The following is a 144179-nucleotide window of genomic DNA, read 5'->3' as shown; positions in this document are numbered from 1 at the left end:
ACCACTAATTTGTGTTTAAATTTCCTTGTTTATATTTGCGTCTTTTCATAATATAGGCGCTGACCTTCGCCACCACTCTTGTGATGTTAGGATTGTCATCTTTTAGAAGCCTTTTCGTATAGCTTTCCTCTGAACCAGATGAAGTTGCTATCGGGAGAGAGCTAAACAGCTTTGCCCTCATCACCTTATGCAGGGGACATTGTGGAAAAATATGTGACAGGGTCTCTATTTCTGCCATCTCACATGCACAGAGCCTATCAATGTATGGTGTTTTCTTAGATCTATCATCTAACATTGCAGAGGGAAGGGCTTCACATCTAGCGAGTGTAAAAGCTCTCCTAAGTGGCTGAATATCCAGATCATTAAGAGAAGGTCCACACTGAGGACGCTTTCCTCCACAGGCTCCATCCACAGATCTCCATTAATTTTCCAACCTGGATTTGGCAACCCCCCCAACCCCCCGCCCCATTGATGATGGGGGGCAGGGGCTGGCAACCCTAGATCTCTACCTGCAAGAAGTGGGGGATGGGCAGAAGGGTGGATCCATGCAGCTGGCGGTGGTTGCAGCAGGAGAATCCCGTTTGCTGTGAAAGTAATGGGGGAAACCCACAGTTACATGGAAAGCTATAAATGCACAAAAGCCCAAAGTCATTTAAAACTCCAACAAAGTGCTAACGTGAAGATTTCCATGTTACTTTGAAGATACTATGTTGGAGGGATATGGCAAAACCTCTAGTCTTTCCTTGACAACAAAATATCACCATGCATTTTAATCCTTGCATTACATTCCTGGTGTCGTTGATCATTTGCCCTCAAAGCTATCTCTCCACCAAGGTTCCCAAGTTTGATTACACAGTGGTTGCAGCCTGCTGGAGCGTATCTGTTATCTTTAAAGCACTTAGAAATGTCCCTGTGGAAAGTTAGCGGAGCCAGCATATGTCAGGGTCCCTGTCAAATGGGCAAGGGTTGTGAACAAGCATCGTTTGGGTGTTTACTATCCATCACGCCGGATCAGCCTGGAAATTCATTCCAAGGCAAAGGATATCAAGGACCCGTAGGCCAATGATCAGCAAGAACTCCTAAGTAGAAAACCTACCCTCGTTTGCTGCTTCTTCCCAGAATGCAACAGCAAGTAAACTGGGAACCTGTCAGCATCTAACGCCAAAGGATGCCAAGATCTACATCTCTTGAATGGGATTCAGCTTTACCTGTCCTTCATTTTTTAAAATCTTGTAGCCCGAAGTTCTGATCAGCTCAAAACCCAAGTTCTGAGGAACTCAAAAGCTTGCAAAGCATTTTGTGCCATTTTGGTTGGACCTCATAAAAAGTATCACACGATATCTTTTCTGCTTCCGCATTTTGCATGGCCCAACATGACTGACTGCAACTTTTCCTCATCTCCAAAGCCATGTAAACATCTGAAACAGGCAGGAATATGGTAGCCAGGCAGCAATCAGTCGGGCAGTCAGGAAGTTCAGAGGGATAGCATTTCTTTGCACAGAATGAGGGAGACGGACGGCAGATGCGGAAGCTGCTAAGGCTAAGCCACAAATAACATTTGAGTGGTAGCCTGCAACCAGGATTTGGGAACCACAGAACTGGGATGCATAGGTTAGGGACTAAGGTCTTACCGGGAGCCAGAGCCATGAAACACAAATACCAGCGAACCTCAGGCAGTGTCAGTGCAGATGGGAATGCTTTATAAGCCCTTCTTGTTGAGGGGAGGGAATGGCCATTCTGACTGAGTTCTGAATGTTACAGATGGCACCTCAGTAGAATATTCCAAAGCAATTATGTTCTGTATTGAATCCACTGGCTGTTGTGGGTTTTTCAGGCTGTGTGGCCGTGGTCTGGTAGTTTTTGCTCCTAATGTTTCAGCCCCATCTATGGCTGGCATTTTCAACAGTATGGCTCAGTAAGATATGTCTCTCACTATGACAGTTATTATCTGTTTGTGGGGGAAGGAAAGAGAGAGGGATTGGGAGAATTGGCATGTACAAGGCCTTAAATGTCTTTTGTCCCTTGGAGGGGTTGATTTGGATTGAGGGGAAGTTTGCACTGGGTGTGTACTGGACATTACAGTAGGAGGTAGAGGCATAGTAGAGCGATAAAGCACCTGCTTCGCATGAAGATCTTAGATTAAATCCCAGTCATCTCCAATTAAAAGTGAAGCGTTATGAAAAAACCTCTGTCTGAGACTCTGGGGAGTTGCTGCCCATCAGAGTAGGCAATGCTGACTTGATAGACTAAGAGTTTGACTCCGTACGCAGTAGCTTCATGCATTCAACCATATTTTCTTTGAGGAAAAAACCCCTGAGCCACACACATTTACTTATTTGCTGACGTAGGACATCATATTAATGATTTATCAATTAAATATTCCCCACAATTATATGAGCCTTTGAAAAAAATAATCTGAGCACCACTGTTGTTTTCCCTTTAAAGAAAGCGTTAGATGCTATAAAGTTTTGTTTTATTGTTTTGCCTTTGTAGATCTAGTGACGATTTATCTCTTGCTATTTCCATGTTGAGATGAAATGATTGAAGTGCTTAGAAGATGCATCGCACATTGCGGAACGAGCATATCCTAATTTTTGCTGTTGGTTCTGAAAAATTCTGATGACCCATAATAAGCCTCTCCCCCCCACCCCCTTGTTATGCTTAATTTCACTTCCTGGCTCATCTTGTTTGAAAGCGAACACAATTGAAATTCAATAACGCAACTGATTTCAATAAACTGACTTGTATGAAGTTTTCCATAGATCTAGTAGATTAATCTTTTTGATAGTTTTAATGCTCTTTAATTCAGCTGGAGATAATTGTGTTTGCTTTTGCTTATTAAGTTATTCCAGGAGTTAAATGCTTTGACAACTCTACTTCATATGTAAATAAGAGTGGAGACAACTTTTTGCATGCTTTGGAGCTAACTTTCAACTCTTTTTAACTCAAAATTCCTGGGAGGAAACTTTATTAAAACAAAAACCCTGTTCACACAAAGACACCATGGAGTGATGTTTGTTGCAGTTAGAGGTCACATGAACACATGAAGCAGCCTTCTAGTGTCAAGCAGAGGTGTAGCAAGAGAAAAAAGGCCCCAGTGCACCGGTGTGTGTCCTCCACACCGTCCCACCTTGGAACGCCCCCGCCACGCCCCGGAATGCCCTCATCATACCCCACAGGGGCGCACGCCCGGTGCATCACCCCCTGTCCCCTTGGAGCTACGCCTCTGGTGTCAGGTTGTTGGTCTCTCAAGGTGCATATCGTCTTCTCTACTCTGACTGGCAGTGACTCACCAGGGTCCCTAGCAGAGATCTTTCACACCATTGGGACTGGGAAGGAAAAGGCCGCTTACTATCTTGGCTTGCAGATAGCCAGTGTGCTGTGTTTTTCTCCCTTTTGATTTTTTATGGTAACAAGGATGACAGCATATTTGAGATATTACACATGTAATAAAATTTAGGCTTTGATGCATTAGAACTTTAAGTGATTGGAATTCTATGTCTTTGATGTTTGTAAGCCGCTTTGAGTCTGTGTTCCAGGAGAGAAGGGGCATATAAATACACTAAATAATTTTTTTAAACCACCTGGTTGTTTAAAGTGAAAATGACAGGGATTGAACCTGGGAACCCATGCACACAAAACAGATGCTCTACCATTAAGTCTGGGCAGTCCAATCCAGAAGGCAGGGGAGCGCCATGGCGGCTGGGCACAATGGGGCAAAGATGGTGCTGTGCCACTCCCAAGGGGGTTTCGGGCAGCGTGGAAAGGAGGCAAAACGGAGAAACTTCCTGCAGCCCGACTAGCCCCACTGGAGCAAAGGACTTACCCCAGAGGTGGGATCCAGCAGGTTCTCACCAGTTCCCAAGAGGGGGTTACTAATTATTTGTGTGTGCCGAGAGGGGGTTACTAATTGGGTCCGCTTTTCCGTCTCCACGCCCTCGCCTCCCCGAGAGGCATCCTGCCTTTGAACGTGAAGGTTCCATATAGCAATTGTGACTAATAATGTAACTCCCTGAACTGGGTTAATCCCTTTCAGGTTCTGCAATTCATTGATTCTCAGCCTTTCGTACCTTTTATCTCCCCAGTCTCTATCAAAGAACCTGTGTGTTTCACCATTGCTGTGTTCAGATTTGGGAGCTGGGGCATTTTCTATAATGTGATGATGATTTAGAAATGACCTGGTGCAAAAATATTTGGGGGGGGGGTCATGGTGGGGTGGCTGCCCATGGGGGGTGGGCGTCCAACTCAGGTTTTGCCCAGAGCTCAGGTTTTCCTAGGTGCGCCTCTGCCCCCTTTGCTGAGGTGGGGCTGGCGAGGGAACCTGTTACTAAAATTTCTGGATCCCACCACTGACTTACCCCACATTTTTTGGTGTTCCCAGGCTGAAACACTGGTGAAAGCCACTTCCTTGAGTTCCCATGCTGAAATGCCAGTGGAAGCCTATTAAAGTCAGCTCCAACCCTGGGAACACTCCAAGCCCACCCTCCACTGCACCAGTGTGCTCTCCTCTGCCAGCATAGCTTCAGGGTGGCAGGTCCTTCTGGGTTTCGCCACTGCAGAGCTGTGTGGTGCCCACCCACAGCCATGTTTTCTCTCTAGGTACCCCTTATGCTGACTGGGTGCAGGCCCCTGCTGCTCCCACAACCCATTTCACCCCCCTCCCCATCTGAATTGGGCTGTATGTTGTGTTAAACTGCAGCCTGATTGAAACAAGTTCTTTGATGTTACTCATTTAAGTACATTACAGATGTAGTATGGAGAGTCCAAGGGAAGCCTTGGAATATGAAAACTCTCAAAACCAAAATTCTAAGTCAGAGGTTTCTGAACTGGTGTGAATCACTATAAGTAAATATGCCATCTGTCCAGATAATTTAAATTTTCCTATTCCTGCTTGCTTAATCCCCCAAACACCCATTCCATGCTATTATTTTCTGAATGCTGTGTATGTACATTAATAAACCACCATAGTTCATCTATCTATGCTGGGTTCCACATAAAGATGTTAACAGATTGTATATTCCTCCACCACAAAACAAAGCATGTCAGACCTTCTTTGTTGTAGAATGTTCCACCTGGTTCCCAGAGGCCACCTAGCTCTGCTCCCCCCAGCTATTTGAAAATACAAATACATTTTGGCATAAATGCTCTTGTATCAGAGTTGTGTTCAATAATGCACAAAATAATGGTTTTGACAAAGGCAGGGCATACCAATGAATGATAATGTTCATATTTGTTCAGGACTATATTCTAATGCGGAAGCATACAACTTTCTCTACCGCTGCATCTCAACTGACCGAACTATCATATTTATGTGAAACAGAATCTATCTGTCTGTCTGCCTGCCTGCCTGCCTGCCTACCTACCAGGTGATATGCCTACACACAGGGGTGTAATGAGGCAGCCCTGGGCAAACTGTAGCCCTGGGCAAAACCTGAGTTGGATGCCCCCCCCCCATGGGTGGCCACTCCACCACGACCAAATTTTTTTTTGCACCAGGACATTGGTGCCTACAGGGGGTGAAGTTTTTAGACATATCAACACCAAAATTTCAGCATATCATCAGGAGACTGTCCTTATGCTACTCCCCAAAGTTTGGTGAGGTTTGGTTCTAAGGAGTCCAAAGTTATGGTCTCCCAAAGGGGGTGCCCCATCCCCCATTGTTTCCAATGGGAGCTAATAGGAGATGGGGGCTACCCTTTTGAGGGTCCATAACTTTGGACCCCCTGAACCAAACTGCACCAAACCTTGGGGGTGCCATCATGACAGTCTCCAGATGATACCCTGGAAATTGTGGTGCTGTCATCGTCCAAGAATGCCCTCCCTGCAAGAACATCCCAAAATTTGCCCAAGAATCTTTGTTCTACATTGAGTTTTCTGCATTGCTGTCAATGGGGGTTGCAGGCTGGGGGGCACATTTTTGAAGGCACAGTCTCAGAACTTTCAGGGTCTCATCAGGAGACTGCCCTAACGATTCTCCCCAAGTTTGGTGCAGTTTGGTTCAGGGGGGCCAAAGTTATGGACCCTCAAAACTGTAGCTTCCATCTCCTATTAGCTCCCATTGGAAACAATGGGGGATGGGGCACCCCTTTTGGGAGTCCATAAAACCTCACCAAACTTGGGGGGTAGCATAAGGAGTCTCCCGATGATACGCTGAAATTTTGGTGCCGCTAGCCTAAGACCTGCGCCCCCTGCAGGCCAAAAATGGAAAACCACTAAAAATACCTAAAAACGAACCCAGCATTTTGATGCCCCCCACAAGGTGATGCCCTGGGCAGCTGCCCACCTTGCCCAATGGGCATTACGCCAGTGCCTACACAATAGAAATGAATTTACCAAACCAGGCATGTGGAAGAACCACTGACAAAGACATGAATGAAGATAAACAAAAGAGGGAACGTTCTCGTCCTTGGTAGCGGGAAATATGATATAAGGTGCAAAGCTGTTGTTTAGGTTTTTATTTTTATTTTATTTGGCTGGCGAGCAGAGCCCAGAAGTATCTATCCTGCTGTTTTGATTTTGTGCCCCTCTTGAGCAAAAGAAGCAAACAGCAACTGAGCTGTCAATGAAAGATGTGCTGGTGTTCTCCCTAGGGCGATTGGGCATACACTTTTAATTTGTTTTGCACATAGGATAAGATTGCAAAGAGTTTCTGAAGGAAATGAAGGCTATATTTAATTGAAAGTCTGAGGATTTCGAGCAAAGATGGATCTGCGGAAAGACAGGTAATGAGGCCATGTTATTTAGCCTAATGTTTTGCAGGTGGATCATTATCCAGATGGAGAAGACTCCTCCAGTGCATCTGGTGTGCCCCAATTCCAACATTGGGCTAATGTGAGGGGTAATTTAAGACTGTTTCTCTCCTAAAGACTGAGACAATTTTAGACCGCTTTATGGGAAGGGAAAGTTCCCAAACTGAATTGAGGGAGTATTGGGTCAGTAGGACACTCAGTTAATCCTGCGAACGTATCTGAGCACAGTTCAGCACTCAAAGTCTCCCCAAGGAATCCTGGGAATGAGAAAGATGTGAATTTTGTTACAGTTCCCAAAACCACATCATAGGACTACATTTTTCCCAGGGTTCTTTGTAGTCAAGGAATTATTGTTAAACCTGAAGTGGTCGACCGCATTTCTCCAGGGGTGAGAACAGCAAATGACAATTGTGAGCGGTGGGGGGGGGAGTAAAACAGTGGTCCTCTTCTCATCTTTTGGAACAAGGATCCATGCTGTCCTGCTTAGTGTTTTGGGAAGCTGTTTCTAGACACCCTTTTGCTCCTCTAGGGCAAAAACATCAACACAAAAGCTTTAAGTCTGGAACTGGCAAATTGGTGTCACTTGAAGCAGTATAACAACCGTTCTTTCCCCTCAACAAACAGCTCTGGGAATTTTTTGTGTGTTTGTGTGTGTCTGTGACAGGAATATCTAAGAAAGAATATTCAGCATCTCGTTAAAGACTGCTTCCCAGAATTCTTTGTGGGGAAGTTATTTGTTATAACATTTGAATGTTATAAACTCAGCATCATACCGAGGGCAACTTGCATATTGGGTTCAGCCCTGTGCTCCAAATATGCCTCACACATAACATACCTCAGTAAGTCGCAAGCAGGTTGCAATTCTCTGTAGAGAGGTAATACACATTGATTCCTAAGAGGTTTTATTATGACAGAATAAGCATTTTTATTACCACAAAAAGGGAGGAGGAAATTCCATACACTTATGAAAATATTTTGCTATTGCTTTTCCACCCTCCTTTTCCTAGAACCCATTATTTACAGCCCTGTAGAGAAATACAACTATTATAATTTTTAACTTGCCTGACAAATGTGCAGACATCGCATGCAGAATTTATTACAGCATTCAGAAAAGTATATATTATTCATGAAAAATACAACTTACAAATTCCCGTGCATTACAACAAAGATAGTTTGTTGTAATGGTTTTTTGCAAGGAAGTAAAATAATTAGTTGAGGCAAGAGCAAACGGCGTTTTGTTTTCACTCTTTAGGAGTTTCTCTTTAACTTTTTTTAAAAAAAGTTTTACAATTAAACCACAGGATAAGAAAAGTTTTGGAATTGAAAATCTGGCCACATTGAGCCAAGAGTTCATTTCACAATCGTGCACGTAAAAACCATTATATACCCTTTTGTGGCTCTGCCTAAGCAACCCCAAGCTACTTCAACAACAAGATACCAATAACCCTGTAATTTCAATTGCTTCATCTTTTTTTTTTGGTGTGCTCCGTGCCTTCACAAATTCTCATCTCTCTAGCTCGCTGCCATAGGCTAATAGTTGGTAACAAAGCTCTCGCCTTCAAAAGGGTCAGATATAATGAAAAAAGGAACACAAGGAAAAAAAAGTTGGCCTTCGTCAAATCCTCTGGGTCTACCTCATAGATCTGGTTGGCCACAAAGCTTCCATCCTCCACTTCAACTGAATCAGAAAGCCATAGTAAATTAAATGACTTCTGCCTGCTTGCTCTTCATTAGTCATTCTCCGTTGGAAGGAGGAGAGTGAGGGCTGTCAAAGTCTAAACGAAGGCAACGCACTAGCCAAGTGCACACATTACAGCGAACATCCATATTAGATATGGATATAGATATGGATATTAAATATACATATGTATAAACGTACACTTTTTTTCATTCTATGCACGTTGAAGAAGAAGAAGAAGAAGAAGAAGAAGAAGAAGAAGAAGAAGAAGAAGAAGAAGAGGAGGAGGAGGAGGAGGAGGAGGAGTTTGGATTTATATCCCCCCTTTCTCTCCTGCAGGAGACTCAAAGGGGCTGACAATCTCCTTGCCCTTCCCCCCTCACAACAAACACCCTGTGAGGTGGATGGGGCTGAGAAAGCTCAGAAGAGCTGTGACTAGCCCAAGGTCACCCAGCTGGCATGTGTGGGAGTGTACAGGCCAATCTGAATTCCCCAGAGCTGGGAATCAAACCCGGTTAGATTCCTCCAGGTTAGATACACAAGCTCTTAACCTCCTACGCCACTGCTGCTCCTTGAGTAACTCTTGAGTAACTCTTGAGTAACTCTTAAGCTTCAGCGGCTAAATTTGAGGTTAAAAGACCACATTTATCCTTGCATGACCCCAGCTCCCTTTTTAAAGTGAACATTCATGGATTCTCTCCTACAAATGTACATATTTATTTATATTGATTTATTACGTTTCTTATACTGCCCACCCGCAAAGGGCTCAGGGCAGTTTACAACATATAAAATTCAACCAGATAAAACCCGATACAAACATGAGGCCACTTAAAATTAATAAATTAACAAATACAGTACAACATTAGATGGCACGAAGGTAATGCTGTTTGTGTCATGAGGATAGACACAAGGGTGGAAGCAGCATCAGAATGCACATAATTCGCCCGCCAGATGGAATACGGGGGATGGCAGTTCAACGGCTAAACCCACCCCCCACCCCCACCCCGGCAATTTAATTCCATTTTACAAGCCTTGCGGAACTGTTCAAGGTCCCGCAGGGCACAGACAGTTGGTGGCAAGGAGTTCCACCAGGCAGGGGCCAGGGCACTGAAGGCCCTGCCCCTTGTGGAGGCTAGCCGTATCATAGAGGGGCCCGGGATCACAAGTAAATTGTCCCCTGCAGAGCGCAGAGGCTGGGTGGGGACGTAGGAATATTTATGTATATTTAGGAAGTATGTATATAAATTCTAATGAGAAGGTCGACATGCTGTCAGCATGGTTAGCATCCTTCAGGTGTGCCTGGAGATCTCCTAGAGAAAATGGCTGCTTCAAAGGGTGCATTCTTTGGCATGGTACGCCAATGAGGTCCCTTCCTCCCAGTGGTGGGATCCAAAATTTTTAGTAACAGGTTCCCATGGTGGTGGGATTCAAACTGTGGCGTAGCGCCAGTGGGGCTGGGCGGGGCGCGACGGGGGCGTGGCCGGGCATTCCATGGGTGGGGCATTCCTGGGCAGGGCTGTGGCAAAGACGCAGCCACTGCGCAGGTCCTTGGGAGGGAAATGAATGCATGCAGGCACAGGCTGCCTCGCACACCGGTGCACCTCCTGCTAGACTGCTTCAAGTTCTGCGCGCTACTGCTGAGAGGAGGGGCGGAACTAAGGCAAAAATCACATGGCAAAATCACCAATTAGTAACCCCCTCTCGGCACACACAAATAATTAGTAACCTACTCTCAGGAACCTGTGAGAACCTGCTGGATCCCACCTCTGCTTCCTCCCCAAATTCCTTCCTCCCCAGGCTTCTGCCCTAAACCTCCAGGAACGTCCCAACTCAGAAATGGCAATTCTGCAGGAATGAGTACTCTTTATATGCACAACATATGCCATTGATGAATATAAATAATGCTGATTCATTGACTCCCAAACAATGTTTTAAACATCCATCCATTTGATGAGAAACTGTTGGTGTGAGGACCCCCCCCCCCCAAAAAAAACCCCTCATGGAAATAAAGAAGCATGGATCCATCTTGCAGAGGAGTTGAAAACGATCCCTGTTCTGTAAAGTTTTATATGCCGTGGAGTCTCTGAAAGATTCAAACCTCATCACCACAGAAAACATCCCAGCACTGTGTTGTGTTGCCGTAAGAGTCCTCTGGTTTCCCTGTTATACATAGTCAAAACATCTTCTTTTGAAATGTTATCAAGCATTGTCTCTGTACAGAAGTTGTGTTTTATGCTGACAAATAAACAGAGCTCAGGAAAAAAAATGTTCTCTTGGCGCTACAGTGATTTATGCCAGCATACAATGCAAGATGCCACATTTATTGAATAAAGTAACACACGCGGTGGCTGTGTGTGCTGTCTTAAAAGAATGTTAAATGTCAAGCAAATGGCTTTTTCTTGCCTTTGAAACTCACTATAAGGCTTTTGCAAAGAAGAGATTTTGCCTATCCACAATGAGACTCTGCTTTTAGGTTATTTCTTTTCCTCCCAGGTATCACTGTATCAGCTGCCTGTTCTTACAATGTACTAAATGTACTTCAAGAAAGAGTATATTTCCCATATTCGGTTTACTTGATGTCTGGGATTTCAGTCTACCTCCAGTTCACACCTTTTGAATCCCAGTTTAACTACAGAATTTTTAAAAATTAATTCCAGAATTATATTATGTACTCTTTGCTTCTATTTTCAATTCCTTATGCTGGTTTGCTTGTTGTTTTTACAAAATCAGATACGAATGCTTTTCAAAACACTGCAAAAAAGCAGTCTTATGATTATAGGCCTGGTTGCATGAAGATTACTTTTTTGTAGTGTTTTGTCTGACGTCTATTCCATACCAGAGCCTCAGCACATCAAAGGAAGTGTAAAGGAAACAGTACAGTGATTAAGAGCAGGTGGACTCTGATCTAGAGGACTGGGTTTGATTCTCCACTCCTCCACACGAGCAGTGGACTTTTATCTGATGAACAGGATTTGTTTCCTCACTCCGGACATTCCTGCTGGTGACCTTGGGTTAGTCACAGTTAATTCAGAACTCTCTCAGCCTCATCTACCTCACAAGGTGTCGGTTGTGGGGAGAGAAAGGGAAAGGAGTTTGTAAGCAGCCTTGAGTCTTCTTACAGGAGAGAAAGGGGGGTATACATTAGTGTGACCAGACGTCCTGCTTTTGGCGGGACAGTCCCGCTTTTAAGCAATTTGTCCCGCATCCCGCGGGGTTTTTAAATCTCCTGATTTTTGGAAGGCTGCCGCACTGCCTTCTGGGGCGCTCCTGTGGCAGGGCGGGAAACCGGGGAGCGCCCCAAAAGGCAGTGCGCTCCTGCGGCCGCCTGCACACGCGCGCGCGTCTCGCTTTAAAAAGGTGAAAATCTGGTCACCTTAGTATACATCCAAACTCTTCCTCCTCCTCCTCCTCCTCCTCCTCCTCCTCCTCCTCCTCCTCCTCCTCCTCATCCTCCTCCTCCTCCTCCTCTTCATTTTTTTCTGTGCAGAGTTTTCTCAGTGTGCACTGAGTATCACAGTGCACACAGGAGTAGCACATCAGCATATCACTGATGTGTCAAAGAAGAAAAGACAGACATGAAATGAGAACAGCCGTGAGCCAAATGTCTACAGGCTTTACTGGTAATAAAAACTGAAGCAACAGCATATCCCTAATATGTCAGTTCTGCTTCGGAAACCAGACCAGGTAACTTAGATTACCAAAAATGAGGGAAGACATTCAGATGAGGAAAATTGTCAAACACACCTATTTCTTTAAAAAAAGAAAATGAATTACCATTAAGAAGTGCAAAGCTAAAGCATCAGGAATGAAGGAAGTCCAGGTTGGAAGCAAACAGCACATTGGTTCTGGTGGGTTTTCTGGGCTGTGTGGCCGTGGTCTGGTGGATCTTGTTCCTAACATTTCGCCTGCATCTGTGGCTGGCACCTTCAGAGGTGTATCACCTCTGAAGATGCCAGCCACAGATGCAGGCGAAACGTTAGGAACAAGATCCACCAGACCACGGCCACACAGTCCGGAAAACCCACTGGAACCAGTTGAATCCAGCCTTGAAAGCCTTCGACATAAACAGCATATTCTTAACCATTGCTTTTGAAGCACCACCATTGAATGGCAATTTATGAACCCGAGAGCCATGGATATGTTCTCAGTTTCATTTTCTGGCAAAGCTGGGACCTCCATAGGCTTCAGTAAAACAAAAGACAAGCGCTTGAAATTAAAACCGAAGAGAACCTTTCTAGTTTCCTAAGTGTTAAAGGGGGAGGGGGGAGAATTGGATCATTTCCAGCCCCCCACTCAGGTGTCTGAGGCAGAGACACATGGAGAACCAGTTTTAATTAATGACGAAACAGAAAATCCATAGTGCAGATATTGGTTTGTTAGTTCTTCACCTCCGTTCAGTAAGGACAGAGCTGATGTGCTTGTTCCCCTGTGGGTTCATTGCTAGAATTAACAATCCTTTACCCTGAATGGAAGACAGTATTAGCAGGGCAGTCCTTAACCGAGTTATGCCCTTTTTAGTCAATGGAAGTCAATGGCCTTAGGAGGGTGTAGCTTTGTTTACGATAGCATTGTCAGTCAATTGAAATGACTGTGCCCAACGACACTATCCTGAGTCAAATGACTCAATTCAGGTAAAGGTCCAACACATGCAGAAAATGGCTTTGGATGGTGTATTATAAAACAAACTGGCAAATGATGGCCTCATACATGATTCGCCCTATGGAGTCTTGGTCAGAGATTCACCACTATTATGGATGTGCATTCCATGATATCCAGTATGAAAATATCCCCCAAAATTGCTGTTTCAGGTCTGCTCAGGTCAGCCATTTGACATTATTATAACACATGAGAAAAGATGATTGGTAGGCTTGCGAATAGGCCTAAGATAAAGGATGAGATTGGTGCATCATTGACTGCTGGTGCCATAGAACTCTCCGGCTCATTCCGCACATGCAGAATAATGCACTTTCCAACTGCTTTCAGTGCTCTTTGAAGCTGTGCAAAATAACAAAATCCACTTGCAAACAGTTGTGAAAGTGGTTTGAAAACGCATTTATTTTGCGTGTGAAGAAGGGGCCTCCCTGAAGCAAAGTGATATAGCCATAAGTAAGGTACAAAGAGATTCAGAATACATAGGCAACCAGCTGTATGCAAAACCCATTTCAAAGTTGACACACCCCGTGAAATCATAAGCAAGATTACACTCATCTAAGTGGGGTTTCCTCTCTCCTGGATAGCCCAAGCTGGCCTGATCTTGTCAGATCTCAAAAGCTAACCAGGGTTGACCCTGGTTCGTATTTGGGTGGGAGACCATAAAGGAAGTCCAGGTTTGTTCCACAGAGACAGGCAATGGTAATTTTAAGGTCACCCAGCAGGAATGTAGGAGTGCGGAAGCAGAAATGGCTCTGCCACTCAGGTGGAGGAATCAACCCCCTTTCCCCAGATTAGAACCCACCTGCTCTAAACCACTACACCACGCTGGCTCTCAGGCAACCTATCAGGCAACGAACCTATGGATATCTACAATTTTTCTGGAGTGTTGCTTGGAATGCCACCTGAAAGGCAAGGAATGTATTCCTAATGCAACTATGCCCCCCCCCCCTTGCCTGATTTCACTGTACTACTTTATGGCTAAGAACTTGCAAATTTCCTTCAATGAAAAATCTCACAAGATGCCTACAGCCCCTGCCGCTCGGCGTTCCTCCCTGCTGTGGCCACCGTTCATTTGAGGAAGTGCAGCCAAGAAGCCACGATCCTCTCCTTTGTCTTCATTATACGAGCCTCTGTTCCGACACTGGTTCCAATGTAAGGCCATTTACCTTGGCTCCCGACTACATTTAATCTCATTACATTGACTGTCATTACTGTAACATCTTTATTCCACTTGAAAGACTTTAAAGCTCTAGAGGATTCTATTACAGGGAGGGCAGAATATGCTTTATTGAAAAGGGCCTTGTGTAAATTTCAGATATGATCATGCCATCCATTTTGATGAGGCTGCCGCAACCGGATCCCGCTAATGCATAAACTGGGGCTCGCGTGTTGAAAATGAGGGGACGCGTTACATTGTACGAAACAAAGGTGGTGGTGGGGAAACGTTTCTTAACTATGTGGGTTTCGTGAGGGATCAGAAAGAGCTTTAAGGTCACATTTTCTAACCTGGCAAAGGAAGGGGAGAAAGAGGAGGAGAACGAATTGAAAATAAACGCATCGATATATTGAAAGAGGAATTTTGGGGATTGTGGGACGGGAATGCTAAAATAGTTGGGTGGAAGACATTGCCGATCCTAAGAATGTTTCCTGGAATTAAGCCCCATTGAGAAGACCTGAGTAGCATTTTGAGGAGACCTTAAGAACCTAAGAACATAAGAACTAGCCTGCTGGATCAGACCAGAGTCCATCTAGTCCAGCATTCTGCTACTCGCAGTGGCCCACCAGGTGGCTTTGGGAGCTCACAGGCAGGATGTGAAAGCAATGGCCTTCTGCTGCTGCTGCTGCTCCTGAGCACCTGGTCTGCTAAGGCATTTGCAATCTGAGATCAAGGAGGATCAAGATTGGTAGCCATAGATTGACTTCTCCTCCATAAATCTGCCCAAGCCCCTTTTAAAGTTATCCAGGTTAGTGGCCCTCACCACCTCCTGTGGCAGCATATTCCAAACACCAATCACACGTTGCGTGAAGAAGTGTTTCCTTTTATTAGTCCGAATTCTTCCCCCCAGCATTTTCAATGAATGCCCCCTGGTTCTAGTATTGTGAGAAAGAGAGAAAAATTTCTCTCTGTCCACATTTTCTACCCCATGCATAATTTTATAGATTTCAATCATATCCCCCCTCAGACGTCTCCTCTCCAAACTAAAGAGTCCCAAACGCTGCAGCCTCTCCTCATAAGGAAGGTGCTTCAACATAAGAACATAAGAACCTTCTCAGGTGTGAGGCAATCAAGCCAGTGGTCTTCAACCGGTGGTTCCTCAAGTTGGTTATGGAGCCCCCGCCTGCTATGTCACAGGCTCCATATGCACAATGTCAGGCTGGAGCCTGGCATCAAGCAGAAAGACACTGGGGGGGGGGGGGGGGGGGGGGCTCCAGATGCTGGCAAAATACTTCGGTTTTCCCTGGGTAACTAAGTGGAGGCTCCCAGAGCTTAAGACATTATTTCAGTCCTTCGACCTTGAGTCCATTCTGTATTCCTGTCTTTCGGGCCTTCTGTAGTGTGGGATAGTATCAGTGGTGGGATCCAAAAATTTAAGTAACAGGTTCCCATGGTGGTGGGATTCAAATTGTGGTGTAGCGCCAATGGGGTGTGGCCGGGCATTCCGGGGCGGGGCATTCCTGGGCGGGGCTGTGGCAAGGACGCAGCCGCTGCGCCGGTCCTTGGGCGGGAAACGAATGCACGCAGGCGCAGGCTGCCACGCACGCCAGTGCACCTCCTGCTAGACTGCTTCAAGTTCTGCGCGCTACTGCTGAGAGGAAGGGCGTAACTAAGGCAAAAATCACGTGGCAAAATCACCAATTAGTAACCCCCTCTCGGCATACACAAATAATTAGTAACCTACTCTCGGGAACCTGTGAGAACCTGCTCGATCCCACCTCTGGATAGTATTATGGGTTAGGAAGGGGGGAGGAGGAACGGAGTTTGATATACTGGGGTTGTTTACAGGGGTCTGCAACCTGCAGCTCTCCAGATGTTCATGGACTACAATTCCCATCAGCCCCAGATGTTCATGGACTACAATTCCCATCAGCCCAATTGGCCATGATGGCAGGGGCTGATGGGAATTGTAGTCCATGAACATCTGGCGAGCCACAGGTTGCAGACCCCTGTTCTGGAAGAACCAGCTTTTCCCCACTTACTCATGTGTCTGCCAATAAAGGCGTCTTAACTTTCCAATTACATAGTCTGATTTGGGTCAAAGCTCTGGGGTTTGACACACTTACAGCTTTCGGCGTGGCTATGGGCTTCACCCTGGGGTCTCCCCACATTTCCTGCTTTCCCCTAGCCTAGTGGTCTTTGTGCCTACCCCTTTGGAGAATACTTCCAGGTCTGGGTGATTGGTTGCTGCCTGTAACAAGGAGTTTCCCTGTGTAATTAATCATAATTGGAGTCTATGTGTATCTGCTGTTTTAAATATGGAGTTTGTCAAAATTATACTGCATTTGGTGACTTTCAGTGAGCATTATTGCTTGCTCAGAATTAAAACGTACCATAAAAATGACTGCTTCCAAAGGCACCTCTGCGTATTGTGTTCTGTTGGATACAGCTTTCCAGCATAGAATCTCTGTTTTCATATATACGTAAGGAACACAAATAAGAAATTGTGCACCCCGAAGCAATCAACATTGTGTATTGCTTCACGGATATGGCTCCAATTAAAATCCAATTTAAATCCCATTGACTTGTAAGCTAAAATTCTTTCTCAGACTTCCTTCCCCCTTGTTTCTAACAAAGACCCTTTCTGTACAGACACTTTAAAACATTTTGAGGCAGGAAATAAAGTGTTTCCTCTGCAGAGTTCTGTTGTGTGATTGTAATCACTGAAAAGAACTAAGGTTCATTCCGCACATGCAGAATAATGTGTTTTCAAACCACTTTCACAACTGTTTGCAAGTGGATTTTGCTATTCCACACAGCTTCAAAGAGCACTGAAAGCAGTTTGAAAACGCATTATTTTGCGTGTGTGGAAGGGGCCTAAGAGTAACTGGCTCATGGTCAGCCAACAGATGTCATGATGGACAAGAAGATTGGATACGGTCTCCCAGATGCTTGTCCAACTATTTCACCACACTGGGTCTCCAACTGTAGTATCCCAATAAGACAGTGATTATAATCAGGTATAATATGATAATTTTCACAAGGTGAACTAATTTCCCACAAAGTCAGGAGGAGTGCAGCAGAAAATGAAATAAAAACCCACATAGAAATATTATATCGTAAGAAGTATTTAGTGGAAAGAAGGACCAGATGCTCAATGCATTGCTGAAAAAGGAGCATGTTACGGCTTGGGCAAATCCGGGACTGCTGATAAATTGTCTTTTATGGTAACTGAAGGGCAACTTATTGGTTCTTGCCTTTGGTCACTGTACAATATCGCACGATCCCAGTCATTTATTATGAGAGATTTCATTAGATGTGTTCTTATGTGCTACCTATAAAAAAAAAAAGTTATGCACCGGCAGAAAAATAAAATGATGCTTTATCAGATTACCTTTCTCGGCTTCGAAGTCTCCCACGTGGGTTGACACAGATTTGCAAGGTGCCGGAGCTAATGAGCAAAGGGGCACTACTGCATAATGTTATTACAGATCACGCTGCCCGGTGTTTATTCTTTAACACTGTAACAGCCATAGGTGAGCTAAAGGCGAGGGAGGGCATGGTCGTCAATAACTTGGGATGTTCTTTTGGGAACGAGCAAGGTGAGAACTGCATTTTGCAATCTCTTCAACTAGGGATGCCGACCTCCAGGAAGGGCATGGAGATCCCGTAGGATCACAACGGATCTCCAGACTACAGACTCCCTGGGAGAAAATGGCTGCTTTGGAGGGTGGACTGGGTGACCTACTGTGGTCCCTCCCAGAGGTGGGGGGGTGAAGGAATGGCGTCCGGGGCAACACTGCTCTGGGCATCCCCCCGGCGCCTCCCACTGTGCCCCACTTACCCATTGTCAGGGTTACAGACCTATGAAACTATTACTCCCATGATGCAACAGTCCCCGCCAAGACTCCCCGGCAGGAAAATGGACCAATGAGCAACCATTGCCCTTATTCAAATGGACTATATATGCTGAAACGGAGAGCATGAACCCTCAGTTCCAGCACCCTGTAGTTAGGGCGACACATATCAATAAAGTTCGTTCCTTTTGTATAAAGTCGACTTTGTTTGAGTGTGTTCAGCCTTACGCCTGTGGAGGCAGCCCAGCCAGGCTGCACCTTTGGCCAGCAGAGGCTCTGTCAGCTGAAGGAGCAGCCTGGTGGGGCCAGGCTGAGGGGAGGGGAGGGGTGTGCAGGCTATTCTCTGCCCCCCAAGTGACCTGCTGGCATGTGCCCAGGGACATGTGACCCCACATGTCCCTGAGAGCTCCTCCGCTTCTGGTCCCTCCCTTCCCCAGAGTCCACCTTCTTCAGGCTCCACTCCCAAATCTCCAGCCATTTTCCAAACTGGGGCCGGCAACCCTACCTACCTACAGCCAATCTTCACAAGGGAGATGAATTTTTCAAGCCCTACAACATGTCTGCACTGCAGATGCTACTGAATTGTGCAACCCCCTCCCCCGCAACGATTCACAAATCCCCATTTCGATTTCCTTCTTCCTCACGCAAATCAGACCTGTGAGTCTTCACTTTTTGCACCATTTTCTCTCTTCCCATCCCCCCATGATGTCAATTCCCTCCCGGGAGACTTATCCTTTTGAGCGTTGCCTTATGCATGATTTTGGCCTAGAAATGGCACCAAAATGCGGCAAACACAGTGTACAAATGCCATGAAAATGGTGGAAAAGAACCCAGCGGATCTGGAATACAGGCAACGAAAATGGTCAAAACAAAACCCCGCCTCCTAACAGATTAAAAGAGGCTACAGGGCCTTACAGGGCCTGTAAGATGGAGCTGTTCCGCCGGGCCTTTGGAGGAACCAGCCGCTAATGGTGCCCCTTCCTTGGCCCTTAACATCTGGGCCGCTAATCACCTAATGAGACTCGCCATGCCTCCCTTTACCGTGGGGAGGGAGGGATTTTATATTATTGGAACGCTGGACGCCACCTTACATCTTGAATCTAAATTTAAATTTAAACCTTGAGTTTTATATTTGGTAAACGCACTGGGAATTTTATCGCTGCTTTTAAATGTTTATTCAATTATATTGTGTTTTAAATGTTGTACACCGCCCAGAGCCCTTCGGGGATGGGGCGGTATAAAAATCTAATAAAATAATAATAAAAATAATAATATTTCTATTTCCCTCGTATCCAGAGACTGCTAGTTCGGCCTCCAGAGATCTTGGGGATATGCCATTTGAGAAAAGATCAGAAGAAATGGATTTGTTTCCCCCAGAGAAAAAGATTTGGGAGTAGAATGCAAAAATATAAAGGGAGAACCTCCGGCAAGTCTAGAATTGAGCAAACTAGTTGATAACCACTATCACCACTCCAGAAAATATCCTTGTATTTTATCTCCTCCTTGGCTAAAGCACCCTTTTTGAAGCTTGTACAGAGTGAGAGATTCTAAAAATATTTCACTTTATTACAAAGGGGGGTTCATAGATCACGTTCCTCCCCCCCAGCAAAGAATTATTTGAATCAATATCGCCAGATGAGTTAATATGTATTTTTAATATCTCCTAAATGTTTAATTTAGTTTTGCCGCGGATGTTTCATTACATTTGCTCGCCCCTTAATTAAACTAATGACTTTATTGCTTTTTGATCAGCCAAGCGGATTATCAGATTATTAGCCCGTCTTCCCCTTGCCCTCTCTGCTATTATGGTATTGTGCAAGATATCTCAATTTAGGTAAGTAAATACAATAACCTTTGGACAAGGTTTTTTTAAAAAGCTCAGGCCTTTTTGATAAGTAAAACAAGAATCTTTGAAGATAAAAGATGTAAACAAAAAGAACTTCTGGGGTCTTCTGTTCTGCTCTGTCAGACATCTGCTGTAGAGACCACAGCTCAGGGGTCCTCAGACTTTTTGTGCCAGTGGGCACCTTTGGAGTTCTGGCACACGGAGGTGAGCCATTCACAAAATGTCTGCCGCTGCCACAGGAGGCAGAGCAACACATACGCAAGGAACCCAAGTGCAAGGGAGAAGAGGGGCAATTTAAAAAAATACAATGGGAAAAGAAGTGGGGGGGAGAGAATAAAACCAATACTTAATGGGAACTTCTGCATACCAAATTGGATCCAGCATGGTCTATTGGTTAAGAGCAAGTGCATTCTAATCTGGAGAACCGGGTTTGATTCTCCACTCTGCCACTTGAGCTGTGGAGGCTTATCTGGTGAACCAGATTAGCTTGTGCACTCCAACACTTGCCAACTGGGTGACCTTGGGCTAGTCACAGTTCTTTGGAACTCTCTCAGCCCCACCCACCTCACAGGGAGTTTGTTGTGGGAGAGGAAGGGACAGGAATTTGTAACCCCTTTGAGTCTCCTTACAGGAGAGAAAGGGGGGATATAAATCCAACTCTTCTCCTCCTTCTCCTCCTCCTCCTCCTCCTGTTCCCATACCTTTTTTTGTATTCCCAAGTTTTTTCTGCTAATAGATTCTTTGAGACATATATTTACAGTTTTAATTTATTTTATCCTTTGAATTGTATCTTATTTAGGTCATGCTGGTCTATGACGATGATAAAGATTGACTGTTTGGTTGGCTGGCTGATCCAGCTACAGGGATCTGTGGCTAGGAAAGACCTTTCCCTAAGACATTGGAGAGCAATGGCCAATTAAAGAAGAATGGTTAGGTTTTTGGGGATCAGATTCAGTACAAGGCAGGCTTCATGTGGACATGTGACACTTCTCTGCCTGCCCTGGCCCTGCCTTATGACATCAGCACACCTCAGCCAATTGCTGATGAAGTCACTTAGACAATGGCTCTGGGGAAGGAGACTGAGGGACCAGCAAGCTGGTTCCAGTAAAAGTTGACAGCTGAGGGCTACAGGAACCAGTGGCTTGATCCAAAATAAAACAGTCAATAATTGCTTTTGGAGCCAAGCAAGTGTTCTCTGTTGCCTTGCCTAGAGAAAAAGAAGGTTACCGACACTTCTTCACCGCCCCAGTGCCACACACTTGCAAAGCAACGTCTCCAAAATGGAGCCTAATTTGGGATTCGGCAAGATTGTATACAGAATGTCACTTACTTTAGACCCAAAAAAACATGTTTTCCTCCTTGAACAAATGGGAAATCCATAAGATTGATTAAGGAGACGGGAAGAAAGAAGCTGTTTCCTGTGCATGGAGAACCTTACTCCCCTTTGCAATTATCTCAAAGCGTAAAGGGGAGACGAAAGGGCTGCATCTTTGGGAATCATGCAGAAGGACTTGCTTGTTTGGGTTGAGGATAAAGATGGCAAGAGGCAGTCCCTTTCAACTTGGTAGCCACTAGTAGTTACCGCAGAGATGCAAAACTACACAGCAGAGTACTACATTCAAGATACATTTTGCGAGGCTACATCAAGGTATTCCGAACAGGACCGTGCCATGAATAATTGAGGGACTCTGAGCAAGGAAAATTTGTTCTTAGCCTCCCTACCATTAATTAGTTCTTTATTAATCTGCAAAAGATTTTGAGAGGATTTTCAATTATTTGTAAGCTGCCCCAAGCTTGTAGAGAAATAAAGTAGAGCTGTTTTCAATAAAGAAATGTCAAAATTTGCTTTGGTTTTCCATAATCTTTCATGTACATTTGTCAGATAATTTGAGGATGACAGAGATAAAAGTGCCCCTTTCAAATCTTTATTTCATGATTCCCACCTTAAATGCTGCCGTTTAAATGATATGCAAAATAATTCCTAATACTTGAAGCAAAAAAATTGTGATATCACTTACCTGAATGTCTGAGTGAGAAGCAAAAAAAAAGATAAAGGAACGCTTGTAGCATTTGTTTTCTTTATCCTTTGCTGTAACATTATTTGGTGGAGAAGGGAACAACATTACTAACCTAAATGAACTTTTAACACTTTTCCAGTCCTTCTTTGGTTAACTCAAATAGTTTTAGACTGAATTAGAGATTTACCATAATTACTGTTCGCAGCCCCGCAGCTCAGTTGAAGATTTACATGAAAGCTTTATGGAACGCACCTTTTTAGCATTCAGAGGCTTTTATGGATTATTTTTCATAACATCTGCCACTTACTGAAAAGATCCTTAAAGCACCTCTTTTAATGTGCCTTTAATGCCTTTTGTTACAATTTAATATCAAAGAAGATGCGCTTTATGATGGCAAGGCAATTTGTGTACCTTTCGCAATGATCAGGTGGCGTCTGGAACCTTTGGGTTTATCATGATTACGAAAAAATGAAATGTGACATTTAAGTTCCTCCTCCCTATGCGAAGAAAACATTGTTTTGGTGAACTCAGAAGCTCTGAGGTAGAAATTTCTGTTCTTGATGTTGTGAGACCTGTCCTAGAACAGGAATGGCTGGTACTGCTTGTACTTCACACTGGACTCAAAGGAGGAGGAGGAGTTTGGATTTATACTCTGCTTTTCTCAACCATAGCAGCTTACACTTGCCTTGCCTTCCCCACCCCTATAACAGACTCGATGAAACGTAGGTGGGGCTGAGAAAGCTCTGAAAGAACTGTGACACACCCAAGGTCACCCAGCAGACTTCTTGCAGAGGAACGGGGAATCAAATCCAGTTCACCAGATAAGAATCCACCTCTCTTAACCACAACACCATGCTGGCTCTCTCTTTAGGATTTTGTTCTGATAAAGAGTGGTTGAGCTAGATCAGGGGTAGGGAACCTTTAACACTCAAAGAGCCATTTGGACCCGTTTTCCATGGGAAAAGAAAACACTTGGAGCCGCAAATAATTTTTGACATTTAAAATAAAGATAACACTGTATATATTGGGGTTTTTTTACCTTTTACTCCGCTCATTCTGAGAAGCGCATGGATGTGTCCGCCTTGCTGCCTGCAGGGCGGGCAAGGATGGGGCCAGCGGCTCGGCCTCGCCGGCTGCCGGGAAAGCACCCGCCCCGCTCCAATGGGGCAGGCGAGAGGGGAAGCCCGCGGCGTGGCCCAGCCGGCTGCAAGCAGTTGGTGCACCCACCCTGCTGCCTGCAGGGCGGGCAAGGATGGGGACAGAGTCTCGGCTCGTGGAGCTGCAGTGCAAGGGCAGAAGAGCCGCATGCGGCTCTTGAGCCACAGGTTCCCTACCCCTGAGCTAGATAGACCAGTGTTGAGCTGGACAGACCAATGACCTAATTCAACATAAGACACCTCCATATATCCAGTGGCTGGTTAGGTGGGCTTTTTTGTCCCAATCCACCAAGGCTATTCTTACCAGCATGGGGTAGTGGTTAAAAGCAGATGGACTATAATGTGGGGAACCAAGTTTGTTTCCCCACTCCTCCACATGAAGCCTGCTGGGTGACCTTCGGTTAGTCACAGTTCTCTCTGAACTCTCTCAGCCCCACCTACCTCACAAGGTCTCCATTGTGGGGATAGGAAGGGAAAGAGCCGCTTTGAAACTCCCGACCATTGAGAAATGTGGGGTATGAATCCACACTTCTCCTTCTCCTCCTTGTGGTACTGAATACTCCTTGGCTGAGAAAAACTTTTCCAGTGGTGTGTTTTATTGTTGAATTGCACTCAGGAACACATTTTTCCCCCTTGCTTACTTTCACATCAACCCTTCCCTTCTCCTTTCTGGCTGGAATTCAGAGCTAACTTGCAGAGGTGAGCAACGCCTCCCAAAATACCAGCACCACCTCCGACAGCACATTTGGGACCGTAGGTGGTTGGAGGGCTGCCATCCACACCCCAGCACAGGCCTCTGTTTTAAAGTTCTGCAGCCTGTGAAAATCTCTGCAGAAGCAGGGGGGAAATTGGCCTGCAACATCACATTAGCATTTTTCCATTTCAGCTTGTCTATTTCACTTTGTGTGTCTTCTTGGGCTGTCAGATTTACACCCCATGAAGATGAAATCTTGGGTGTGAAAATTAGTAAATGTATGAAAAGGAGAGGAGGTTGATTATGAATAGCTGCGTTTACGCTCCCTTTGGCTTGATCGTGTACTCCTAGTCTCCATTTAGTGGCAGATACTGGATTAGATTGAACACCTTTGTCCTTTACCAGTGTGGTGGAGTGATTAAAAGCAGGGGGACTCTAATCTGGAGAAAAGGGTTTGATTCCCCACTTGGCCACACAAGTGGCGGACTCTTATCTGGGGAACTGGATTTGTTTCCCCATTCCTCCACATGAAGCCTGCTGGGTGACCTTGGGCTAGCCCAGGGGTCTGCAACCTGTGGCTCTCCAGATGTTCCTGGACTAAAATTCCCATTGGGCCATGCTGGCTGGGGCTGATGAGAATTGTAGTCCATGAACATCTGGAGAGCCACAGGTTGCAGACCCCTGGGCTAGTCACAGGTCTCTGAACTCTCTCAGTCCCACCTACCTTACAAGGGCCCTTTCCGCAAGACGTGGCCATAAGTAAACGGGGCAGCCCTGGGGACAGCAAAACACCGTCCCCTAGGGGAGCGTTAAGCCAGACAGGCGGCGCTGCGAAGGAACGCAGCGAAGCGCCGACCTGGCTCCCCTCCCCCTCCCCCAGGGCTAAGGCGTCAGTGCCGCCTCCAAAAACTTCTCCCTCCTGGAGGAGGTTTTTGGAACAACAGCTGCGCATTCAGCCGGCGGTGCTTGGTAGCCGAACAGGCACGCCCGGGGAATGCGTGTTTCCCATCCCTCTCCCTGAATCACTGCTGGTCTGACACCTCCATTGCCCTGCTGGCCTCCGTAGACCCTCCCTCGCTGTCCTCTGACCCCTGGAGGTCGGAGAGCAGCGTGGGCGGGTCTACGCAGGCCAGCAGGGCGACGGAGGCGACGAGGTGAGTGGGAGAGGGATGGGGAAGAGGCGGCTCCGTGCGGAGTGGGAGAGGGACGGGGAAGAGGCGGCTCCGTGCAGGTGGGGAAGCGCCCTTTCCGCAGTGTGGAAAGGGCCAAGGTCTCCCCTCCAGCTATAGCAACAGGTGTCTGTTGCTAAATGGCACCGGAGAGGTGCCAGCCTCCCTTGGGAACTGGTAGTCAGGGGGAGGGGTGATGTGGCATGGGGGATGACGTGGGGTATAATGGTGACTGCAACACTGGCTATGCTTATTTCCGGCAGTAGAAGTCTAAATGTTTATTCCGGACACTGTCTCATAATAAAGAAATCAAACTGAATACAGAGCCTTGCTACTGAACAGTCCAAAGGCACGACAGTATTTCCCAAACCTCCGGGAATTTCCCAGCTTGGTACTGTCAACGCTGTGCATAACGTGCTCTCTTTTCGTGCCAAACTGCCTATGATTGCTTAGGCTGCTCCCTTGCTCAGGACTGTATTATTGACCTATCCAAGCTATAGCATCTTATTCGGCTACCTGTCTTCTTTTTTTTTCTTCCAACTGCAGGCTCTGTCACAAAGAAGCAATTTCCCTACCTTCAGAGTCTGATCTCCACGATCGATCACCTGGAAGTGAGTATGAGAGACAGGGAGATGGGGAAGGGCGTGGGTTCTGTTGAGTTATTGGAGGCACTGAAGCAAACTCGCCTGCTTGGAGAGGCGACGTCTGCCAATCTGTATTCATTTCAGCTGCTGAAGGGAATTACTCTGAGCGCAGATGTATATGTATGTGTATAAATACACATTTACATATACACATACATGGATAAATACACATTTACATATACACATACATGGATAAATACACATTTACATATACACATACATGGATAAATACACATTTACATATACACATACATGGATAAATACACATTTACATATACACATACATGGATATACATATACACACACACGCAACTGCATACACACGCCTTTGTATATCTTAGGGTTGCTATCACACATTGCACAGTGCTAGGGATGAGCAAACATTCCTAGTTTGCTGCTGCTTGAGACCTTAGTTTTCCCCCTGCTGTTTCTGAAGAGCCACTTGTATGTGTTTTCTCTGGGGTTGTCAGCCTCAGCAGGTTGGGGACTGGGGACATGGGGTGTGTGTGTTATGTTGATGAAACCATCGAGTTTCCTGTGTATTCTAGTGCTACCCATTGTCACTTCCAGGAACAAAGGTTACAGATGCAGAAGCCAGAAGTGGAGATTTTTTCCCCTCCTGGCACCAATCTGAGCTGCAGCAAGCGATGGTGTAGTGGTTAAGAGCAGGTGGATTCTAATCTGGAGAACCAGGTTTGATTCCCCACTCCTCCCCCTGAGTGGCAGAGGCTTCTCTGGTGAACCAGATGTGTTTCCTCACTCCTACACTCCTGCTGGGTGACCTTGGGCTAGTCACAATTCTCTCAGAACTCTCTCAGCCCCACCTACCTCATAAGGTGTCTGTTGTGGGGGAAGGAAGGGAAAGGAGTTTGTAAGCCACCTTGAGTCTCTTTACAGGAGAGAAAGGTGGGGTATAAATCCAAACTCTTCTTGTTGTTGTTGTTCTTCAATGGCAACAATACAGGAAGGTCAGTCCACAAGCTTTGGAAGTTGCAGTCACCCATTCTGGGGCATTGCACTACTATTGCTCAATTAGTCATCCTTTGCACTTGTGTTGTTTTGCCCAACAATGGACAATATCAAAAAGAGGTTGGATGCCCATATTATCTACTCATTCCAGGGATCATCCTTGTTGTATGCTCATGTGCTTTTCTCTGCGAAGAAGGCTGCACATGAACATACAAAACTGCCTTCTACTGAGCCAAACTCTTGATCTATCAAGATCAGCTGCTCTCCAGGGTCTCAGGTCTTTCTTATCACCTTTTTGATCCTTATAATGGGAGATGTCTGGGCTTGAACTTGGGACTTTCTGCATGCAAAACAGATATTCCACCACTGAGTCCCAGCTCCTCCCAGCTGCCCTGTTCCATGAGTCCTGGGTACCAGGTAGTTCACTAAGCACTTCTCAGGAGTGCTTTGATTGTGTGTTCCTGCATTGCAGGGGGTTGGACTTGATGGCCCTCGGGGTCCCTTCCAACTCTATGATTGATCCAAAACTCAAGCCAAGACGTTCCTTGATCAAGGACTGGAGTCCTTGACATATGTGTTCTTTCATAATGTAAGAGAACATTTTAATTCCTTGTTGGAGTATTTTACTGGTAGACTCAGTAGGCATTTTAGTTTAGGAATTGAAGGCAGGAGATAACTGCATTGACCCCCACAGGCATATATAGTTCAGTCTGATCCATAATCGTGCTTTGGGTTAATGGACAGATAATTAAAAAATCACAGTAGGTGTTCATATGATGGACTGTTCAACTCTACCAGGTTAATAGGTAGCAGTCTCTTTTCTTTTTCCATCAAGGAGAACATGTTTTTAAAGGCCCAATTAAAATTATTTGCTGAAAACGTTGTAAAATTGACTATAGGGTTAAAGATCTACAATATGGATGTCTTAAATCACAGTTGCATGATATACCAAAGAGGTGACGCGTGAGACAATCAGACCAATTATTGATGAATCTTGGTCGACTTTGGCCTGGACTAGATAAAACGGTGTCCTAGGGACATCCTGCCATTTTGAATCACCACCGGGGAACTCCTTTCAACAGCCCTGGGAGAGGGATTGGCAGTGAGGGACAGGAGAGGCTCCTGCCTTCCTCACTGCACCATTTTTCTGATCCAAAATAACACTGGAGCCATTTTGGGTGAAAAAATGGCATGAGAGGAAGGGACTGTCTACAGTATCCATAAAACTCTTCACCAGCGCCAACCACATTCTTCAAATGAAACGAACGAACGGACGGATGGATTGGATGATTTTGACGGATTTGACGGAGGATTTGACGGACGGACGGACGGACGGACGGATTTGACGGATGGACGGATTTGGACGGGATGGACGGATGGACGGATTTGACGGACGGATTTGATTTGACGGACGGATTGGATTTGATGGATGGATGGATGGATGGATGGATGGATGGATGGACGGACGGATAGGTGGATGGATGGATGGATGGATGGATGGATGGATGGATGGATGGATGGATGGATGGATGGATGGATTGACGGATGGATGGATGGATGGATGGATGGATGGATGGATGGATGGATGGATGGATGGAGGGATGGATGGATGGATGGATGGATGGATGGATGGATGGATGGATGGATGGATGGATGGATGGATGGATGGATGATCTCCAGAACATCCTACCATTAACAGCCTTGCTCAGGTCTTGCAAACTGAGGGCCATGGCTTCCTTTATATAGCCAATCCATCTCGTCTTAGGTGGTCTTTTCCTGCTGCCTTCAACATTTCCTAACATTATTGTCTTTCACAGGGACTCTTGTCTTCTCATAAGGTGACCAAAGTATGACAGTCTCAATTTAGCCATTTTAGCTTCTCTGGATTGTTCAGACTTGATTTGATCAAGAACCCACTTTTTTTAGTGGCCCACAGTATCCATAACTCTTTCCCTAGACCAGTGGTGGCGAACCTTTGGCACTCCAGATGTTATGGACTACAATTCCCATCAGCCCCTGCCAGCATGGCCAATTGCTGATGGGAATTGTAGTCCATAACAACTGGAGTGCCAAAGGTTTGCCACTATGGCCCTAGACAGTGAGGGCTAGGACAGCAGTCTTCCAATACCACTTTTCCAAGGAATTTGTCTGCTTTCTTCATTATCCAATGATAATGTCCGCTTTCTTCATTATCCAGCTTCCTGTCCACTTTCTTCATTATCCAACTTTCACACCCAAACACATGCAATGGGCTAAACCTGGTGAGAGCAAGATTCAGGGGCAGAACATCTGTTTTTCATTCAGAAGGTCTCGGGTTTAATTTCCATGATTTCCACTTGAAAGGCACTCATAATAGATAAGGTCAACGAGAGTCTGAAGAGCCTCTACCAATCAGAACAGACTACGCTGACCTCGATAGACCAATGGTCTGGCTCAGTGTAACACAACTTCATGTTTTCAGATGAGCCCTTTACTGAAAAAAAAAGCTATACCGTAGACTACAAAAAAGCTTCAGTCACCTTAAGGTACAACGCAAAAGGTGCCACACATTTTTGTTGTATATATATGTAAGTCGTAAGTCACACACAATGAAAATCTGAAATTCATATTTAAAAAATCCATACCTATTGACTATATAGTCCAGTAGCACTTCAATAAATAGACAATACGAAAAGTCCAAGGATGTGCCCCTGGTCATATGGCTGTTTCATGAAAACATTAAATCCAGTTCCTCCGCATTGGTTGTCAAGTCTTGCCCCGTTATTTTCTGGGATTATTGGATATAAAACCTATTCATAGCAGATTCATTCTTTCACAATATGTCCTGTCAGTGTGAGGCTAAGAGTCAAACTGTGTGCTGTTCATGTGACTCACCAGTGATATGTGTACATTAAATGTACTGCAAGTTGTGCAATAATTTATTTATTTATTTATTTATTTATTTATTTATTTATTTATTTATTTATTTATTTATTTATTTATTTATTTATTTATTTATTTATTTATTTATTTATTTATTTATTTATTTATTTGGTTTATAGACCGCCCTCCCCCTAAGGGCTCAGGGCGGTGAACAACATAGATAGAGCACAATATATCAAATCAAATTAAAATTCATTAAGTTAGGTAATACAGGCTCTAAAAGATAAAATATAAACCTTCCCCATTAAAATGCAGCATTAAAATTAGTATTAATACAAGATGGCATCTACTGTCGACTCCCTCAACCCCAAAGGGTGGCAGGATTCAATGATGTTATCAGAAGAGGGGGGAACGAAGAGGAGGAGGGGGGGCCCTCATCAACGGCTGGTCTCCCCCCAAAGGCCCGGGCGGAACAGTTCAGCCTTGGCTAGGCCCTTAAGGGGAATTTCAGCAAGGTCTCCGCAGGGGTCTGGACAGTTGGTGGTAGAGCGTTCCACCAGGCTGGGGCCAGAGCTGTGAAGGCTCTGGCCCTGGTAGAGGCCAGCCATATCATAGAGGGGCCAGGGGTCACCAGTAAATGATCTTCTTATTGTATTTGGAATTCTTGACACACACCGGTTTTATGCCTAATAAAGGTTTTGGATTTGGATTTGGATTTGGTGTACATTAAATACATTTATTTATTTTTATTTATTTATTATACTTGTATACCGCCCTCCCCCGGAGCACTCAGGGCGGTGAACAACAAGATAAACAGAATTCACAGATAGAGCACAGATAAAATCAAGAAATATCAAAATTGATTAATAATAATCATAGCTCTATATTCATTAAAACCAAACCCCATTAAAATGCAGCTTCCAAATACCAAGCAACCTACTATCAAACATGTGGCATTTTTTGCATTGTGCTTAATGTGGCAGTAGCTTTTTGTGGTATACCTATGGTATAGCTTAAATTATTTCTTTAGGTCTGATTTGACAGGACCACATGCATTTCATTTGTTTTTATTTACCCTTCCCTGGAAAAAAAAGTCTACTTAGTGTCCTAAGGAGGGAGAGTGGGAGAGACGGAGACATTTTCCAGCTGAGAATCTTGTTCTGGCAATCTGTTACTAATTATTTGGAGGATCAAAACACCCAACGAATAAGGAAGAAGAAATTAGGTATAGCAAAGACATGCATCATTTTCTCGTACAAAACCTCATATTTGCTCCATTATCATTACCACTTTGTAATTACAGGCAATCTGCAGTGTTATCATTTGAGACGTCGATTACCAAGGGAGCTAAGCATGCAGCCCCAGCTCCTATCTTTTAATTCTTGGGGAGAGCGCTCCGCCCAGAATGACAATACCCCCTGATGTGCGCAATTATTCAATTAGCTCTACGAATGTCTCTATTATGAGCAGATACTCAGATGAGGACAGCGCCAGATATCAGTGAGAGCTATCTTTGCATGAAATTTCATCGTGTACGATATGCCTCGTGATAGTAATCTGATTGGCAGTTTTGCAAAGGGACGCCATTGCTTGTGGTAGTCATTCCGCAAACTATAAATGCTCCTGTGTCAAAGTACCATGCTCAATAATGCACAAAACAATGGTTTTGACAAAGACAGTGCATACAAATGAATGATAATTTTCATATTCGTTCAGGACTACATTCCAGTGTGGAAGCATACGATTTTCTCTACCTCTGTACCTCAACTGACCATATTAACATCTTTATCTGAAACCAAGTATAAATTAGCCAACAGTGTCCTCTTTATGACTCAAGAAACTAAAGAACTGCATTGTCAAAGGCCTTCTCAGCCAGAATCAACTAGCTGTTGTGGATTTTCCAGGCTGCATGGTCTAGTCTAGTGATTTAGTTCCTAATGTTTTGCCCACTTCTACGGCTGGCATCTTCATGGTAAAATCAGCACCATGGATAGAAACGCATCTGTGTCATGGAGAGAAACACATCTTAAAACTACCAGACCACAGCCATACAACCTAAAAGCCCACAACAGAAGAGGAGGAGGAGGAATTTAGATTTATACCCCACCTTTCTCTCCTATAAGGAAACTCAAGGTGGCTTACAAGCTCCTGTCCCTTCCTCTCCCCACAACAGACACCTTGTGAGGTCCGTGGGGCTGAGAGAGTTCTGAGAGAACAGTGACTGGCCCAAGGTCACCCAGCAAGAATGTAGGAGTGCGGAAACACATCTGGTTCATCAGAGAAGCCTCTGCCATTCAGGTGGAGGAGTGGGGAATCAAACCTGGTTCTCCAGATTAGAATCTACCTGCTCTTAACCACTATACCACGCTAGTTCACAATAGCCAAATGAAGGAAATCTTTGACTGGGCCTCCTGACATTTTTCTACTTTAAGTCTTCAGGGCGGGTGTGTGTGTGATTTTGATTAAATAAAAACAGTTGTAGGAGGGAAATTTGTCCCTTTCCCCAGACCACTCACCTGTCCCTTTTCCCAGACCCCCACCTTCCTGAAGCTGCTGCTACTTCAATAGATAATAATAACTGTCTTGCCTGCACCTGCTTCTTTATCCTGCTAAGTTCATAGCAGCTTAGAAAAAACCATTTAGATCAGAAAAAAGCACAAGGAAATTCCTGTCTTCCGAAGCACTGCTACCACAGCTAAGGTCCAAATGGAAGTTCCACCCAATCAGTTTAAAGCAAACGGACTGGGAGATGTGATCATCAAGCTCTGGATCACATCTTTCTTTGAATGAGATGATTTCTTCCTCCCTCCTGTTTAACCCCAAAGATCCCTGAATTGATTTCGCTTGTGCAAATCCAGTCTATGGTTCTTTATTTTTGTACCAATTCTTTATCCTCGCTTGGAATTTTCCCCCTGCAAAATGTACAGTCTCCAATGTTTTTTGTTCATCCAGACAGGAGTCTGCAACCTGCGGCTCTCCAGATGTTCATGGACTACAATTCCCATCAGCCCCTGCCAGCATGGCCAACCCCTGGTCCAGAAATTGGCATAGAACCTTATCTCTGTGTTGTTTATTTATTTTATTTATTCTTTCAATTTTTTATACCGCCCCATCCCCGAAGGGCTCTGGGCGGTGTACAGTACAATAACCATCATGTGTAAAATAAGACAGCTAAAACCATTAAAAGCAGCGATAAAAATAAAAGCTAAGCGTAATAATAACTAGATTAGTTTTCAAAATGGCGTCCGACAGTTCCATTTTTAAATCCTCTTTCAGGAGGGAAGAACGGCAAGTCCCAAGATGGCAAAAGGCACAGGTGTAAAAGGCCAGGGGGAGGGGGCACCATCAACGGCTGGTTCCTCCAAAGGCCTGGTGGAACAACTCCGTCTTGCAGGCCCTGCGGAATTCAGTAAGGTCCCGCAGGGCCCGGACAGCTGGTGGAAGAGCGTTCCACCAGGCTGGGGCCAGAGCTGTAAAGGCCCTAGCCCACGTGGAGGCCAGCCGTATCATCGAGGGGCCAGGGACCACCAGTAAGTTTGCCTCCGCTGAATGAAGAGGCCATACAGGGACATGTGGGGTGATACGGTCTCGAAGATACGAAGGACCCAGGCCATGTTACTCACATGGAAAGGCAAGATGTAAATACGGTAATAAGTAAAATAAATACAAATGACATACACGAACAGGGAAAGACCTATGAATTCTGCGTTAAAAAGGTACATCATCATACATAATAAAAATGCATAAAATGAACAATGAAAAACAGAAAATTGAAATTGTTGACACAAATGATTAAATATAAAAATGAACACATAAATAAATAAAGCGGGAAGCATCTCTAGCCTTATGGGCCCCTGTTCTGTGGGTTTGGTTTACATGCAAGTGTATTCAAATTAATTAGTTTAATTAAACAACTAAAAGGGAAATGATTAATTTATCAGACATATATTTAACCATTTGGCAGCCCTATATTTAATCCTTTCCAAAGACATATAAAATTGGTTGGTGTATTCTTAGCCTTTTTTTTAAAAAAAAAAAGCAGATTAATGGTACCCTTATAGTGTTTATTTGCCCCATAAATATAAACTGTCTGACCAAGTGAGAAGAGACCTACTTTTTATTATTTTTATCGGCTGGTTTTCTTTAAGATCCTTCTCCAGCCTGGGCATACTGGCCTAGCATTTGAAACAGGGAACACCCAGCAGGAGGCAACCAAACCTAATGAGAGGGAAATCTGTTTTTCCCTGAGTTGTGAGAAGAGAGAATCAAAAGATTGACCCTTCAAAAATCCAGGTATTCTATCTCGGCTAAGCCTGGTAGCTTTGATATCAGACACAGCCTTCGCACACAGCGGAATGCGGTGGGAACGTGGTGTTGAAGAGAGGGCGTAAAAAAAGTAGCAAAAGTTCAGGCAGGAGGTGGGGGGGGCACTGGATTTTTGATGGCTGTGTTCTGTTTTTAAGAAAATCCCTCCTTGAAAATTAAAGAAAAAAATCACAGCAGGATACAGGCATGGCTAGAACAGTCTCTCTCTGACATGCTAGGTTTCCTTTTAACTTTCAGCAAGACTTTTTTTATTTCAGAATTCAATCAATCAAAATAATACAATAAACCTGACTATTGACCATCTTTCATAGGTTGATACTGATAATGCTGATACGCTGGGCTCGATCAATGACTATAACCATCTCCTAGATTTAACCTCAAAATTAGCCTAAGCAATAACCTTCAATCACGCTCTGTGCTGTACCCCACAATATGAATAGTTATTATTTCAGTATTCCACAATAAAGACCAGAAAGGTGTTTTTTTTAATACTGTGAAACATTCATACATATATACTCATCACTCTCACACCTGCACCCAAAGAATGGGCCGACTGGTCATTTATTGTGCTGTCTTATGTAGAGTTAGAGTTGCCAGTTCTGCCTCAGCAAATACCAATGCCTGGGAAGAGCAGAGTTTGAGGATGTGATATCACTTCTGGGCATCCAAGAATTCCCCCTAAGCTTTCTCGTAAAGACCATCGAGTCTATGAGAAATTCCTAGAGAGTTTCCATGGAAGTCATTTTCTGACCATTTTTTCTCCCACTCCTCAGTTTCTCAAGGGCAAGGGATTGTGGCCAAGAGTAGGCAAAGGGGGAGCCTAAATTACAACCTTCCTAAATCCACTGACTTCCAAAGATACGATTCTGCTTAGTTTAGCACTGTAAATCCCTGAGACAGTTCTGAGCGGGGAACCATCCATGAAGGCCACTCATAAGCCAAGCACCATGAGAGTCACTCAGTATCAACTCAACTGGATGCAGTGGTGCGATCCAAAAATCTTAATAACAGGTTCCGATGGTGGTGGGATTCAAACAGTGGCGCCGCCGCACAAACGCAGCTCCAGTCCCTATTGGGCAGGGAGGTTGCTTTAGTAACCCCTTCTCGGCACTCAGAAAAAAAATTAGTGACCACTTCTAGAGAAGAGGTGAGAACTGGTTGGGTCCCACCTCTGACTGGATGCTGTGTAAGTGGGAATGCCTCCCATTTCTACTACTGGAGCTGTTTGGCTTGCGCTCAACTAGTGGCAATGCCAGGAAAGAGTACGGTTTGAGCCTGAAGAAGAAGAGAAGAGTTTGGATTTATATCCCCCCTTTCTCTTCTCAAAGAAGACTCAAAGGGGCTTACAATCTCCTTTCCCTTCCCCCACCCACAACAAACACCCTGTGAGGTAGTTGGGGCTGAGAGACCTCCAAAGAACTTTGACTAGCCCAAGGTCACCCAGCTGGCATGTGTTGGGAGTGCCCAGAGCTAATCTGGTTCACCAGATAAGCCTCCCCAGATCAAGTGGCAGAGTGTGGATTCAAACCCAGTTCTCCAGATTAGAGTGCTCCTGTTCTTAACCACCACACCACACTGGTTCTCAAAAGCCTATCACTTTTGCAGCTGGCTGGGTAAGAAGATCCACCCAGCTGAGCGAGTTCCTCGGCTATTTTAAGAATCTTGTTGGTTCTTTTGTCTCCCTCTCTATCCAGCACTCTATTTTCTGCTGCTTGCATAGACCAAGCCTTATGAGTCTATTTTTTGATCCTGACTCCTGATTACAGACACCCCCATGCCCCTACTACAGCTTCCAGGGTCGAAGGCGCTGACTTCACCGCTGAATTCAGTGGCGAGAGAAAGGCAAGGGGCGTCAGGATGAATGAGTTGGGGTAGCAGCTGCAGAGCCGCTCTGTCGACACGGTCTATTTTATCACGCAGCTTGAGTCTTGAAGATGTCCAACAATACCTTCAGAGCGTTCAGACTGAAGAGCTTATCCGTCTTTTTTAACACAACGGTGATTGCTCTCTCGGCGAGGGGCTGCTGCTGCTTCGGCAAAATAATAACAAGACCGTTCATCTTATGATAGATGGGGAGGGGCAAAAACAATGAGCACCATTTAGATCTCTATGATGCCACCTTCGGGTAATTCACTGCCAGGAAATGCACCTGGTAACTGAAAACAACCACCACCACCACCTAACCTGGTGTTAATTGGCACCGAGTAAATCCTGATAGGAAAGAGATGTTTCTTCAGCACTTTCTGTCCAAACAAGGGGACGTGAGGGGACGCCAAGGGGCAAGACCATTTTCAGGCCTGATTTGTCCATGTCTCTTCCAACTCTATGATTCAGTGAATTACAACAATCATTACAAACCACACTGTTGTAGGTCTGAATTACCACAAATCTGTCACTACAGACCAGACCATTTGAATATTCCTTTTTGGTTCAGTAAAATCCTATGCATGAAGCTGGATCCAAGTCCAGAAGCACCTCAGAGACCAACAAGAACATAAGAACATAAGAACTAGCCTGCTGGATCAGACCAGAGTCCATCTAGTCCAGCATTCTGCTACTCGCAGTGGCCCACCAGGTGCCTTTGGGAGCTCACATGCAGGATGTGAAAGCAATGGCCTTCTGCTGCTGCTGCTCCTGAGCACCTGGTCTGCTAAGGCATTTGCAATCTGAGATTGAGGATCAAGATTGGTAGCCATAGATTGACTGACTTCTCCTCCATAAATCTGTCCAAGCCCTGTCCAAGAGTTTGGAGAGTCTCATTCCCTAAAACTGTCACTGGTGTCTGAGTTGCTGAGGGACTTGAATCTAGCTATTTGCATAGAATTTTATGGAACACAAAAGGAACATTCAAATGGTCTGGTCTGTAGTGTAGTGTTCATTATAATTCAGACCTGCAAACCAACCTGACTACAATTCGACAATACATTCAACTAGTCTATCCTCTGATATTATACAAATAGAAAACCGGAACAACGCGGGTGGGGTGGGGGGGATATCTAGGCACTCTTGGCTTGCTATGGAGGTTTCGTTTGTGGTTGGCATGTATTTAAACTTCTATACTTTCCACCCATGCTGGGGTCTCCAAGTGAGTTATGTATACTGATGTAAAAATGCACCATTTAAGTGCAAATATATCCAAAAATACACACCTCCCAAATGCATGATTTCAACAGAGATATGCAAAGTTTCCCAGCATTTTCCCAGCAGGGGATGGGATACACAGTCATCCTGGCTTGTCTTGCTAGTTCAGGCAGCACAGCATCAAGAAGCTTTCAGAGAGCCAACGTGGTGTAGTGGTTAAGAGCAGGTGGATTCTGATCTGGAGAACCGGGTTTGATTCCCCACTCCTCCACCTGCGTGGCAGAGGTTTATCTGGCGAACCAGATGTGTTTCTGCACTCCTGCATTCCTGCTGGGTGACCTTGGGCTAGTCACAGTTCTTTAGAGCTCTCTCAGCCCCACCTACCTCACAGGGTGTCTGTGGAAAGAGGAAGGGAAAGGAGCTTGTAGGCCACCTTGCGTCTCCTCCTTACAGGAGAGAAAGGTGGGGTATAAATCCAAACTTCTTCATTCCTCCTCCTCCTCCTCCTCCTCCTCCTCCTCCTCCTCCTCCTCCTCCTCCTCCTCCTCCTCCTCCTCCTCCTCCTTCTTCTTCTTCTGCACTGTTCACTGGTCTCCCCTCAAAATTAATTGGAATCTCAGATTGTGAAGAATGTCACAGCTTGGGTATTATTGGGAGATAGATGGAGCATGCATATTATACCCGTTCTACAGTTACTTCTTCTTCAGCTATAGTGATGGTGAAAAGTGCTGTCCAGTCACAGCCAAATTATGGCGACCTGATAGAGTTTTAAAGAGAAGAGGCAAGTAAAGGTGGTTTACCATTTTCTTTCTCTGTCCAGTGACCCTGCCCTTCCTAGGTGGGCTCCCATCCAAGCACTAAGCAGAGCTAGCCCTGCTTAGCCGTCGAGATCTGACAAGATCGGGGTAATCTGTGTCAGGTAGGTCAGGGCTGCAGCCTATGAGCCAAAACCCCAGGCTCCAAAACCCTACAACAAGGAATGGGGCACATGCTCAGACATGGGTCTTGTTCAGCGGGCACAAACGTTCCCAGCCTGTTTTTCTGTTTGCATCCACCAGCAGGCTGTAGTAGTCCCTTCCATTCGGCCACCTCCAGATTTGACCACTTTGTTTTCCTGCACGTGAGAATCAGCAGAAGGTATTTATACATGTGATAAGTGTCCTTTCTGTGCATATTATAAATGTACAGCTGATGGACTTGACCCACAAATAGCACTGAGAAACGCTTATGTTTTGCTTAACAATTTTGGAGGGCAGAGACAGAAAACAAGATGAAAATAAAGCATTGTGGCTTCTTTCTGGGGTTTTTGGTTGGGGCGGTTCTCCGCTGTCCATCTGGTTGCAAATATTACTCTGGCTGCAGTCACCCTTCCCACTTTCTGACTGGGATGGAAGGACTTTTAGACTCCCCAGTCTGACTTGTATCTGACAAAGGCAGCTTTCATTCTCAAAAGCTCATCCCCCAAAAATCTTGTTGGTTGTTATGGGACCCGAATCTGGCTGTCCTACTGCAGACCAACATGAAATAATTTCCAAAAACAATCAGTCTTTCTTTCTTTCTTTCTTTCTTTCTTTCTTTCTTTCTTTCTTTCTTTCTTTCTTTCTTTCTTTCTTTCTTTCTTTCTTTCTTTCTTCCTTCCTCATCATTCAGTATAGGCATGCACGACTGTGAGCGATAAAACACGGTTTTGCAAAAGAAATATGAAGATGTCCAATGAAACAATCCGACGCTGCTCCCTTTTTGCTCTTTCCTGTGAAGGCTGTTACATTTCCCTGCCGATAATACAGAAAGCAAATCCGTGGGAGGACCCCAGGAGGTATTCACACATGACAAATGATGATTGCCACCGAGATGTGCTGAGCTGTTAATACCTCGATCCTCGAGAGCTCATGAATCATTCTGTGATGCTAGAGTGTGATGTTACAGGAGCACAATATTTTCTTTGGACACGTCGGAACTCCCCAAACTTCGGTGTCATATAAAAATGTCGTCTTTGTAACTGCATAGAATCTGTGAACCGAAGGAAAGCCATTTGGCCCTTCGGCCCAGTTTCTTGTCCTGAATGGCATTTGGGATGAGCAGGGTTTTTCCAGCGTGGTGTAGTGCTTAAGAGCAGGTGGATTCTAATCTGGAGAACTGGGTTTGATTTCCCACTCCTTCATCTGAGTGGAAGGGGCTTATCTGGTGAACCAGATGTGTTTCCACACTCCTACACTCCTACTGGGTGACCTTGGGCTAGTCACAGTTCTTCGGAGCTCTCTCAATCCCACCTACCCCATAAGGTGCCTGTTGTGGAGAGAGGAAGGGAAGGGAGCTTGTAGGCCACCTTGAGTCTCTTTACAGGAGAGAAAGGGGGGGGATAAATCCAAACTACTCCTCCTCCTCCTTCTCTTCTTCTTCTTCTTCTTCTTCTTCTTCTTCTTCTTCTTCTTCTTCTTCTTCTTCTTCTTCTTCTTCTTCTTCTGTGCTGAATTTAACTGTTTGCTGGGGTTCAAATCTGGTTTAACTGGGAGAAGTGAAACAGTGCAATTTGCTTTGGAGGTAGCTTTGAAGGGAAAACTCTGGGACAGGTCCACATTAGAGATCCCTTCCATCTCCAAACCCTGCCTTGGCCAGTCTTCATCTTCAAATCTTCAGGAACTCCCCAATTCAGAGGTGGCAGCCTGTGCCCACCATAACATTTCTGAGAGCCCTTGACCCCTAGAAACAGAATTTGGGAGAGAGGACTTGGGGGCTTTTAACAGGAGGGGGAGACAAATCTGTCTGCTTGTGAACCTTCGCTCTGAGGGCAGTGCTTTTGATTTTGGTCTCTACATATTTTTATTGTTTTTGACTAGCTTAATGCACATAAAGGGTTAAATGGAGCCCCAAGGTGATAATACCTAGGTAAGCTGAGCCAGCTCTTTTAAATAAGTAGGTAGTTTAGGCCTGCCCTGATTTGCACTCCAGATCCAGCCCCAAATCTTGTGCTCACAGTTTCTGACAACAGATTTCTCTCCCTTATAAGTGGGAATGAGTGTGCTAAGGGGGAGGGGGCGGGGGCGGGGGCGGGGGGGGGGAGATTAACCCACACCTTGGCTCAAATGTGGAAAGGCCACCAGACCCCTGTTCAATTGCTGTGGGGGCCAGAAACTGTCCATGGGCTGCCAAGTTCCTTGCCCCTCCCTTGTATCTCAAGCGCCCCCCTAAAATCCCCACGGCAAATACATTATTATAAAGCAAGTAAACTCATAGATTATGCTAACATCTCTATTCCTTAATTGCAGGGTCTGTTTGGAGTTTCTTTCTGTCTCCCTCCCCCCTCCCCGAAGCTTTGGAAAGGTTTGTGGAGAGAAGATGCATTACAGTAATTATAATATAATGACAGCAGATCACGAGTTAAGGATGCTGCAGATACGGATACTGTAGAAGTCAGAAATTGTTTGGCAGGGAAGTGGGAGGCCTATCCATATGGAATTCGCCGGCACTGATATTGTAATTAAAACTGAGGAGAACCGCGTTTGTGGTTCTCATTTCCTATGGCTGCCTGTGAATATTAATTATCCTCAGGTAACCAATCTGACCCCAGCAGTAATAAACAATATTGCACGTAGCCAGGTGGAAACGTGGAGTGCTTATAGCAGGGGAGTTCCTCACCTGGAGTTGCCAACATTGCCTAGAAAAATACTGAGATATTTGAGGGGCAGTTCCTGAGGGACATGGAGTTTGGGGAGAATATGATGTCACTTCCAGGTGACCCTCTAGGAATTCCCCTGGCGTCTATGGTAAAGATCATAGAAACAGTGAAAAATTCCTAGAGTGTCACTATTGGAGGTAATTTTTTTCTCAGACTCCTCAGTTACTCAAGGGCAGAAAATTGGGCCTGGCGCAGAGAATTCCCCACAAGCTCTGGGCAATTCAGATGCTCACCCACACCAGTAGTTTCCAACTACATCGTGGAAAAACACTGCCATTCTTCAGAAGTTTATCAAGGATTCCACAGTGGGAAACAAATGCCTTTGCCATTTTGTCCTTCATTCCCAATGTTTCCCTGAAATGAGCTGCCTCAGATTGAGCACTCGGTATATTCCAGTGTGTTGGATTCATTAACAGGGCAGTGATGAAGTCCAACAGATATAATTAGTAAGGGAAGCTAACTAGCGATGAGCAAGATGGGTCCATCTATTAAAACAGTGTTCTTCAACCTGTGGTTCAGAACCCTTCAATGGGTCATGGGGCCCCACTGAAGGGTCATGTTTTACTTTATTTGATGCCTCTGGAAGAGAAGAATTTGTGCTGGTTCACATGGTCAGTGGCAAGGACATGTCCTCTGCCTCTCTCTGAAAAGAGCTGCAGGCCAGTGAGCAGGTTGCTTGTCATGGCCCACTTCCTGGTGCACAGCTCAGACTGTGTTTCCTGCCCCTTTTAAGACTGCTGTCCATGGTCCTGGCATTCCTTGAAACCAGTGAGGTCATAATCCCTCCTCTATCCGTCATACAGTTTGAAGTCCCATGACTTCCTTGTGCTTACAGCTCAACGAGTCCCAAGTCCATGATCCAGCTGCCCTTTGTGATCCCACAAAAGTCATGCAATGAGGACATTTATCAGGGGAAGGACAGTGGGAGTTTCTTTTGGAGGGCAAACACTGACATCTGGCATGAAGGGATCTGGTTCCCACACGGTACATACAATATACTAACCCTAACCCAGAGCCCCTTGGGGATGGGGCAGTCTACAAATCCAAACAATAAATAAAAATAAATAAAAATAAATAAATACTGCGCACGCACACACACATCCCAATAAGATCTTGGACACATAACTCCCTCCTCCTGTATCCACCCACCCATTCGTCCTAGTTGCAGATATTTTTTTCTAGCATCTGAACAAGCGGCATAGAGGATTTAAGTTCCTCTGCACTGCACAGCCCCGCGACCCGGTTTGAGCAAAAGAATTGTGAATTTATGAGCCGCCCCCTTCATTTATACTTCATTGCCATGGTCTCAAAAGTGTTTTTTTTAAGAAAGATAATCATGTTTGGGGTTGATTGCAAAGGTCATCATCCTCTGAAGACAACATATTGAACAATTCCATCATCCTGCCCTTCAGAGTGAATTTAGACAGATGTAGTAAAATAGAACAAGAAGGCTTTATGAACTATGTCCTGTTCAGGATAAAGGAGACAGGAGATTTGTGAGTTCATCCACCATTTCCTGGACCACCTTTTAGAATGCTCCGTTTGGGTTCTAGTGCCTTGGGGGCAGAACTAGGTAGGCACTAGGACCCAAGTGGAGCACTCTAGAATAAAGATGTTCCAGGAAATGGCAGATGAATCCATAAATACCCTGTCTTCTTTATCCTGAAAAGGGTATAGATAGGCTTTCTTGCTCAGACAGCCAGTCCAACAGGTGTTCCATTCAGCACAGTAGGGATAGGAATGAACACATGTCACAGACACACCAAAAGGTATACTAGCTCCTTATTTAATTTACTGTTGGACTTATTTTGGTTTTAAAATATACAGATCTGGGATGTCCTTGGATCTGGGCTGATATTCTATCTAGTTGTCTTCCCTGGCTGTACATCTTCCTCTTCCAGATTTAATCATAAGCCACAGATCAGACCATGATAGCAAACACACAGAGGCAACTCAGTTTGGCTGTCTAACAATATCATGGAGGCAAATGAAGGTAACTGAGAACAAGGCAAATGAAATTAGTCTGAAATACTGTTGCAAAGAGAGTATATTTTGGCATTTGCAAAAAAAAAGGTTCAACTATTTTTGTTCATTATGCTGGCACATCTGATTCAGGTTGGGTTAGATCACGTAGATCCATTCTACTAAAGGTGACCCTTTCCCCCCAGTCAGTGGTGAGATTCAAATAATTTAAACACTAGTTGTTCACAGGCACCATTCGGTTCTGCCGAAGTGGTGCGAACCGGCTGAATCCCACCACTGCCCCCAGTGTAACGAGACTTCCTGTGATTCAAGAGTCTCTGGCATCAGCAAAGGTTCCTGGTGGTGGGAGAAAGTGTCACTGTCAGCAGAAGACAGCCACAAGATCCAATCTGTCTCTTGAAAACATTTGCGAACCAGGATGAAGATGGGGAGGGGCTGTGGCTCAGTGGTAGAACATCTGCCACACTGCTTGGGCCCAGCCTGGTCTGAATGGGAACGCCTGGGAGGAAGACTCAGATAGAGAAGAGGACACAGTGTTGGTTCCAGATTCTCAGGCACTACCTGTAGATGCAGAGACTGAGCAGCCAGAAGTTCCTGCAGGACCAGGTCCCCAGGCTCAGGCAGAGCATTCAGGCTGGGCTCCACATCCAGGTCCAAGCTCTGAGACTCCCCAGCAAGAGCTTAGCTCTGAGGCTCTTCAGCTTCTTGATACAGAGCCAGAGGGGACCCTGATAGCTTCCTCAATCCCCCTGTCTCCAGAGTCCCAGGAGCAACGCAGGGGGAGGCTGCGTGCTAGCTTGCAGCAGAGGAGATGCAGCAGCAGGTTAGCAGCTATGGGGCGAGCTAGAGTAGATGCAGAGTCTTTTCAGGAGCCAGACTGGAATAACCAGCTGCAAGAAGTTATTGCACAAGAGAATGGGAGGGTGGCTATAAAAGAGAGGCTGCAGCTGAGCTAGCTTGTAGCAACAACGTTGTGTTTTAGTTTGCAGGTTACTATTTCTGTCTGGATTCCTTGCTCTGTACACACTAAACATCTGAACCTGCTAAGACCTGCATGTGGACTGTCTTTGGTTCCTGAGGGCCTGCCCATGACACAGACATCCAGGAAGTCCCAGGTTCAATCCCTAGCATCCCCAGAAAAAAATCAGGTGATATGAAAAACCTCAGCCTGAGACCTTGGAGAACTGCTGCCAACCTGAGTAGGCAATGAACTCTGATGGCCCAATGGTTTTATTCAGTGTAAGGCAGCAGGAGCATACCACCTAGGGGGACATATGGAGTCAAATGTCCCCAGGCTGTGGCCATTTAGTCACATGGGGGTGGAAAATCAACCCCCCCACACACACATGCATCCTTCCTCCTCCCCTGATGACCCCCAAAAGTTGTTTGGTGGTCATGGTGGGGCAGGGGTGGAAAACTCAGATTTTGCACCAGGCTACATTTTCCCTAGATACGCCTCTGTAAGGCACCCTTATGTTCATGAATCTCCCAGTGCTATCAAGCTTCATTCAGAACCATATTTGAACCAGGAAAAAAAAGAAGAAAATAACTGTCTGAAATTAATTAATCCTTATCCCAGGCCGAAGTGACTCAGCCATTTAGTTGCTGCTGAAAGCAGGCGGTGCTTTGACTACAAAGAACTGCAATGGAAAAAAGCTGGTGCCTCTCTTGAATAGTACTTCTGATAGCTCTGTAGCAGAAGCCTAGCTGGAAACACTGTGAGCCAGTGATTCCTCTGAATGCACCGTTCTCCAGGTAGCGCAAGGACCGGTTGGCACGGTGTGAAATATGGCTCCTATTTTCCTCCTTGCCTCTGGTGATATCTGCTCGGATGACAAAGCGGCAGCTCAGTAATTCCGCACTTCAAAAGCTATTTTGATGTCTGACTTATATTCAAAGTGTGCTGTCGCACCCCTCTGCTCGCTCACCTGGCTGTGTTTTTAATCTCTCAAGGTACAAGCAACTCAATAACAGAGTAATCAAACAGAGACTGATATAGGAGAGAGCGCAAGGAGGCATCCCACGGACTCCTCGGCTGCCGAGTGATAGATTCTCCGAGAAGAAAAGAATCCTCCCCCAGCGGCCCTATTGTTTTCCCCGAATGAAAATGAACTTTTCCAATGGTAAAATCATTACAGAGGAGAAATATTATCATCTCTCCCGGGGCACTCCAGAAAACATGATCTAATCTAGGAAGTTTTGCTTAGTAACCAGCTTTTCCTTCATCAGTGTTCTTGAACACAGATTTTGTGTCAATACAGTTTCACTGTCCCATCCCTAATAAGTAGAAAATTCAGGATTAAGAAGAATAAAAATTTATACCCCGCCTTTGTCTCCTGTAAGGAGACTCAAGGTGGCTTACAAGCTCCTTTCTCTTCCACCTCCCCACAACAGACACCTTGGGAGGTAGGTGGGGCTGAGAGAGTTCATAGAAAACTGTGACTGGCCCAAGGTCACCCAGAAGGAATGTAGGAGTGCAGAAACACATCTGGTTCACCAGAGAAGCATCTGTCACTCAGGTGGAGGAGTGGGGAATCAAACCCGGTTCTCCAGATTAGAGAACTGCCATCATATCTCCAATACTCTCGATGTCAGGGTGAGGGTTTTCCCAAGCACCCTGGAGATTTGGAGGGTGGTGTCTGGAGAGGGTGAGGTTTTGGGAGGGAGATCTCCCAGAATTACAACTGAAGCCCAGACTACACACATCACTTATTTATTTAATATTTATCTATTTGAAATATTTGTGCCACTTTTCTTGGAGAAAATGGCCGCTTTATAATGTGGACTGGATGGCACGATACCCTACTGAAGTATAAGCATAAGTATAAGACTGGGCAGGAATTGCAGAACTGGATGGCACGATACCCTACTGAAGTATAAGCATAAGTATAAGACTGGGCAGGAATTGCAGAACTTCAGAACCAGGCATGAAGAGAAAGAAGGACTCACCCCCAAACAATAACAGATCACAAATATAAAGTCCTTGGATAGAGACAGGCCTGGCTCACCAGTGGCTACCTCATCCTAAAAACACACATGGTAGAAAAAAATTGTCTAACTAAAAGAAAGCAAGAAAAGGGTAGAAGATGAAGAGTTTGGATTTATACCCTGCTTTTCTCTCCTGCAAGGAGTCTCAAAGTGGCTTACAAACTCCTTTCCCTTCCTCTCCCCACAGTGCACACCTGGTGAGACAGGTGGGGCTGAGAGAGTTCTGAAAGCCCCTGCTGGGCTTCCTGGAATCTTCACGTGCTCCCTAGAACATGGTCTTGAAAATCGGCCTTGTACAAGGAGAGTTGTGATTCTTTTGTCTTGTGTTTTCTAACGCCAGCTTGTAGCTCTTTAAAAGGTGACTTGGAGGTTATTTATGTCAATTGCATCTTTGCAATGGTTGGTCTGGAGGATCATTTGTCTAGGGACGGAAAATAAAAACGTAATCCATTTGTCAAGCTGCTATTATTCACTGTGCATTCTATTCATCAGGGTAACAAACTGCAAAAATATTGCGAGTTAACGATTTAGCAATGGATTATTTATCCTTGATCTCCATCAGCGGAACCAGGAGCTTCTAATTCTTCCTTCATTTAGTCCTTAAAGGTACGTAAGCATCTCCTGTCTTTAAATCGCCATACTGCCGCTGCAATTTACCTCTTTTCTCATGTTGTCCTTTTGACCTGTTTCTCCGTAAACCACCAGCAAGGGGAATTAGGGACCTAGCTTTCTCTCCTCGTGAATCGTATCCATGGAATTGGTGGAATTTGTACACAGTATATTGCAGTGATGGCTTGGGCAGTCTGTCTGAGGTTGTGGGGCCCAATATTCAAAGTCCCTGTGATTCATTTATTTATTTAAATAAGGCGATCCGGCTGGCCTCTACAAGGGCCAGGGCTTTTACGGCTCTGGCCCCTACCTGGTGGAACAGGCTTCCAGGTGAGATCAGGGCCCTGCGGGACTTACAAAGTTTCCGCAGGGCCTGTAAAACGGACCTGTTCCGCCAGGCATTTGGCCAGCCGGGATGATGTCAACTTCGCCATAAGAACATCTGGCCTCCCGTGGGTACATAAAGGGGGAAGGAGAGGCTGAAGCCATCTGTAGTTTTAGTATTTTATATATTATTTTATTGTAAATTATGTATTGATGTTTTAAATTGTTTTAGTGTTGATGGACACCGCCCTGAGCCTTCGGGGAGGGCGGCATATAAATAAATAAATAAATAAATAAATAAATAAATAAATTTGTCATATAATATTTCGTAGCTGCTTTTTTGACTCACCAGCTCCACCAAATAGCTTACAGGAAACTTTTCACTTCGAGACCTAAATTCTAAATCTCGGTTTTCTTCTCAGTACTTTGCTTAGCTTTCTTCCTCATTACTATTAACACCATCCAGATGAGTGTTCTGTCATTTTGTTTCATCTTGGTCCATGTTTTTCTCTTTTTTTAAAAAAAATGCATATCAAGAAGCTCACGCCGTCCTCTTAGAACCTGCAAAGCGGTGAACTGCGCTTAATGAAAGAATGTTTTGATGTTGCGGCTTTCCATCTGTTCTTGGTCTCCATAGCGGTACCCACTCCACTAGCCAGTGCCTCTTCAGCAATCTGTAATTGAGAGGCACTTTCTTCATTAATCATGCGAGCAGAGTGAGGCCATGCAAGCAAAGATGAGCAGCAGCCAAATTTATACAGAGGGATATAAAAGTAAAGCCCAAAAGGTGCTGATTGTATTGATTATGTAACCGAGCCGTCCCAGGGCGATTCAGTCCATACTGGTTTCTTCTTCAGGAGAAATATTTAAAAACTCGAGTAAGCTGCAAACAGCTTTATTCTCTCAAAGCAGTGATTTATCTTTCATTCTTCAAAGGCCTTTTTTTCTCTAGCGTCTGTTTCTACTAAATCTTGTTTGGTGTAACAGTTACAGTGCCATTCTAGGATGTGGGAGAACCAGGTTTGAATCCCCACTGTGTTTTGGAAACTCACTAGATAACTTTGGGTCGGTCACCCATTCTCACTCTAAAGTGCCTCATGGGATAGGATAAAATGGTTAAGTGTTGTAACGTGCCCTGACCATTTGAGGTAGGGTAGGATGACTCTGTAAATCAGGAATTGTCTGATTTCCTTCCACAAAGAGTGGGATATAGAATAAACCCAAAGAAGGACAAAGCTATTGAACATGGGAAATTGGGTCCTCAATACTCAGTTCTTTTGATATAATTCAGTTAGTTTTTGCCCTGATAACCTATTTTTTTCCAATTCTTGAAAACTTCATCTCAGTTTTGCTGAATGAATATATATTTTAGAACAATTTTTTCCACTTTGACATCATCCTGGATGCTTTGGAAATGTTAAATGTCCACACAAATAATCTGTCTTGTCATCGATGCAGGCTGGTATGTGATCCTGACTGTCTTTGGGTGATGGGTACTGTCCAGTTGAATGGGACCGCTTGTTCACATTCCATTTTGGTACACCGCCACCTTGTGGTCCTGCTGGGATTGGCAAATGTTTGCGTCCCATTTGCACAATTCGGCCAGTTGTGGTGGGTACATGAGTTGACTGCATGGAAGCATGTGGACACAGTTGTTTCATCCCATCCAGGAGCTTCGTGATCAGTGTGGGCAGTATGCTGTGTCTTCACAACCCTGCCTTTTCACAGTTCCAGTCTGGATCCATTTAATCCACTGGCCATCATGCCACTGACAATTGGCAGGCCCATGTAATAGACACACCAGCTTTATGAATATGGGTGGGGAATACCCACAGTTACTGTGATGTTCAAGGTGTGCTATTCAAACTATTATTGATAACATACACAGCTTAGATCCAGGACCACCTCTGTTGACATGACCCATCCAAACTTTGTGATTGGCATCTGATTCCTTTGTTCTGATGTTAGTAAACACAAGGCCTTTTCGGTTGTGGCACCCCAGATATGGAATTTCTTACCCCAAGAGTCTTGTCCAGCCCTCTTTTTGCTGTCGTTGTAGAGATTTGTCAAGACTTTTTTCTAATTCCACATATTTGTTCAGGGAGAGCTGGAGCCGGTGGCTTCTTGGAGCAGCCTTATTTTGACGATTTTGTGTTTTGTTGATAGCAGGTTTGGGAGTGGAAGCTGTTAGCCTCTTGCCTTAAAAACCCTACTGGGTTGCCATATATTGGCTATGACTTGACCACACTTTACACATACGCCTGAGCCACGTGGAAGTATAACAGATGCTTCACTTTAGTCCAAGCTTCCAGATTTCTTTTGAATTTTGTTCTCAGACTTTTGTTCTCAAAAAGGTGTGAAATCCCCTGAGAAACAGCTTTGAACCCCATTTCAAAAACAACAATGGGTTATTACCTTGCTCCTCTTTGTGGTTATTCCTTCCAGATAATGAAACATGCAACCAAAAAGGAAGCCAGAGGAAGCCATCCAGAGCTTTTTCAAAAGAGTGGCTAATGGGAGGAAGGAAACTTCATTACTGGAAATAAGAGAAATAAAATGTGAAACTTGATCAAGGGACAAGTGAAGGTGATGCCATACTTAGATGAAATATGGACACTTGACCAGATGTTGGCATTGCATATTTCTGCTAATATTATGGATTTTGTAGTGAGCAGATGGCTTGAAGGGCAGAGTCTGTATTGTTTGAACGAAGCTAAAGGTCCAATTCACATCTCAAGCTCTGAAGGCTAAAAGGGCACCATCAGACCCCTGGTGATTGTCTTTCAAATAACAAAGCTGAGATGGTGGAGATACAGAAGGGGTTCCTCACAGTATTATTCAATTCCCTTTGTAAACAGAAGCGAAGGTGAACAAATGCTTGGGATCCCTCTTGGGTGCGTTTCCCCTGCTTCACTGAAAGTCTGGGGTCCTGTCTCACATCCCTAGTCTCTTGCCCGCAATCTGAATTTACATACTCCACCAGGCAAGGAAGAGAGCGCTTCAGATCCAATCTGCGATGACTTTGTTGATTCCAGATTTGACCTTGCAAAGATGTTGTTATGAAGATGTGACGGGTAAAGAGACAAATAAAGGTGTGCCTCCTTTAACAGGGCCTTGAAATGCACTTCAAAGGTCGAGTCATTATGAAGTTTAATGTTGTATTGTCGCTTAATTATTTTGCCAGCTCCTTGGTCTTTCGGAGAAGGCACAGCGAACAGCAGTTCATGTGTGTGTGTGTGTTTTAACTGGGGGAAATGCAGGAAGCAGGTCTGGTAGCACAAGAAGTGGTCCTTATGGTAGGCTTGCTAACCTCAAGGTGGCCTGTGGCAGTCTCCTGGAATTAGGGTTTATCTCCTGACTACAAGATCAGTTTCCCTGGAGAAAATGGCTGCTTTGGAGTGTGGATTCTATGGCATTATACTATGGTGACCAGACATCCCGCTTTTGGCGGGACAGTCCCACCTTAAAACAATTTGTCCCGCGTCCCACAGGTTTTTTGAACCGTCCCAATTTTTGGAAGGCTGCTGCACTGCCTTCTGGGGCGCACCCCAAAAGGCAGTGCGGCAGCCTCCCGTGCATGCAGCCGCAGGAGCGCACTGCCTTCTGGGACGCTCCCGTTTCCCGCCCTGTTACAGAAGGCAGTGCGCTCCTGCGGCTGCGTGTGCATGCGCGTGCGCGTGCATGTTTGCCTGCCCACCCGGGTTCCGGTTTACAAAGGTGACAATCTGGTCACCTTACATTATACCCCACTAAGGTCCCATTATGTAAGCCACCCTGGGACTTTGGTGTAGGGCAGAGTATAAATGGAACAAATAAAACAAATAATAAATAAATAGAATAGAGCCAGCAAGGAAGAATGAAACAATGTGGGGGAAAGGTGATACTGGGGGGGGGGGGGATATTTAGAGTTTCTCCAAACTCCTCTCTTCATGATGAAAATGTCTAACCACAAAGTTTCAGCCTAGCCTTACTTCTTTCCTTGACTTACTGACCAATTTTCCTCTCTCCAGCTATCAAAAATACCAAAGTTTGGCTTGTCGAAAAGCTGCATCGCTCGCTAGCTTATAAGGTTAAAAACAGCCTATAGCTCTATTTTTCTCAACTTTCCACTGAAAAGTTTGCGCTCTCCAGGAGGTGGCCCTTCACTTCGGAAGGCTGATCTATGAAGGCCAAAAACCGCAGCCGAACACAGTGTGTGGCCTGAAGTGAGGATGTTAACTTAGCTTCGGCTTCTGTTCCAACCAGAGCAAGGATAAAAGGGCTGTTCGGCAAGCCGAGCTTTTCCCTAGCAATAAATGCGCTGGCTTTGACATCCATCATCCTCCACATGTGCTTGAGAGCATTTGCCATTTTGAAGCAGTTGTAGGCACTGATTACAAAATCCGTCCCAGATTTGCCCAATTATCTAGGCCTCTTCTGTAATGCACTTGGGGGGTTTCATCTCCCTACCATTTCTGAACTGTGGGTTTACTTTAATAACTATTGGTTACAGAGGTAAACTAGGATCTGGGAGAGCCTAGTTCGAATCCCTGTCCTGCCATGGAAGCTTGGTGGGTAACCTTGGGCCAGTCACACCCTCTCAGACTAACCTACCTTATAATGTTGTTGGGAGGATAAAATGGAATGGAGGCGAACATAGTCTGAGCCACTTTGGGTACCATTGAGAAGAAAGGCCAGGTGTCAATGAAGTAAATGAATCATTAGCATCAGATCCTGTGGAGAACTTGCCCTCTGTCTCCTTCAGCTGCCAATAACAGAGGCGTAGGGAAGAAAAATGGCACCAGGCGCAGCCCCGCACTGCCCTCAAGTCCCCCTTACCCTTCCCCCTCCCCCCATGCCTTCCACTTAACTTAGTTTAAAGGATACTGGTGGGAACTACACTTCCTGGTGTAGAAAAAGCAGAATGGTGGGAACTACACTTCCCAGAAGACCTTGCAAGGCCCAAGGAGGAGGAGGAGGGGTGATTTTCCACACACCCCTCGTGACTCACTGGCACGCGCCTGGTACACAGTGCACACACACACCTGTCCCCTTATAGCTCCGCCACTGGCCAACGATCATATGTCAAAAGAGGACAGGATATGATGTGACATCCCTCCATATACTCAGAAGAATCCCCTCTTCAGAGAAACATTTTTGCTTGATTTTAATTCGAGTTTACAATTTTGTAAGGGTTTGTGTGTGTGTGTGTGTGTGTGTGTGTGTGTGTGTGTGTGTGTGTGTGTGTGCCGCCATAAACAAAATATGCTTTTTAGTCCCAATCAAGTTGCCTTGAATAGACGGCCCAGCCTGCTTGACTGCTAAACAGGGTATATTTTACCTCAACACTGTGTATGTAAAATACAGTCAAATAGCAGGTGACTTATGGTGACCCTGTAGGGTTTTCAAGGCATGAGACGTTCAGAGGTGGTTTGCCATTGCCTGCCTGGTTTCCTTGCAGGTCTCCCATCCAAATGAACCTCGGTTAGCTTTTGAGATCCGAGGAGATCCGGCTAACCTGGGCCATTTAGATCAGATCTGCTTTCCACTTGCAGACTGACTTTCCAGTCTGGCCCTATATTACAGGGCGAGATCTGCATTGGGCTATAAAGAGATAATTTGGCTACACCACTCCAGCCTGTTCAATGCCAGGATTTGAGATCTTTAATAAAACGAATGCTGGTGCTTCCTCTTGTTTATTTTAGCAAATTTTCGAGGCTCTCCAGCCAATGAACCACAAAGGCCAGGCTATACGGTTCCCTCCTGGCCGTTCCAATGCTCTTGTGAAGGGCCTTGAAGACATTTTTGTGCACTATTGCCTGCATACGTAGGTAGCTTTACTCCTTCATCCCCCCCAGGACCACTTAACAACATCAGCAAAGCAATTAAGTATAGTTTTCAGGAAAATGCCAGAGGCATTACGCTGTCTGGAAGGGAGTCTCAGCCCAATTATTTTCAGCTAGTTGCAAACTACGGAGAGTGGGCTTTACTTCATTATAACTTCAGTTCCCACTGATTAAAAGTCTAGAGTGTTTCAGCCAGTGCGGGTGGGGGGAATAGAACAATTAAACTTTCCATCACTAAAACTGCTGCATATTCTTCAACAGAAGGGGTTGACGTCTCTCCAGAGAAGTGATTAAAACGAGCTGATTTTGAACTGTAATTTGATTGACTGGAGAATGTCACTTTCTCTCTCGGAAGCTCAGATTTCATCTTATTGCTCTGTTTTATTGGACAATGCTGAAAACTATGACCGCCAGCCATTTCTTTACTCCAGCAGCCAATTGGAATATCGTACAACAAGAACGAGGTCTTCACTTCCTGGCTGATTGTACATGGAGCTAAAGGAGAATATAGAACCGTTTCGGTGGGCAAATAGGGCTTCCCAGAGTTTTCATACCACCATGAGACATCATGGTTACAGTTCGAATTTCTTATTATGTACTATGGACTCCTAGTTCTTCCAGATTAGAATGAATGTCCCTGCAGTATTTACTCAAATGCAACACTAGGGTTTTTTTTTCCCATAGTTATGCTGTCAAAAAGACAGTCACCTTAAATTTGTAGATGAATCAGAGTTATGTCCAATATTAAAAAAAAATACTTTTTGTGTATACATTTTTAGTGAGAATCATCTTACATTCAGGGTCATCTTTTTTGGAGTAATTACGGTAATTCTTGTGCTCACAGGAGAAAGCCTGAATACACAATTGCCAATCCAGTAGGAGTATCCCTGAGCGGCAGGAGAGCCAGTGTGGTACAGTTAAGAGCAGGTGAACTCTAAACTGGAGAACCAGGTTCAATTCCTCACTCTACCACCTGAGTGGCAGACTCTGATCTGATGAACTAGATTTGTATTGTTGAAGGCTTTCATGGCCGGAATCACTGGAGTGCTGTGTGGTTTCCGGGCTGCATGGCCGTGTTCTAGCAGCATTCTCTCCTGACGTTTCGCCTGCATCTGTGGCTGGCATCTTCAGAGGAGTGATCCTCTGAAGATGCCAGCCACAGATGCAGGCGAAACGTCAGGAGAGAATGCTGCTAGAACACGGCCATGCAGCCCGGAAACCACACAGCACTTCAAAACTAGATTTGTTTCCCCACTCCTACATTCCTGCTGGGCACAAATCCAAACTCTTCCTCCTCCTTTCCTCCTCCTCCTCTTCTTAATGGGTAAGGCAACATCAGGTGAAGGCCTTAGACTTTGTGCACTGTTGTTGCCCCTTCAGAAGAATGGGCTTGCATCTGTGAAAGACCAGATGCTGAACTAGATAGACCACTGGGTTGATCCAGGAAGCCTCTTCTTATGTTCTGGAACAGGTACCTCACATAGAAATGTCTTCCTGACATCTGTCTTTCAGAACTCAACGTGAGTTTTTAGAGCTTTATGTAAAGCATGAAAGAGTTGGCTGCACTGAACTCATAAGTCTTGTTCTATCAAGGTCAGAATTGTATTCTCTGACAGGCAGAAGCTCTCTGGGATCACAGGTTGTGCTCTTTCACATCTCCTGTTCCATGATCCTTTGAGATGGAAATGCCAAAGACTGAACCTAGGATATAGGAACTCTGCCATTGATCCACAGCCCTTGCCATTGTCAATGAGAAACTATAGCCACTCATACACATATACCAAATTAGGAGTCCTGGTTGAAGCACTTTTCATTTTGTAAATCGATATGGGGCCACGTGGAATAACTGCAATTTGGCTACCAGCCATGGTCTGGTGTCTACTAGTTTATATTCAAGATGGGCAATGTTGCATTAAACTACCGATGTACAAATGGTCCATATGTTGTTTCTTTCCACATTAATTCATAGTTTTGAGAATGGTTTCAGACCTCTATTTTTCACCATAGATATTAGAGATTTGTTTGTATTGTGTATACATGCTGCACCATATCCACAATCTTTGTGTGTAGAGTTTTAGACAATAGACGTAGAAGGCTGATTTATTGATTCATAAATAAAGCTGGAAAAAAGAGATACCTTTTTGGAAGGAAATTAAGAGTGAGGGAAAAAAGACTCATGGGTTTGATTCACACAAGACTATCAAAATGGGATTTTAGGGCTTGAAACAGCAAGGAGGAGAAATTTGAAATCACGAGAGGGGAGTTGGTAGCATGTATTTTTCATTAAGAATGGGGATGACCAGTAGTTTTCTGTGCTTTCTTGTCTCTTCAATGACAGGATCTCAAAACTGCAAGAGAAAAAGATTTAAGCTAGACATTAGAAAAAACTTCCTGTCCTTTTTTTTAAACAAGTTTATTAATTAACAAGTTTATTACAGTTTAATTAATAAGTTTATTTAAAAAAATTAAAAGATAGCAAATAATACAACAGAAAAAAAAACAAACTAGGCAATACAAAAAGCATTAAAACCCAAGTAGAGAGTGTGGACCAACATTTTACTTACTTAAAACATGAGAGGGGAAATGGACATTATCATGGAAAAATGGACATTACTATGGAAAAATAGACATTATCGTGGAATTTCTTAATCCAGTACATCTCAAACAATATTCTCAGATATTATAACATATTCCTTCCACATGTTTAAAAACAGGAAGCAATTCCGGAAAAGCAGGGCACAAACAGAAGTGATGGGAAGATTCTCATTTGAAAGGGTGATAAAGCACTAAAGAAAATTATTGTCTGAAAAGGTCTGGTGTCGACAGCGTTGGGTGTCATTAAGGGCCAGATTGAACTGCTGTCCCATAAGGATAATTTAGGAATATCAAATCCCTGAGAAAAGAACTGGACGGATGATTTTTAGTAGTCCTATATCTTTGTGTGTATGTGTGTGTGTTGGCCAACCCACACATCAGAAGGGATGAGAGCATTCGGTTTAGGGCTTGGTTTGTTTCTTTGGCAAGGAGGAAGCTGCTAGGGAGCTGGGCTTAACAGCCCATGAAGTCCAGATAGATGCAAAGAGTTGGTGCAATAACAGCCCCTAAAAGATGAGACAATATTGCCTTAGAAAAACAATACAGCATGCATAAAAAACAAAACACGAGGCAATAAAATCCAGAATAGGAAAGATCATAAAAGTTACCTGTGGGTTGTAATAAGCTCTATCGTGAAAAGTTGGGCATGGGAATTGGCGGGGCACAGCAGAATCAGCAGACAATGTTGATGTTGGAAAATAAATAAATCACTGGAGCCGCTCCAGAGTTTTGAGAACAACCAGGTCTCTTAAATGAACCAATTTCCATCTGTCAACCCACTGTGTGTCAATATCAACTCATTTACTACTTGGATATCAATCAATGTGTTGCGTGCTATGGGTAGAGGCAGGTTGATAGATAATGAGCATCTATCCAGATAGGTCAAGAATTACACAATGGGAGGGTAGCGAAGATGTTTTGTTTAAAGCTGTAATTAATGTGTACTTTAGCCGGCTTGTAATCTCAAAGGTGATCCTTGACTTTTGTCTATGAGCCGTAAACATCTGTCCAAGTGACAGGCCTGGTGTCTTTCAGTCTTAGTCATTTGGGTCAGATTGTTTTCAGGAAATGGCCTTTGGAAAGCTGAGATTGGCACTAGCATATTTAGAGTAGGGTCAGCCAAGGCATATGTCCCAGTTGCCACTTGCTTGGGGATGCCCTGGCCACCCTTTTGCAAGGCTGGAAGCCACCAAACTTCTTTCTCCAGGCTGGGCCTCTGCCTCTCACCACCACTTGGACAGCGGGTTCACCGACTATTGAAAGCAATGGGTAGACCTTGGTATACCAGAGAGCTGGTACACCAAGATGGGGAAAACCTGTCAGAAAGTTGGGGAAAACCTGCCAGATTTGGGGGTGTTTTTTTGGGGGGGAGGCACAATTTCAGTGCTTGCCCTGGGCACCATTTTCTCTAGATATGCTCCTGGAGATTGGCCCTGTAGAACCTCCAGGTTCTGAGGAAGTAAACCTCTAAAGACCAGTGCAAAGAGGCAATATCAAGTTAAGGACTCTATGCCCTGTTGTTGGCCCTCTAGAATAACTGTCTAGCAATGGTGTTTCTCTGACCAGGAGCTTCTGTGCCTATTTGGGATTAGTGTCTAGCTGAATTTGTCAAAGAAAGGGCAGTCCACCAGTTAAAATTCAGACACAGAGCAGATTATTCTCCTCAAACAGAGTGTCAAGAACCACCAGACACAAACTGACCTTCCTTCCTGAGAAAAGCCCTTAAAATCCTTCTGAGGATCTCCTGTATTTACCTCATCCCAATACTTGAAATAGCATCTCTACAAACAGGGACTGAAAACCTAGTGGGCCAACCTCAATAACCCACATACAGCTCTGTTCATTATTTGCACATGAATTAGATTGCTTTAGCACTTCTGTATGCTTATGAGCTTTAATTAATACAAATATCTACAAATGTATTGCTAGACACATGCAGTTGTGTCTTTTAAATGTATTTGTGTTTGTGTGTGATGGACCCATACACGACTGGGTGACTCACTCTCTGTAAATTGCATGGGAAACATTGTTTATCTAGGCAAACAGCACTGCCAAGGTGTCTTTCTCCCTCACTGACAATGAAATTCATCTAAACAAGCACTTGAGTGCCCTACCTCCTAGCAACGAGGGCATTTTGTCAACATTTGTTTTCTGTGCCCAAAACGTAACAAGGTTTGTTCCATGCGACCCTTGAGAAGTTCAAGGTAAGGAAAAAAGAACATGGAAGATCAAGGGAGTTAGCAACCTACCTTACCATTCGTCGCCTGTGATAATGTCATCAGATTTTGTTTCAAATACAGTCCATGAAGACAGATAGAGATATCAAGCAGCATTAGTATTCCCCATGCGAAATATGTTTGCCAAAAGGTAACTGTCTATCCTACTTCACGGGGTTGTTGTGAGAATAAAATGGAACAGGAGGAATCCATTTTCTTTTGCCTGAACTCTAAGGCAGAAGGGTTGGTAAGAAAAACATAATTATGTTTTAATGTCTTTTTGTCTACTTCCAAAAAGTGGGGAATGGTCCTAATTGAACAGAAAATAACTGGTTGGGTGAAAGATGAATTGGTGTGGAAATTAAAAATGCACATTTCTTACAATAGAAAAAAAATACAATGAAGATACTCAAATGGAACCGGACACTTTTTGAAATTTGGTTGCATCGCTCTGTTGCATTCGGGCATCAATGGGCCAAAGTATTTATTTAAAAAGATTATGGGAAATGTTCAATATGGCAGAGAATTGTGGTTCAGTTTTAATAGCGCCATATTTTATTTTGTATTTTAAACATTATATGTTACCTGTATTTTGTAGGCTACGTATCATTGCTGTATTTATTCTCTGAGCTTGGATCATAATAAAGATTGAGTTGAATTGAAATTTGGTCTTATCCTGACTTATGGAGGAAATTTTTTTTAGCCCTGCCCTGATAATTATGGCAAATTAAAAAAATTAATAGCTATAAAGTGAGAAACCAGGATGGGTGTTAAGATCCAAACAAAAGAGCCAGTGTGGTATAGTGGTTAAGAGCAGGTGCACTCTAATCTGGAGAACCAGGTTTGAGTCCCCACTCTGCTACTTGAGCTGTGGAGGATTGTCTGGTGAACCAGATTAGCTTGTGCACTCCAACACATGCCAGTTGAGTGACCTTGGGCTACTCACAGTTCTTCAGAGCTCTCACAGCCCCACCCACCTTACAGGGTGGAAAGGAGATTGTAAGCCCCTTTGAGTCTCCTTTGAGAAGAGAAAGAGGGATATAAATCCAAACTCCTACTCCTGCTCCTGCTCCTGCTCCTGCTCCTGCTCCTGCTCCTGCTCCTGCTCCTGCTCCTACTCCTACTCTTCTTCTTCTTCTTGTTCTTGTTCTTCTTCTTAACAAACTGCATTAGCTGCTATGCTAAGAATATTATAGAGCAGTCGTCTATTTACTAACCCATCTTGCACTTCATGACCTTTTAGATCTCTGTTTATGCCTTTGTTGAGGATACATTTTCTGCATCTGATAAAGAACACTGTGATCCATGATCATTTATACCCCAGCACACCTGTTTGCTCTGATCTGAATAGCCCAGGTTTGCTTGTTCTCAGCAGGTCTTGAAAGCTAAGCAGGGTTTGCCTTGGTTAGGACTTTGATGGGAGACCACTAAGGAAGTTCAGTGATGCTTTGCAGAGCCAAGCCATGGCAAACCACCTCTGCTCATCCCTTGCTCCAAAAGCCTAGTGAGAGTTCATCAAAAGTCAGCTCTGACTTGACATCACATTCCATCAAATATATATGGCTCATTGATCTTTATCTGGTCATTTGTCCACCATAGACAAATTAAAAAAAAGGCTTAACAACAGTCAAAGTTCCATTGGAGACCCTAGAATACTGTGTTTTGCTCACAATGTAAGGGAGCTTTGCCACTGAGTGTGAAATATTGAGGACTTTATCCTCAAGCAGAAAATTAACAAATGAGTCATTAAGGTCGATTCCCCACTGGCAGAGTCAACCTAGGATAGACCTAGGTTCAACCTAGGTATTCCCCACAGCCACTGAGTTCAACGCGGTTCTGTCCTAGCTTCGCCCCCTCTAACTGTCAAATTTCCGACTCCACCAGGAAGGTACAACTTTTTCAGCGAACCTAGGTCGAACTCAGGTTGAACCCGATAAAGTGGGGAATCGTCATAAGGCAACTTAAAGAACAAGAGGATCAAAGCTCTGAAACAACAGAGGCAATATTAGACCTTTCCTGACATCTCCATAAAATTCCATCCTCACATCTGTTCATTTTTAAGGTCCCTCTTGGTTAGGGCTACCAGCTCTGCATTGAGAAGTTCCTGAAAATTTGAAGACGGAGCCTACAGAAGTTGGGGTTTAGGGATGGGAGGGACCTTATTGAGGTATAATCAGTGGTGGGATTCAGATAATTTAACAACTGGTCCTGGTGGTGGGATTCAAATAATTTAACAACTGGTTCTGCCGAAGCACCATTTTAACAACCGGTTCTGCCGAAGTGGTGCAAACCGGCTGAATCCCACCACTGGGTATAATATCTCAGAATCCTCCCATCTGAAGCAACTATTTCCTCCAGGGCAACTGATCTCTGTCGTCTGGAGCTCAGTAGTAATTCCAGATCTCCTGGCCCCATGTGGAGGCTGCTTTTTGGTGCAACCAATTAATGCAATTGAAATGTCATGTTATGACATACACCCTAACTTAGTGGAACACCAATCTCAAGTTTCTACTTATGTTGCGCAACATTTGTCACCCAAAATAGTCTGAACTTCCCCAAATACCTCACACCCTATTAACAGCAAACTGGTGGAACATTTTGTCCTTCCTTTCTAGGTTTATCATCTCTCTCACCGGCCCTGATCTTTCTATTAAAGTCTGAGTTCTAGGATGTATGAGGCAGGCATCAATCATTGGACTGAAGTGTTTGGGGAACCTGCGCGAGGCCACAGCATTTCACAGGAGACGGTTCTTCATTTTGCTGGCGGAGCAGCTCCTCGGGTTCCCTGTGATCTTTGCAGGGCACTACAACCAAGGCAGATTGTGGCAGGGCAGGATCAAGAAAGGTAAAAAAAGGAACTGCAGTCCCAAGACAATTGAATTGCAGAAGCAGGTTAGAATTAATCCACCGACGGAAAAGAGCCATCTCCTCTCTGCAAGGTTATTCTGTCAGTTTAATACACAGTCCAGCATCATGTACATGGAAATAGGGATATTCTCAAGTACTTGTAATGCTCTTCCACTTGTGCTGAGGATGGCCACATGATGATGAAGAACAAGTTTGGATTTATAACCCCCTTTCTCTCCTGTAAGGACACTCAAAGGGGCTTACAAACTTATTTTTGTTCCTCTACCCACAACAGACACCTTGTGAGTAGATGGGGTGGGAGAGTTCAGAGAGAACTGTGACTAGTCCAAGGTCACCTAGAAGGAATGTAGGAGTGCGGAAACACATCTGGTTCACCAGATAAAAGTCTGCTGCTCAGGTGGAGGAATGGAGAATCAAACTCAGTTCTCCAGGGTCCAAGGCCATGACAGGCTTTGTATGTGAAAGGCAGCACTTTATTAAACTGAGCCCAGCACCTGATGAACAGCCAGTGGAGTAACTGCAGAATGGGTATAATATGCATGTTCCATCTATCTCCCAATAATACCCAAGCCGTGACATTCTTCACAATCTGAGATTCCAATTAATTTTGAGGCCAGTGAACAGCGCAGAAGAAGAAGAAGAAGAAGAAGAAGAAGAAGAAGAAGAAGAAGAAGAAGGAGTAGGAGTAGGAGTAGGAGTAGGAGTAGGAGTAGGAGTAGGAGTATTTGGATTTATATCCCACCGTTCTCTCCTGTAATGAGGCTCAAGGTGGCTTACAAGCTCCTTTCCCTTGCTCTCCCCACAACAGACACCTTGTGAGGTAGGTGGGACTGAGAGAGTTCTGAAAGGACTGTGACTAGTCCAAGGTCATCCAGCAGGAATGTAGGTGTGTGGAAAGCCTCTGCCACTCAGGTGGAGGAGTGGGGAATCAAACCCCAGATTAGAATCCACCTGCTCTTAACCACTACACCACGCTGGAGTAGTCTAGTCTCCTGAATCCAGGTGGCCAGATCAGTGGTATCAAGGTAAGAGACCATTTTTTTAAACATAGCTGAGAGGAAGGCATTTGACCAGATCACCCGAAAAATAGGGATGATTTCAGGTAGAAAGGGTACCGCAGGCATATATTGTTTCAGACCATTAAAAGTGCTCAGAAATCGATGCAGCTTTTTGACAAATCTGTTTTCCTGTGAGTTCAGCTCTCTCCGAAAGTACAGACCACTTAATGGCAAAAGGAGGAATACAAGTGGAGATAGATTCTGGAACAGATTAAATGTCAAATGGTTGGAGAGCCGCAGTCATCAGTAGACCATTTATGACTCATACAGTAGCGAGCATTAACATACCAAAATCCCAGGAGGCGAAATGCCATTATTTACAGCTCTTTATAATCACCCACACTTTTGTAGTTTTGCAGTTATATATTTTTTTCCCAGCCACAATGTTTTATTTATAAACGAAGGAATTAACAACTGTTGGGAACTTCATTAAGCACTGTCCTAATGGACTTGCTAAATGGGGCCTATTAAGTTATTATCCCCAAATATCTATCCAATTTAGATTTAATAAGACATCAAGTGTTGGGAAGAACAAACGGAGCAAAGAAAATAGCCGACAGTCCCAGGAATCAGATCATGTAGCCAAACAATGCCTGGAATCTAAGATTCAGTCATCAAATTTATAATAACCAATTGGCTCAGTTTATACAACGGCTATATTCAGACATCATGATATACCATGGCTTGTTTGAACCGTGGCTTGTACAACAAGCTCAGACATAAGCAACAAATCCCAGATTGTGGCTAAATCCCAGTTTGTGTTTTTCTGACCCAGCGAAGGGAACATTCTGCTCTGTCTGAAATCAGATGGCTGGAAAAGGCAGTGCTACTGTCGCCGGTGAATTCAGAAGTCATATCACACTACATTTAGCAGCAGTAAGTCCTGACTAACAGCCCCATCCAACAAGCCGGGTGCCCAATCGCGGTGCCACAGCCACCTTGACCCGTTACCCTCAAGGAGGCTTCCTGAAGGTGCGGGGAGGCTTAAACTGCAAAAAAAGCCTCCCAACCTCCAGAAATCCCCCTCTGGGCTTAATGGAGGGCACAAGTCCAAAGTCCCAGCCACAAGAGCGAAGGGGGCAAAGGTCAGGAGAAAGCCAACTAATGTTGGCTCCTCCCGCAGATCACTCCACTACAGTAGCAGCAGCGGTGCAGGGATCCTGGCTCCGCCTCTGGCATTGTGTTTCACCGCTGGGGAGGGCCGTGGTGGCCACGCACCAGCAGATTCGCCCCTCCACCAAGGCAAGTGCCCCAGGAAGGGCAAATCTACCGGCATGAACTTGTGCCACTTCCTAGGCCAGTGATGGCGAACCTTTTTGAGATCGAGTGCCCAAATTGCAACCCAAAACCCACTTATTTATCACAAAGTGCCAACACGGCAATTTAACCTGAATACTGAGGTTTTAGTTTGGAAAAAAACGGTTGGCCCCAAGGCGTGCGTTACTCGGGAGTAAGCTTGGTGAAGCAGCCGTGCAGTGCTTCAAACGGGTGAATCACGACCCTAGGAGGGTTTACTCAGAAGCAAACCCCATTGCCAGCAACCAAGCTTGCTCCCAGGTAAAGGATTGCACTTGAGTTCTTCCCATGAAAATCAGTGGGGTTTAACAGCGCTTAACAGGGTTACCTGCACTGCTTCCCCAAAACTAGGTCTTAGGTTTAATGTTAATAATCTCCCTGAAATAATTACACTATTATCACACTGGGGGGCCTGGTGGGGAAAGGGGGAGGGATGTGGGGGGAGAGGGAAGTAAAACTTTCACTTTCTGAAACCCAATAACTCCCCCCACACAAAAAATAGAAGTAAAAAGGCACACGACGAACTCTGCGCGTGTACCCACAGAGAGGGCTCTGAGTGCCACCTCTGGCACGCGTGCCATAGGTTCGCCACCACTGTCCTAGGTCCTGGTTAGTATTAGATGGGAGACCACCAAGGATGTCCAGGGTTGCTACACAGAAGCAAGCAGTAGCAAATCACCTCTGTTTCTCTCTTGCCTGGAAAAACCTGCAGGGTTGCCGTAAATCTGCTGTGACCTGATAATTCTGCACACCATCGAGGGAAGGGCTGAGATACTGGAGCTAGTCACTGGAGTGAAATCTAAGTATTGATGTATCATTCTAGTGCAGTTTAGAGACACAAGTATTTTGGGTGACCCAGCAGTCTAAGAGACTGTGCTTCTTTTAAAAGTTTTGCAATGGTTTTTGTTTAGGTGGCACTTCCAACCATCTGACACTCACCCATAGCTAATAAATTCCAGGCCAAGAAAGCCTGCGACACAACTGCTAACACATCAAAACCGTGTCACAAATAATGTTAGTACATGAGGGGAGGGAGGGGGGAAATGGCCATCTTCTTCGGTGCCATCTGTTACCATATTACAGTAACAAGCAGTGCTGTAATATTTTATGTTCTATGTGTATCATTTACGGCCTTCCTTGGGGGAAAGGGTAACAACGTGGACTGCTCCAGTCACCTCAAAAGGATAAGGAGGAGATATGGGCTGCCTGATGAGAAACCAGTTGAAAGAGCCGAGGTTCTCGTTGAGCCGAACAATCGCGGTTTCGTTAGCTCGCAAAGTCCAAATCACGGAGATCGGCGACTAATAGATGGATGGTTCCAGGTGAATCCTTCCCTGGACCGATTTGCCGTGCCTCAGGTGAGGCATACTGAATGTTTTTTTCCAAGCTGTTAGGTTGACATTAGAAGGATGTTGTTCAGCTGACGCAACTGCATAACAACAGAACAAGAGATCCTGTAATCCATAGGAAAAGGATTGCCATCAATTAACTGAAAGACACGGTTTCATATACCATCCGTAGTGGATGTATACAATTATTTGGTACAACAATGAAGGAAGGAGGCAAGGAGCCATTAATAGTTTGGGTCAATTATTAATAAGGCTTGCTTGTGTTTAAAATGAGACTTCACTGTGCTTTGGGAATTTGGGATTTGTCTTTTTTTTTAAACTGCTTTCAGCATTACGTCTCTTCTGTTTTGCGAGAAACTTCACAAGGTACACTTAGCAGTGCAACTAAGAGATTGTTACCACAATATCATACTTGCTTTTTTGTTTTTATGTGCCCCCAAGTTACTTTGGATTGCACCAATTGCAAAAGGTAGTCCGGAAGATAGGAAATGTAACTGCATGGATCGTGAGCCCACGTGCAGTAGCACGCTATCGAGCGATGTGTGGACGAAGCCCTAGAGTGAAGTGCTCAGAGAGGACCCATGGTTTGAATGTGTGCTTTGCATGCAGAGGATCTTAGATGTAATCCCTGGTATCTCTAGTTAGCAGCAGGAGAAGAACATGGCCTCCACTGGGGACTCAGGAAGGTCCGTCAGAGGAGACACCTCTGAGCTAGATGGACATCATATGGCAGCTTCCTACATTCAAAGAGGTACTAAAGCTAGTGGAGAATCATAACTCAGAAATCATGGAGAGCTACTGCTCTACTAAACCATACTGAGCCGGACAAGTCAGATGGTCTTACTCTGATATGGGGCAGCTTCATCCGATGACAGACCATCACTCTGAATCAGCCCTGCATACATTTTGACTCCCCAAACAGAACTGAATCCAACAGCTGCTGTCCAAGTCATCAAAATCCTACTTGAGATTGCACAAGGATAGGGGGAGACCACCACAGGTGCAGTCTCAAGGAGGATACCATCATGTGCTTGCTCAAACCATGGATGGTGGCGTTCCAAAGGACCTTAGGTTTTTAGATACTAGTCTTGCACAAGAGCCTAAAAAGTATTTATTCAGTTCCCAGTGTCAGCAAAGGAGCCTGATGGCACAGTGGGGTAAGTAGCAGACTGCAGTCAAAGCTCTACTCATGACTGGTGTTCGATCCCAAGGGAAGGTGGTTTCAGGTAGCCAACTTTTGTATTCTTATATTTGTATATTTAATTTATATACCACTGTCCCCCAGAAGGCTCAGGGCAGTGCCCAACAATATAATAACAACACCAGTAATTGTAACATAATACATCAATAAACATAAAATCAGTAGCATAACATCATAAAACATCATAAGCATAACATCATAATGTTGTAATCCAGAGCCCTTCGGGGACGGGGCGGGATAGAAATTTAAAGTATAAATAAATAAATATAAAATAAATAAATAAATAAATAAATAAATAAATAAATAAACATAACATTGTAAACAACAATAACAGCATTATAAACATAGCATTATGAACAACAATAAACATAACATAAACAATGAACATCTGTAGCAACATATAAGAAATAAAACAGAACAGCAATGAATATACAATAAAACATAGTGAGCTTGAGGTTGAGTCAGCCTTCCATCTTTCTGAGGTCAGTAATATGAGTTCCCAGCTTGCTGGGGTAAAGTGTAGATGACCGGGGAAGGCAATGGCTAACCACACCATACACACAGTCTGCCTAGTAAATGTTGTAAGCTGACACTCCCCCCTGAGTCAGTAATGACCCAGTGCTTGGACAGGGAAGGCACCTTTTTAAAAAATGACAACAGAATTGAAGAATTTCTCAGAGAATCTGGAATTCTTTTTTCTTGCCCTGAAAATTTCCCTCTTCTGAAAAATCGACACTGAAGCCCTTTTCCTAGGTCACCATGAATGCACAGAAATTCAGCTGATAGGTGCATACATCTGTTTATTAGAAAGGGCTGATGTGCACGCACTTTCATGAAGGAAACCGGGCAGCAGTACCTGGATAAAGGTAGGGTTAAGTTCTGCTTTGCATACATTGGCGGTATTGAAAGGTAAATTGGTGACTAGCCTGTAATCGGCCACCCCATCCCCAGCTAGTGAAGGTTTTGTGAGCAGAGTTCTTAACAACTGCCTTCTTCAAATGCCTAGGAAGAGCACCCCAATCAGCCTTTGATACAATCCATTCTTATCCACCAGCTTCTAATGATCCGCATTAATATAAACCATTACGGAGTGTTGTTTTTCGGTTGTAGAGCAGGAAAAAGCAACAGTAGGTCTAAAAGCCACGTGGGCCTGCTCCTCACGCAGCACTCGACTCCCGCGTTAGAGGTCTAGTTTGGGATGCGGCCCGTAGATCTCAGATCACTCTTAATTGGCCCAATCAAACTTGAGAGATTTTGTGGTGGCCAAAACCAGAAGAGATGTGGTGTTGTGTAATTACGCCTTTATTTCTGAACCGGTCTCGCGCTGACACTCCCCCCCACCCTCTGAAATTTTCTCTCAGCGGGGAGCCTCTCTCGGCTAAGTTATCACTTGGTGACACAGAGGGAGGGTTTAACGTCAATCACAGCCAGTGCATTAGAGAGTCGCGCTGAATCCTGAGCAGCCGGAAAGGAAGACAAACGCTTCAAAAAGATTGCCGAATTTAGATGCACGTAAACCAGCTCTGCCAGAAATTCCTTTGACGAGGCAATGTATTTGATTAATCCATTTTAAAGACTCTTGCTGCATATCCACAGGAACAAAAATATGCTTTGTAAGGGAAAGATAAGGTTTCTGTGTAATGTCTTTCCCTGGTGGGCACCTCGCAGGCTAATCTATAAACCAATTTATCAAAAGTAGGGTTCCAATGTTTATTTCGTTTTTTTCCCCTGGCGTGTTTCCTATGCCCTTAATAGCTACATAACAGAGTTCAGCAGGAACAGTTTTCTAGTATACATATTCAGCAAAGAAGAAAGAAGTTTCGCTTTTTGAATATTTGACTCCTGCGTACCTTTTAAAGCTGTGAGGGTACAAACACCCTGTCAGGTGGGTGGGGCTGAGAGAGCTCCGAAGAACTGTGGCAAGCCCAAGGTCCCCCAGCTGGCATGTCTTGGAGTGCACAAGCTAATCTGGTTCCCCAGATAAGCCTCCACAGCTTGATTGGCAGAGCAGGGAATCAAACCTTGTTTTCCAGATTAGAGTGCACCTGCTCTTAACCACTACACCACGCTGGCTGCAGGACTCTAGGCCATTATAACCCATTAAAGACCCTCCCCTTCCCAACCCCAACCACCCTCCTTAGCTTACTCCCCAAAATCTCCAGGTATTTTCCAGTCTGGAGATGGCAACTCGATATCAGAGTCCTGCTAGAAAGAGGGAAGGAGTGACAAACCTAGAGTTTTCTCAGGGGGGATATGATTGAAGTCTATAAAATTATGCATGGGGTAGAAAATGTGGACAGAGAGAAATTTTTCTCTCTTTCTCACAATGCTAGAACCGGGGGGCATTCATTGAAAATGCTGGGGGGAAGAATTAGGACTAATAAAAGGAAACACTTCTTCACGCAACGTATGATTGGTGTTTGGAATATGCTGCCACAGGAGGTGGTGATGGCCACTAACCTGGATAGCTTTAAAAGGGGCTTGGACAGATTTATGGAGGAGAAGTCGATTTATGGCTACCAATCTTGATCCTCCTTGATCTCAGATTGCAAATGCCTTAACAGACCAGGTGCTCGGGAGCAACAGCCACAGAAGGCCATTGCTTTCACATCCTGCACGTGAGCTCCCAAAGGCACCTGGTGGGCCACTGCGAGTAGCAGAGAGCTGGACTAGATGGACTCTGGTCTGATCCAGCTGGCTTGTTCTTATGTTCTTATGTTCTTAGATGGTCAAAGTTAGGGTTAGAGAGCTAGTTATGGGTGTGAAGCAGTTGTGGGATTCAGCCGGTTCGCACCACTTCGGCAGAACCCGTTGTTAAAATGGTGCTTGTAAGCAACCAGTAGTTAAATTATTTGAATCCCCACTTCTAGAACCAGTTGATAAATTACTTGAATCCCACCACTGGTGTGAAGAGAGATGATGGTGGGTTGCATTTGCATCTATATCATGGGACTGGATATAAATGTGTCCTTTGCAATCACAGGAAGAGGCATTATGTGACCAGAAGAATACTTTCTGTAGAAGAGCTCCACCTGACTGAAGAATATTATCTTCTTTTATTTGGAGACATCTTTTGATCCAATTCAGTATCCTTTCTCTGGAAAGGGGACAGAAGTCAGATGGGAACCTGAAAACGAATGCTACATGCTACTTGTGACCATTTTGCTAATATATATTTTATTCTACTGGTCTGTGACCGTAATGAATTAGCGATTGATGATGCACATTAGTTTTTTCTCTTCACCTTATTTATTTATTTAAATACTGGCATCTCATTTTCTTACTGAAAGGACCCATTGTAGCTTACAACAGCAAAATGCATTAAAAATGCAATGATACACCTTGGACTGGCCGGAATGCAATAGCTGTCTCCTCCAAAGGCACTACCTGTGAGCCACAGGTGTGGAGCGAAAAGGCTGAAAGCCTTTGACTTTGGCCCTTCTGCTCATTCCCACGGGTCCATACCTGCGAACCTGCTCGAGTTTTTATTGGACTTGCAAGAAGAGGAAGACCAGCTGGGTCCCGAGGGAAATCAACTGCTGCTAACCTAAAAAAGTATCACTCTCCTCCTTGACAAAACAGAGTGTCCTCGAGGCATATCCTTTAAACACAAAGTCTTCAGGAAAAGAATGTATTTCCAGAGCTTTCCAAATATCAACACAGAAAGTGCTCACTCGCCTGCCAGAGATATAGGACCACACCGGACAAAGCCCACCTCTGTGCCAAAGATAACCTTACAGCCCAATCCAAGGAGGGGTGGGTGGTAGAGCTGTGGTGCTGGATGGTGCCGTGGCAACACATCCAAGTCACCACCAACAGGGTTTCAGGTGACATGAGAAGTGAGATTTTTTAAACTCCAACCTCCTAAAAAAGATAAGTTGAATATTTTTTTACTCGCCATAAAACACAAATATAGATGTTTGCTCTGCTGATATGAGAAGGCGGCTGTCCTTCCAAGCACTGTGTCTCTATTTACAGTCTTAACATTTTACAACTTCTGTATTGTTCAATCTTCAAATTTATATCACCACCTCTGACTTAGCTGCAAACAGGGACAGTTTTATGAGCATTAAAAAAAATCTGGCAACCCACAACCACTAAGTGCTAATGACATAAAGAGTATTCGCTAATGGCCTCTATTTTTATTACAATACCTCTTTCAATACATCACAATTACCCCACTTCTCAGGCTGGAACAATATATACTGTATGTTGCCAATTTTCAGGGCTTTTGCAGCAAATGGCAGCATTCGTAATAGGATGGTATGCCACCTACTCTCAGTGGTGGGGTTTGATTTGGAAGTAATTCAGCAATTGTGGCTGCAACCCTGTTCTATTTATAAATCCCCTTTTGCGTGATTAATAACCGGGCTCATCACACTTGCCAGGTGTCAAAGTTCTCTCGTCGTAGCAACGATAACAACTAAGCATCCCCAACTTGTAAGGCCCCTTCCGCACCTGCAGAATAATGCACTTTCAATCCACTTACAGTGCACTTTGCAGCTGGATTCTACAGTGCAGAATAGCAAAATCCACGTGCAAACAATTGTGAAAGTGGATTGAAAGTGCATTATTCCGCACGTGCGGATGGAGCCTAAATGTTGCAAAAGACCACGCATTCAAAGGCCTTCAACCTTTTTAGCATTTACTAACCATTTAATGGTATAAAACCTTTGTATCCTGCCTTTCCACCAACATTGGTTCACAGGGTGGCTTACAAAAAGCGATCAATAATAGACAGTGTTTTTTTTCCTAGATAAAGCAATCACAGGTTGAAAATGAAACACTACCGATTATATTGTGAAATAATCTTTTATAGAGGTACAGTCCTAAGCAGAGTTATACCAGTCAAAGAGTTATACCCGTCAAAGTTATACCCGTCAGAGTTATATCCGTCAAAGCAGTGGCATAGGAGAGCAACAGTGGCGTAGGAGGTTAAGAGCTCATGCATCTAATCTGGAGGAACTGGGTTTGATTCCCAGCTCTGCTGCTTGAGCTGTGGAGGCTTATCTGCGGAATTCAGATTAGCCTGTACACTCCCACACACACACCAGCTGGGTGACCTTGGCTAGTCACAGTTCTTCTGAGCTCTCTCAGCCCCACCTACCTCACAGGGTGTTTGTTGTGAGGGGGGAAGGGGAAGGAGATTGTAAGCCCCTTTGAGTCTCCTGCAGGAGAGAAAGAGGGGATATAAATCCAAACTCTTCTTCTTCTTCTTCTTCTTCTTCAAAGTCTATTGACTTCAATGGATTTAGAAGGGTTTAATTTTGCTTAGGAATGCAATGCAGAATGTCAGCAATGTGGACATCATAAAAAAAGGTGTCAGAGGAGAACCTCAGTTCATGGACAGGTGCACAGAGTTGCAGGTGTCCTTTTCTTAAGCTATTACGGATTTTCACCACTGGTGCCCCATTTCCCAGTTACATTGCTTCATTTCATTTATTTTTATTTCTTTATGGCCTCCCTTTCTCCCTGAGGCTCAAAATGGATTGCCCAGTGTGGGACAGTGCCGGCAAATAGTGTGAAACGTCAAATAAACAATGCCACAAAACTAGGAACACAAAAATTAGAAACAATGCAAAAAGAGAGAGAGCATTAGACATGATATGTGCAAAAATGGGGGGGAGGGGTAAAAGAAGCAAAAACAGTGCCTTAAGAGCAAGCTAATACATACAATAACCAGCTGAACAGTCTACCATCCAGTGGCGTAGGAGGTTAAGAGCTTGTGTATCTAATCTGGAGGAACCGGGTTTGATTCCCAGCTCTGCCGCCTGAGCTGTGGAGGCTTATCTGGGGAATTCAGATTAGCCTGTACACTCCCACACATGCCAGCTGGGTGACCTTGGGCTAGTCACAGTTCTTCAGAGCTCTCTCAGCCCCACCTACCTCACAGGGTGTTTGTTGTGAGGGGGAAGGGCAAGGAGGTTGTAAGCCCCTTTGAGTCTCCTGCAGGAGAGAAAGGGGGAATATAAATCCAAATTCTTCTTCTTCTTCCTGTTCTTGAAGCCCCCTCCCTTATGTGGTTTTCTGGGATGCAACCTAAAAATCCTAGGATAAAAATTCTGAAAAAGAAATCATGCAGCTTACTAGGAATTGGAAAAAATAAAGTAATGAATAATTACTCGGAGGCCCGCTTGTGTTCACCACCATTGGCCAAGGACCTACAACCCAAATAAAATCTGAACAAACAGCACAGGGCCTTTGGGTATCAGCGCTGCAGCAGAAGTGACTGCATTGGAGTTAAATATAACATTTTATTGCCCTCGCAATGTTTGAGGTACAGCCTGGGTCTCAGAGCTCCAGCTCGGGGAATGCAGCATATTAAAACTGCCTTCCATTCATTTTGCAACCGACAAGCCAAGTAATGAAAGAGAGCTTCGTTTTTGCCTATAGCGGGATGCTTGCATCGTACTCCTGGGATTTTGGGTGTGCAATTCCTATTAATAGATGGCATCATATGTAAATGTTCCCCACCAAAGTCTTCCAGGGGTGAAAACGCGGTGACCTCTTTGAGGCAGCGGCCGCCTTTGCATCCAAAGTTTACAAAATGCTTTGCTCTCGTCCCCGGCAAATCGATGACTCTTCTGCAGTTGCCTCGGATTCTCAACGCCCAGTCGAGAGAGCTTGTGGTTATTTGCCTTTTTTGCTGCACAAAGGAATCTTGGCCCACGTGCTCCCATTGGTGCTGGCTTCCGATTGCTGCTAATGGGCTCCGTGGTGTATTTTTATTTTTGACTCTGGCTTTTCTCTTGTGGCCTTTCCAAGTTGCCTCTTCAGAATAACCTCTGCCATCTGCATTGGTCCAGCTGTTCCCTCCCTTTTGGGCTCTTTCTCGTGTCGACGACTTTGAAGTCTAATTCGATGTCTTTTATACAGACGCCCGGCTTTTTTATTTTATTTTATTGTGTCTTCGAGACACTATCAGTTGCCTTTTTATTATCAGGCCTTTATGAAGGTTTTGATATCTTCATGAATCGTCTCAGGCTTTTCATATAGGAAACTCATTATCTTTGGAAGGCATAATTCTCCTCCTAGTCTTCCCATTGCCCACTTTCCTTCTCCCCAGACTCTGAATTTTGAATTAGGTATAGTATTTGGAGATTTATTCCAACATGTCTAATACTCGCTGTACTTGTAAACAGTAAGACATGAGCCAGAAGGGCGGGAGGGAGGGAGGGAGGGAGGGAGGGAGGGAGGAAGGAAGGAAGGAAGGAAGGAAGGAAGGAAGGAAGGAAGGAAGGAAGGAAGGAAGGAAGGAAGGAAGGAAGGAAGGAAGGAAGGAAGGAAGGAAGGAAGGAAGGAAGGAAGGAAGGAAGGAAGGAAGGGCCAATTCATTTTTTCCCATATGCCTTGTTCTTTGCAAAATGTGGAGCAACTCAATAATAAGAACATAAGAACAAGCCAGCTGGATCAGACCAGAGTCCATCTAGTCCAGTTCTCTGCTACTCGCAGTGGCCCACCAGGTGCCTTTGGGAGCTCACAATATTCCCAGTGAACTGTTTACATCTGATCCTTGTTAATGAAGCTATGGTGGTTGAAAGTGCCACCGAGTAACCATTGACTTATGGCAATCCCCATTGGATTTTCAAGGCAAGAGATATTAAGAAATGTTCTGCCATTGCCTGCCTCTGCAAAGCAACCCTAGACATCTCTGGTGGTCCCCCTTCCAAGTACTCACCAGGGCCACCCTGCTTAGTTTCTGAGATCTGACAATGATGCTATTGCCTCATGTTTTCCCGGGCCGTTTCCTAGGCCCACCTAAAAGGGCAGTCTTGGAGGAAGTCCTTGCAAACGCACCACTGCTATTTTTTTTTTATCAGCCCATTAAGCCCATTAAGGAGCCAGCATAAGGTATCAGGCTGGGGAGAGCTAACCTTGAGCCAATCACACCAGGCTGTTGTGAGGATCAAATAGAGGAAGGGAGAATTACAGCCACATCTCTGACCTCCTTGGAAAAAAGCTGGAATAAAGAGAGAGTGTGTGTGTGTGAGTGTGTGAGTGTGTGTGTGTGTATCAGCACAACTGAAAATGATGTGTGTGTGTGTATATGTATATTATATACATACATACACGCACACACACACCATTTTCAGTTGTGCTCTATATATATACACCATATATACACCATTTTCAATTGTGCTCTAATGTATCCTTCTTCCAGTTCACCTGATGCACTGTACACTCTTCCATTTGTCTGGGTATCCAAGAAGAAGAAGAAGAAGAAGAAGAAGAAGAAGAAGAAGAGGAGGAGGAGGAGGAGGAGGAGGAGGAGGAGGAGGAGGAGTTTGGATTTATACCCCGCTTTTCTCTGCTGTAAGGAGACTCAAGGAGGCTTACAAGCTCCTTTCCCTTCCTCTCCCCACAACATAAGGCAGGTGGGGCTGAGAGATTCTTGAGAGAACTGTGACTAGCCCAAGGTCACCCAGCAGGAATGGAGGAATGTGGAAACACATCTAGTTCAGCAGATAAGCCTCTGCCACTCAGCTGGAGGAGTGATGCGTCAAACCCGGTTCTCCTGATTAGAATCCAGCTGCTCTTAACCATTACACCACACTGGCCAGTATTGTCTACTCCAGGGGTCTGCAACCTGCAGGTCTCCAGATGTTCATGAACTACAAATCCCATCAGCCAATTGGCCATGCTGGCAGGGGCTGATGGGAATTGTAGTCCATCAACATTTGGAGAGCCGCAGGTTGCAGACCCCTGGTCTACTCAGACTGGAAGCCGTTCTCCAGGGTGTCAGGCAGAGGTCTTTCACATTACCTATGTCCTTTTTACTAGAGATGCCAGGGATTGAACCAGGGACCTTCCGCATGCTAAACAGATGCTCTGCCCTTGAGCCACAGTTCTTCCCTCAGCCCCTGTGCAAAAGATGCCATGAGGCACCATGCTCACCTTGGGTAGTGAAAGGTCAGATAAGCCACTCTGACTCTGGGCTCATGAACAATCACAGCGGCGCTTGGGAGAGGCGGTGGCTGCATGGCCGACTCAGAGCACTTGCTTGGCGTACCGAAGGCTGCTGGTTCCATCCCTGGCATCGCCAGTTCAAAAGGACGAGGCAGCAGGTTGACGGGAAAGACCTCCAACCGAGCCTTTGGAGAGCCACCGTCAGTTTGAGTAGGCCAAGAGTCTGCTTCAGGGTCAGGCATCTTCATCTGTTCCGTTGAAAAGGGCATCCTTGCTGCAAAGTTCTCAGCATGCATAGCAATTACACTTTCAAAGGACAGATGAAAAGCAAACCACTGGGTAATCTGAAAAAGACAGGAGATGGGATTGCTGAAGGTTTTCATGGCCAGAATCAAGCGGCTGTTGGGGTTTTTCCAGCCTGTGTTGCCATGGTCTGATAGGTTTTTTTGCTCCTAATGTTTCAGCTGCATCTACGGCTGGCATCTTCAAAGGTACATCATGGGAAAATGTATTTCTGTGCCATGGAGAGAAACATATCTGATTGTGACATGCCTCTGAAGTTTCCAGCTATAGATTCTGGTGAAACGTTAGGAGCAAAAGACTGCCAGATTATGATCACACAACCAGGAAAACCCACAACAGCGTGGAATTTCATCATATCATGAACTGTGTTCTATAGCATTAAAATATGATCATGCCAGCAGGGTCCAGATCCAGTTTGTTAACTAGCAGTTGGCTATGCCTTCAACAAACCAACAGTGTGGTGTAGTGGTTAAGAGCAGGTGGATTCTAATCTGGAGAACCAGGTTTGATTCCTCACTCCTCCAGCTGAGTGGCAGAGGCTTATCTGCTGAACCAGATGTGTTTCCACACTCCTCCATTCCTGCTGGGTGACCTTGGGCTAGTCACAGTTCTCTCAAGAATCTCTCAGCCCCACCTACCTCACAGGGTGTTTGTTGTGGGGAGAGGAAGGGAAAGGAGCTTGTAAGCCACCTTGAGTCTCCTTACAGGAGAGAAAGGCAAGGTATAAATCCAAACTTTTCTTCTTCTTCTTGCTACTCTGTTTTGGAACATATATTCAGAAGGACCTCGTAATCCAAATCCAAATCCAAACTCTTGATATATAATGAACTGACTCTTCTTGAGCATATTCCCTGCGAATCTCTTCCTGTGCCAGCCATCACATCCTGCGGCCAGGTATATATCTGATCCCTACTGAATGAACTGAAAGATGATCAGCTTAGAAAATGACAAGTGCTGTTTGTGAAAATGTATTTGCAAAAGTAAAAGCCCACAGATCAGATCAATAGTTATCTGATATGATAAAAGGCCAAAGAGTCATTTCTTTGGCTAAAATAGTGAGGGATACTGTTACTCTGGTTGTCAGTAATGGATTGGCTGTGGGAGAGGCCGCCTTTGTCGAGGTGATCTAAAATCAGTCACTAATGCCTTCTTCCGATTGGACATATTAATAGGTTTGATGGGTAGGTATGTGACCCAGAGCCTGTTCAACTTCTCTCCTCAGACATAGACACACACCTGTACCACCATCATCTCTTGGTCTTCCAGAAACTTGTCAGAAGAAGGAGGAGGAGTTTGGATTTATACCCCACCTTTCTCTCCTGTAAGGAGACTCAAGGTGGCTTACAAGCTCCTTTCTCCTCCTCTCCCCACAAAAGTCACCTTGTGAGGTAGGTGGGGCTGAGAGAGCTCAGAGAGAACTGTGACTAGCCTAAGGTCATCCCAGCAGGAATGTAGGAGTGCGGAAACACACCTGTTTCACCAGATAAGCCTCTACCACTCAGGCGGAGGAGTGGGGAATCGAACCTAGATCTCCAGATTAGAATCCACTTGCTGTTGACCACTACACCATGCTGGCTCTCTAGAGGATGGAGGCTTACTTTTTTAAAAACTGAAAGCTGGTAATTCAGAGAAACTGCTTAGACTAACACTGTAATTCAACTGTGTTATATTGCTATTTGATGACCATTTTTAAAAAAAATGGGTGGGTGTGCTCTGATGTCACCAATGACAACAGCCCCCTGCCTTGAAAATCCTTATTAAGCCACATTCAAGAGCTACATGTGAAAGAAAATAAACTGACTCCCCAACTGTAAAAATCCACTAGGGGCAACCTGGCAGAAGAACCCATCCAAACCCCATTCCAATGCTTGTGGATTGCCTTCCGAGGTCCATTCCGCACTTGCGTTGTCGACCTAAGTTCGAGCTGCGTTCGACCTAAGTGCTCTGCACAACCACTGGAATCTACGTGGTTTTGTACCAGCTTTGCCCCATGTAATGGTCAAATTTCTGACTCCAGTTGGGAACTACTACTTTTTCAGGGAACCACGCTCGAACTCAGCTCGATTCCAGTAAAGTGCGGAATCTCTGGTGCCAGGAGTCCCCCATTCAGCCAATCGCAGCTGAGTGTTTCAGGCATGCATACAGCTGGCCAATCAAAAAACACCACCTTCATCCCTCCATTCCTCTGGCAGTTTTTTTTATAACGTGTGTGGGGATAGACAGAACGTGGTCATAGAACAGTAGCCAATCGGAACGGAGCGGCGAAGAGGCACAGGATGATTCCGTCCTCCGAGCTGGGATCAAGCTGGTTGCAGTGGGGAACAACAATGGCTTCGACCTAGGTCAGTACCCTTCTCAGGGAACTGGGTCGAACCTATTTTTGAGAAAATTAAGAGTAGCTCCAACAGGTGAAAGGGTCACTGCGTCAAAGCAGAAGAAAGAAAACAGATAATATCAGATCTGTCAATTGACAGCCAATAAAATAAACGAGTTTTAAATCAAGGGGTTTTTTTTATCCCCCACCCTCGATCTAAAACCCCAACAGCGGCCCAGGAAGCGATTGTGGAAACTTCTTCCAAGAGCAAGCAAGCTGACATTCCAAAAGTATAACAAATCTGTGACATGCTTGATACATGAGTTAATGTCGTTCTGACACAAGCGGACCGTAAAAAGCAGATGCTCGGAAACGATTCAGCTTTCCTCCTCCTCCCATGAACCGTTTCCACATGACATGCCTGCAGAGCAATTTAATCTCTCCAGGAACAAAGAAAATCCTCTCATCCTTCTCCAACAAAATAAAAACTTTGACTGGTCAAGGATAGCTAATTTTTCATCTTGGAGAGTATCGATGGCAGACTCGCTTTCTTATCTCGGGGATCAGAAATGAAATTGTTCTGAAGCCGACAGCACCAACTCGAGCTGTCAGAGAAGGAGCGGGCTCGTGGGGTTTTTTTTAATGCGGCAAAATGCTACGAATGTTTAAAATTCAGAATGTGGCTAATACCCCCTTTGAGTTTTCCGGAAGCGATGGATTTCTACATGAAAACCCATGTGACATTATAGAATCCAGCCGGTCATGTTTCCCCTGTCAGATGTCTTCATTTACAGTCTCTAGATGCATCTGTGCATGTAAGATTTTTTTCCCCCACAGGTCCCTTCTGCACAGGCAACACAAATGGGTTAAATGAACCTGTGTTGCCTCTCTCGCCGTTCGCTTGCCGGGCGCAGGGGTCATTCAGGCATGCTGGGAGCCCAGAGACAGGATGCGGGATGTTTCACACACTTTGTTTCCCTCTGAAACGCGCATCTGAGAATCCGCCCACCTGAGAATCTGCCCACCCAAGAATCCCCCCAACATACCAGCTCAAAAGACTGGTTGCTTAGAGAATCCATTCTTGTAGTGGCTGCTTACAGAATGGTGGATGGAAGGGGAGAAACAGAATGCTCCTTACATGCCATATGGTGGTTTGGCAGTCCAGATTTGATACCATGGCGGATCAATATTCCATCAGCCTCTGCCAAGCATGGCAGAGGCTGATGGGAGTTGTAGTCCATGAACATCTGGAGTGCCACAGGTTCGCCACCACTGCCATAGTTAGTACTGACAAGTAGGAAGCATGTGATGCCTGGGTCAAAGGGGAAAAGTCACTAATTTAGCGACTTTCATTTAACCCTGGCTCAGAAACGTCAAAAGGTGAAGAGGTGACATGATAGCCATGTCTAGATATTTGAAGGGATGTCAAGTTGGTGAGGGAGCAAGCTTGTTTCCTCAGAGACTAGGACCAGCAGTGATGGGTTCAAGGTGAAGGAAAAGAGATTCCACCTAAACATCAGGAAAAACTTCCTGACAGTCAGGGCTGTCCAACAGTAGAATGCACTACCTCGGAATGGGGTGGAGTCTCCTTCTTTGGAGGTTTTTAAAGAGAGGCTGAATGGTCATCTGTCAGGAGGAGTGCTTTGATTGCGTGTTCCTGCATTGCAGGGGGTTGGACTTGATGGCCCTTGGGGTCTCTCCAACTCTATGATTCTATGGGTTAAAAGCATTGGGGGGGGTGAGTTCTGTGGGAACTCTCCCCCCCATTACACTTTTTTCATACCCCTTAACCCATTATGTTTTGCCTGTTTGGAATCACGCTCACTCTAACTACATGATTGGTTTTGTAGTTTCGTTCTGGATGAGGAGCTGTTCTCACAAGTGGCATTCTTCTTCTTAGATTGGACTGCAATAGACGCAGCAAAAGCAACGTTGGCTTCGATTAGTTGTCTTTTCCAAACACCACGAAATATTTTATAAGCCTTGTCCAACAGCTACTCGGATGTGATGACACAGAAATGCTTTAAAATAATAAAGACTTCAACAGGATGAGAACTGAAGTCAGCCAAAGAATGTATAAAAAGCTTCCCACAGTTGTGATGATACTCATCTGCCTTATAGAAGTATTTTAAGAAGCACAAGAAAAGGTCCAACATTTGGAACACTCTGAAAATGCTGCGCAAAAATAATGAAAAAAATAAATAGTGCATTATTGGATGCTGTGCAAATTACTTCTGAGTAAACAGGGATGAGATCCTCCTGGAAGGCCTCAAATCTATGCATAGATACTTAGAGAAGAAGAAGAGTTTGGATTTATATTCCCCCTCTCTCTCCTGCAGGAGATTCAAAGGGGCTTACATTCTCCTTGCCCTTCCCCCCTCACAACAAACACCCTGTGAGGTAGGTGGGGCTGAGAGAGCTCCGAGAAGCTGTGACTAGCCCAAGGTTACCCAGCTGGCGTGTGTGGGAGTGTACAGGCTAATCTGAATTCCCCAGATAAGCCTCCATAGCTCAGGCGGCAGAGCTGGGAATCAAACCCGGTTCCTCAAATCAAACTTAGGGGGTTAACTAAGTGGGACTCAGTCTTAAATAAGCATGTGTAAAACTGGGATTCCAATGTTTCTGCAGAGAGGGAAATTCTCCACAGGTGTCATTTTTCTTCAGCCCAGTGTATGGCAAGTGTCATCTGCCAAATTCCCTCCTCTACCCATCAGTCAAAACCCCAAACAAATGCTGATGAACTGTTTTTTTTTTCCTGCTTTCAGACTGAGAGTCCATTTTTCCCCACTCCCTGTCTGAAACATCTGGGATGCGTCTTCAGGTCTGACTCGAGCTCAACACCACGCGGCCTAATTAAGTCGGCAACACCTCTGGGTCTCTGTTTTAAGAAACTGATGAGCTGACAGAAAGTAGATTCCTTTGAAACGTGGTGTTAGGAAAGAGTGTTACAGATACCGTAGACTTCCAAAAAGACAAAGAGGTTAATTACAGATCAAATCGAGCCCGAAATGTCGCCAGAAACTAAAACTTAGGGATCTGAGTATGTTTAGTTTGGTGAAGAGAAGGTTAAGAGGTGACATGACAGCCATGTTTAGATATTGGAAGGGATATCAAGTTGGCGAGGGAGCAAGCTTGTTTTCTGCTACTCAAGAAGAAGAAGAAGAAGAAGAAGAAGAAGAAGAAGAAGAAGAAGAAGAAGAAGAAGAAGAAGAAGAAGAAGAAGAAGAAGAAGAAGAAGAAGAAGAAGAAGAGTTTGGATTTATATCCCCCCTTTCTCTCCTGCAGGAGACTCAAAGGGGCTTACAATCTCCTTGCCCTTCCCCCCTCACAACAAACACCCTGTGAGGTGGGTGGGGCTGAGAGAGCTCCGAGAAGCTGTGACTAGCCCAAGGTCACCCAGCTGGCATGTGTGGGAGTGTACAGGCTAATCTGAATTCCCCAGATAAGCCTCCACAGCTCAGGCGGCAGAGCAGGGAATCAAACCCGGTTCCTCCAGATAAGATATATGAGCTCTTAACCTCCTATGCCACTGCTGCTTCTAGGACTAGGACCAGCAGTAATGGGTTCAAGGTGAAGGAAAAGAGATTCCACCTAAACATTAGGAAGAACTTTCTGACTGTCAGGGCTGTTTGACAGTGGAATTCACTGTCTCTGAGGTTTTTAAAGAGAGGCTGGATAGCCAACTGCCAGGAGAGCTTTGATTGTGTGTTCCTTCATTGCAGGGGGTTGGACTTGATGGCCTTTGGGGTCTCTTCCAACTCCATGATTCTATGCCAACCTGGGGCTCCAGTACTTTGGTCACATGATGAGAAGGCAAGAGTCGCTGGAAAAGACAATAATGCTATGAAAGTTTTAAGGCAGCAGGAAAAGGGGAAGACCCAACATGAGATGGATTGATAAAGAAAAGCCACAGTTTGCAAGTCCTGAGCACAGGTGTTAATGATAGGATGTTTAAGAGGACACTGATTCATAGGGTCACTTAAGGTCGCTATAAATTCACATTGCAAAACAACCTTTCAGCATTCCGGGGGCCAGCCGATGGACTCCTGCCTTTCCAGACCCACAAACCAACTTGTCTGCAGATCCATTCTTACCACTTTCAGAGTACAGTCTGAATACAGAGAAACCACTATGAGCGTCCATCAGAAAATGGGTATATCTGATGGTTATTGATTTCCATTGTGCTTTGAAACTGAAATGGTAACCCAAAAAAATCACTCTCCCTGTGCTTTCCCGTGAGTCACTGCCTGAGCATCCATGCAAGATGTGATCTCACCTGTCACAAGGCAGGTTGTGATCTCCGAGGCTGTGGGCGATCAATCTTCTTCCTCCGCTACTGGATCTCCAGCAGTTCTTCTTCAAAGAGGTTCATCGGTCTGGAAAGTGAGGAGAATCATTTACGGCTGTTAGGGCTCCCTGACTTTTCAAAATCATTCACCTTAGGCACAAAGTCTTTTCCTTGAGTGACATTTCTTTTCCACCCCACAGGAAAAGAGAACGGCCCCTCCCACAAACACACGCATACATGTACCCCATCATAGTCTAACCCAGTGATGGCGAACCTTTTTGAGACCGAGTGCCCAAATTGCCACCCAAAACCCACTTATTTATCGCAAAGTGCCAACACGGCAATGTAACCTGAATACTGAGGTTTTAGTTTAGAAAAAAACGGTTGGCTCCGAGGCGTGCGTTACTTGGGAGTAAGCTTGGTGGTAGTCAGTGGCTTTGCTTTGAAGCAACCATGCAACTCTTCCAATGGGTGAATCACAACCTTAGGAGGGTTTACTCAGAACCAAGGCCCATTGCCAGCAACCGAGCTTACTCCCAGGTAAAGGATTGCACTTTAGTTCTTCGCATGAAAATCAGTGGGGTTTAACAGCGCTTAACGGGGTTACCTACGCTGCTTCCCCAAAACTAGGTCTTAGGTTTAATGCTAATGATCGAGCCCAGCGGCCCAGGCCAGCCTAGATGGGGGGGGGGGGCTCTGTTTGTGCGTGCCCACAGAGAGGGCTCTGAGTGCCACCTCTGGCACCCGTGCCATAGGTTCGCCACCACTGGTCTAACCTTTCTGTTTTAATTGTCCACAGAGGCAATCCAGAGTGACTCTAGTTTGGAAGCAGCTATTCCTGAGACGCGCCACTAGATCACCTCAGATGGGGCAGAGATTGGGCTCAGGACTCGTGGGGGGTGGGCAGGTTGTTTTCTGTGAATCCAATTCGGAAAACTTTTCCGTCAAAATTGTGTACAGAATGCAATTAGCACGCCGATAGCGTAGATCAATGGGAGCTCCATGTTCATCCATAACAGCACAACAAAGGGACACCTTAAAGTTGGGGTGTCTGATAAGCTCTCTCAAGCCTCCCGTCAGTGTGGTCTCACCAGTCTGGCCAACGTCCCCCCCCCAAGTGCTGTTTTGGGGCCAGCAAAGGCAGCCCCCCACCCACCCACAGGCCCAGCCCAACCAAGCCACATTTATTTCATATCCAGCCCTCTTAACAAATTAACTCAGCACCCCTGCCTTAAAAAGCCTTGATGGGGAGCAAGCTTTTCTGAACTCGCTTCATCAGATGCACCAGCAAGACTCCTGTTAGGAGGTGGCTTGGACATATTTTTGCACATATTTATATGGCATTGGGAGGAAAGTGGGCCAACGGAAATCTCCAAAGATTTTAAAATGCAAGAATTAAATATACTCCCTGCCATTTCTGTGCAAAGTGCAAATGCAAATAAGAAGGAGAAGGGGGAAGAGGAGAAGGAGTAGTAGTTTGGATTTATATCCCACCTTTCTCTCCTGTAAGGAGACTCAAGGGGGCTTACAAGCTCCTTTCGCTTCCTCACCCCACAACAGACACCTTGCGAGGTTGGTGGAGCTGAGAGAGTTCTGAAGAACTGTGACTAGCCCAAGGTCACCCAGAAGGAATGTAGGAGTGCAGGAACACATCTGGTTCACCAGATAAGCCTCTGCCACTCAGGTGGAGAAGCGGGGAATCAAACCCAGTTCCCCAGATTAGAATCCACCTGCTCTTAACCCCCTGGGACCCTTCACCATACAAGCAATGGGAAATCACTTTATTTCATGTTACTCTCTTCCTTTGCTACATCAATTGAACACCTGCAGCATGAGAGAATAGATCTGTTGATCTACTCCAGTTCTGCATGAGTCTGATCAGCAGATGAATCCATTTAGGATTTGGAGGGGGTGGAAGGGGGCATGCAAAATGACTTTCTTTTCCTTTTCCAAAGTTGTTGATCTCATCAAAACCCAATCAAAACAATCCCGTTAAAGGTTGCAAAATATACGTATTTTTTGGAAATATAGATATGTGCGTGTGTGTGTTCCCTTCCATCTTGGTAATTATCTTCACATTAGAAATCAATCAAGGACGCTCATTACCATTAGCAAGATGGCTCGTAAAATTCCCCCACGCCAGTCATGCTAATGAACTTGCAGGCCCCAGCGTTTCCTCCCCATGTAAACGGGGGAACTCAACTCTCAACTGCCATGCTTAATGGCACCAGACATTATTCACATCCAAGGAAAACAGATTAGATGCTCATAAAAGATAATAACTCGTTGTGGGTTTTTTTAAAAAAAGAAGCATTAGGAAGAAATTTACAAAATCCTTGCAAAAGATATCCTGCTGCAATAAACCTGGGCAAGCCTGGAATCAGCTATGGGTCCAGAGGAGGGCAACCAAAATGGTCAAAGGTCTGGAATCCATGCCCTACAAGGAGAGACTTAGGGAGCTCAGCTGGTATGTTTAGTTTGGCGAAGGAGAAGGAGAAGGAGAAGGAGAAAGAGAAGAAGAAGAACAACAACAACAACAACAACAACAACATTAGCAGCAGGCACCCCCCCAAATTTCCCCAGATTCTCCTTTTAAATCCACCCCCTTCGGCATGGATTTAAAGGGAGAATCTGAGGTCCTCAGTTTAGAAGAAGAAGAAGAGTTTGGATTTATATCCCCCTTTCTCTCCTGCAGGAGACTCAAAGGGGCTTACAATCTCCTTGCCCTTCCCCCCTCACAACAAACACCCTGTGAGGTAGGTGGGGCTGAGAGAGCTCCGAGAAGCTGTGACTCGCCCAAGGTCACCCAGCTGGCTTGTGTGGGAGTGTACAGGCTAATCTGAATTTCCCAGATAAGCCTCCACAGCTCAGGCGGCAGAGCTGGGAATCAAACCCGGTTCCTCTAGATTAGATACATGAGCTCTTAACCTCCTACACCACTGCTGATAGCCATCTTTAGATATTTGAAGGGATGTCAAGTTGGTGAGGGAGCAAGCTTGTTTTCTGCTGCTCCAGTGACTAAGACCAGGAGTAATGGGTTCAAGGTGAAGGAAAAGAGATTCCACCTAAACATCAAGAACAGTCCTGACAGTCAGGGCTGTTTGACAGTGGAATGCACTACCTGGGAGTGTGGTGGAGTCTCCTTCTTGGAGGTTCTTTTAAGAGAGGCTGGATGGCCATCTGTCAGGAGTGCTTTGATTGTGTGTTCCTGCATTGCAGGGGGTTGGACTTGATGGCACTTGGGTCTCTTCCAACTCCATGATTCTATGATTCTATGAAGCTGCCTGATGCCCATTGGCCTACCCAGATCAAAACTGCGGGCTCTGATTGGTGCACTCCAACACACACCAGCTGGGTGACCTTGGGCTAGTCACAGTACGTCGAAGTTCTCTCAGCTCCACCCACCTCACAGGGTGTTGGTTGTGGGGAGGGAGGGAAAGGACATTGTAAGCCCCTTTGAGTCTCCTTCATGAGAGAAAGGGGGGATATAAATCCAAACTACTCCTTCTCCTCCTCTTCTTCTTTTTGAAAAATCACCAGAAGAGACAGAATGGGGCAGGCAGCTGAGCATCAGTTTATTTTATTTATTTATTTATTAGATTTAATATACCGTCCTATCCCAGCTGGGCTCAGTTTAGGGGCAAAGGGAGAGAACCTGGCCTGCTGAAATAGCTGAATGCGTCAGAATCTGAGCCGAGGGAAAGATGGGGGTCAGAAGAATCCTCCCCCCTTGCCTCCTCCCTTTCGCGCGCCTCTTCCCTGGTCTACGTGAGATCTGCTGAGTTTGTGGATTCTTTAACCTGGTCTAATAAAACCATAATGATTCTGGGTTTGCTTAATGAACTTCTGGGCCGGTGCCAAAAGATGTATGCTGTGAGGAGGGCTCAGAGCAGCCTCATAAAATCCACCAGCAAGACAGGTGTGCATCGTGTTTAACAACAAAACCACAGGGATTGGACTCAAAATGCACAACGACACCTCTGTCTCTTTATAGTGGCAGGAGCAGGATTTTTAAAGGCCCATTCATAGTATTTCCAGGGTGCTGAGATCTTCAGGCCTTTCTATTACCAAGGAAGTAATAGAACAGGAATGATCGTCTGAAGATGTCAGCCACAGATGCAGGCCAAACGTCGGGAGAAAACGCTACTAGAACATGGCCATGCAGCCTGGAAACCACAGAACACCCCAAAAATCTTCTCCTCAAATAGGTAGAGAACCTATACATGGAACTGCCTAACCCAAGATGTAGCACAGGCCTTTCACTGTTTTAATTGCCTTCCACAGTTTTTCCCTTGCCGTGTTTTCCAGTTTATCGGTCCTAACGTTGTTGGGTTGTCGTGGTGATCAGACAGTTTTGCTTTTTGTGTGTATCCTATTTTTTTTTTCAATTCTCCCCGAGTCTTGGTGAGAAAAGAGGGACTACAGATAATTAAAATAAAATAAAACTGACAGGTTGGGGTATTTCATTGGTACCAGACCAGTGCAGAAAATCCCTAGGGGGTATGTAGCTCTTCTAGCCCTACCATCTAAGGCTCTTGGGATAACAGTATCTGAGAAACAGTGGCACATTCCTTTCCCCGCCCTTCTATAGTCTTCATGGTAGGGTAGAGCCTTTTCTCATTCAATGGGACAAAATGATCCATTTGGCTGTAGGGTACAGGTAAGAGGCGAGATTGGGAGGAAGTCTCTGCTCTGAAACAGCACCAACTTGAGCATATTTATTTATTTATTTATTTATTTATTTATTTATTTATTTATTTGTTTGTTTGTTTGTTTGTTTGTTTGTTTATTTATTTATTTATTCGATTTCTATACCGCCCCATCCCCAAGGGGCTCCGGGCGGTGTAGTGGTACCACTGGTTTCGATTGTAGTGATACCACTGGTTTCCATCACCAGGGGGTCCAGAATTGCGGGGGTGGGGGGATGTTTGTGCGTGAAAAAGAAGCCAGAGACAGTCAATCCACCCACCACCCACCACCCAGCTGCCAATTCGGTGTAGTCTGGAGTATGATGTCCATGGCCTCGTTTGATGTTTCCAAGTGACCCTTGGTCACCCAAAGAAGAAGCCTGGTCAGTGTCACCCTGGATCTTCCAGGTCAGTTTTCACTGGCCCCTGTTTTTGGAAAGGCTTTTTTAAAAAATTTTATTTCCATTCATTTTTGCTCCGTTTTTTTCCTGCTTTGTGCGGAGTGAGTTCCTTTCACGGCCCTCCCAATTCTGTGAAGTGAGCCGCAAGAAGGCACCTCTTCTCTCCCCCCCACCCCCCGAATCTCTGCCTGCCTTTCTGCAACCTTTGGCAGCCCCCCCACCCTCCCAGACACCACCCTCATCAAAGCGGGGGACAGACTTTGCTTCAGGGCAAAGCGAAATCAAATACAAGGTAACCACTGGCAGAGAAGGCCACAATGTGGAGAATTGGGGCGGCGGGGGTGGGGGTGGGGGCTAGCTTGACTTCCCAGAAAAAAAATGCTTCTCATAGAGCCCAATGGAGAAGTAGAGATAAAGAAATCAGACGCCCAGAGAACGGCCAGGAAGCCAAAACTAACTAGAAGGGAGGCAGGGGTGCTAGAAGGTAGGGATAATCCACTGATCTGAATTGATTTGGTCCATTCAAAACGCCCCCCGGTCCCCTGAACCTGCGCCCACAGATTTACCATGTCACCAATAACTATAAATATTTATGCACAGTATTTACTTGAATGTAGAACTAGGTTCCCTCCCTCCCCCAGGTATGCCACCAAACACACACACACAAGAGGTTGTGGTCTTATATTCACTTATAAGCTACAGTTATGTCCAGGAATAATTTGTGCACATGTGTCATTCTTTATGAATCTTCTCACATTTGGAGTCCTCTTCCTCTATATTTCTCTGGCATCTGGAGAAGTGTGCATGCCCATGAAAGCTTATCCCGAATAAAACTCGGCTGGTCTTAAAGGTGGACTCAAACGTTTTTTTTCCTGGTACATATTAACCAATTTTTACACGATTCATTTATGTCCTGCCTTTCTCCCCAGTGAGGACCAAAGGTTGTTCTCCTCTCATCCATGTTAGCCGCCCAACAACCCTGTGAGGTAGGTTAGGCAGACTGGCCTAAGGTCATCCAGGAAGCTTCCCTGGCACAACCACAGACTTGAACTCAGATCTCCCAGGTTTTGGTAGGACCTTCTGGCCCCTCCCCCCCCCCCCCCTTCACTGGCTCTCTTATCCATGCAGGCGATGGAATGACTCCACACTGGGAGAAATAGGCAAGGCTTGGGTGCGTCTGTATTTGTTTCTCCCCTCTGGCACCTCTCTGCGACGGTTTGCAGAGAAGGAAGGGACAGCTTCAAGAAGGGCTCCGAGTCTACACTGAAGGGCCGGCTGAAGCCCCCCCCCCGCCCCTGTTTCTCGCCGCCCCCAATTCCAACAAGCTCTCCAGTTCGCAATCGCCCACGGCTACCTCGATTAACCCTTCGCCGTCGGGGGTCCTTCCCTCTGAGCGCTCCCCACCTCTCTCCTCCTGGAAAAGGGGAATCTCCGCCGAAGCTCAAGCCCTCTTTCTCTCCGAGGCTGAAAAGACTCCCTCTTCCCGCAAGCGGCGGGAGGGGGGCACTCGGAAGTCCTGGGTTCGGGTCTCCCCTCTGCTACCATCTTACGAGGGGGAGCGTGCTTTGGCCAGGCGAGGCTCTGCCAACAGTTTAGGATCCCTGCAGTGGCTGGGTTGGTGGATTTATCGGGGAAATGAAGGGGAGCGATGAGAAAAGTCTTTAGGCAGGACTGGGGTGTGTGTGTGTGTGAGTCAACTCAGCTTGAAAGGGGGTTCGATGTCTGCACCCCCCAGCCTCATTTTAGAGATTGCCCTCCCCACCCCCAGCATATTCAACACTGAAAGGACAAGAGCAGGTCATCCCTTGTGTAAATTTTAGAGTCTTCCGGTCCAAGATCTCCTAACATTAGCTTCGTATTCCTCCAGAAGGCAGGGAGATAAGGCCCAGTGACCGTAGCTGGGCTTCGAACCTGCGTTTCCTGGGTCCCACCATTGCTCTCAGGTTGAGCTTTCCGGACTGAACTTCTCCCCCACTCAGCCGCTGTGGAAATTGACCGGCTCTTCTATCGAATTGGAATTCCATTTGTCAATTGCAATAAAGGCCAAGCTGACAGATTTAAGGCCTCTCAGGAAGGCAAGAGCCCCCCCCCTTCTCTCCATCCCCCCCCCTCACTTCCCCCCCTTCTCTCTCCATTTAGTGTATGAAAATATTAACAGGACACACTCCCCCCCCCCAAAAAAAGACACAGTGAGTATAACACACTGATTATTAAACTAGAATTAACTGCCCCCCAGGAGTTAATTAGTCCTTCTTGAAACCCAGATCTGAGTTGGGGGGGAAGGGCACCATTAGGCTTAACTATCCACATTACAGCTCCGCTTTGAGAAATCGGTCAGTTGTATTTGATTATTACTCCAATTTGTATTCTGCATAATTAAAGTTCTGGTTGATTTTATTGCTGGGGTGGGGTGGGGGGAGCTCCCAACAAAACCAAAGGGAGAGGAGGAAAAGTCGAGTCGGTTTAGATGGTTTCCCCCCCACCCCACCCCAAAGTCCGTTCGTTTGTTCCACTGGCTTTATTTCACATTATGTTTTGATTACAATCGAAAGTTAATTTTGTTTAAACTGTACCTTGATAATAAAAGTAGTTATTCTCTTCCGAGCGCTGAAAAAAAAAATTATAGCATTGACATCTTTGAAGGACTGTAAACAAAATAATACTAACAAATAATGCTTGCATTTCAGTATACCTTAAAAGGGGTCCCCCCTCCCTTTATCTATGAGACAGCTGTATAAAATATGATTCAATTGAAAGAATATTACATGAGCAATGGGAGGAAAAAGACGCAACAGACAATTTTGCTGAATTTTTTCTCCGCAATTGCCGGGGAGGAGGTAACTTATTCAACAGAGCAGGCTTCATAAATCAGGAGCAAACATCCGAACAGACAAGTTAGCCCCTCCCCATTTAAAAAAAGGTAAAACTCTGACATTGCTAGAAGTTTTGCACTCAAGTCTAACTTTTTTTGGGGTTCTCTGCCCTCTTTCATTTTTCATTCAGAACAGATAGTTGCGATTGCATATTTTTCTCCATTTTTTTTTGCTATATTTTTTTCTCTAAGTCTGATCAAACTGCCCAGAGAAAACTTCTTTTCTGTCCCAGGAAAAGAAACCAATTAGAATCCTATTCAAATGCTGTTCAACAAAAGCCCCCCAAACTGGCAAAAATTAATTGGTCAATAATCACACCTTATCTTACAGGTTAATTAGTAAAAGTTCAATATACTTTCTGGCATGTAGTTGGGCCACAATTTACAAGAGCGAGAAAAAAACGAGCATCAAAACATGAAGCAGCCTGTAAATTCCACAATCACTCAGAATTACACAGAAATATTGAAAATCAGACTTGGCTAGAACAGTTCGTGTTGATCCTTCTTCCTGCTGATCTTAGCGCTGCGTCTCTTGCCATGGCACCCAGGAATTGAAAAAAAAACCCTGCTTTTTACAGTAAAACTTAGGGACAGAGTAAAAATATAGCTATAAGGTTTCGAAAAAGCAAACTGGTTGTGAAGTAAAAAAAATACAGGAGTTTGTAAAGCAAAAAACTGCTCGGTGTGGGGTGAAAATGGAAGTCAATAAATACAGACTTGAACTATTTTCAGTTTGCAAAGGAGACAGAAAGAGAGAGAATATTAGAGGGAGATGAAATCCAACTGTCTTCTGGTTGTTGGCTGCACCATTACGGAAATATCTTCAGAGTACGATGTACACAGACCTAAACAGGGTTTAACTTCTGCAGTGTGTAGATAGGTATTTATCCAGAAGTCCACGTCCAAGTTTCCTTTCACCCAGCCGCAAGGCGAGGACTGCCTGCTTTCTTCCCCACTTCCTCCAGCGGAGGGAGGGGAGCGAGAAGTTATTTAAAGAGGGAATACTAGAAATCCAGAGAAAGTGGAGTACTTCCAACCCCCCATCAAGTTTCCTCGCTCCAGTTTTAAATAGGCCCTGTCTCCTTTCTCCATTTGGATCAGGACCCCGTTGCTGGCAGCTTCTCGGGTGACGTCCTGGTCCCCGGCAAAAGCCGAAATCACCGGCCACCCGTTGAGCATCAGGCTTACCTAGAGAAGAAAAGGAGAAACAGAACTAGTAATAACGGGGAGGGCAAGGAAGGCAGGCAGGCGGCCAGGCCATTAAAAAAGGCTGTTAGGGTCATAAAAAAGAATCCCCCCCCCCAACGCCGCCCTTATTCATTGTTTATTAGATGATATAAAACACAAGGACAGCAAATGAATGCTCAGCACAGGGTCCGTGAAAACACAGCAAATCCTGGATCATCCGTCCCACCCTTTCCCCAAACCACCGTCTTATTATAAAAAAAAATTCCGGACGGGTAACCTGATCTCATAAACATCCAAGGTCATCCTATAGGGCAAGAGTGACAAACGTGTGGCCCTCGAAGTCAAGCCAGGTGAGACAAGGCAGGTGAGACAACCCTCCCCCAGTTTGGCATGGTGAGCCCGCTGCAGGCTCCCCAGCTAAAGTGACCACCCTCCCCCCGCACACCCAGTGCTGTTCTAGGCTGATGTAGTCCCCCCCCCCCCCCCGCCATGCTGATCTGGGCTGGTGGGGTTGCTGGGGATTCACCAGTGGAGGCAGACGACCCCCTCTTCCCGGGACCCAGCACAACCAAGTCACATTGATGACATATCCAGCCCTCAAAGCAAATGTGTTTGATACCGCTGTTATAGGGTATCTCAGGAGGAGAAAGGAACCGGGGAATAAAGAAGACAAGGGAGGCAAAATAGGCCCCAGGCCTGGAAGGAGAGGGTGGAACCTTCTGCACCTCAGGAACTGTGTGTCCCCACCCCCCAACCCAGAGACGAAAAGGAGACGACAGGTCAGCACAGCTGCGTAACAGCAAAATTCGGCAGCTCAAAAATGAGTCCAGGAAGCACATGGTGTGGATGCTGGTTGGAACCATCTCGGTCAGGTGCCTTCCCTATTGTAAGAGGACCTTTCGTGGAAATATGAGGTTTGTTCTTTTGCCTTACCTCAAAGCCAGGCAAGAAGAGCAATGTATCAGAGCTCCAGGCAGCCTGTCAGAAGTGGGGGGGGGGGCTTATCCCTTTGCCAAGTGGCAGAAGCACCGAATCCCTGACAGAACCAATATGTCTCTTGTGGAGCGATGCCTCTTATCTAAATCATGGGGGGGAGGGATTCACCTCTTTAGGGGGGAGCACATTTGCAGCAAACAGATGCAGCCACCAGTAATTAGAAGTGCCCATAAAAGTCTAGATCAATCAAGCTTTCCCTCTTGCCATTGTTACGACGACCAACAGCTATTGATAACCGTGGGTCTAAAATATAGACACCGGTGCAAGTCTTGCTCTATAGATCTGATCCATATACACAAATGGGTTTGGAGATATAAATACACACATAAAGATAGATGTCCGCTCTGTAGACCTAGTTCCAAATGCAGGAATCATCAACTGATGGAACTATCTGAAACAATAATTACATCTGGGCATAAAAGGAAATTGCCTCTGAACAGTTTCCCTATACAAACATGGGCAGATGATTATGTTCCTGCCCTCATATTTTAAAGGCAGTCTTCCACAGATGAGGTTCTACAGTGGGACTTAAATCGGAGGAAGATATGCCTGGGTTCAGACTATTTCTCTCCTAATTATCTGGTAAGTTGCAACAGCCACAGGCCCAGACAGAGCTATTGCTCAAAGCATCCAAGAATCAACAAACGGAATGCCCCGCAGATAGGTCAAAGGCATCTTTACTGGGTTCACCATAGCACACATATCTTCCTAGCTCTGTGGGGGGAAATCCACGATGCCCAAAGGGCCCGTAGACGAGGGAGCTAGAGGACTCAATCAAACCAAGCCGTATTCAACTAAGACAAGAGGGCAGAGAGATGACTGGAAAGGAAAGGGTTACATTGTCAAGACCTTTTTCCACAAAGGGGAAAGAGTCCCATGTCCTCTTTCCCAGCCAGACCTGCGGCCTATAGACAGGAAAGCCAAAAATTCACTGGGCCTTCAAAAAAGAAATAATGTTCTTAATTGATCAGCAGGAATTCAGTTGGCCACTCCCCCCCCTCCCCACAAAAATCAGACATCCCAACAGAGTTGATACCCTGACACACACAATTCACAAGCCAAGTAAGATTGGGAACTGCAATTCCACTAGCTATAATTTTAACTCCTAGTTACAGCAGAGAGGTAAACAGGCACAAAAACAGAAGTGTTAAAGCTTTCATAGGATTGTTGGGGGGGGGGGGTGAGGGGAGCGGATTTGCATGGTTGAATATTTCAGTTTTTGGTGAAGCCAATACATTTTCAGCTGCAGCTTTAAAGACACCCCCCCCAATCCCCTAAATTGAGGGTCTTCTAAGGGTCAGGGCTGGATCAAAGCAGTACAGTTATAAAAAGGGGGCTATCAATATTTATCACCATCTTCCAGTCAAGTAAACGTAGCAGTCATGCCAGCCTATTGCAGCCAAAAGAAACACTAGTATTGGGGCATCTTTCAGCAGCTGTTCTAGGTGTTACAAGATGCCAACTGATTTTCACCCCCCACCCCCACCCCACGCCAGTCTTATAAAAGGCAAAATGTAGGTTTGGGCAGAAGAATGAAAAAAACCACAAAGCATCATTTGCATGGGGTGAAAAATGTGACACGCGCAAGGATTAATTTCAGGTGGGTGTACATTTATTCTGTGCTCCTGCCTGCTTGTGTCAATGTGTGTGGATCTTCCAGACAGATTTCATTTGCTGTGATATTCAGCTTCCGACTTTGCTAATAGTTCCCTTTGGTCATTTGTACTGTTGACCGTTTCAGTTTTGGTGAAATTCGGGTGGGGTTTTCAACTCGGTCTTTAGAGGCATTTTCTGCCCCCTTAAATCCAGTGGCTTCTAGGACAGGGCTGGATCAAAGCAAAACAGTTATAAAAAGGGGGGAGGGGTTTTGGCCAACCCCTGTGTGTTTCCAAGCAAATAGGCCTTGAGGCTCTGCGTTATGACTTTTTTTTTGGGGGGGGGGATGCAGAGCTCAGAGGCACCCTGCTCCTTGGCAGGTTTTCTCTGGAAGTAAAGTCATATTTCCCCCCCTTTAGGCATATCACTACAGCTTCAGTGTTAGCAATACAGTAAGGATGGAGAGGAAATGCTAGGGATGGGGTGGGGGGGGCATGCCGGGGAATTAGGAGGCTATGAATTTCCTGGCTGTCTTCAACGCTTGGTTTGTATTAGGGAAGAGGGCATGGGATTGGAGACACAGACAGAAGCCCGGAGATGCATTGCCAGATGAGGTCCTCCCAGGGTGGAAAGTGCAATCAAGTTGGAGATGATTTATGGCAAACTCATACAATTTCCATTGCCTGTGTCTGCCTAGCCACCCTGGACTTCCTGTCTCCCATCCAAATAGTAACCGGGGTCAACCCTGCTTAGCTTCTCAGATCTGATGAGACCATCCTGGTCAGGGCAATGGGACTATACCGTCTCTATTTTTTATGGGATTTGCAGAAGGGAGCATCCCTAAACCTTAACCTCCCTGAACCTTAACATCAGAGAGAAAATGGCCTATTCCACAATCCGTTCTGTTTTGAATTTTGTAGGCCCCTGGGGGTTGGTTTGAGAAGGGAGGAATGTGCAGTTTTGGGCTTAGAGGAAAGCAAGATCTGTTTCCAATCATCATCGAAAGATTCGGGTGCCCGATCCTCTCCCGGATGACACACCCTGGATGCATTGAAGCCCGCATAGAAGACTTTCCCCACCGCCCGTCTCTCCCTCCGACCCCTCCATCCTTCTCCTTCTCACTCACACCCACACAAAACCCCGCCAGCAACCCAGCGAGCTCTGACCTGAATCGTCTGCCTGTTATACACCTTCACCACGTGGAAATTAAAGCTGTAAATCCCTTTCCGGGGTGCTATGAAAGTGCTCCGTTCCGAATCAAAGTTGAGTCCGATATTCACTAGTACCTGCAAGGCAAAGGGAAGGGGGGTGAGAAATATAGGGGGCACGGAAGCTCTCCTAAACTGGATATAAGGCAAATTCGCCTGGGGAAAAGGCTGCTCTTTCCCCAAGGGCAGGAGGGACAGCGCCAGAAGTCGAAAGCGCAGCTCTGGAATCCGGCTTCCTCTGGACGGATCCGATTCAGTAAGGGGGGGGGGGGGGGTGCAACACTTCCTATCTGAATCCCCACTTTGAAGAACCGGCGCTTTCTCCGGGTGGATTCATTCACACTTTCAGGGTGGATCAAGCCCAGTCCTGTGATGGGTAGGTTCCCCCCCCCCCCACGAAGATGGTTTCCGGCGCTCTCTCTCCCCCTGACCCATGAAAGTTAGAAGGGTGAATTCAGATTCCGCTTCCAAAGGACGTCTGACAACTCCGGCGTACCCCCATCCGGCGTACCCGGGGAAACGGAGAAGGGCAGAGGTTCCAAAACATCGGGGGGCCCCCGGTCCATCCAACCCCCCCCCCACCGCTTCCATCTCCCCATTTTCTTCCCACCACCCCAATTCAGAACGCCCCCCCCCCCCGCAGCTCCGTTCATCTCACCTGGTCGAAATAGATGATCATGGTGCGGTTGCTCATCTCCGACGGCTCGTGGTTGGTGCTGCGGATGGCCGAGAAGGCCACCTTGGCGCTGCCGGAGCGCACCGAGATGCCCAGCGCCGTGCCGGTGGGGTCGGAGGCCGGGTTGGAGTCGCAGACCACCAGGCACTTGCCCTCCAGGATGATGGGCTCCGTCTCATTCTGGGCCCGCGCCACCGCGACCAGCCACGCCAAGCCCAGCAGCTCCAGCACCAGCATCGCGCCCCGTCCCCGGCCGGTGGCCGTCGCCTCTCTGGGGGGCCCCCAACCGGGGCTGCGCGCCTGCAGGGCCACCGTCCCCGACGGGGCGGCCGTCGTCCTTCCCCGGCTCCCTCCTGGCCCCGACTCGCCCGTCGCTAGTCCCGCGGCCCCCGGCGAGCGGTGAGCGGCAGCGGCTGCATAGCGCACGGCCGCCCTTGCCCAGCCCAGCCCGGACGCGCCGCGACGGCTCTGGCCGCAGCTCCCTGCCCGCCGCCGGCCCGCCGCACAAAGGCGTCCCCCCGCCCTTCCCCGCCAAGCCGGCCCTCCGTCAGCGCCGGCCCCCTGCCGCCCGCCGCCAATCGCAGGCCGGCGCGCTCGCCGCCAGCCAATCGGCGCCCGGTCCGTCTCTTGCCACCCGAAGGCGGGCGCTGCCGAGGGGGGGCCGCGCGGGTAAGAAGAGGCAGGTGGGGAGAGGCCGGCCCAGCAGCGGCGCGGTGGCGCGGCGACGGTGGTCGCTGCCCCGCGCTTGGGCAACCCCCCCCCCCAATAAAACAGCACCCTCCCCAAAAAGGGGGCCCCGGAGCCAAGGCTGCTGCCTCCGCCCCGGTTGGTGCAGGTAAGGAGGAGAAGGGACTGGAGGGGAGGGGAGGGGGGGAGGCACATGGAAGAGGTAGGGGGCGAGGGCCAGCCCGCTCTCGAAGTGGGGGCGGCAGGTGTTTTGGCACGGAGGGGGTCCTCCGGAGCCGTTGCCGTTCCTTTTGGCTTTGGGAGAGCCCAAAGGGCAAAGTTGGGACTGCCTGGAGACAAGAGGAAGTGGAAATATGAGTAAGGTCCACCGCACTTGGGGGGAGGGGAGCTTTAGCCGACTTGTGCGGGGGGGGGGGAGAGACGTGGGGTCCAGTGTCAGTTTGCCACCGCACCCTAGGCGTCAGCGGGGCCTGGAAGGTTACGAAGCTAGGGGCGCCTCTGAGCGCAGCGCCTGGCATCAGGAAGAGATCCGGCACCGTTTATTTATTTAATTCATTTATACGCCGCCTTTCCCCCCAACGAGGACCCAAAACAGCTTGCATCATTCTCTGCTTCTCCCTTCTCTCTATGGTCCCGAAATGGCCAAAAAGAAGCCAATGGCAGAAGGTTCAGCTGGAGGCAGAGGCAGGGTTGTACAGTGGTTAGAGCCTCAGACTAGAGTCTGGGGACCTACACTCGAATCGATCCCTCCAGCTCCACCTTTTTTAAAAACAACTCACTGGGTGAACTTAGAATCAATTGCTTCTTGTCTATGGCTACCTCATAGGGTTGTTGTGAGAGTCAAATGACAACTGAAGAGAACTGCCTTGGAGGAAGGACGGACTGAAAATGTTCCAGGTAGATAGATTGGTCACCTCCCTCCAAATGGGTGGGAGCCAGCAAGGAAAAGACTGTTCCGGTTCAACTACTCCTACACGCTGCCCTGGTGGATCAACAAGTCTTAATGCCAGTCTAGGACTTCACAGCGTAGTTCTTGGAATCAGGAAGGAAGGAAGAACGGGCAGAAAAGAGAGGGAGTTTAGAGGCTGGATGCTCAAGGACTGTGGAGAAACAGAGAAGGCTCTTCAGCCATGTGACCTCCTGCCCTATTTCCCTGTGATCCCGAAGGTTGTGTTTGTAAACTCAGGCAGCCGTCCCATCTGGGCCGTAAACAAGGTGGGTAGGTTCCGTAACCCACTGGCAGAGTATCCGCTTCATTTGCGGAAGGTCCCAGGTCCAAACCCCGTATCTCCAGTTAAACGATCTGGCAGTGGGTGATATGAAAGATCTCTGCCCGAAACCCAGAGGAACAGCTGCCAGCCTGAGTGGGCAATACTCTCCATGATCTGATTCACTCTAGCACGAGGTCATGTATTTAATGCTTCGCTTCAGCAGAGTTTGTGTGTCTTCACACTAGGCACCATATTTCAGGGGGAGAGCTGGCTGTGGAGCAGTGAAGTGTGGCAGGAATCTTCCTTACGTCAAAGGGGTCTGAGAACATAAGTCGCTGTCACAAACTATCAGGAGGTTCCTAGAAGGTCAGATCGGTGTCCTACGCCATTGGTGGGCATTGCCCAAGTGTGTTTTGTGTATGCAAAAGAAGAGAGGGAATTGGAGGGCGTGCAAGACTGAAGAACAGAGTTTAGGATCTTTGTTTCTTTAAAAGGGTTGTGAGCTCCTTTGATTCCTTATGGAGCTCAGGGCGCTTACAATACAAATAGAATACTTACAATAGAGTACCATTGCAAAGAAGGGTTCTCGTGAGCGTCCACTGGTTCACACTTGCAAACAAGGCATTTCCTCTAGCTGATCTGCAGACCTGCCGGTGATTGTTGAAACAGAGTCCTGAGCCCAGATTTCCTCCTTCTACAATAGCAGAAACTTGTAAACTCAGCAACAAGTTGACTTTGCAATTGACGTAACCAAGCTGTATCGTCCCGTCCCTTATCATTTCTGTCCACCCTCTTTCTGCAGCTTGAACTCTAAATTCTGCTGCTTTGGATGGACGCTGTGTGTGTCTGATAAAAGTGAGCTCTGACTCAGTTTGGTGGTGAAAAATGTCGTCAAGACACAGCTGACTTCTGGTGATTCCTGTAGGATTTGGCGTGGTATAGTGGTTAAGAATTGTGGACTCTAATCTGGAGATCTGGGTTTGATTCCCCGCTCCCCCACATGAGCGATAGACTCTGACCTGGTGAACTGGATTTGTTTCTCCACTCCTCCACCTGCAGGGTGACCTTGGGCCAGTCACAGTTCTCTCAGAACTCTCTCAGCCCCACCTACTTCATAAGGTGCCTGTTGTGAGAAGAGGAAGGGAAGGCGATTGTAAGCAGCTTTGAGGCTCCTTGAAGGTACATAAAATGTGGGATATAAAAACCAATTCTTCTACTCCACGTGAAGTCTGCTGGGACCCATCACAGTTCTCTCAGAACTCTCTCAGCTCCACCTGCCTCATAAGATGTCTCTTGTGGGAAGAGGAAGGAAAAAGAATTTGCAAGCTGTCTGGAGTCCCCTTACAGGACAGAAAGGTGGGGTATAAATCCAAACTCTTCTTCTCAACTGCAGAGCATCTGGGCATGCAGAATATCCCACTCTCAATCCTTCCTCCGGTTGAAAGAATCTGAGAGTAGGAGACATGAAAGACCTCTGCCCAAGACCCTGGGAAGCTGCTGCCAGTCAGAGCAGACAATACTGACTGGGATCGACCCTGGGACTGATCAAGCATAAGAAGAAGAAGAAAAGTTTGGATTTATATTATTATTATTATTATTATTATTTATTTGATTTAATATACCGCCCAATCCCCGAAGGGCTCTGGGCGGTGTACATCATAAAATCACATAAAACATCATAAGCGTCCATAAGTTATAATAAAACAGCAATTATAGTATATCAATATATCAGGATGGCGTCCTATCTAGACCTAGTCCCTTTAGCAAGAGGGGGTAATGGTCCTGAGTAAGGTATAAGGGAACCATAGGATCTGTAATAGATGGATCCCGTACAGCAGCTTGGGATTCCTGCAACCTTCCAGGGAAGGGAGGAGCACTCAGCCCCGGCTCGGTTTCTCTAAAAGCCCGGTTGGGACAACAACTCAGTCACCTACAGAGCCCCTATGGAAATCCCCAAGGTCCCGTGAGAACTCCCGGACAGCTGGTGGGAGAGTGTTCCACCCAGTGGCAGGGAGCCAGAGCCGTAAAGGCCCCTGGCCCGAAAGTGGGAAGCCAGCCGCATCATTGAGGGGCCAGGGATCTCCAGTGAAATTGGCTCCTCTGCCGTAACGCACGGAGTTTGCCGAGCTGAACATATGGGAGTAATGCGGTCCCGAAGCGTACGAGGGTCCCAGGCCGCTGTGAAGGTCTTTAAAGGCTGTCAAAACCCACACCTTGAGAGACGATTCGGAGATTCAACTGGGAGCCAGTGCAGACGGGCGCAACATTGAAGGTTGTATGTGGTCTCGGAAGGAGCCCTGTGAAGGCAACCGGTAGCCAAGCTGCGTGCTGGACCAGTTTCAGTTTCCGGATCAAACGCAAGAGGGAGAGGCCAGCGATAGAAGCGAAGAGTTACAATAGTCCAACCTGGAGGTGACCGTTGCGTGGATCACAGTGGCCAGGTCTGTGTTGGAGAGGAAGGGGGCCAGCCGTCGGGCCTGACGCAGATGGAAAAACGCAACCCGGGTTACATGGGCCACCTGGGTCTCCATCGAAAGAGACGAATCCAGGTGGACCCCCAGGCTGCGGACAGAGGGTCGGCGCCAATGAGGCCCCCTCCCACACCGGCGGCTCCTGTAAGGAGACTCAAAGGGGCTTACAATCTCCTTTCCCTTCCCTCCCCACACAACAAACACCCTGCGAGGTGGGTGGGGCTGAGAGAGCTCCAAAGAACTGTGACTAGCCCAAGGTCACCCAGGTGGCATGTGTTGGAGTGCACAAGCTAACCTGGTTCACCAGATAAGCCTCCACAGCTCAAGTGGCAGAGCGGGGAATCAAACCCAGTTCTCCAGATTAGAGTGCACCTGCTCTTAACCACTACACCATGCTGGCTAAAGATGTTAAGCCAAGCTTGGCTTCCTCTGCAGAGGATATCCAAAGGAAATGAGCAGTGCATATGTTCTTTCCAGCCACAGCCCCATCAATGAAGAGGCTGTGCAGGGGTGAAGTGTCTAGGCATCGGGCCCTCATGGGACACTGGGGCTCTTGCCTGTCATCTCCTGGCAATCTAGACCTCTCTGGCAGCTAGCACGGGCCATTCACTTAAGTAAGGAGACTCAAAGCAGCTTGCAATCTCCTTTCCCTTCCCTCCCCGCACAACAAACACCCTGTGAGGTGGGTGGGGCTGAGAGAGCTCCAAAGAACTGTGACTAGCCCAAGGTCACCCAGGTGGCGTGTGTTGGAGTGCACAAGCTAACCTGGTTCCCCAGATAAGCCTCCACAGCTCAAGTGGCAGAGCGGGGAATCAAACCCGGTTCTCCAGACTGGAGTGCACCTGCTCTTAACCACTACACCACGCTGGCCGCTTCATGTCTTCTGTTCAGCTTCAGGTTACTCATTTTCCTTTATTAAGGCTTAAGGGGACTAAAACTGGAACTTCGTCTCCATTGACTGTCTTGAGAAGAATTTTAATTACTCTCTCGTTTCTCAGCTCATCAAAGTCAAAAAGGAATCCTGTGGCACATTAAAGACTAACGTGACGCCTTCCCTCATCGTGATAGCTGTTTTTTAAAAAATGTTTTAACTATTCATTATTGTGTTCGGATTAATACATTTTATGGAAGCTTTTGGTAATCGTCGTCTGTCTTGGGAGTCAATAGTCTGAGAGTGTGAAATATTAATATACTTTCTTAAAATACATGGAACGCAGCAGTGGCATAGGAGGTTAAGAGCTCGTGTATCTAATCTGGAGGAACCGGGTTTGATTCTCAGCTCTGCCGCCTGAGCTGTGGAGGCTTATCTGGGGAATTCAGATTAGCCTGTGCACTCCCACACACTCCAGCTGGGTGACCTTGGGCTAGCTTCTCGGAGCTCTCTCAGCCCCACCTCCCTCACAGGGTGTTTGCTGTGAGGGGGGAAGGGCAAGGAGATTGTAAGCCCCTTTGAGTCTCCTGCAGGAGAGAAAAGGGGGATATAAATCCAAACTCTTCTTCTTCTTCTTCTTCTTCTTCTTCTTCTTCTTCTTCTTCTTCTTCTTCTTCTTCTTCTTCTTCTTCTTCTTCTTTCTTAAAATACATGGAATTAATAACCAGAGTTTTGATTGTGGCAAAATTTTTCATGAACTTAAAGCAAGCGTAGGACTGACTTCAGGCTTGGAAGAGCCTTCTTTTTTGTCAGACCTGTGGGGTCCTCCAGCTATGGGGCGGGGTACATTCATTACAAAATGGCTCCCCTAGGACATGGGCCCAGCACTGGCGTAATGCCCATTGGGCAAGGTGGGCAGCTGCCCAGGGCATCACCTTCTGGGGGGCATCAAAATGCTGGGTTCGTTTTTGGGTATTTTAGTGGTTTTCCATTTTTGGCCTGCAGGGGGCGCATTTTTAGGCTAGTGGCACCAAAATTTCAGCGTATCATCAGGAGACTGTCCTTATGCTGCCCCCAAAGTTTGGTGAGGTTTGGTTCAGGGGGTCCACAGTTATGGACTCCCAAAGGGGGTGCCCCTATCCCCCATTGTTTCCAATGGGAGCTAATAGGAGATGGGGGCTACAGTTTTGAGGGTCCATAACTTTGGCCTCCCTGAACCAAACTGCACCAAACATGGGGGGGTATCATTAGGGCCCAGTGTCCTGATGAGGCCTCTGAAAGTTTGAGACTGTGCCTCTCAGAAATGTGCCCCCCACAGCCTCGCAACCCCAATGCACAGAAGGAAACTCAATGGCAGGAACAAAGATTCTTGGGCAAGTTTCTAGGATATTCCTGCAGGGGGGGGTGCATTTTTTGGATGTTATCAGCACTCAAAATTTTAAAAGTATCATCTTAAGAGATGATGGCACCCCCCAAGTTTGGTGCAGTTTGGTTCAGGGGGGCCAAAGTTATGGACCCTCAAAACTGTAGCCCCCATCTCCTATTAGCTCCCATTGGAAACAATGGGGGATGGGTCACCCCCTTTGGGAGTCCATAACTTTGGACTCCTTGAACCAAACCTCTCCAAACATGGAGAGTAGCATAAGGACAGTCTCCTGATGATATGCTGAAAGTTTGGTGCTGATATGTCTAAAAGTGCACCCCCTGCAGGCACCAATGTCCTGGTGCAAAATATTTTTGGTCATGTTGGAGTGGCCGCCCATGGGGGGGGCATCCAACTCAGGTTTTGCCCAGGGCTACAGTTTGCCCAGGGCTGCCTCGTTACGCCCCTGGGGCCCAGTCACAGTCATAGCCTTTATTGGTTGATTGATGGAAACATTTATATCATATATTTCCCAGTGGCTCAGGGTGGCTTACAGAATTAAAACAATAAAACCCTAAATCAACCCCATCTTAATAAAATGCCTGCCACTACCCTCCATTAAGAAAGTTTTATGGATACCATGGTGCACCAGAATGACAGATAAGTGGATTCTAGATCAAATTAGAAACAGAAGCGAAAGTCAAAATGTAGCATTCCAGTGACTGGAACACAGAGACAAAGAGAACTATTATAATAACAAGTGTAATAGGCATGGTTGAAAGATCAACATGGAAACTGCGCAAGCAAAATAAAGAAAAGATGGGAACAACACATTGAAGAACTATACAAAAGAGATGAATGACAGATTCCTTCTAAGAAGACTCTTTTGAAGTGGAACCTACAGGTTTAGAAAGTGAAGGCTGCATTCAGAGCAATGGGGAAAAACAAATCACGAGACATAGATGGGATATCAATAGAGCTATTCCAAGCCGCAGTAAAGAGTCCATCAAAATCTTAACAATAATTTGCCTACAAATATGGAAGAAAAATAATGGCCCACAGACCAGAAATGCTCAATATACATTTCAACAAAAGGAGACATCAGAGATTGCAGCAACTATCAGACCATTACATTAGTTTATAATGCAAATAAAAAAGTGATGCTGAAAATCATACAACAAAAACTGTTATATCTGGAACTCAAAATGCAAGATAATCAAGCTGCATACAGAAAAGGAAGAGGCACTGGAGATCATATTGCAATTTTAGATTGGTTACTGGAGATTACTATACATTGGTTACCACATCAGGGAATTTCAGGATAAAATCAGCTTGTGTTTCATAGATTAGAGCAAATATTTTGACTGTGTGGATCATGAAAAGGTATGCTTATTTTTTAAAAAATGGTTGGTCCATTGTCTGAACAAGAGGTACTGTTAGGACAGAATATGGAGAAATAGAATGGTTTCCAACTGGCAAAGATGTCAGACAAGAATGTATTTTATCACCCCGTAAACGTATTTATTTCTCTTCAATCTGTGTGCGGAGCATGCGTTGAAGTACACAAGAGAACGCAAAAAAATGTTGAAGACCAAACTTCCATTTGGGGCTAAGGGAATGTTGTTGGGTATTCTTCCTGAGATTTTTTCAAAGAATCTTATAGAACTGTGGGGGATTCCATACAGGCAAAATATAATGGGTTAAGGGGTGTGAAAAAAGCAATATGGGGGAGAAGTTCCCACAGAACCCGCCCCCCAAACGCTTCTAACCTGTTTTATTTTGCTGAACCTGGGTTAAATCAACGTTGGGGGGAGGGAACAGCTCTCACAGGGATGGAAACAGTGTGGAAATCAAGATGGAAGTATAAGAATTAGTTTATCTTGAGAGTTACATGTAAACTAGGAAACAGTGGGTCCTGAGGACTCCCTAGAGCTTCCAAGCCAGAATTTTTAGGAAAATGTGCTGTGCTCCAGCCCAGCTGCTTGTGATATGCTTTTTGCCTGCCTTTGGATTAGGGTTGCCATTCTCCAGGTTGGGACTGGAGATCTCCCATCATTACGCCTGATTGTTGGATGACAGAGATCAGTTACTTGGAGAAAATGGCCTTTTTGGAAGATAAACTCTATGGCATTATACCCCATTGAAGTCCCTCCCCGATCCCCACCCTCCTCAGGCTCCACCCCCAAAAATCTCCAGGTATTTCAATCCCAGAGTTGGCCAATCTGCTTTGGACTTCTATATCTAGCTTCCAGGTTGGGCCTGGAGATCTTTGAGCATTGCAACTCATCTCCAGACAACAGAGGTCGGTTCCCCTGGAGCAAGTAGCTGCTTTCGAGGGTGGACTTTGTGGCATTAAACTCCATCAAGGTCCAACCTCTCCATAACCCTGCCCTTCCCAGGCTCCACCCCCCAAAATCTCCAGGTGTTTCCCAACCCAAAGCTGGCAGCCCCATCTACATCAGGTGTGTTGATGTTTGTCCTCCATTTTTAGCTAAGTGAATGTATTGTCAAAGGCTTTCACGGCCGGATACAACTGGTTCTTTCTAGGGCAAAAGGGAGAGGTAGTTTGCCATCTCCTGTCTCTGCATAGCAGCCCATTCAAGTACTAGCAGGGTCGACCCTGCTCAGTGTCTGAGATCTGACAAAATCAGGCTAGCCTGGGTCTTTCAGATCAGGTTAGAGATACTCTCGATATGGCATATTCACAAACCAGCTTTTCCTGAGTATTCATCATCTCTTGTTGTGCGCAAGCAGTCCGCAGTCACAAACACCAAGACAGTTTCAACAGGAAAGAAGAGACTCTGAGAATTAACAAAGCTTGGCTACCAGTACTTAAAAACACCAAAAGGGCATGCTAAGTTCATGAACAATGGACTCCACCCAAACACAGGATTTGCATTCACCAATACTGCTGCTGCTGCTGCAGGGCATGAAAATGGGAATCACTCCCTGGACTGATAAGCCCCACCCGCAATACAATACTACCAACCATATCTTTGCATAACAAATTCCACCCAAACACTTACTGATTGGTTCCCCACCCTGGGACATGGACAATATATACCCCAAACGTTTCCTTCTCTCTGGACACAGTGGCCATTTCTCCACTTTTAAAATTGACATCGGTTTTATCCGGCGTGGACCTTTTCAGCGCAGGGATTATGTTCCCCGGCTTCCCCACTGCCCCACGCAGAGCGCGGGGTCATCAAAAGGCGCCATTTTCAGCAGCGCTAGAAATGACGCACGCTGAGGGGGTGCGAGAGCAGCAGAGTCGGGGTGGCTGCATTGTCGCCGCCCCAGTAGTGGGGAGTGCCACTGGACCCCGCACTACTTGGCAAGAGTAGCGCGCAGCAAACGGTGAGTGGGGAAAGGCCCAACGTGTAACAGACTTCCATCTGTGATACACCTCTGAAGATGCCAGCCACAGATGCAGGTGAAACATTAGGAGCAAGATCTACCAGAGCATGGCCACACAGCCCGGAAAAGCCACCAGAACCAGCTAAGTGAATGTTCGACACAGAGAAAACCAGTTGTATCCAGTGGATCAAAAGATTGTGGAATTCAAGAGGCTTGTGGGTTTCTTTTCTATCCAAGACTCAGCTGTATAAAAGATTAATACTCTGATCCTTTCCACATACAAAAAGTAATTTGTAAAGGGACAGTTTTTGGAAGGTGGTGTTATCACTGCTTGCGGTTCTTGTGAATTGTATCGACAGCTTATCTTCTATACAATGGAGCTTTGCATGGAAATGTGGGTGGATGTGCATTTCATTCCTTTTTCATCCGCATTTAAAATTCAGTCGGTAGTAAATCCAGGACTGTGAATGCCATGAAAAGTATCTCATCTTTTAAGATTTCACGTTTTGAGGGGCGATGAAGCTACCGACCGACGCGTCCACCTTTCAGGAATCTGCTACATCTTCAAATCCATTTTATTCTGATGAATATATGTGCAAGAAAGCAATTGCAAAGCAAAATGCATTGACTTATTTACGTGCTGCATTTATAACCCACTTTAGTCTCCAGCAAAGGACCCAAAATGCCTTAACACCATTCTCCCCAGCTCCATTTTGCCCTTGCAACAACCATGTGAGTTAAGCTAGGCTGAGTGTGTATAACTGTCCCAAAGTCTGCCGGCTGCCATGGCAGAGTGGGGATTCGAACCTGGATCTTTAGAGTGAAGTGAATGGAGTTCAGTGATGATCCGATACCATGTGATGCTCTGCAGAGCTGCCTTTTTCTCCAGGTGAACCAATCTCTGTAGGCTGGAGATCAGGTGTCATTCTGGGGGAACTTCAGGCTGCATTAGAAGGTTGGACAAGCCTAGCTTGTTGTGAGAACAAAATGGAGGAGAGGATATAAGCTGCCTCGGGTCCTCACTGGACAGTGAAGGTTGGGTAGGAATGATGTCAATATAAAATATACTTCTCTCCCTTGCCACCTCCCTTTCCATCCCCTGGGAGTTTGTAACATTAATATTGTAATATTAACCAGGACTTCGATTCCATTTATTTCCATCGAACTTAGTCATGACTAGTCTCCTCCTGGATTCTGTGCACAGTACATTGCTGGAGATCTTTTCCAAATGCAACAGGGAATTCTTGGACTTCTCAAGGAGTTTTGCTAGTGGAAAACCTGGCTCTCAGCTTGCTGATTTCACACCATGGCCGGACATTCTCTTTCCTTGTGGCCACTGTGAGCCTGGACCACATTTTTAGCTGTGAAGGAGCAGCAGTGGCGTAGGAGGTTAAGAGCTCATGTATCTAATCTGGAGGAACCAGGTTTGATTCCAGCTCTGCCGCCTGAGCTGTGGAGGCTTATCTGGGGAATTCAGATTAGCCTGTATACTCCCACACATGCCAGCTGGGTGACCTTGGGCTAGTCACAGCTTTTTAGAGCTCCCTCAGCCCCACCTACCTCACAGGGTGTTTGTTGTGAGGGGGGAAGGGCAAGGAGATTATAAGCCCCTTTGACTCTCCTACAGGAGAAAAAGGGGGGATATAAATCCAAACTCCTCCTCCTCCTCCTCCTCCTCTTCTTCTTCTTCTTCTTCTTCTTCTTCTTCTTCTTCTTCTTCTTCTTCTTCTTCTTCTTCTTCTTCTTCTTCTTCTTCTTCTTCTTCTAAAAAAAGAACTTTGCATAGATGAGGTTATTGCCAGCATCGATTTTGAACTGGATGGCCCAAAATTGCAACCAGGTGTCGGCCACAGAAAATGGATTTCGCTGCTCTGGTAGAATTAAACTGTCAGGCCGGTGTAACCTTTTCCCTGACGGAGTGTGGTAATGGCTCTGTTTTTGAAATGCAACGGTAAAAAAAAAAAATCCAGGATGGAATTATTTTGAAACCTCATTCAATAAAGTCCTTGTGAGGTTTAATGACCTCGAGTACGCAGTATTCTCTCGGATTCCGAACAAAAACACAGCTCTTACGGATAGTTACATTATCTATGCACAGCATCGCTTGAGTGATCAAGGGCTCTTGTTCTTAAAAAAAATGTGACCACCGATGTAAATAAAGCTATTTTGTTGCTGATAAGAACAGGCTAAATGGACTGAGAGAGACATATTTAACTTTTGTAGACCCAGAATTTAGTTTTGAAGCCTGAGGGCTTCCGAAAGACACCTTGGATCCCCAAACTCCCTGGGCTTCCCTCATATTTTTTTTTAAACCCCACACAAGTTTCCTGATCATTTTTTTGCCATATTTTGGCAAAATATATTGGTAAAGGTCTTGGCATGGCTCCCTGGACCCGGGAATTTGACACTGCAGTAACTTTCCTCTTGACAGCCCTGTTGAGCCTAAATTGAAACACTGACTTGAGCAGTTTCTAGTTTAATTTGTTTGGTTTTTTTCCTCTTTTTTACCATGGATATCTACGCCTTCTCTTACTTTTTGTGTTGATCAACCAAATGATTGGTTTTGGTGGCCACTGGTCATGATCTGCTAACAGGACATGGTGGCTAGCAGTGCATTAAGCCAAACTGTTGGGGTCAGCACAACCTTCCTTCTCCACAGTCATCTCAGCAGGGTCCTCCTCTTTATAAGCAGATTCAATCCACTTTCAATGATCTTTACTTTAGGAGCAGCAGTGGCGTGGGAGGTTAAGAGCTCATGTATTCTAATCTGGAGGAACCGGGTTTGATTCTCCACTCAGCTGCCTGAGCTGTGGAGGCTTATCTGGGGAATTCAGATTAGCCTGTGCACTCCCACACACGCCAGCTGGGTGACCTTGGGCTAGTCACAGTTTTCCGGAGCTCTCTCAGCCCCACCCACCTCACAGGGTGTTTGTTGTGAGGGGGGAAGGGCAAGGAGATTGTAAGCCCCGTTGAGTCTCCTACAGGAGAGAAAGGGGGGGATATAAATCCAAACTCTTCTTCCTCTTCTTCTTCAACTGGATTTTACTGTGCGGAATTGCAAAATCCACTCGCAAACAAAGTGGATTGAAAGTGCATTATTCTGCATGTGCGGAAGGGGGGCTGTAGTTTGCAAAACCCAAGCAAGCTTGTTACTGAATGGACTTTTTGGAGGACATTGATCCATAGGGTCGCCATGAGTCAGAAGCAACTCAACAGCACTTAACACGGAGAGAGAAAGAAATAGATTCTGCTTAATTGCATCCCCTGTCCAGTTTGTTTTTCTCTTAATTGATCTAAGAGGCGTGATTTTAGCATAATGATTAAGCACTGCGTCAGTCAGTGCCTGGTTTGAATGAATCTCGCCAGAGCCGCAAGTTTACGAGGAGGAATTTGAATGAACACAACTTCAAAGCCTCATCCAGTGTGAGGCAGGAAAACACGTTATTCATGAACCCGTTTTCCCCTGTTTGCCTTCGCACGGGAGATTTCACCCGTCCAGGAAGTGATTGCAAACAATCTGTGTTCCCGTGGCTCCTTTAGTTTCTCCAAAAAGATCGCTAGTTCAGCGATTTTTGCACATGTCATGTGGTATGTTAGTTACAATTTTCAGTAAGCCTTTATTGGCATACAGAACATACAATATAAATACAGTTAAAATTACTAGATAAAACTTCACATTGGATCATAAGTTCAGCTCGCAAACCTCAGCCAGAAACTTTGCCACTGCGAGACAACACGAGGTCAAAGGTCATTTTACAGTTTTAAGAGCATATTTACTTTATCAAGCTCTGTCAGGGTTTTCATAGAGTCAATGATTTGTACTAATAAGCTGGATCTTGGTTTCTGGCAAAGTGCGCAGTGGAGGAGAATGTGCGCAATGGAATCCAACTGCCCTGGGCTGCAGGGGCAAAGCCTCTTATCGTTTGGTAGACCCTTGAGTCTTCCTCTATGGAGCAGGGATGGCATAATATTAAACCTAGCCAGCATGTAGGCTCTTCTATATGTAGGGTTGGTAAGCGCTGCGATATAGTAGACTGGGTTTCCCTGCACAAATGGAATTACTGCGTTCATTGGCGAGGCAGGATTTGTTAGCCAAGCTCTGCAGTTATTTGATAATCCATTGCTAGTAGCCGCTCTTAGATGAGGGCAAATGTCAATTACTGGTTAGCATGTTCAGAGAGTCCACTATCATAGCCTTGTGAATTCCGCAATCTTTGTTATAACTGTTGTGCACCATTTAGAGTGATGGAGTTCTCTCAAGGTGAGTTGCGTCAGTGAGTTGTCGGAGCTTTGATAGTGAATATGCAGCCAAAATTTTATGATGTTTAACCAGATAGTGGCCTCTATAGAGTATTGGCCAGATTCTAGACATAGGACTGCATATGGGAGTATGTTAGTTACAGTAGCAGACTAAGGCTGATTCCGCATGGGCCAAAAACAGCAGTGTGAAAACGGTGTAAAAGGTTTTAAAATGGTGTAAAAGGGTTTATACTGTTTTCACACCGTTTTCACACCGCTGTTTTTGGCCCATGCGGAATCAGCCTAACAGTCTGGGAGATCCAGATCACCAATCAGTTATGGGAGCCTGCTTGGGTGACCTTGGGTCCGTGGCGCACTCTCAGCCAAACCTACCTTAAAGGGTTGTGGTAACAGTAAAATGGAAGTAATGAGGATAAGAAGCTGCTTTGGGTCCCCGCTGGAGAGAAAGGCCAGGGGATAAATGAAATAAATAAATAAATTCCTTTGGTATATTTGGTGAAAATTGAACATGTGGTGTTTTTTTCTTGAGGGACTGAGGCAGATGACGGCTGACCTTGCGAACTTTTAATCTTAAAAGCAGTGGCGTAGGAGGTTAAGAGCAGCAGCAGTGGCATAGGAGGTCAAGAGCTCGTGTATCTAATCTGGAGGAACCGGGTTTGATTCCCAGCTCTGCCGCCTGAGCTGTGGAGGCTTATCTGGGGAATTCAGATTAGCCTGTGCACTCCCACACACGCCAGCTGGGTGACCTTGGGCTAGTCACAGCTTCTCGGAGCTCTCTCAGCCCCACCCGCCTCACAGGGTATTTGTTGTGAGGGGGGAAGGGCAAGGAGATTGTAAGACCCTTTGAGTCTCCTGCAGGAGAGAAAGGGGGGATATAAATCCAAACTCCTCCTCCTCCTCTTCTTCTTCTTCTTCTTCTTCTTCTTCTTCTTCTTCTTCTTCTTCTTCTTCTTCTTCTTCTTCTTCTTCTTCTTCTTCTTCTTCTTCTTTTCTTCTTCTTCTTAACAGGGGCAGAAAGTCAGGCAATAAAAACAGAGCGGCCCATGAAACACTGCAATGTTGGAATGCTGAAAGGAGATGGGAAAAAAATAGAAATAGGAAGGAATTCTTCTTTTGTGCCTGCTCCCCTTGATGCTTTTCAGTGTGAGGTAGGGAAACTGCCCTGACCTGCAGAAGAACCCGGTCTATCAGTATGATTCATGCCGCTACTATTTTCTTCTGTCAGAAGGCTAAATTAAAGCAGAACAGGCTCCAAATTACTGCGGGTTCTCTGCTGAAGTGGCTTTTGGAAGACAGCTTAGTACAGCCAGGAAGGGAGCAAATATTGAGGTGGGGCCTTGAGTTCCCTGCAGAGATAAGTTCTCCTGCAGCTTCAGATACAGACTCTGTGGTGTACCATAGTGAAACAGAAGTTCTAGAGTGACACCTAGGGATGTCAGCACTGCCATAGCATGCTGGGACAATTCAAGCCAGGTGCTTGGGGAGGGTGGAGTTTGGGTAAGATGCAGCATCGCTTCTGGGTGGTGCACTAGGAATTTCCCCCAGTCTCCATGGTAAAAACAATAGAGACCCGGGGACATATTTTAGAATATCACTATGGAGATAATTTTAAAGGCATTTGTTTTCCCCACTTCTCCATTACTCAAGAGCAGTGAATTCAGGCGAAGGTGAGGATTTGCCCACAGTGGGCAAGCAAATGGAAAGCCTAGCAACCCCACTTTTCTGTCGCACACTGAGCTCTCTCCCCTCCCCAGACTCCACACTCTGTAGGCACCACCCCCAGTTTTCCAATAATTTCCCATGCTAGAGTTAGCAACCTTACTGCCGCACCCATATGCATACAAACACATGTCCAACTATTTCCTCCCTCTTGAAGGACAGAGTGGAGAGCAACCTCTTCAAGCTTCTTCAAGCTTTGTCAATAAAGAAGAAGAGTTTGGATTTATACACCCCCCCCCTTCTCTCCTGTAAGGAGACTCAAAGGGGTTTACAATCTTCTTTCCCTCCCCCCACCAAACACCCTGTGAGGTGGGTGGGGCTGAGAAAGCTCAGAAGAACTGTGACTAGCAGCGCAAAGTCACCCAGCTGGTGTGTGCTGGAGAGCACAAGCTAACCTGGTTCCCCAGATAAGCCTCCACAGCTCAAGTGGCAGAGCGGGGAATCAAACCCAGTCCTCCAGATTAGAGTGCACCTGCTCTTAACCGCTACACCACGCTGGCTAAAGACGTGCTTGGCTTCCTCTGCAGAGGATATCCGAAGGAAATGAGCAGTGCATATGTTCTTTCCAGCCATAGCCCCATCAATGAAGGGGCTGTGCAGGGGTGAAGGGTCTAAGCATCGGACCCTCATGAGACACTGGGGCTCTCGCCTGTCATCTCCTGGCATTCCAGACCTCTCTGGCAGCCAGCACGGGTCATTCACTTAAGGACGCACGAGAGCTCGAGCCAAAGTTCCGGCGCGTCATTGCCAATAAAAATTTGTTTTGCTGACAAATTGACTCCTTCGTAACCAGCTAATCAATGGATCGACTGCATTTTGCATGCATTTCTGTATTGCCCCATCTTGGATCCAGTCTAGGCAGGATGTATCATGGCAACGTCTCTTTCACCCAGTGTGTTTTTCTCCCTCTTTTTTCTCAGGAAGAAAAGCCACGCAGGGCAATTTTGAGCAGAAAAACAGCCACAGGGGAAAGGATTATGCGCTCCTCCCCCCTACCTTGCCTGTGCTCCAACTGACAGTCTCCCAAGGCAGTTTTCTGTTGGAAAATAAATGTAAGGAGATGGACACATGCAACTACATATGCTGTGTGACTCTGGTGCATTTCTGTGAAAACGTTTACTATATAATCCAAAATGTTTAAAAATTAGGTTTGGATATCACCCCTCCCTATACAGGCTCAATGTGGCCCAGCATTGTTGTCGCAAGAAGCACCATTTAGATTTTTCCCATCGTTTTTGTGCAAGCCTTGAATTTTAAAAGCCATGTTTGGAGAGAATGGAATGGCCTGTTCCTCTGTTTCCCCACTTGGTCACAATTCGCCGTAACTTTATGCATGCTCTTTGTTTTTCATTGATTAATTTAAATCGCACTTTTCTCCCCACCTTTCGGACTCAAAGCAGCTTTGAACATTTTTCTCCCCTCTTCTGTTTTCTCAAAGTAATAACCTAATGAAACAGGCTCAGGTGAGAACTTACGATGGGCCCAAGGTTACTCGGCAAGCTTCCGTGGTAGAATTAGAGAGTCGAACTCTGGTCACTCAGGGTCCTAGTCCAGTGGTGGCGAACCTATGGCACGGGTGCCAGAGGTAGCACTCAGAGCCCTCTCTGTGGGCACGTGTGCACAGAGTTCATCTCGTGGGGGGTGGAAAATCACCCCCCCACACACACACATCTAGGCTGGCCTGGGCCGCTGGGCACGATGTGTAGGTAACCCTGTTAAGTGCTGTTAAACCCCACTGATTTTCATGGGAAGAACTAAAGAGCAATCCTTTACCTGAGAGTAAACTCAGTTGCTGGCAATGGGACTTGCTTCTAAACCCTCCTAGGGTCGTGATTCACCCATTCAAAGCATTGCATGGTTGCTTCAAAGCAAAGCCACCAACTACTACCAAGCTTACTCCCAAGCCAACCATTTTTTCTAAACAAAAACCTCAGTATTCAGGTTAAATTGCTGTGTTGGCACTTTGCGATAAATAAGTGGGTTTTGGGTTGCAGTTTGGGCACCCAGTCTCGAAAAGGTTCACCATCACTGTCCTAGTCTATCATCCTTTGCACCACTCATTTTCTAAATCTTGGCTTGAAAGTTAAAGTTCACACGGGTCCCTGCAAAACGGGAGATGGGTTTTAAACCCATGGGCAGAAGTTACAGGATCTACATGCCAGCCTTAGCCCAAGGAGAGCAGCATCAGGATTTGGGCCCCAAACTTCACCGTTGCAGCTTCTCCTGTTCTTCTTGCTCCAGCTATTGGGTTCCATGGGTAGCATGCCTAATTAATGGGCATGAGCCTTTTAAAGAGAAATCCAAAATTAAAAGCTATCACCGATGAATCATGCTTATTATAACTCAGAGTCAAGCCCTGTCAAATTACATGAAGCAACATTTCTTGGGCTGCAAGGCCAACTGACGTTATCTCTGTGCCAGAGCTGTTTGATGGCACACGGCATACCATTGCCAAAAATGTTTTGCTGCTGAACAGGCTTTTCAAACAGGGAACGAGGGCTCTCAAAGAGGCAGCCACTTAAAAATCATGAGTGCCTTGTTCGTTTTATTCGATACAAAAGAGAGCTGAGAGAGAGATCCATTTGTCCTCCTGTACATGCATAAAATTAAGACATTTGACTCACACCAGAAAGTGACAACAGATACTAAAAAATCAGTCTATGGCGGATTCCGCTTGGGCCAAAAACAGTGGTGTGAAAACGGTGTAAAATGGTTTAAAAGGGTTTACACCATTTTCACACCGTTTTCATGCCACTGTTTTGGGCCCATGCAGAATCTGCCCGTGACACATGCAATCATTTTATCTTTATTAATCTGTTTAGTAAGTTGGACACAACTGTCTGATGTGAAAAAAACCCTGTTGTACACAAAACCATGTTTCTGGCAATACCTCGTGGTATAGTACCGTGTTTCCCTGAAAAGAAGACAGTGTCTTATATTAATTTTTGCTCCCAAAGATGCACTATGTCTTATTGTCAGGGAATGTCTTATTTTTACTGTGTTCTGTTCGGTGGGCATGCTTCCAAACCAAAACTTTGCTATGTCTTACTTTTGGGGAATGCCTTATATTTCGCACTTTAGCAGAACCTCTACTACGTCTTATTTTCAGGGAATGTCTTATATTTGGGAAAACAGAGTAGTTAAGGGCAGTAGACTCTAATCTAGAGAAGCGGGTTTGTTTCACCGCTCCTTCACATGAGCAGGAGACACTGATCTGGTGAACCAAATTTGTTTCCCTACTCCTCCACATGAAGCCTGCTGGGTGACCTTGAGCTAGACACAGTTCTCTCAGAATTCTCTCCGCCCCACTTACCTCACAAGGTGCCTGTTGTGTAGAGGGGAAGGGGAGGCAATTGTAAGCCACATTGAGACTCCTTCAAAGTAGAGAAAAGCAGAATATGAAAACCTATTCTTCTTCTTTAAGCTTCATGAGATCATTTGAATAGGAGATGAGGTCTGAAATTACTATGTGCAAATCCATGTGCTGTACAGCAGAACTGTGGTCTGTGGCTTTTTGAGTGCTTAAGGCAGTGTGTAACAGACTTCCCTCTGTGATACACCTCTGAAGATGCCAGCCACAGATGAAGGCGAAACGTTAGGAACAAGATCCACCAGACCACGGCCACACAGCCTGGAAAACCCACCACAACCAGAAAAAAGCAATTTGTAAAAATAAGGTAAATACGTGTGTCAAAAGATCTACGTATTTACTGCATTCATACCCTTCTGTTCTACCCAATGGAGACCTAAAGCAACCTACATTATTCTCCTTTCCTCCATGTTATCCTTGTACCAACCCAGTGAGGTAGGTTAGGTGACTTCTGTGGCACGGGAGGATTCAAATTCGGCTTACCCAACTCCTGATATAACAACTCCACCAAACTGGCTCTCAATTTTCTTGGCCCTTTCCCCACTTACCCTTTTCCGAGGGTTGCTGCGCGCAATTCCCAGTGCGCGGCATCCCTGGCGCGCGCCCGGGCATCCCCACGACCCCGCGCTCTGCGCGGAGTCATCAAAAGGCGCCCTTTGAAAGAGCGCCAGGAATGCCTTGCGCTGAGGGGCGCGACAGCAGCAGCGTCGGGGCGGCTGCGCTGTCGCCGCCCCTCTCAGTGGGGAGTGCCGAGGGACCCCGCGCTACTCTCCTCGAGTAGCGCGGGGCTTAAGGTAAGTGGGGAAAGGGCCCTTGTCCGTCCTCCCGGCTCTTCCTGATTGGGGCTTTTCAAGATGATCTGAAAGAAACGTAATTGGGGAGGTGGGGTAATTATCATGTGCAGAATAGGGAGCACTTCCTTGTGCTGACAGAAGGCAAAAGTAGCATCAGAAAAGTAACCACAGACCTTTCCTCACACACTTAAAACAGTTTCAGTGCAGGAAATTAAACATTTTTCCCCCTGGAGTTCCGCACTGTTTTTACCCCAAAACATTTTATTTGTGGCCTCCAAATGTTATAAATGAACGCCCTTTTGAAATGATTTTCTGGTTGAAACATTTTCAAAATGGCTTCGTTTGCCTTTGTGATCCCGTTAAGACATTTCCCACAGCTCTCTGCCTTCCCTGCACTTCCTCATTGGCACCATTTTGTGAGCTCACTCCTCGCCCCTCACCTGTTTTCGGAGTATTTGAGCAGCTTGTTCAGTGTTGGTGGGGGGGGCTACTTGTCGAAGGAGGGAGTGCAGAAGGCACCAAGAATTGCAGCACCCTGCTGTGAACCACCGAAGCCGTGGTTTGTTTGTTTGTTTGTTTATTATTCCACAACAAACTCAGAATAAATGACAAAAATCACAAAATGGCGACCAGAAATTGTTTGGAGTGGGTAAATGGAGGGGGTGAACATCAGTCATTGCAAAGGGAGGGATTGAAAACGTTTTAGAAACGTTGTCAGGGGTTTGTGCGGAAAGGGCCCAGATGTTATAATATGGACAATAAAGATTCTTGGCCGGGAAATTGAGAAGTCCAAGGTGGCTCCGTGCAGAGATTCTCAAACTCATCTTTCTTTTTCCCTTTTCAAGTGGCTGCATCCCTCAGTCATGCTGTTTTGAATGCTTGATGACTCCCATTAGAGAAGCCTGTTCGGTTTGCGGAAGGGATGATTTCTGGTTCACCCTCCCGACTGTGGGCTAAGCTTGCAGTCTTTGGCCTCTGCCTGCATCTGGGTCGACGGAGAGTCACATGTCCCTGGCAGCGGCTCCCAGAGGCTCCTGGCACGAGGCACTGTGGGACGCCTGGCAGACTGAACTAGCGGGGAAGGGAAGGGGTGGGGGGAGAGCTGGTTGGAGCAGCATCTTCTATCCTCAAGCAAGTCAGCCATTGATTATCCTCGAATTTGCTTTACAAAAAAGGCAGAACGGCGACCTTTCTGAGATGGCGGCTGGTAATGAAGAGGAAAAGGCTCTATGCGCTTGAAATTCAAAAGGCTGAAACCAGACTTCAAGCACAAAGGGCAATAGGTAGGTTGCTTGGAGGTGGAGCAGAAGAGGATTGCTTGGCATTGGGGTGGCACAGCAGCAGAGAAGCTGCTAGGACAGAAGTCCCAAGTTTTTTTATTATTTATCTATCTATCTATCTATCTATCTATCTATCTATCTATCTATCTATCTATCTATCTATCTATCTATCTATCTATCTATCTATCTATCTATCTATCTATCTATCTATCTATCTATCTATCTATCTATCTATCTATCTATCTATCTATTTATTTATTTATTTGATTTAATATACCGCCCTATCCTCGAAGGGCTCAGGGCGGTGAACAATATAATATATATAAAACATACATCTAGATTAAAAGCAGTTACAGTCTAAAACAATATCCCACGAAACCCATATGCAACCCTCCCAACGGAAAATAATGGCTCCCGATGATGGTAAAAACCCCTATAGAGCAGAGGGGGGGGCAGGGCACCCTCAGCGGCTGGACACTCCGAAGGCCCGGTGGAACAATTCGGTCTTACAGGCCCTGCGGAACTCTCCAAGGTCCCGCAGGGCCCGGACAGCTGGCGGTAGGGTGTTCCACCAGGCCGGTGCCAGAGCCGTAAAGGCCCTGGCACGTGTGGAGGCCAGCCGCATCATTGAGGGGCCAGGGATCTCCAGTAAATTGGCCTCTGCTGAATGCAGAGGCCGACCCGGGACATATGGGGTCGTTCAAACCCCGGCATCTCTGCTTCAGGCCCTGGAAAACCATTGCCAGTACTGACCAAAACTGAGCGCTGTGGAAGAAGGGCAGAGAAAAATGTGGCGAGGAGTTGAAGACCCAACCTCTTGATCATCCCCTTCCTCATAATTATAGGCATTTTGCTGGTCAGCTGTTTTGAAAAATCACCCCACCCACATTATTTCAAAGCGAGCTGTTGGTGCGCCACTTAATCGTAAATATATCCGAGAGTGAATTTTTAAACCTTGCCTAGATGCTTGCTTCCCTTCCACAGAAATGCCTTTCCCCACCAAACCCCCCAGGAGCAATTTGCTTGCAATAAAATAAATATTCTTCCACTGCTGTGTTATAGTGAAAAATAGCCAATGTTAGCTCTGGGGAGGGGGGAAGAAAACTGCAGACTCAAAATCCAAAGTGAGGGTCCATCTTTTATACTAATGAGCCCACTGGTGGGGAATTAATAAGTTTTTCCCCCCACCTGTAAAACAAGTTAAAGCAGGTGATCAGACTTTAAATAACCGCAGGCCTTTTAACACCCAGTGCAGAATTTCAGGTTTTCTCGTGATGTGGAGTTGGAGAAAAACTAGTATTCTGTGTGGACCTTTAGGAAAGGTCCAACATGGAGAGCCAACGTGGTGTAGTGGTTAAGAGCAAGTGGATTTTAATCTGGAGAACCAGGTTTGATTCCCCATTCCTCCATTTGAATGGCAGAGACTTATCTGGTGGACCAGATGTGTTTCCACAGTCATGCATTCCTGCTGGGTGACCTTGGGCTAGTCACAGTTCTTTGGAACTCTCCCAGCCCCACCTACCTCTCCAGGTGTCTGTTGTGGGGAGAGGAAGGGAAAGGAGCTTGTAAGCCACCGTGAGTCTCCTTACAGGAGGGAAAGGTGGGATATAAACTCCTCCCCCTCTTCTTCTTCTTCTTCTTCTTCTTCTTCTTCTTCTTCTTCTTCTTCTTCTTCTTCTTCTTCTTCTTCTTCTTCTTCTTCTTCTTCTTCTTCTTCTTCTTCTTCTTCTTCTTCTTCTTCTTCTTCCTTGTCATCCATTTACCCACACACCATTGCCATGTTTGTCATAATCAAGCTCTTCAGAAAGCGTTCAGATCTTTAAGTCCATGTTCATGGGAACGTGAGAAGCACCCAGCTGCTCCATTCAAATTCACCATCAAGAAGATGTCTGCTGAGGACATCGTTACATTCTTAGCCATACACTTCTCCAACCTTCTCTCAGTCGATTCTTGCAGTTTTCCCCTAGGGATGCCAAGTAATATGATGGTCCCAATCCACAGGAGTCAGCTCTGCATACCTAATGGATTTGCACGGATTTATAAATAATGTACAACCCTATTGTAGGCTCCACGGTTTCCGCGCTGGACCCTGTCTCCTCATTTCTTTTTGTCTTCGTTTTCCTTCCCACCTAGTGATCTTGAGTGATGGGAAAGTCTCAGGAAAATGACGCCGTATTTAATTATACACACATTCCCCTAATTAAATCAAAGTGCTTTGTTTCCACAACACAAAAGAGATCTCTCCGCGCATTTCCCCCCCCCCCCCCCTCCCTCTCCACGAAGTTCAGGGCCGGTTGTTTTCACCGCTGCCATTCTCGCGTAAGGCAACCCGTCTTACTCATTGTTCAGGAAATCATTAAGGGCTGCGTGTTTGGTTGTGTACGCCCGTAGCTGCAATTATGCACAGCTTTTAGTGACTGAGAGAGTCAGTCAAGCATTGGTAGCGGAAGCCAGTTGTGGTGACATTGAATCCTACTGGTACAATACATTTGCGAGCAAAGAAAAATAAGACATTTTGATGGTTACATCGGAATTAGCCTTGAGGTCTGTAAGGAAATGCTCATCAAGTCTGTAACATTTAATTACCAGATCATCAAGCATGTAAAATAAGGAAGTCCCTGGGGCTTGTCCTCCACATCGCGTATGTATACGTTCATTCACAGTATATCCGCGAAGAGAGAGTTAGCAAAATCCCAGCTGCAAGCTTTGGGGTCTCTCCTCTGATTTTCCTTCGCCTTGAAGAAAGGGGGTGCGCAAACCCCATCTTTCACCCTGCTTACCTATAACCTTGTTGGGTGCTCACTCAAAAGGTAGGTGGCAACATTGTCTGCTCCCCAACACTGTTTTAGCAAATGCCTGAGAGATTTGGAGGACAGTGCTTGGAGAAGGCAGAGTTTGGGGAGGATCTAATGCCTAGACAACGCTCTAGGCCCGTGGTGGGGAACCTTTGGCACTCCAGATGTTAAGGACTACAATTCCCATCAGCCTCTTCCAGCATGGCCAATTGGCCATGCTGGAAGGGGCTGCTGGGAATTGTAGTCCATAACATCTGGAGTGCCAAAGGTTCGCCACCACTGCTCTAGGCTGCCTCCCTTATCCTCTGTGGGCTTAACCATAGAGAGTAAGGGAAATTCCTAGAGTGTCATTGTGCGGAGGCCATCCCCCCCCCTTGGGGAAGTAAAATGGGAGACCTGATGAAGTCGTTATGGACGACGCAATGAAGAGATGAGACGCAGCGATAACATCCGGTGGAGAGAAGCCAGCAGCAGGCTAATCTGCCGAGCTGGGGTCCCTGGCACCTTTTATTAAGGGTTTGGGAAGGCGGGAGAGCGGGAGAAGGTTGCACAATACATGACTCATTGGGGCTGCATACGTGCGGGAGGAAACGTTCCTGTTTGGCCTAATCCATACCTGGCGGTATTGAGACCCTTTGTTTGGGGTATCTTGTGACCCGTGAGTCAGAGGGGTCTTGTGATGGGTGTGCCTGTGCACCCAGAAGGGAACAGATGGCGCAGGCATTCCTGTGCACTTTCTGAGACTCTGCTGGGATCGCTGGCTCACCCCTACATCCTGAACTGATGAAGTGGCAAGTCTTGGGTTCTTGGCCAAGTCCCTTCATGACATATGTGCTTTCCCTTCCCGTTACAGGCATTAAAACCTGGGATCAGCCAGAGATGTGAGCTGAAGGATAAAACCTAAAGGAGGCCTCAAACGACACATTATGATTGTTAACATGTTGTGTCCCCTGACCTGACTTTGCCTGGAACCATTACAAGCCAGCGAATCAGGACCATAGTGCCAGGAGAGAGTGGGCAGGGAGGAAGACTTAGACCTCTTGAGGAAACAGAAGATGGCATGAAATGGGGATTTTTGAGTTGAAATGGCAGGACTGCAAACTTTGTCTTATGGTGTCCTTCACTGGCTACTTAGTGCTGCACCCTCGGGATTCCTGAAGCACCATTGTTGGCGGAGCATCATAACATCGCTGTTTAGCTTCTAAGCGCACGACTTCAGTATGGATTGGCTATCAGGTCTTAATTATATCAGGAAAAAGTATTTTCCCCTGCCTGGGCGTTTGTGGTCTGAATTCTAACCACACAGGAACAAAAGCTCTTTTGTTTAATGTACTGTCAAGGAAGGGAATGAAATTTGTCATTGATCCAATATGTGTGGTGCCAAAAGAGCAAAATGCTGTTTGAGAAATCATACCCGTTCTCTTTCGTTTTAGAGGTGTTTAAAACAATGCTCCCGGACCCCAGAGGTTTATTTTGTTCGCAGAATTTTTTTGATTTACACCATCGTACCCAAACGGTGCTCCGCAAGGGAGCAGCTAGTATGCAATGAGAAATAAATTTTCCACCATATGGAGCTCGAGGCAGCCATCCATCAAGGAGGGTGGCTGTTGCTTTCCTCCATGAGTCATTGCTCTACCAGCTCCTTCCAAGCCGCTTCTGCCATTTCTCAGCATTAGGGATGACTGGAAGGTGCCGTCATTCCCAGTGCACAGATACAACCACTTTCAGAGGAGGTTTCGTTTTGCACAGTTGCACTCCTCTGGACTTGCTTTATTCCTGTCATCAGGCATGCCCCCAAAACAATGATTCATACAGGGGCATGGAGAGGGTAATTCTTATTCTCTGTCAGGTCTTAAGTCGAAGTCAATAAGAGGACTCTTGTAGTTCAAACAGAAGTCTTTATTGGACCCAGCTAGTACCTGGCGTTTGCAAAGCCAGCTCTGCTGGGCTATGGGGAAACAGTTAGGCCCTCCGGGCACCCTCACACCGGCAAGAATTCTGCCAGCGTGAGGGTGGAGGCCGTTCACACACAAGCGTGCGAGCGGCCCCAGCAGAGGCCGGCGCAGGAGAGGCGTTCGAATGGAGTTAGTCCCTCTTCTGTTGCCCAGCCTTGCGTTAAAATGCTCGCTTCGCTTCATCGCCCTCCAACCTCCAGGGGTCGGAGGACAGCGTGCCGGGCTTAGAAGACAGCAGGGCAACGACGGCGACGAGGCAAGTAAGAGAGGGACGGGGGAAACAGCGTGTTCCCGGCAGTGCCGTTCGCACCGCGCCGCAGGGAACACGCTGTTTTCTCAAAAACACCCCTTTAAAGGGGAGTTTTTGAGGACGGCCTGACGCCGCCCTGAGGGAGGGGAAGGGGAGCCAGGTTGGCGCTGCTGCGTTTCAGCAGCGCCGCCTGTGCGAACGGCGGCCTGGGGGTGGCGTTTTTCACGTCCCCAGGCCGCCGGTTTTGGCCCGTGCGGAAAGGGCCTTACATTTATTCCCCTCAGAATTCCCGCCTAAAAATCCCTCCTGGTTTTCCATGGAATGTGAGAAAGATGTTTGGGAGTCGAACATCTCAAGGACAGCGCAGTGATAGTGACCCCCCCCCCCCGCACACACACACTCTGGGCCGGCGTCAGGGTTGCCTCTAGTTCTACCACAGTTGGAAGCATCAAAGGAAAACAAAAGCCTAGGAAAGGTCCATTAACATATCAGAGATGAATGCACTTCCCCTCCTTCCCACAATCAGGGGTGAGTCCTTGCACCTAGATCCCGTATTGATGTCAGGCTCCTTCTGGACACTTCCTCTCATTCCTGAAGTCAGCATAGTGCCGTGGTGGCGAACCTTTGGCACTCCAGATGTTATGGACTACAATTCCCATCAGCCCATCAATTGGCCATTCTGGCAGAGGCTGATGGGAATTGTAGTCCATAACATTGGAATGCCAAAGGTTTGCCACCACGGGCATAGTGTGTGTCCAGCTGTTTTAATAGTATAACTCAGCATGACTCCCGGGAGCTTCCTTTGTGCAAAATCTCAGGATAAATTAAACCTCGTACCTAGCTTACAGCTCTGGCCCCACCCAGCCCCGCTGCAGCTGGATTTTCCCACCCTTTAAACCGGGGGAGGGCGGTTTAAAAATCGAATACATAAAATAAAAATATAATAAGGCCCCCAACAGCTGGTATGTTGATGAGAGGCTCTTTGGAAACTGCCAGAGGCCACTGGTGAGCTTTTGTGGGACAGAAGAAAGCCAGTCAGGACTGGTGTTAGGGATCACTGCAGTAATCCAGAGGCGTACCACTCAGGGGGACATATGGGGTCAAATGTCCCTGGGCTGCTGCCATTTAGTCACATGGGGGTGGAAAATCGCCCCCACGCCCCTCCTCCTTCCCCCCAGATCCATATTCTGACCTGGTGCAAAAATGTTCTTTAGTTATGGTGGGGGAGGGAAGCCACCCATATTTGAGGGGGAGGGGGCGGAAAACTCAGATTTTGCACCAGGCTACATTTTCCCTAGATACGCCTCTGCAGTAAGGTGTCAGCCCCAGTAGGGGGTGCACTGCCAACTCCTTGAGTGTCTGTCATGCTCTCAAGTCACAACTGATTTACAGTGACCCCAGCAAGTGACTTTCAAGGCAAGGGAGAAACAGAGATGGTTTGCATGGTCGTCTTCTTCAGAACCTTCCTTGAAGGTCTCTCTTTCAAGTATTGATCCTGCTTAGCTTCCGACATCTGACAAGATCAGGCTATACCATGCCACCACCCCCACTGACTCCTTGATCTCCCCCCTTTTCTCTCCTCCTCCTGCTGCCAGCTTGCTTGGCCCCATTCACAGGGTTCCCAGGTTTCGATTGAGAAACACCTGGAGATGTTGGGGTGGAGCCTGTGGAAGGCGGGGTTTGGAGAGGCGAGGGACTTCAATTGGACATAACGTCATAGAGTCCACCTTCCTAAGCTGCCGTTTTCTCACTGTTGTAATCCCAGGAGATCGACAGTCACCCCCTGGAAGATGGCAATCCTACTCATTCAGCAAGTGGGAGGGAATTGAAGAATGTGAATGTTGTACACTGCCCAGAGCCCCTAGGGGATGGGGCGGTTTATAAATCAAAACAATAAATAAATAAATAAAAATAAAAGAGAGGAAGAACAGCACTTCCCCCGGTTCACCTCACCCTCTTATACAGGTAAATGGGCAGAGATGAGCTGGTGATCCCACTGGGGGGTATCTTGACCCACACAGCCCGCCCTCAAAATCTACAGCAATCAATTGAGCTGTAGAGCTAGGAGAAAAATTGCCAGTTTGATGGTTCGCAAATCTCTGCTGAGACAATACATGCACATCTCAATCCTTTCTGCATGAAGTGCCAATTACTGCTACCGCGTTCTTGAGAGCCAGTGAATCATGTTCTCATGCAGGACTCATTTTTGTGCCTGGGATTCATTTGTCTTGGCTTTGGGCTAGTTAGGCTCACTTGGAGGACTGGAAGTTGCTGAATAATGCACCTGTAATTTGGGTTTCTGCTGAGCCTACGTAAAGCGGGGAAGCGCAGGACGAGCCGTCGGAAGCATCTTGCAAGCACTTCAGGATTGGTTCATCTGCATTCTGCTGCAAAAAATCCTGCGGCACAACCCACAGCCTGCTCAGAAGCAAGACAGCCTCGCAATTTGCAAGACAGGAATGGCCATCCGTTCCCTGCTCTGATCTGGAGGAATCGGGTTTGATTCCCAGCTCTGCCACTTGAGTTCTGGAGGCTTTTCTGGGGAATTCAGATTAGCCTGTGCACTCCCACACACGCCAGCTGGGTGACCTTGGGCTAGTCACAGCTTTTCGGAGCTCTCTCAGCCTCACCTACCTCACAGGGTGTTTGTTGTGAGGGGGGAATGGAAAAGGAGATTGCAAGCCCCTTTGAGTCTCCTGCAGGAGAGAAAGGGGGGATATAAATCCAAACTCCTCCTCCTCCTCCTTTTCTTCTTCTTCTTCTTCTTCTTCTTCTTCTTCTTCTTCTTCTTCTTCTTCTTCTTCTTCTTCTTCTTCTTCTGCTTCTGCTTCTGCTTCTGCTTCTGCTTCTGCTTCTTCTTCTTCTGAAAACTTTCCTCCGTTGAGGGAAGGGAGCCACAGATTGTGGAACTGATACAGTCTTTGATACAGCCTTTGGCCTAACTGTACCCACGTCAGAAACAAGACCATTGACTGATGCCGGAAAGTTCTGTTTCCCACTTGCCATGCAGGCTGGGCACGTTTGTGGTGTTTTGCAGGCACTGACCCAAGGTTGGGGGTAAGGTTATGTTTCAAATGCTGGAGGACTCAGTGCAAATTGTTCCCATTTTGATTTCGTTCCTTCCTGTTGAGGAATCTTCCATTCCTGACATACCCAGTCAAAAGGATCCGGTTAGTAAGTGACGTGGAAGACCTGTGCTTCAGAATCTGGAGAGCTGTTGCTAGTCAAATCAGGCTAGTCAAACCTTGGTAGACCATTGGCCTGACTCAATAGAAGGAAGTTGCGTGCATTCATATTTGTCACCCATAGCTGAGTTTATGGAATATGAAAAAACATCAATCTTTTTTAGACTTCCCTAAGATCTTCTCTCTAGTCCCCCTTAGCTTCAGCGAGACCACTGAATGGTACCACTTCTTATTGTGCCATTACATGTTTAGGTGGGCGCCCCTCCTGTGCGTAAGCCAAGGGACAAGAATCCTAATCATATTCCCTTTCCGCTGAACTGTATGCCACTTGCTCCTCCCACTTTCTACCCAAACCAATCCACAATGTTATGACAACCATGGAAGACTCTACCCTTTGTTGGTCATCATCAGTTGGGCATGGGAAGCCAGGGAGACGTGCAAAGTCATCTGTGATTTCACAGTGTGGTGTTGTGGTTAAGAGCAGTGGACTCTAATCTGGAGAATCAGGTCTCACCCCCCAGTTCTCCACGGGAGCAGCAGACTCTTATCTGGCTTCATTTCCCCGCTTCTACACATGAAGTCTGTGATTGACCTTGGGCTACTCACAGTTCTCTTTGAACTTTCTCAGTCCCACCTACTTCTGTTGTGGGGAAAGGAAGGGGAGGAGTCTGTAAGCCACTTTGAGACTCCTTACAGTTGAGAAAAGCAGGGTATAAATCCAAAGCTCTCCTTCTCTGCCTGCAGAGTGTGGAATTCCTTGTTGGTCTCCCATCTACATACTTACGAGGGCCAACCCTGCTTAGCTTCTGAGATGTGACGTCAGCCTCGCCTAGACCATCCAGCTTTGAGTTTTCTTATGAGTGAGAAAAGTGGGGTATAAATACAAAGTATGATTATTAAAGAGGACTTATGATTAAAGAGGACTTGACCTGGGGCGTACAGACTGCCGCGGTGGTTAAGAAGCCCAGCAAAGACTGTACTATCTGAGACTTTTAAGGAAACAACAACTGAATGGAAAACTCCTGGTGTCCTTTTACCGCTGTGCTATAGAGAGTGTCTTAACCTACTGCATCTGTGTATGGTTCTCCAGTTGCACAGTGGCAGATAGGAAGGCGCTCCAAAGGGTGATCACTACTGCACAGAGGATTATCGGCTGCCCTCTCCCCTCCTTGGAAGAACTCTATAATTCCCGAAGCCTAAAGAAAGCCCAAAATATTCTGAGAGACCCGTCTCATCCAGCACACTCTCTTTTTGAACTGTTACCATCCGGCAGACGATACAGGTCTATCAAAACTAGGACAAAGAGGCTTAGAGACAGCTTCTACTCTAGAGCGGTGGCGATGCTGAACTCCGCGGCTTCGTGTTGACGTGTTTGGGGCTGTGTAGGGATGGGTGGAGGAAGGGGAAAGGGAGGATGGGGTATGAGTCTGAAATTGTGTGCATCGAGGAAGGCTGCTGTGAATTTCGTTGTGCGTGCACAATGACAATAAAATGCTTATGCTTATGCTCTTATTAGCCTTGTCAGACATTCATATTTCAGTGAGTTCCCTGTCAGCGATGTGTTGACCCATGAAGAGAAACCAAGTACGCAATCAGGGTTTTCTCCCTTTTGGTGATGTTGTCAACAGTGTCCTATGTGTATTTGTAGTCTAGATGAAGCCCAACTATTGTTTCTGTGGCAGATAATCCACTACAAAATGACTTCAACTTTGCCATGTGGTGGAAGGGGGTGGGGGGTGGGGAGGCTAGAATAATTAAGGCCAATTGCAGGTCATCCTGTCCAAATCTGTTGCAATGACTTCGCGTCTCCTGCCCTTGTGGTCTCGTTCTATACAACGAGCTGTAACGGACCCCGAAGAATAATCAGCCTGTTTATTGATTGGGCTCGTTTAATGTTACTGTGCTTAATCAATAAACCCCCAAAGAATCCCGTCATGATGGCTGTTGGCTCGGCCTCTCCGCTTGCTTTTCAGCTGCCCAGAAAGAGGGATCGATAGGTTGAAAATGTTCTTTTCCTTCTTGCCCTTATGAAATGTTTGTATTTCTCCATGTGGGTTTTTCGTCGGCAAATGGCTTTGCCGATTTGTGGTTGTGGGGCACGGGGTTTAGGTTGGGATTATTTTAGCATTCCATGTTGAATGCCCACCTGGGAGACTCTTTCAAGGTCACCAGTGAATTGACTCTTTCAAGGTCACCGGGAGTTCATAAACCTTTCAAGTTAAGCTGTGCAGATATAGAACCACCGACTAAGTGGTTGCAAATTGTCCACCAGTAAATATGGCTGTTTTTGTTTCCTTAAGACTTCCTTTGTCATATAGTAAATTTCCTTACTCAGCTTTATGCTTTTAGAACTGCTCTGTTCTCTCTCTCTCTCTCTCTCTCTCTCTCTCTCTCTCTCATCCACACACAGAGAGAGAAGCAGTCAGTCATGTTATTTAATTCTAGTGATGAGGCTAGGTTGTGTTCTTTTCTCCTTTCTTTCAACCCTACTGTTCTCAGATCAAGGTCTTGAACAATAAAACCGTAAATAAGACCCATATATAAATTGTAGTGGTTAGAAATGGGGGACTGTAGTCTCCTCCACCTGAACAGCGGACTTTGATCTGGTGAACTGGGTTTGTTTCCCCACTTCTTCACACGAAGCCTTTGGGTTCCTTTTTAGAATTGGCTGTGTCCACAGTTTTACATTTGGAAAATATATTTTTGTCTGTATATTCATAAATGGGGCCTATAATACAGTGTCTTTTGGCACTGCCGCCCCCTCCCGACCTTAGGAACGGGTGCCACTCCCATGGGATTTTTAAGCTGTCTCTGTTTTAGAGATTGGTACGCTGCTACTGAATTTTAAGGGTTTTAATTGTTTTTTTTAATTATTGATTATGGACGTTGTTGCTGCAAACCGCCTAGAGCCCTTCGGGGATGAGGCAGTCTAAGAAATAAATAAAATAAAATAAACAAACATGCATGGCTAACTCAGTTTTAAACCACACAATGAGTATAGGCTTGATTGCCTGCATATGTGTCTCATTTTCCCTCAAATTTCTAAAAAGAAAAAAGGAAGAAAATGTGGGTCTGTTTCACTGTATGAAGCATTTCTGGAAATGTTTCCACTCTGTGTCTGACTTTAAAAGCGTGTGAGGTTTTTTTAGACAAGGGAAACATGCTTTCTGAGGATCCCACTGGGAGACTGTCAGTCCTATGAGTCCAAATGGAAGTATCTTTATTTCTACCACTTCAGTTTACTCACCTTCAGCCTTTGTTCATTCAACTGACTACCTTGACACCAAAATAACTGACAGAAACCCTGTAAAGTCTCATTCATGCCGTATCCGAGTAGCTACCTCAGGAAGTTCTCCCATAGGGTTTCTTCCTACTTTACTGTAACACCTTGTTTATCTCAGTACAACTATGGTAGGACCAATGCTGTGGTTTCTTGTGACTAGAAGGTCAACATCAAAACTATAAGAACATTCCTGCTGGATCAAACCAGTGGTCCAGCTAGTCCCACATCCAATCTCACACAATGGCCAACAGTTTACTGTGAATGGTCATAGAAGCCAAGGCCTTCCCGTTAGGTTGCCTCCTGATACTGGCATTCAGAGTTTTGTTGCCTGTGAATATGGGGAGGTTCCCTTTAGTCACCATAGCTAATAGCCACTGATAGATCTTGTGATAGGTGAGGAATGTGTTTTCTACCAGAACGAAGAAATAAGATAAGAGGATGTAGTGGTTGCCCAAGGTAGAACAGGATAAGACTGGCTGAGACCAGTTGAACTGGGGAACTAGGCTAAAGGGCAAGGCTTACATCACATTGTACATATTGAGCATGCTTAATGAACTAATGCATATTAACTTTTACACCCCAGCCTGAATAAGGGGCATTGATGAAGAATATGGGAAGAGGCAACATATCATAAGAACATAAAAACTAGCCTGCTGGATCAGACCAGAGTCCATCTAGTCCAGTACTCTGCTACTCGCAGTGGCCCACCAGGTGCCTTTGGGAGCTCATGTGCAGGATGTGAAAGCAATGGCCTTCTGCTGCTGCTGCTCCTGAGCACCTGGTCTGCTAAGGCATTTGCAATCTCAGATCAAGGAGGATCAAGATTGGTAGCCATAGATCGACTTCTCCTCCATAAATCATATCAAGGAGTAACATGTAAATAGGCGGACCGGAAAGTTGTGACTCTAAGTACACTTAGCCAATGGGGGAACAGAGAGCATGTGGCAAATTCTGGAGAAGGGGATAAACGTGAGGGGGATATATATGGTTTGGGCAGATACTGTCCATGTGGGGACGGCTCCCCTTTCTTTGCAAATAAAGCTACTTAAAACTCTCTTCTGTTGGCTTGATATTTGGTAAAGAAATGTTGGGCACCACAATCTGTCCTCCGTGATTCTGCTAGACCCCCTGTCAATGCTTGTGGCTTCCTTCTGGCTCGATCGTATTCTGGTGAGATGGAATTATGGCATTGCTCCTACCTGCATGGCTAAAAAATCCAGCAATTTCTGGCTTTGTTGATGTCTGAAGAAGATGTGGAGAGGCAGCTGCCCCATTAACAAGGTTAAGTATTCATTGGACCTCCACGCCAGACTTAAGTAAAAGGTTCAATACTAGCCAATGGAGAATAGTAAATTGACTGTATTTGAATCAGTCAACCAATGAAAATGCATAATGGCTCTTTTCCCTTCGGGGCAGTGGCCATCCATGTGTGTGTGTTCATGTCAAAGAAAGCATGAATAACAGCAAAGAATGATCCTATCCTTTACAGTAATCAGATACATGTTTGACCAAAAAAAGAAGAAGATAATTTGGAGCCCAGAAATTTCTTTGCAACCAATGACATTTGCATGGCCTTTTAGAAGGTGCATGTCCATATGGATGCTCAGATAATGCCCAGCACACTCTAAGGCCCCTTCCGCACATGCAGAATAATGCACTTTAAATCCACTTCCAATGCACTTTGCAACTGGATTTTACTGTGCAAAATAGCAAAATCCACTTGCAAACAATTGTGAAAGTGGATTGAAAGTACATTTTTTTTGCAAGTTCGGAAGGGGCCTAAGAGTGATGGTGGAAAGCACCAATGCAGCAAACTTCTGGTGAGCCTGTAGGGTTTTCAAAGTAAGAGACTAACAGAGGTGGTTTGTCAATGCTTGACTCTATGTAGCAAACCTGGACTTTGGTGATCTTCCATCCGAGTACTAACCAGGACTGACTCTGCTTGGTAGCCAAGATCTGGTGAGATCAGGCTAACCTGAAGAAGAATTAGAATTTACACCCCCTTTGTCTCCTGTAAGGAGACTCAAAGGGGCTTACAAATTCTTTTCCCTTCCTTTTCCCACAGCAAACTCCTTGGGTGGTAGGTAAGGCTGAGAGAGTTTGGAAGAACTGTGACTAGCCCAAGGACACCCAGCAGCAATGTAGGGCCGTTTCCGCACGGGAGGAATATGGCGGCCTGGGGATGGCAAAAACGCCGTCCCCAGGCCGCCGTTCTCACAGGGGGTGCAGCTGCGTTGCAGCCGCGCTGCCCTCGCGCCGCCCGCCCGTCCCCACGGCGGCGTTTCCCCAGAGCGCTCGGAAGCACTCTTGTTGGGGAAATGCCGGCTGGAAGTTGCTGCCGTGCGAACGGCAGCAGCTTCCCGGCGCTTCCCCCCCCCTCCTCGCTCCCTTACCTACCTTGTCCCCGGGCCTCCGGCGCGTCGCTGAGACCGGGGGACACCCCCCCTGCCCTGCGCCACTGGAGCAGGCGCGCAGGGCCAGGGGGTGTGTTCCCGGGCCTCGGCGACGCGCCGGAGGCCTGGGGACACGCCGGGTCGGCCGGGCGCCGGCTCTCCGCGGTGCCGGCTGCCCGGCTCTTTCTAGGACCGTCCGTGCGGACGGTCCTAGTGTCGTCGGGTCGGCGTCTAGTACACCGACCCAGCCGCTTCCGCATTCGTGCGGAAACAGCCTAGGAGTGGGGAAACAAATATGGTTCACCAGATAGGAGTCCACCACTCAGGTGGAGGAGCAGGGAATCAAACCCGGTTCTCCAGATTAGAGTCCACCTGCTCGTAACCTCTACTCCATGCTGGTTGGCCTGTTGCCGTCCAGGTAAGGCCACTTCAAGAGGGTGGGAAGGGAATCAGCTTTAAAGCAAACATTTCTGTGAAGCCCTGGGTCATCTTGATTTTTGCAGAACTGGACAATATTGGTAGTACAGCAAGAGTAGAAGTTTGCCGCAGGGGAAACACGGAGATTGCTATGCCTCCCTTCCCACCAATCACTCTTGACAGACAGTTGCTTTGTGAGGATTTCAGGCTTGCTTGTAACTATTACCTTTTTCCTACTCCCCCAGTAAAGATTTGTAGGGTGATGGTTGCTACAGATATACTTTCTAGGGCGGATGGGTTTAGCCATTCCCTTCCTTTTTTTTCCCAGGAAGAGGAATTTAGTTTGGAGAGGGACTCTTTAGTTTGGCGAGGAGACGTCTGAGGGGGGATATGATTGAAGTCTATAAAATTATGCATGGGGTAGAAAATGTGGACAGAGAGAAATTTTTCTCTCTTTCTCACAATACTAGAACCAGGGGGCATTCATTGAAAATGCTGGGGGGAAGAATTAGGACTAATAAAAGGAAACACTTCTTCACGCAACGTGTGATTGGTGTTTGGAATATGCTGCCACAAGAGGTGGTGATGGCCACGAACCTGGATAGCTTTAAAAAGGGCTTGGACAGATTTATGGAGGAGAAGTCAATCTATGGCTACCAATCTTGATCCTCCTTGATCTCAGATTGCAAATGCCTTAGCAGACCAGGTGCTCAAGAGCAGCAGCAGCAGCAGAAGGCCATTGCTTTCACATCCTGCATGTGAGCTCCCAAAGGCACCTGGTGGGCCACTGCGAGTAGCAGAATGCTGGACTAGATGGACTCTGGTCTGATCCAGCAGGCTAGTTCTTATGTTCTTATTAGTGTTCAAGGTGGGTTTTTTTTAATTCAGCTTCAAGCAGCACTAGCTATGAGGTATTCAAAAAAATATTCAGTTATCAGAAAGCGCCAGAGAAATTATTTGTACTTGCTTGTGTGGAGTTGGGGGAACTAAAGAGATGCTAAAAAAAGGAATGTGCTCTAGGGCCGTGCGCTGGCCTTTCGGAGATTAAAAAGATGCATAAATTGATTTCGGCATGCTGTATGGGGAGCCGATTGCGCTTTCTGAGCTTTGAAGATTGGCAGCCACTTCTCCATAGTAAAGAACTTGTTAGTGGAATTACTCTCCTCTCTGTACAAGAAGGAAAACCCTTAGAGCTTGTTCACATAGTCATTTTCACCAACTGCATTACCAATGCAGTTCATCTCCATCCCATCCTTCAGGGATAGCTTCTGTTTCTCTTGTGGTCAGTGGTGAGTTATCTGAATGAATTCCATCTGGTCTCTTCTGAGCCTACTTAGTGCTAATCAACACGGTGTCAATGGTTTGCTGGAAGTTACTCTCCTATGGGAAAGGAACAGCTGTAAAAGATGAAGATGTTCCACACATTAATCCTACATTTGGGGGGGGGGTTTCAGATGGAATACCCTAGACCAGTGATGGTGAACCTTTTTGAGACCGGGTGCCCAAATTGCAACCCAAACCCCACTTATTTATTGCAAAGTGCCAACCCGGCAATTTAACCTGAATGCTGAGGTTTTAGTTTAGAAAAAAATGGTTGGCTCCCTCTTCCTCTGCCCCATAGGCTCAAGCAGGGGCAGCCTGCTCTAGCCTCCAGCAAGTCCCGTGTGCACTGCTCTGTGCCTCTCTAGCATCTCTGCCTCCTCTGCGCCCCCCCCCCTTGGGCAGCAGCCACCTGGAGCACAAACACCAGGCCTGCCAGCCGAGTCCTTGCTCACGGTGGTGTGTGCACGTCATGCTCAGTGGCCCAGGCCAGCCTAGATGTGTGTGTGTGTGGGGGTGGGTGGGTGGGTGGGTGGGTGGGTGTGTGATTTTCCGTCCCCCACATGACGAACTCTGTGCGCATGTGCCCACAGAGAGGGCTCCAAGTGCCACCTCTAGCACCCGTGCCATAGGTTCGCCATCACTGCCCTAGACCTGCATGAGATCCATGAGTATGAAGCTCCAACTGCTAGCTACCATTCTCCTTCATACAGAACTCAATCACCAATGACAGTGGCAAACATGATAAATTATCTGACTTGGTATATAAGGGTTTATCCTGACCTGAATAGCGCAGGCTAACCCTATCTCATCAGATATCAGAAGCTAAGCGAGGTCAACTTGGATTCAGGGTCGGAGTGAGGGGGGACTGCGCCCCTGCCACGCCCCCTCACTGGTGCGCCCGGTGCATCGTGCACCCCCCTGTCCCCTTGGTGCTACGCCACTGCTTGGATGAGAGACCACGACTGCAACCCATTATACGTTTGCTGTACGGAAGGGGCCTGAGAGAATACAGATGGTGTCTGTCCTGTTCCAAGGCACCTCATATATTCATGAGGATATAGTGGTCCATTGTGAAATGGGCTTTTGCTGGATCAGAGAAGGACAAGCATTTTTCCCAAGCTGATGAGCTGTTTCAGCTTCCGTCGTGTACTCTGGATCATCTTTTGATATTTGAACAGGTCACATTTGCTTTGCTAAACATCTAGAGGCACTTCAGTTGCAATGCACGGTATTGACTCCTACTGTCTCCTGCTGTACATACTGCTGATTAATTTCTAAATGGAGAGGGCCCACCTTCTGACTTGAATCTCCACCCTCTTATCCCAGATGGGGGTGGGCTGGGCTGTGTTTACTTCAAGCCAGAAGAGACGCTGCTTTCTATTATTACTCCTTTTATAATAGCAAAAGTTCAAGTAGCAGGTACACATGCAATTCGAGAAATAGTAATTTTGCCCAATGCGTGCTGAGCTTTTCAACCGGAAGGTAGGCTATGAATGAAAGTGCTCGTGTGAGCGCACATGGAATTGTCTTTTATGGAGTCATGCCACTGGTTATCATGGTCAGTATGTACTGAGATAGATACCAGGTCTCCAGGTTCTCAGGTGCAGGTCTTCCACATCCCATAATCCAACACTTCTTCTGATCTGGGGGACCAGGTTTGTTTCCTCACTGCTACATATGAAGTCTGCTGGGTGACCTTGGGCCAGTCACAGTTCTCTCAGGACTCTCTCAGCCCACTTACTCCTCAAGGAGTCAGTGGTGAGGAGTGGAAAGGAAGGAGTTTGTAAGCCATTTTGGCCCCTTCCGCACATGCAGAATAATGCCCTTTCAATGCACTTTCAATGAAGCTGGATTTTAAAGTGCAGAATAGCAAAATCCACTTTCAAACAGTTGTGAAAGTGAATTGAATGTGCATTATTCTGCATGTACCTTTGGGACCGTCTTACCCCATATGTCCCTACACGGCCTCTACGTTCATTAGAGGCCAATTTACTGGTGGTCCCTGGCCCCTCGATGATGCGGCTGGCCTCTACCCGGGCCAGGGCTTTTACAGCCCTGGCCCCTGCCTGGTGGAACACGCTACCACCAGCTATCCGGGCCCTGCGGGATCTTGGAGAGTTCCGCAGGGCCTGTAAGACCAAATTGTTCCACCGGGCATTTGGAGGGGCCGGCCGCTGATGCCCCCCTCCCCTTTTCCCCTCCTTTTCCTTACATTCTGGGTTCTCCGCTTCTCTGTTTTATTTTCCAGGGTGGATCTATGAAGTTCTGTTTTTACGATTGGATGCCAATGTAGCATTATTGATTGCTGTTTTAATGGGGTTTTATTGTAACTATTGTTTTATTGTGTTGTTCACCGCCCAGAGCCCTTCGGGGGAGGGGCGGTATATAAAACCAATTATAAATAAAAATAAATAAAAATATGCGAAGGGGCCTTTGAGATTCCTTGCAGTTGAGGAAAGTGGGCTATAAATCCAAACTCCTCCTTTTTTTTCTTTTTCTTCTTCTTCATCAGGGTTCGTCCTGTCCCCTCCTCTTCGCCTGCTCTGCTGCCGTCTGACATCCCTCACACACAAGTCAATAATCCTCTCCTAGACAATGCCCATCAGGAGAATTGCCTTTCACTCCAACTCAGCTGCCAGCTCACAACAGCCTGCGGGCACATCGCAGGGGTCGCCCCGCTGCGCCTCTCTCGACTGATCTGGATTGACGTTTCCTTTGGTTGAGGATTCTCCGCTTGTTGTTGGCTGGGTTCAGCCCTGCGCACCGCCTCCGCTCCCGCTTGGCCGTCTGTAGATTAAAGGAGGTATTTTCTCATGTTGGGGACTGTTTTTGGTCCAAAGCTGCAAGCTGGTCTCAGCAAGAAGCCGCGCCTGCCGCGATTCTCGCATCTGCACAGGGGTTTCTCTTTGTTAATCAGTTGTGGGTGGGTGTACACACACACATGTAGCAACTGATTAACAAAGAGAAACCCCTGTGCAGATGCGAGAAAATACACACACACACACATATATACACACATAAAGAGCCGCTGCCCCTTTGGAGAGTCTCTGAAAAATTAATGATGGAGACATTTCCTCCTCTCTCTGCTTCTCTCTTATTTTTGTTTGCCTCCATATATGCATTTGTGTACACACACACACACACACACACACACACACACACACACACACACACACAACAAGAGGGAAGGAGAGAGAGGAGGAAATGTCTCCATCATTAATTTTTCAGAATCTCCCCGAAGAGGCAGCAACCTCTTAGATGCCTTCTTGCCGAATATAAACAACAAAGCAGCCAAATGGTGATTAATTCTTCTTCCATATTTGACTAGGGTGAGGGGGGGCGGGGGTCTTATGATGTAAGCTGGCCATCCATTCTGTTGACTTGACTTGACCTCCAACTTTGTCCTTTTGTGTTCCCCGGTTTATAGCTCGAGTCTATTATGCTTTATTGCAAAAACCGAAGATGAGCCGGTCGGATGAGGATTTTCCCCTCTCTCTCTCCCTCTCCTCCTGCCCGACCCAGGCATTACCACGATCCCAAGTGGAGCATTTGTGTTCTTGTAGTTCTTCAGTATAAATAAATACCCAAGCTGGAAGACCAATCTGGGCCCCGCTAGGAATAATAAAGAAAAATAATATGCCATTGATTTTGCTTGGGGTGTCTAAATGTGTTTTTATGATTGTATATGTTTATTGCTTTTCACACTAATGTCATGAATTCCAGGCAATTAAAAAGGACATGAATTCCGAAGCATTTAACCAGGGGAAATCTGCCTTCCAAATGCAGTGTATTAAAAGTTGTAATAATTTTTGGCAAGGAGAGAGCTGCCACAGAAGTTAACAATCTTCAGCTCCCATAAAACCTGATGGATATGAAAATGAACTTTAGGTATAAAAGAAAGAACAATGAGATCAACGTACATCCATTGTAAAATAGGAAAAACAAAATAGAAGCAGGAGCTAGGTATGTGTCTGTGTGTGTCTGTGTGTCAGATATATCAGGGCTCTTTGCAGTGCTCCAGATTTGACAGACTTACAGCACTATCATGAATCAAAATATCGAGTCGTTTGGTACAAATGTCTTTGACTTTTAGCCAAGTTGCAAAAATAAAACTGGCCCTTGGCGATATTTTGGAAAAAGAAGACGAGTTCAGATTTACACCCTGCCTTTCTCTCCTGTAAGGAATCTCACAAACTTTTTCCCTTCCTCTCCTCACAACAGACGCCTTGTGAAATAGGAGGGGTCAGAGAGTTCGGAGAGAACTGTGGTTGGCCAAGGTCATGCAGCAGGCTTCATGTGGAGGAGCAGGGAAACAAATCCCATTCACCAGATGAATGTCTGTTCCTCATGTGGGGGAGTGGGGAATCAAACTTAGTCCTCCAGATTAAGGTCCACCGTGCCTGAGCACTACACCACGCTGGGGGATTTTTAACAGGGACCAGAGTTGGGCAGGGGGCTGGGACTCTGTTGTGGAAATCTGTTTGGCATATAGAAGGTCCTGGGTTCAATCTCTTGTCTCCAGTTGGAAGAATCCGGTAGGTGATGATATGAAAGACCTACGTATTATCATCCGGGTTTGTTCTGAGAATCATAGAATCATAGGGTTGGAAGAGGCCCCAAGGGCCATCAAGCCCAATTCCCCTGCCATGCAGGAACACACAATCAGAACACTCGTGACAGACGGCCACCAAGCCTCTCTTTAAAAACCTCCAAAGAAGGAGACTCCACCACACTCTGAGGCAGTGCATTCCAGAAGAGTCTGGAAGTTCAACCATGTTCTAATGTGCTTCTGGTAAGACTTGCAAAAGTTTAACAAAACTGGCTGCATTAAGTAACCATTACTCTCATTTCCTTGAGGGACCTGAGTCGGTTTAATTGGACCAACACCATTTACATTCCTTACACTTCAGAATTCAATCTCTACGGCTTCCCTGGCAGGACATGGCATTAGAAGAGCTTCCAATACAATGCGGGCCCCTTCATACACACTCTCTTTCCTATTTGTAAGATGTCCAAATGGATTCTGGAAACTTATAAGGGCATTGGCCGACAAAAGCCAACCGCAGTGCGCACCAGCTAATTAGGTTTGTCCTCTTCTCTGGCCGAGCAAAATCACTGCAGTGGTACTCAAAATGCTCAGCGGTGGGTGGAGGCTGTAGCTGGCTAGTTGAACAGGGAAGAAAATCCAGCGAGGCTGGTGTTCTCAGCAACAAGGGCTTAATTTGTGACTCCTGAGGGCAAAAGGTATTCAACCAGGCATCTGCATTGTGTACCTTTGTTTGCATTGTGTACCTTTGTTTGCATTGTGTACCTTTGTTTGCATTGTGTACCTTTGTTTACATCACCTCAGCAGCAAGTAATCCTGACCTGGGTGGCCCAGTTTAGCCCAATCTCATCAAAACTTGAAAACTTAAGTAGTGTTGGCCCTGGTTAATACTTGGATGGGAGACCACCAAGGAAGTCTAGGGTTGCTATGCAGAGGCAGACAATGGCAAACCACCTCTGCTTGACCCTTTCTGGCACAGACCTTTTCAAAATGACTTCAGGCTGGAAATAAAGCCTTCCCTCTGTGGAGTTCCACTTTGTTTCTACTCCAAATCATTTTATTTGCAGCCTCAAAACGTTTGACGTGTGTGGCCTTTTAGAATGACTCTTTGGTTGAAACGTTTTGAAAACGTCTTCAGATGCCTGTGCGATCCCTTTAAGACATTTCCCACACCTCCGTGTCATCTAGTGAGAAGGGAAAGACACAGTGTGTAACAGACTTTTCTCTGTGATGCACCTCTGAAGATGCCAGCCACAGATGCAGGCGAAACATTAGGAACAAGATCTACCAGACCACGGCCACACAGCCCGGAAAACCCACCACAGCCAGTTGAATCCAGCCGTGAAAGCCTTCGACAATACTATTTAAGATTTTGGGTGCTGTGTGGCTTCCGGGCTGTATGGCCGTGTTCTAGCAGCATTCTCTCGTGACATTTCGCCTGCATCTGTGGCTGGCATCTTCAGAGGATCCTCTGAAGATGCCAGCACAGATGCAGGCGAAACGTCAGGAGAGAATACTGCTAGAACATGGCCATACAGCCTGGAAACCACACAGCACCCCAGTGATTCCGGCCATGAAAGCCTTCAACAATACTATTTAAGATTGTTTCTAAACGGGGGGGGGGGGGGGCGGTATTCCACCAGAGAAAATAAATTTCTGGTAAGGCTAATGCAAGCCATGGTGTGCACCTCCCCCTCACCTATGTGCTTCTGGGCAGAGGACTTGATTTCTCTTGTTCAACCTTGAAAGCACAGAGCAGGCCAGTTTGGTGGGTTGTGTGAATGTGTTTACCGGTGCATCCTGACCTTTCTGTTGTGCCTACAGGAATGGATTGCCGAGAATGCACTGTTTGCATTCCTTAATGATAAAATAATAGAGAGAAGATCCAGGGGAAATGAGTGTGGTGTGCGTTATCTCATCAGGCTTGGAGAGAGCATCCCCCTACCAGAGACTGACAGCGAGAGATCAACAAATAAAATGTTTGTTTTGCTGGCATTATTGTGTGGAAGGTGGAGTTCTTCACGTCGCTCCTTGACCGATCTTCATTTGTTTGATAGCCATGATTTGCAATAATTGGATTGCCATTTGTTTCCTAGCCTATACCTTTCCTCTGATATTAACCAGAGGGTCCCTCTTCGCCCCTGCATCAGGCCAATTGCCCTCTAGCCACCCCATCTCAACTTCCTTACTAAATGCCACCAGCTTGATCATGTTGTATCATAGGAGCTGTTTTTTTCCCCTGTCCAAATAATAACCCCCCTGATCCTGATGTGCCCAGCAGCTGGGAGCGCCTGAGTCACTTCCTTGTTCCTCAAAACTCCGCACCAGAAGTTTGTTCTATGAAACTAGGAAAAGAGTCGCTTGAAAGAAAGAAACGAAGATGATTATACAAACTTGGACGTAGATCTGGCTGTGTCACTGTGGACTGCTAGTTTTTGTTCCTAATGTTTTACCCACATCTATGGTTGGCACGTTTTGGTAAGATGTGTTTTTCTCCATGGGATGTAGCGGAATGAGTATATGTTTTGTCCACTTTACAGGGGGTGAGGCACATTTGCATGTGTCTGGGTGAAGTGATTACCCCGAACATCTTCCCTCCATCCAAAGCCAGCTTCACCCTGAACATCTTCCCTCCACCCAAAGCCAGCCTTCCCACTCCATCCCACGGCTATCCACCCATTCCCCTTGCCACCCTTCCATGTTGTCAGCTCCTTCAAGCAAAAGAAAAGAAGCTCACTCACCCTCTGCATTCATATATCGAGATAATGCTTGGAAATAACAAATCTCTCTGTCCTCTGGTGGCAGCAGCAACAACAGGGAGTAGGGGGAGAGAATATTGGTTCAAAGACACAGCCCCCTTCTTTAGCAGCATGTAGTCCAGGGAATTGCTTTGCTCTTTCATTTGGGGTGCAAATTATTTTTGGAACAGTAGCATTGATAAAAGTGCAATTTAAAGACTAAGCCAGCAATTTTGACTACTGAGTTTAATGAGATGTGTACCCTTAAGAATAAGAATAAGTGCCTTTCAGATCTGTGCCTTTAACAGTAAGCTTATGGGTGGAGTTAAGAGAACCAGGCCTGGACAGTTCTCTGCAGAAAAACGACATGTCCAGAAGGGAGTGCTTCCTCATATGTAAACAGAAAATCACAAGGAGAAAGCGCTGCAAGCCCACTGCACAGAGAAGAGTCCCGAGGTGAGCATTCTGTGCATAATGGGCCCAAATTAGATGCAGAAAGAGATGCTGACATCTGTCAAAACATTTACTGGTTGAATTCCATCACTCACATTTTAATATTCCTCCCTTCTTCCCTGAAAAGATCAATGTTAGCTTGCAAATTATATGAAAAGACACTGACATCCTTTCCAAGAGATTTCTTGTTCCAACTTGTCAATACATTCTAATGCTCTTTTTTCTTTCTTTGTCCCGAAGACATTGTTATAGGCGGGGGGAATTCTGCTTCAATCAAATCGAATTAGTACGGAGGTGACTTTGGGGCATTTTATGCTCAATGTTCTTTGAACGTCTCATTTGTTACGTTTAAGAAAGGACCAGGTGTCGGAAACGGGCACGCTTGCAAACTAGCATTGTTTTGGGAATTGCTTTTTCCAAAATTCACCTTTTTAAAAAACCGTTGCTATTGATTCCTCTTATTTTCTTTCTTCCTCTTTGGAAAAAGGGATTTCTCTTTCATTTCTTTTTGCATTCTTTGCACAGAAATCAATGCACGCTTTAAGACCTGCAGTTGTTTTGTATTAGACACCACACAGTGGTTCTCTAGCAGGAAATAAGAAGGTTTGGAGAGAGATTGCCTGCTTCTATCTCTGTGCATGTGCATAAAATGCCATCAAGGGACAGCTGATTTATGGTAACCCTGTAGGGTTTTCAAGGCAAGATATGTTGTTGTTGTTGTTGTTGTTGTTGTTGTTGTTTACATTTGTATACTGCCCTCCCCCGAAGGGCCAGGGTGGTGAACACAGAGTATACAGTCAGAGCACAAAGTAAAATCAACAAACAACCAGGAATAATTAAATTATGGCTCTGTACATATTAAAACTAAACCCCCTTTAAAACACAATGTTCTAATTACAAACACAATAGATGGCGTCCCATATCCTAAACCCCTTAAGAGCGGGGGACGGCAGGGTCTACTGATGTTATGAAGAAGGGGGGGGGCAATCAGCGGCCGGCCTCCCCAAAAGGAGGTGGTTTGCCATTGTAGTATAGTATAGAGGTCAAGTGTGGTTGGCTCCATTCTGGAGAATCAGGTTCAATTCCTTATTCCTCCACATGAGCAGCGGATTCTAATCTGGAGAACCAGGTTTGTTTCCCCTGCTCCTACACATGAAGTCTACTGGGTGACCTTGAGCTATGACCTGGTTTATCCTGGCTTAGTATGCGATAGTCAGAGGCGTAGCAAGGGGGGAAAGCACCTGGTGTGTCCTCCGCCCCCACCCCCTCCTGGAACACCCCTGCCCTGCCCTGCCCCGGAATGCCTCGCCATGCCCCCGGAATGCCCCTCGCCACACCCCCACAGGGGCGCGTGCCCGTTGCATTGTGCACTCCCCCCGTCCCCTTGAAGCTACACCTCTGGCAATAGCTAACTTTGTTCCTTCAGCAGGAGACGGTCGGTTGTTGCTAACCTGTGCAAATCACGGTGTGGCTCAGTTCAGATATCATGTGAAACTAAAATAAAACTAACCATGGTTTGTGTGGACTCTAATCTGGAAAACCAGGAATAGACTGGCTGTTGATAGACCCAAAAGGCAGACTCCTGCCCTTTAACTATGACTTATTCCTAACTGTACTGCTTGTATAATCAAGGTCCCCTTTCCAAAAAAAAAATGAGCTAAGATTCCTCCCAGAGCCAATTGTGTAGGATTTGACCCTCCACTATTAAATAGAAGTCACCCAGCAAGCAATTTCTGGGTTTGTGTATCTGACCCAAAGTCACACTATTCCATCACCATAAATCATGGAGAAGCTGGAGCCCTCATGTCTGATTTGATAGCCCGGCTCTATGAAAACAGCCCGGAAATGTCCTCAATCTTTAATTACTAACATTTAATCAATAGTCTTAAAGGCAGTGAAATTGTATCTTCTTGTTGTTCAAAGTATTTAATTGTCAGTAATACTTCATGTTTCTTTCTTCTGTTTTGATTTGTTTCTTTTTCAAGTTCTGTTTTACTCCTGCCTCCACATACCTCCTGCCTTCATACGCTTGAATCTCTTTTGTGGCCCATACCACCCCGTTATGTTTACTGTGCAATTATAGATAGATGGTGCTTTAACACACATGGAATAATGCTCCTCCAATCCACTTTCGATGCACTTTTCATCTGGATTTCACAGTAACCCTTTCTGCACATGCAGAATAATATACTTTCAATCATCTTTCACAATTGTTTGAAAGTGGATTTTGCTGTTCCGTACAGTAAAATCCAGCTGCAAAGTGCATTGAAAATGGATTGAAAGTGCATTATTCTGCATGTGCAGAAGGGGCCTGTGTGAAACAGTAAAACCAGAGGTGGGATCCAGCAGGTTCTCACCAGTTCCCGAGAGTGGGTTACTAATTATTTGTGTGTGCCGAGTGGGGGTTACTAATTGGGTCTGCTTTTCTGTTAGAAATTCCATTAGGTCCAAAAATCATAAAGTCCTGTTGTTTCCTATGTGGCTGGTTAGCGAAGGTAGAAAACTGGATAATTCTCCCTGTTGGGCTGTTTTAAAAACATGTTTTAGAAATATGGTAAAGTTCCTTGTTTAAGGAAAATATCCTTCTTTTGATTTCTAGAAACAAAATTAAGTATTTGAAAGTATTAAGTATTTGACAGGCAGTCAATTAGAGGAGAAGCAGTTGTTTCTGTTGGCAGTAGACGATAGGACTTGCTATAATGAGTTTAAATGATGGACAGAAAGATACCAGCTGGAAATTAGGAACTTTTTTTTTACAGTAAGAGTTTTTTACAGTAACAGAGAAATTATTAATGCCCCGCCCCAGAATGCCCAGCCACGCCCCTGTCGTGCTCCGCCCAGCCCCATTGGCGCTATGCCACTGTTTGAATCCCACCACCCTGGGAACCTGTTACTAAAATTTTTGGATCCCACCACTGGCTAAAGTGCATTGAATGTGTATTATTCTGCATGTGTGAAAGAGTCCCAGAGTCACACCCTTCTAAGTCCCTTGAAGGGTTCTCTTTCAGTTCCGCCGTTCAAACCGTTTGGTGTGTTTCCCAGCAATGCAAACATGGAAGCTGACACTCACGCACTGTACGATGACAGAAAGATATTTTCTTCTCTGTACAATAAAATAAAATCGACCTTTGGATACAACCGTGCTAAAGGTTAAGAAAAGTTGTACCGAGATGTCGTTTGTCACTGCTTGGTGACTCAGACAAAATTATCACCTTTCAAGAAACCAATAGACCAAATTGGCTGTTTGAAAGACGTATACTTTAACATCAAGAATTCACTGGCAGGGGGGTTTCTGTGCTATAAATCACTAATGTGCGCATTCTGGTAAGTTCTAGACATGCCCAAGGCAGAATGGGAATTTCAGTTTTCAATTTAAAACTCGATGGTTGAGAATAACTCTGGCCCTTTCCGCACGGGCCAAAAGCTTGACTGACCTGGGCGGTAAAAACGCCGCTTCAGGCCGCCCGCTTCATGCACAGGCGGCGCTAAGCTGCAACGCAGCAGCGCCGCACCCTGACTGCGCTCCCCCTCCCCCAGGGCGGCGCTTTCAGGCCGCTCTAAACAACTAAAAGGGTTTAAAGGGTTGTTGTTGAGGGGAAAGCTGCTCCTTCCAGGCATACGGTGCTAAACCCCGCTACCGGGCTGGGAACACGCAGCTTTTTTCCCCTTCCCTTTCCCATGTACCTCTACGTGTTACAGACCGCTTACTGCGGGCCTTCCTCGGTCCCTCCCTCGCTGTCCCTCCGACCCCTGGAGGTCGGAGGGCAGCGCATGGGCTGGAACTGGAGGAGGCCCCGCGAGGAACCCGCGCGGCTATCGAGAGGGTATCATGGGAAAGGGAAGGGGGGAAGAGGCGGCTCCATGCGGAGCCGCCTGCCGTCTGCCGGCCTCTCCAGAGGCCGTCCGCATGCCTGCATGCGAACGGCCTCCGCCTCCATGCCGGCAGAATTCTTGCCGGCGTGGAGGCGCCTCGATGGCCGTGCGGAAACGGCCTCTGATTTTTTTTTGAAGAAAGGTTCTAGTCCTCATCGTTGAGGAGAAATGTTATTTATTGATGATTTATTGTTATTCATTGTTTCAACGCAGCAACTCAAGATGGCTGGCAGCTCCCCTGGAAGAACGGCAATTTCTGCGTCATTAAATCCACCCCCTTCCTAAACTCTGCCCTCTCCAAGTACTCGAATCTCGAATCTCAAGGAAGTTCCCAGATGGGAACTGGCAGGAAACTCTATCCTCCATTATGAAGACTCAGTCAGTAACTACATTCCCTATATCAATATCTGTTGTCCATCTCCTCTTTAAGGAAAAATAAAACAAAAGAGGGCTTCTTGGGAATGGGCTCCCATTCCAGCCAGTGTGGTGTAGTGGTTAAGAGCAGGTGAATTCTAATTTGGAAAACCAGGTTTGATTCCCCACCCCTCCACCTGAGTGGTGGAGGCTTATCTGGTGAACCAGATGTGTTTCTGCACTCCTACATCCCCGCTGGGTGACCTGGGGCTATTCACAGTTCTCTTGGAATGCTCTCAGACCCACCAACTTCACAAGGGGTCTGTTGTGAGGAGAGGAAGGGAAAGGAGCTTGTAAGCCATCTTGAGTCTTCTTACAGGAGAGAAAGGTGGGGTATAAATCCAAACTCTTCTTCATCATACCGAGCATGATCATACTTTTGCTTTCTTTAAGGACAGGCTACAAAACAAAGTGGTCCTAACTTATGCCATTTATGCCTGCACTATTTACCCTGCGGTTTTTAGCTTCACAGTGGGGTTTCCGTGCCATTTTTTGTTTGCACAGGGATTTGAAGCTGATCCACCATTCCCCATGCCACACACACACACACACACACACACACACACACACTTTCTCGTTGTTTCTGTGTAACCTCCATTTGGGAAGGTTGCTTGCTGCCTCCCCCCCACCCCCTTTCAGCCATCTTTGGTCCAGCATTGCGTTGCTAGACCATATCAATTTCTTGTCAATTTCACTGTGTCAATTGCTCCAGCAATAGCCCTTCAGCATGGGTATTTTGAAAACGAGAAAGCCCTTCTGTTCCTTTTGAAATGGAGACCTGAAAAATGGGAGGAACTGCTGTCATGCAAGCAGATAAAAGCAGAGAGGAGCTAGAAAACAGGAGGAAACTCATGCTGATTGTCTTCTCTTTCCCTGCAAAGGGAGAG

The 144179-nt window shown here is 46.1% G+C and overlaps 1 protein-coding gene and 1 long non-coding RNA gene across 3 annotated transcripts; one reads left to right on the top strand and one right to left on the bottom strand.

Annotated features, from left to right (window-relative positions):
* Positions 1–88251: 88251 nt before the first annotated feature.
* CBLN1 (cerebellin 1 precursor) lies at positions 88252–94779 on the bottom strand. The gene is made up of 3 exons (XM_048515831.1): positions 94267–94779; positions 93567–93686; positions 88252–89808 (listed from the first exon to the last, which is right to left on the bottom strand). Exons 1-3 carry the CDS (start codon positions 94519–94521, stop codon positions 89611–89613), a joined length of 573 nt encoding a protein of 190 aa, XP_048371788.1. The 5' UTR covers positions 94522–94779; the 3' UTR covers positions 88252–89610.
* Positions 94780–94982: 203 nt separating this feature from the next.
* LOC125443608 lies at positions 94983–134914 on the top strand. 2 transcript variants are annotated; one of them, XR_007246152.1, is made up of 4 exons: positions 94983–95119; positions 111144–111275; positions 133781–134071; positions 134696–134914. It is a non-coding gene; the product is annotated as an uncharacterized LOC125443608 (long non-coding RNA). The 2 variants fall into 2 exon arrangements; XR_007246151.1 differs by lacking the exon at positions 111144–111275.
* Positions 134915–144179: the final 9265 nt, after the last annotated feature.

Source organism: Sphaerodactylus townsendi, linkage group LG14 (genome assembly GCF_021028975.2).
Source record: "Sphaerodactylus townsendi isolate TG3544 linkage group LG14, MPM_Stown_v2.3, whole genome shotgun sequence".
NCBI classification, from domain to species: domain Eukaryota; kingdom Metazoa; phylum Chordata; class Lepidosauria; order Squamata; family Sphaerodactylidae; genus Sphaerodactylus; species Sphaerodactylus townsendi.
Note: the sequence above shows the minus strand (reverse complement) of the source record. Positions and strands in the feature narration are given on the sequence as shown.

Excerpts from the sequence above, each read along its gene's own strand:
- CBLN1 (XM_048515831.1), bottom strand. The coding sequence starts at position 94,521 with ATGCTGGTGCTGGAGCTGCTGGGCTTGGCGTGGCTGGTCGCGGTGGCG. Across the intron at positions 93,687-94,266 it reads TGATCATCTATTTCGACCAG|GTACTAGTGAATATCGGACT; the intron begins GTGAGATGAACG and ends TTTGCCTTGCAG. Across the intron at positions 89,809-93,566 it reads ATAACAGGCAGACGATTCAG|GTAAGCCTGATGCTCAACGG; the intron begins GTCAGAGCTCGC and ends TTTCTTCTCTAG.